Raw genomic sequence first — 144,179 nt, 5'->3', positions numbered from 1 at the left:
CTAGCTCCAGTACTTTTCCCTACCCTGACATGCAGAAAGACAAAACACATTCCAGAGGTTCCAAGCCCTAGGGGGCCCAAGGCCCCTATCCTGTCTTGATTATTCCTGGGAGCCAAGGTTGAAACCAACTCTTCAAGATGCATTTTCATAAACATAGTTTAGTTCCTATCTAAAGGAAGGCTACAGAAGAGGTGGAACCAAAAGGGGGCAATTATTTCATCACTTGTGCTTCTTATTGGGGATTCTTGTAAATTATACTATTTAGCTAAACTTAAAAGATATTCACTCTGTGCAGGGTGGGCATTTTTCCACATCTGTCCCTTAGTGGCCTCCAATAAAGACCAGCCTTTATATTACCTCCAATACTAATATTGCCTTAAAAGTATGTTGTTTTATTTCTAGGTCTTTAAGATATCAAAGCTATTTAATTTATCTTACATTAAATAAGAAAAATATGCCTCTTAGAGGAAGAAAGGAACTAAGCATCTAAGTTACAACCAAATATAATATAACAATATAATACTTAAATAAATAAAAAAAAAGCTCATATTGTCATTAATGGAGCTGTTTTAGCATCAACTGTTTTCAAGAGACACAAACGTGATCCGATTGCTTTCATCACAAATCTTTTCAAACTGGAATAGCGATATGACTGTAATGATGCTGCTACTACAGAAATTATACAAATATAACAATTGACCTATAGTCAAATGTGAAATAATGACCATATCACAGATTACAATATATGAAAATGTGACAGTGTAAGAAATAAAAAAGCATAGTTGAGGTAGGATTTTTTTAATTGGAAGAGTGAGAGGGATTCAAAGGCACTTTCTGCTGAGGTAAGATCTCTGGTATTTGATGCTTTTTTTGGTGCTACAAAAGTAAAATTTGAGTATGAAAGATAGAGCAGTCAGTAAGTTTTGTGTGTTAAGAGTCTCGGATATCAGTAATTTAATTCTCTGTTTACATTATGCTGTGCATACCTCTAAGAGCCCCATAGTAGCTGATAAGTTTAATGTAAGTCTTCAGAGAGACAAACCAAGAAAAGAAATCTAAGTTTATCTAGCCCTGTCTTCTTTACTAGAGCTCTCTGCTCTAATTGGCAATGTTTAAGTTAGGCAATTTTTGAACCTATCTTGGAGTTAACTGATGTTCCTTGTTAAAACAATCTCACCTCATCTGAACAAACAAACAAACAAAAAAAAAATAAAAAACAATCGCTACAGCTAAGCCCTTGCTACATTCTTGCAGCTTCCAGCGTGCAAATGAAAACCTGCATCAGAGAGAAAAGTACTGTTTGTTAAACCAGTCTGAAGCTGGCAAAGATTATACCAGCCTCTATGGCTAATGGTGCATGAAAGTGATTGTTTTGAAAATAACTGCTGGTTTAAAATATTATTGCCTGTCTCCCAGAGGATACCACCCACACAGTGAAGTCAGCAGACAGAGCACAGATAACTCTAAGCTGCTTCAGGAAAAAATCCAGTGCTTAAAGCATAAAATGCCAAGAGGGGTTCGGACAGCTTGAATTAAGCTTTTGGACTTTGTACTGAAACAGCTCAGAGGCAATTGGGCAATTGTGTCTCATTCTGCCACCAGAGCTGGGGAGGCATCTTTGGCAAGCACAAAGAGCTGGGGGCAACAGCAAACAGTCACAGCTGACTTTTCAGTGAGGGTGTCTGAGCTCTAAGAACATCTTTTTTTCTTTTGAACTTTCTGGTATAGGTTCACAGCATTTGGACAAATGGGGAGGCCTCAACCATTAAGTCAAATAACTAATAAAACACACTGTGTGAGGGATTTCAGATTGAATTCTGAGTATTGTAGATGATGTAACCAGATATTAAGAGGGAACAATAAGCTCATGTTTTCTGTCTCAGTCTGCTCTGAATTTTTGACCTCACTGTGATTAACTCTTAAGTGGTGGGAATAATATGTCTGAAGGGAGAAGATTTCGCTTTTCTGAATCCACCTACCCTGCATTTTTTTCCCCTTAATAAGAAACGTGTAAGACATGTAGTGGCATCTTTGATCCAGTAATGGTTAAAAAAGACAGTATGCTTCAGTGACTCAAGCCATTTCTCTTCCTAATTCCTTAAAATTCTTCTGCTCTGTGTTAATATTGACACCATGATCTGACAAAAGAAGACCTTTTCTTTTTAAACATAGGATTCACTGTTGTAGTATTGTATGTCTTAATACATACATACATCCTAATATAAAGCTGTTTGTAAACCAGGCTGGAATGTTACCTTCGGCAGGCCTGTGCATAGCTCCTACGCACAGCAACAGCCTATTTTTGTTTTTAAACTCATTGTACCATTGTTTTTAAAGCTTTGGATTTTGGCTTGAAATCCAGGCCACCCAGAATTTAACAGCAAAACTTTCACAGAGTTCAGTCGGATCTGGATTTCAACCTCAATGCCTAATGTTGCTAATGTGGGATGTGGTAAACTTGATCATCCAGTTTTTTATGGCCACAACAGATGTTCCTTCTTTTAGACCAATGGAAAGCTACTGAACTTCATCCACCCTCCAAAACAAAAATACAAGCATTTGTTTACAGCCTGATTCCAGGAATATGAATTGAATTAGCAGCTGTGAGGTTTGTTCTTGTTTATTTATGAACATATATATGCACAGTTCTTGTTTTTCCAAAGAAATGTTGCCCAGGTTGTAATTCCTTTATATAGTAACAGTATTTTAAACAGTCTAATGCTCCATTATATTTTGTTTAGCACAATCAAAATATAATCATAGTATTTTTTACCTTGTTTTTTAAGAATAGACCAGTATTTTTCCTCTGTCTTAGAAAACAGCATGTTATGGTTATGTTTTTCATTTTGTAGCCTTATAATTATTAGACTGACTATAATACAACATTTTTGTAATCATGACCCGAGGCACAAGCTATAGAAAATTAAGGTACTGAATATAAATGTTTTCTTCCTCTTGAAGATATTCAATGAATTTTCAAATCAGCACAAAAGGTTAAAAGACTGATGCCTTCTCCTAAATTAGAAAAATATGATAGCGTAATAAAGACCTGACATTTTCTAATATAAGGAGCAAGAAAATTATTGCTAATTTCAAAGGAACCATCCCATCTCTGGGGTAAATATCCAGTGGTTCTTCCACACAAACAACACACACTGATGAGGAGACAGAATAGGAACAAGAATAGGAGTGCAAAGGCTCTTTATTAAAGGAATGTAAGCCTCATTAACATGCATCTGTTTCTTATGCAGAAAAGAACTTTACACCTTTTCCTTTGTCTTTCCTGAACTGGTCTGGTTTCAGGAGTCGCAGCACTGTTTTTATTGTGCCAGATTAAAATTTATTGTGGCCTTGCTTAGTCTTCAGTTTATGTGAAGATGCTTCTTTGCTTTGCTCACAACCAAGCCCCCCACTTTGCTTTAATATGTGCTGCAGCTGTGTTTATTTTTAGTTCTGTGGGCTGTCCTTGACAGTGATGCTTACAGCAGCTCTGTCAGGGTAGGATTCATCAGTGGCAGAGTTGGCTGAGCAGCTCATGCTTCCACACACCTAGTTTCACTACAACTTCCTTGTCCTGGCTCTTTGTGGATCTTTGCCTAATTTAACTCACTAAACCAACAGGAAATTACATAACTTTCTGAATAAGCTATTTTTGTGCCATTTTAGTGAATTGCATCAGCTCGGGTAAAGGTCCCACAAATACCAAAGGCAGCCTAGCAAGTGGCACAAATTCTTGGCTGGAGGAGGGAAAATCATGGTGGAACTGTAAACTTTTGGAAACAGAGATCTATTGTGTGTCTTGCAAGACTGTTTCCAGATGAAAAATATAACTTTTTCTCTTCTAAGCAGATTTTTACTGACTGAAACTAGCTAACTGAAGACAACACGGTTGCTGGTCCCACAGAAGAGAAACAGCAGCAGAAACACATCCCTGGAGGTATGGAGGGAAACTCTCCCAGTCTGCAAATACCTCTCAAGGAACCACAGTTGCAGGTTGTACAGAGTGTGCAAATTGTCTGGGATTGTGAAGTGGAATATACCATAATAACATATCCATTATTATGTTAACACTAATTATTATACATATTACCAGTTTTCAAACATGCAAATTTGAACTCTCAAGCTGACATAAACTCTCTAATGCTTAAATTTGTAAAATTATTTGCTATCTTAGCACCACATGCTTCACAAATCCTCACAGCAGACAAAGAGGATTCCAACTATATTCTAAAGGTTGATTTCAAGCAAATGAGACAGTGGTCACATTAGTAATTCAACTCTTATTTTCTGAGATATCTCAGTTGGAAAGGAAAACCACAAGCTGCGAGCAGATAACATAATCCCTAAAAATAATTTAGCTGTTCCCCATGAGTGGTAAATTTTCCTGGAGGAGCCAGTGCTAACTTTGTCCCACTTTCAGATGCTGGCATTCCTGTGCACCCTCTACTCCTTCTTCAGCCCTCCAAACAAGCAGCCAGTTTGTTTAGAGGCAGCTGCCACAGTGCAATTTGCTCCATGGCCAAGCCTTGCCATTCCTGTTAGCTGTGGCTCTGAGACTCAGCATCCTCAGCTGTAATGCCACACTACTCATCAGGTATGTAAAGCTATAGAATGTCCCAAATGAACCTGTGCAGGTTCAATAGGACCCTCTGTTTTTATTGAAGAAATACAAAACTACATAGTGCCTCAAGGAATCAGGTACTTGGGAAGAAAAAATACATGAAGTTTTTTTCCCCCTCCTCACTAAAACTTAAAGTGGGAGCCAGCTTTTTCCATGAGTGCAAAAGTGATTGAGTTTGATGTATGCCTAGAGTGATTGCTCCTAAAGAATGCTGGCCTGGCACTATCCTCTGCATTCTGCCTGCTCCAAAGCGCTTCCAGCCCTAAAAATCCTTTGGCATGCAGACCTGAATTATGTGACCCTTTGCTGAGTATGTGCCCCCTCAGCTGTTGACAAATACTTACTGCATGCATCCACAAGGACAGTTTAACAGGTAGAGTTCAAACTAAGTTCAGCACGTTTTGGGATTGATGGCTTTAGTTCACTTGGAAGAATTTGGGGGCGGAGGGAAAGAACTGACCATAGCCATAATACTTGTCATAGTATGTTGCGAGGGTAAAAATAGCTCATGACAAATGCAAGGCATGGGAGCCTGAGCTCCTCTTGGAGTGACTGAGAGTCTTGTAGGGTTGGGTGTCACTAAGAAAACAACTTCCCCATCTTCAGTGGAGAGGGGAAAACTGCAGTTCAGCACACCAAAACACCTCTCTGGTCGACAGAAAAGTTGTGGAGAAAGAATATTGGATAAACAAATAAGAAGGGAATTTCTGGTAATTACATTAATAAAAGAAAAAAACAACAGAATTTGTAATTTTGTTCCTGCTGGCTTCAATTTTTGTCACGTATGGGTTGGTTCAACAGGCAGGTTCCTTGCTATGTAGCTTGTATCTAAAAACTCCTGATGAGCTGGTTCTCACAGGCCTGGACTGGACAAATCCCAGAGAAATGTAAAGATGAAACCCAAATCCAGTCAGACTAGGGCTCCTGGCTGGAAAAAAAAAATGAAGATGTCAAGGAAGACAGGGTGTTTCCCAGCCTAGAAGAGCCACAGCACGTGTTGCACTTGAATGCAATACCTGGGCGTTGTGATGTATGTAACAAGGCATGTGTTCCATCAGTATGTTGTGCCAAATTACGTTCCTTCACCCAGTGTGCAAGAGGCCAATCCACACTCAGAGTCCAGTATTTGATTTATTTACAGTTTTGTACAGAAAGGGGTGCTGGGTAGAAAATCCACTATCAAGACATTTCACTACTTACACATTTTAGCAAAGGCATGATTGTTCCTTGGCTACAAGCTACATAGTTCTCCTGTTACTTAGTGTTCTATTTTTTATTGGTTAAGCAAGCCCCTCTCTTCTTGCGCTAATTAATCTACATACTCAGTCTTTCCCTTCTTTTGAGTCAGGGGGCCATGAGTTGGTGGTTATGATCTCCCTCGGACAGAATTACCTTTCACCCAGTTGGAGCTGATTTCAGCACAGTTGCTGAATTGTTGGCTTTGCTAGTTTCTTCCTCATCATGGGAGTTCTGCCAAATGTCCTTGTGGCCTGTATATTCTGCATTCTTTTTACCCACTATCAGTGGGACATCCTTCTTCCCAAGCTTTTTTAACACGACTCACTCCTCATCAGGTCTGAGATCACTGAAGCACACCAAGCCCTAAGGTTTAACAAGGCAATTTTTCCAACATATAATTTATCTTTCTAATATTTTATGTTGGTTTTGGCTGGTGTGGAGTTAATGTTCTTCACAATGGCTGGCATGGGACTGTGTTTTGGATTTGTGCTGAACACAGGGTTGATAATGTGGAGATGTTTCTGTTATTGCTGGGCAGGGCTTACACAGAGCCAAGGCCTTTTCTGCTTCTCGTACTGCCAGGCTGGTGGGGGGCTGGGGGAACCTGGGGGGAGACACAGCCAGGACAGGCGACCCCAGCTGACCAAAGGGACATTCCAGACCACGGAACATCACACTCAGTGCATAAGGCTGGGGAAGAAGGAGGAATGGGGGAATGTTTGCAGTGATGGCATTTGTGTTCCCAAATCACCGTGAGGTGTGATGGGGCCCCGCTCTCCTGGGGATGGCTGAACACCCTCCTGCCCACGGGAAGCTGTGAATTCATTCCTTGCTTTGCTTGTGTGAGCGGCCTTTGCCTTCCCTATCGAACTGCCTTTATCTCAACTCATGAATTTCCTACCTTTACCCTTCCGATTCTCTCCGCGATCCCACGGCCGGGGGAGTGAGGGAGCGGCGCCCGGCAGCACAGTCGGTACAGGCTACGGGCGGGCCCGCGAAACTCCGCTGGCTGCCCGGAGGCGCCGCGCCAGGCACGCTGGGGCGGAGAGTTCCGGCTGGGTGCAGCTTGTAAGCCAGGCCGTGTTTGTGAACTACATCTCCCAGCGTGCCTCGCGGCGAAGAGAGGCGATAAAAGGGGGCGGCAGCGCAGGTGTCGCGCCCGAGGGCAGGTGCGGGCGGCAGGCTCGGGTCGGCTGGGGACTGGTGCTCCCGAGGCCTCATGAAGCCGCAGGAGCCGCCGGAGAGCGGTCCCACCACTGCCGCCGCCGCGCTGGAGGCGCTGAAGCAGCGAGCATGCGAGAGCGTGGATCTGAACGCTGCGCGTCTGGGCGCACTGAGCCGCGACATCTGGAGCCGTCCCGAGCTGGCGTACGCGGAGCACCAGGCGCACGACGCCCTGACCCGCTTCTTCTCCTGCGGGGACCTGCCCGGCGCTGCCTGGGCCGTGCAGCCGCGCTATAAGCTGGGCACGGCTTTCCGCGCCGACTGGGGCACAGCGGCCCCGCAGGACCCGCTCCGCCTCGCCTTCCTCTGCGAGTACGACGCGCTGCCCGGGCTCGGGCACGCCTGCGGCCACAACCTCATCGCCGAGGTGGGAGCCGCCGCCGCGGTGGCGCTGAAAGCCGCCCTGGAGAGCCTGAGGGAGCCCGTGGCCGTGCAGGTGGGAGCCCTCCCGGGGGAGCGGTGGTGAGAGCTCCCTGACAGCCCCTGACTCTCTCTGTGCGTTTGTGTTGCAGATCACGGTGCTGGGGACGCCTGCGGAAGAGCAAGGAGGAGGCAAAATAGATCTGATCAAGGCTGGAGCGTTCGATGGCCTGGATGTGGTTTTTATGGCGCACCCCTCGCAAGAAAACGCTGCTTATCTGCCCGACGTGGCCGAGCATGAGTGAGTGAGTGGGTGGGTTCAGGTGGAAAGAGGTGGTTTGTTATTAACTTTGCAGGTGCCCTTCAGACAAAGGTATTTTCACTCAGCTAAGAAGCCAGGTGAGTGTTAGGGAACACCACTCCTAGCCATTCTTCCAAAGTGCTGTGTTCAGCCTAGTGCTCAGATCTCTCCTGACTGATCTGAGATAATCTTCCGTGTATCCCAAAAATCCATTTTTTGTTCTGATGTTTCTAGGCTTTTCTTTTAAACATTCATGTGGTTATGCCATCTGTTGAAGTAGAATTTAAAGATGCAACTGCAGTGTCTCAAGGGTCATAATTCTATGCTTTCCCGGATGCCAGTCATGTGGTACGCATTTTTATCAGTTTGGAAGGTGTTTCAGGTTTGCCTTCCTCCTTTTGAAAATACCTGGCCACCTAAGCCTGACTGAATTTGGATCTGTAGTAACTTCCACACTAAATTTAGTCATGGCCATGTTGCATGTATTAACTCCCATATCAAATTTTTTGTTTTGATCTAAGGTAGTACCTGTCTTTCCTTCATGTTTGCCCCCACTGTAAGGATGGGCAACAGTCCTACCCTCACACAGCTGCCTTTTTTGCCAGCCATATAACTCTTTGAAAATTATCCCTTGTCTTCTTCTGATTAGCCCTGATGTTCAGAGACAGCTCTGGCTCACTTGTGCTTTGAGTCACTTGTCTTAAAATACAACTTGCTGGATGTGCAGCCCCAGAATTGTGCACATTGAATGAGGTGTAATTGCCTTAGATCTTACTCAGCTGATGCAGGGACCAAAGTGTTTCCTTATATTTTTTGAGACAGATGGCATGTTTGGGACTTCCTCTTCAGTCATTTTCAAGCAATCAACACTTAGGCAAATGCTTGGTCTTTAAATACACGATTTTAAAAAAATACTTTGGAGCATCATTATTTTCTTACTCTGCCAGTCTGCAAGGCCATGCTGTTCTTCCTTTGCTGTGAGAAACATCTGTTTCCACAGTGTCCCAGTAGTAGTCTACCAGCAGGTTTTGTTCCTTCATTTTATGTGTTATGTGATTCCTGATCTTAGGGTGTTACCTTGCAGAGACCCCATTAGTAAACTCCCTTCGGTGCAACCGTTTTTACAAGTATTACATTTGACTGTCTCAGACTAAATTCTGAATTATTTAATTATACTAATTTTCCAGTCATTTATGACTTGATGTACTGGGAACTGTTTTCAGATTGGTTGTGCTACTGTCCGTCTCTGATATGTTTGGTTTTACTGACCACTTTGCTTTTACCAGGGCTGTTTTTCCAGTGGACAGTTTGCTTCTGTTACTGTTACAGTTTCATGGTAAAACAGGTGGGGTTAGTCTTCATCATCTGGCCAATTCTCTGCTATATTCCTTCCTTGTGTTTCTAACATGGTTGTTGTAACCTCCTTCAAGACTTAGCCCAATTTGCCTTTGCTTTACCTTAAGACTGTATTTATAATCCTCAAGATGTAGTTTTCAATGATAGTTTTGTCCTTCTGCTCACAATAACCTTTTGACTTTGATACAGTAAGATTTAGAAATCTCTCCAGAGGTCAAGGTCTTCAGTAGGATGGAAGTCCTAGATAGCCTTTAAACCTTTGGATGTGGAGGAGGCATGGAATTGAAGTGCTGAGTGAAACAACTTATTACATCCAAACGCCTGAAATACTGAATTTGTAATGTTTTATGTAATTATGAGGTTTCAAAGGTAGAAAGACAATTTTTCTAATTTTAATTGATCTTTGGTTGTTTGCAGGGAGTTTAAGGACTGGTGATCACTAAGTTGCTAGTATTGCTGTATCTGCAATTCTGAAAGCTGTGTTGTGCCTGAAATAAGATTAACATACTAGGATAACTGGTGAATACATGCCATAGTTTGCTGATCCTTATTCATTTATCTTAAGCAGCCTATTTATTGTTGGTCAAACAGGATCCACATTCTTCTGCTGGTATTCTTAAACCGGCTTAGGGTGTTATTATTCTGCAGAGTCTGTTTTCTGCAGAGTCTGTGTAGCAAAAGAAGTACAAGTAAAGGAATGCTGAAAGAACATTTTTTTAATAAGAAACACATGTTTCTTGTGGAAAAGAATACTGCAGCATGACCTTTTGCTGTACTTTGCCTTCTTTCTATTTTTTTACAACATCCAGGGATCTTTGTGAGTTGCTTTGAGGAGTTACAGTCTAATTCTTGGGACATTAATGGACAAGTTTCTTACATTTCTTAATGATAATAAATTTTAAATAAAACTCATAGTCTAGAGAATGGGTTCTATGATTGTGCTGGAAGATTAGTGGGGATGGGAAAAGGCATGCTTAATTTGGGTTGCAGCAGTAGTAAGAGATGTTTCCTGTTGCCACAGTACACTGCATTGTGTCCCTCTTTACCATCCAGAATTTAAGTGCTGGTGTCAACTTGCAGCTGTGGCATGGTTGTGAGCACAAGGGGTCACTTCAGGATAACTGGTTAAGTTGGCATTTGTGCAAGACAGAGGGACAAGCAAGTTAGGCTGGTCATGGCTGGATAACAGCCAGATTGTGTGTCTTGGGGTTGAAGGAATGCTTGAAGATTGAGTTTTTTTCTGTAAAGGAGTGGGTATGAAGTACAAACAGATTTAGTTTTGTGTATTTTATAAATAGTGATACCTTATATGTAGCTGTCAGTATTTAATATTTTACTCTTTTGTAAAGAGTTCTCATGTAGCCTGAAATGCTAACTTATATTGTAATGCTAATATTAATGGCCCTCAGGTGAAGCAAAGCATGAATTTTTACTGAATATCTTAAGGTGCAATATTTTATGACTTCTGTGAAGTTGGAGGATAGCCTTTACATGTTGCAAGCCTTTCTACCACCTTTTTTGAAGGGTGCAAGGAGAGAACATCCTTGCTGTAGCATAATAACATGTGTTTTACAGTAGGCTGTGTTTTTCCTTACTTGTAAAACTTGACTTTTGTTATTTAGATGTGGGTTGTTGTAGGAAATAAAAGTTATGTGTGATCTTATGTGTATTTGCTGTCTTATGTACTGTACACATTTTATGGATAGACATTAGGACACTCAACTGCCAATTTGAATCAGAGAAAAGGATTTGTTGTCCTATGAGAAGAGTGTTAGTAGCTTTAGGTCTCAGAAGTCAGCATAAAAAAGGCGGTGGAGAAATTTAATTAATATGTGAAACGTATACATTACAGGAAAAAGCTATATAATGGTATGTTACCAGTAACTCCCTTGCCTGACTGGCTCTTGGTATCATTCAGTTTTACTGGTTTTCTAGAAATCTTTCAGTGTTTTTCTGCACTCAAAGACAGTTGAACTGTGCAGAAGTCTAGTGCCAGATAAATTGCTTGGTGTTATGCTGCACAAAATTGAAATAATGTATATCTGTGGGAACAAAAGGAACTTTTTCATTTCAAAGATTATTTTTTTTTTCAGTGAACGAGAAACAAATAAGCAATGCCTTTTATTTCCTAGTGTGACTGTGAAATACTATGGAAAAGCTTCTCATGCTGCTGCTTATCCTTGGGAAGGAGTTAATGCATTAGATGCTGCTGTTCTTGCATACAACAATCTGTCTGTTTTAAGACAGCAAATGAAACCGACCTGGAGAGTTCATGGTGAGATATTCATTAAACCTAATATCCAGCAAGTAAAAGTTTAGGCTGTTGAAGTACTAACATACAATATCACACATTCCAAAGTGTTGCACTAAAGCAGTAAATTAGCATAGTCACTTCAAATATTATGGAGCAGCACCATTTCATTTAAATGGTGTATCTGCAGTCTTGAAAATCATGTCAGTGTCCAGAACTAACTGCTTAAAATAGGCTGAGAGGTTAGATTTGACAGGGGGCTCTGATGCTCAGGTAAAGGCTAGACCAATTTTAAGTCTTGAGTTGTGGTTCAGAAAAAAAGAAAAAAGTGCAAAGTATATTTTGGTACATGGCCTTGAGCTCCTTAATGTATGTGGATTTGCAAAGGTGTAAGATGAAATGCTTCCAAAAAGTGAAGTATTACTTATTGCATCACTTTTTTAGTTGACATTCCATTAATTAGATGGCATTTATTGCAAGGATCTAGTGGTCTGGAATGAAATTTCTTTGGTGAAGTACGAAAAACAATTGATGGCAGAAGATTATATTCCTGGTTAGTAGCCCAGTCAACTAGATGTTCACTGGATTCTAATATTTAATATCTAGTAGGCTTTGGATAAGAAAGGCCATTTTGCAGTAAGATATGTTAACCATTAAGCTTGATTTGTCCTCCTTCAACATTGTACATTTCTAGCTGTAAAGTAAGGTGAGGTGAAGCTGCCCTTCAGCTATAAACCCAGGGTTCCTCATTGCACCCAACACAACTTTTTCCAAGTTGAAATTAAGAAATTTTGCCAATTCTGCAGGATTTTTGAATGTAGAGCTGTTTATTTGGAATACTTGTTACGAGCTAAAAATCCTTCCAGAAGTTCTGAACTGATCATTATGTGTCTTGGCTGCTTGTGCTGTGTATAATACAAGTGTGCATTTCTCTCCAGGATATCTGGTGGAGTCCTAATCCTTTTGACTGTAGATGAAGCTGTTTGCAGTTCTGTTGTGCAGCATGCCCAAATGAATTTCAGACAGCAGGCACAGCCTTCTCTATCCTATTTCTCTGTTGAAAACAAGGCATGTAATTACAAATTTTGATGTCTGCAACCCATATGTTGGAGGTTTAAAGCTGAAGATGCCTAAGTCTTCCATTGAATCTAAGCCTAAACCCCTAAATACTGCTTTCTTTGCAGTTTCTAAGGGCTACATGAGTAATGTTGGCAAAAAATCTGAGTATCTAAACAGTGTTCTAGAGGTAATGCTTCCTGAGTAGCAGCAAAACTGAAATTACTGTTGTACTGTTGTACAACAATATCAGCTACAGTTGATACAACTGCTGGTTGTATTATAACTGTTTTTTCAAAGTGGAAATATTTAAATTACTTCTTGGAAAGGACAAGCAGCCAGGATGAGATTTAGCTTTAGGCATGCTTTCATGACAACATTGTGTAGGAAATCTCATGTTGTAGGCTAGCAGTATAATCAGTGGCTGGATAAAGTGATCCTAAAAATAGTAGTGTTAACCCACTAACAAAAGCTGAAATAATTTCCATGACTCAAAGTCTAGAATTTCTAACCAATGTTTCATGTACTGAAATATTGTTGAATTCATCTGAGATATTTTGATGTTCTCTTTCTTCCCTGCTTATGAACAGAATATATGTTGCCCCTTTGAAACACAGGAATTTAGATAATTTTTTTCCCCCTTGCCAAGAACTTGTATTAGATAGGCTGTAAAAAAAAGTTTCTATCCAGAAGGGCAAATTGGGTGCTACTAATAGTGTGCAGGCATCCTACTTTTAGTTCAGGTCTGCTGTCCAGTCCCTATTGCAGTTATATTGAAATTTAACTGTTGACCTACTCAGACTCTCTCCAGTTCTATTTACAATTGTGCTGGACAAGACAAATGAAAGCTGTTTATTCATGGAGCTACTTGTTCTGAGAAAGCTTCTTATGGTATGGGTATGTGTCATACAAATTTGCATGAATACTTACTGCTTCCTTTCCTGTGATGTCTGTCCCTCTCATCTGAGCTGTTCCTATTGTTATGGACAAATACTGATACTGGATTAATTCAACACTTTGGTTTTTATTTTGACTGTATTTGAGACTGGTGGAGGTGAAGTTTATAATCTCAGTAGGTTTTTCTGCATCAAAAGAAACATTTTGCTGCCTATTTGCAACCCATTAGTGCTGTCTGTTCAGGCCTCAGTGCCACACAACAGTAGCTTCTGCAATATTTCCATTTAAGGTAGAAGTTTCTCAGGTTCTACAGGAAACAAATCTAATTCCACGTACAAGAAATTGAGGGTAGGAGGCCGGGGAAACAGTTGGAAGCAACTATCTGTTAGTGCAATGAAATGTAATGTGGAACTGGGATCTACTATGTGTTCTTGTCAAAATATATAAATATTGTTGTCTTTTATGGTAATGCCTTTGATGCCATAATGGTAAAAGATGCTGTTAATCACACATTTCCTCGAGGGAGCACTTCCAACTCAAACTGCTCTTGTGAATAAAGCTACATCTATTATACATTCCAATATTTCTGAAGAATTAATATGAGCAAGCTAATGAACTTTCTGTGCACTGTAATACATACATTATTCCAGTATTGCTGAGAAATGCAACTTACTTGGTTTTTCTTCAAGCTCACAAAGTAAGTTGGAAACATTCTAATTGAGGAAACATTTAAAAGTTGGAATCCAAGTTAGCCCTCATAGCAGTTTTTTTCTTGTTGGCAGACATACTGCTTTATGACTCCAATGCACTGAATTTTAGGGAATTAATTAGAAATGCTAGTTTGGCTTGACTCTGGGATGTAAAACAGATGTCTAACCAAAGAATGCTGTGAAATTGTGCCAAAAGACATGTTCCATTTAACCTGACATGATGAAGAAGCTTTGACCACATACTGCATTTTTTATGTTGTTTGTATTTCACGCTCAGCTGATGTTTTGTTGTTTTTGTTTATATATTTATAGTTCTTGACCCAGGAATTTCATGACAGGGATGAAGATCAAGCAATTGCATTTAGCACTGACGACATGACTTTTCTCTTTCTGCAGGTGTAATAAAAAATGGTGGTGTGAAACCTAACATCATTCCTTCTTACACTGAACTAGAGTTTTACTTGCGTGCTCCTTCAAGAAAAGAGCTTTCTGTTCTGACAGAGAAAGTTGAGAACTGCTTCAAATCTGCAGCAGTGGCCACAGGATGCAAGGTAAGAATATGTTCATTGTCATGTGTTTCTGTTACAGAGACCAGAACAGGAAATCAAAGTTTACTTTATTTGTCTGCATAGTGTTCAGCCAAAGTAAATATGAATTATTGTTACACTTTTTGCTGTTCTGTTGCTTTGTGTCCTGAAAGAAGGCTTTGGTTTATAAATAGAATGCCGCAGAATCCTAGAAGAATCTGTGTTGTGAGAGACCTCTGGAGGTCATCTGGTCTAATTCTCTGTTCAGAGCAGGATCAGTTAGAGCAGGTTGCTGAGTGCCGTGTGGACTTTTGACTACTTCCAAGGATGAAATTCTGCTGCCCCTCAAGTGTTCTACCCACCTCATGGTGAACAGGGGTTTTGCTAATGTTTTTGCTGCAATGACTTGAGCACAGGACTTGAGCAGGAACAGGTTTTCTGCAGAAATTGCAGTGTTTCCATCTTTGGAGATGCTCAAAAGCTGCCTCAGTATGGTTCTGGGCATCCAGCTCTAGGTGACCCTGATTGAGCAGGGGAGCTGGACAAGATGACCTCCATAGATACTTTCCCACATCAACCCTCTGTGATCTATTGTATCCAATGGGAATTTACTTTGTTGTTTTTTGTTGCATTAGTTTGACATCTGAGAAGTCTGTTTCTGCCTTCTCTCTACCCCTCCCATCTGGTAACTCTAGACAGTAGTAAGATGCCCCACTAATCTTCTCTTCTTTCAGCTTGTTCTTGTACATCATGTTCTCCACCTAATCATCTTGGTGGCCTTCCCCTGGCCTAGCTCCAGTCTTGATTTGGGGAGAAACCAAACACCAGCTGTAGTCTCACAGGGGTTGTCTACATAAGTAATAAAAATACTAAAACACTAGTGGCACCAGACTCAGTTGCATATGAGTGCTACAAGTAACAGGCAGCAATGTGGTATTTTGTGCCACTGATTGTAAAACACTTGGAAGTTGCATGCCTTGTGTCATCTGAGCCAGACAAGTTGTCATACAAAGCTAGTCTTGGTCATGCACTATCTGCTCTTAAATGAGTTCAGTCTTATATGCTGGATGTTCACAATGACCTTGTGATTAATGAGTCTGGGCATGAGTTCTAGGAGGATTTATTTGCTCTGTAATCTCTCTGGGAACTTCAGAATAGGATAATCTGAGGAGTGTGTAGTTTTCAAGGACCTCCTCTTGGCCCTTCAAGAGGATGTGACCTTTTGCTCTTGTTCAATGAGCTGGAACATCCCTCTGTTTCAGTGGCACTTAAAGAATGATAGCTCCTAGACTGCATTTCTGCTTCTCTTACTCTGCATCTGTGAGTGCATCCTGTCTGATCCCATGTACATTCAATTTCTTTAAGTGCCCTGTAATTTCTTCTTGTTTTGCTGTGGGTGATGCTTCTATCCTACAGATAGTGCTACTAGGCTCAGAGACCTGGGAGGCTTGATGGCAAACCTCACCTGTAGAAACAAGCAAAACAGGTATTGGGTCTTCTGTCTGTTTTTTTCCCATATTATTGGTCATTAGGTCCATTGCCCCATTAAACAGCAGGTTCATGTAGCAACTGAGTGATTTTTCAGTTAGCATTCTCATTTATTTTGATTTTAGTAAATGGAAGTGTGTCTCATCTAGCTGGTTCAAGCAATATGATTAACTTTTTTGTTTTGCTAAGATAGATGTTTCTACTTGCTCTGTTAATTACAATCTTATTACTAATTCAGCTGTAAAAAGAATGTATGTGATCATCTAAAATAAGTATGGGGTATGTGAATGTTAGCATGACACTTTTATAGTCTTTTTGAGGCATTAGTTATTGTTTTCCTACTGTATCCCCTTCACTATATCCAGAAAAGTTTCATAAAGTGCACTTTATCCAGAATGAAAGTTAAGATCTTGTTTGAAATTTGACATTGATAGGTTTTTTTCCATTTGTTTTCAAATTTCTTACCCGTATGAAGCCATTTCATGAATGGGGCTTTAGTTATTGGAAGTATTCTAAAAAAGGTAGCATACAGTTTGATAAAAGCCTATATATAGTTTAATAGTACCTGCAGGCAAAATCATTACATGCTGTTACAAGAAATATTTGTTTCCTATTTTTGGAGAAAATTTTGAAATTCTTTCTTCTGGAATTTGGCTTAGTGCAAACTGAACAGAACACAAGCTGTGTTTTGATCAAGAGTGATATTTGGCAGAATGTTGTATTTTTGAAAGAAATTTAGCATTTGCACCTGTTTTGCCTTGGGCTTTTAAAGTCTGGATATGTAGGGGTTTTTTTCGTCTTCAGATTGTTTACAATGAACTGGCTTACACTGGAGAAAAACTTATGAAAATTTGGGGTTTTTGTCTAGGTGGAAATAAAAGGTGGTGAAAATGATTACTACAATGTGCTTCCAAATAAGAGCCTGCAGAAAATTTACAAGGAGAATGGAAAGAAGCTTGGAATAGATTTTATATCAGAAGATGCTATCTTGAATGGTTTGTCAGGTAACTCCAGCTGCATTTTTCATTGTGACTCTTAAGCTTAGGTTGATCAACCCTCAAGTGCATAAAATAACAAAATAGAGCTAAGTTAAACACAGTTTGGTCAGAAGAAAAAGCCAAATTACAAAGCTGAAGCTCTGTAGAAAGCTTCTATCTCTGGCTTATGTTTCTGTATTTGTTGCAGAAACTAAGGTAAGAAAGGAAGTAAACACCTTCTGATAATAGTTCAAAAATATTTCAAGTAATAAACAGTTTGACTGGGTGGAAGGATGGAAAGCTAAGAGCTGTCTTTCTGAGAACTTGAGGATGTATAAATATTGTGTCTCATTCTGTGTCTTTAAAGTACAGAGTCCTGGTTTGCTATAAATGGGGATGAGACTTTGTTTTTAGGAACCTTGTTTAATAATGTTTTCCAGGCTTACATATAAACAAATCTACTAGAATTTAACAATTATTTTAGAGGGAGTTTTTGGAGAGATTTATAAATGGAAGTTTAAGTATCTCACTAACCCTAATTTAATCTTTTCATTAATAGGTAATTACATGTCTCTAATTTTAGTTCATGAGTTCAACACATTGGTTTTCTAAAGGGTGTCTTTAAGCAGGTGTTCACTTTTGGGTCTTGACTAAATCTCAAGCGATTTAACTTTTTTAGTCTCCGAGCTATAACAGAAATGGGAATTCTTGAATGCTTAGGTGGGTTTCCTGTTATCCTTAACACTTTCTTTTTTTCAGAATCTTCCTACAGGATGTCTGTTCAAGTCTCAACTTCTGCTCATACTTTTAGACTTCACTACTGATCTTAACTGTATTTATGAACATTTTTACTCCATTCATGCTAAAGGTTTTTTTCTTAGAAGGAAAATACTGTTTCAGTAAAAAGTTATTTTAGTTAGTTTGATTGTGGTACTTGTATTCTCTATATTAAATGCAGATTATCTTTGGAGTTTGGGAAGACTTAAGTATTTAGGAACAGCTTTCTAAACTTTTTGTGGGTAGGGGAGACATTGTATCTAATAGCATTCTTGGTATCTAATGGTGATGGGTTTTTTTCTGTTTCTTACTTCCAAATTAAACACTGGTTCCTTGTCATGTGTTTAAAAATAAATTATAATTTAAGGCACATTTCTTCTTTCTTCAGTGTAATACAAATAAGATTTACTACTTTGCTTGTTTAGCCAAAGGGGCTGAGGAACCTTAAAATGTTTACTGTAGTGCAACTTTCTGGAGCTCTGCTAGTTGGTTCCTCCAAGCCATTGTAGTAAGGATGATCATGAATATTGGTGATCTTGCTTTTGTTCTGAGGTCTTGAAGTGAACTTTTCACAGATACCCAGCTGCAGTAGGCCTTTCACATATAAGTTATATGATATGCTCAATGTTAACTGTTAACTTGCTTAAACCAAAACTCCCTGTATAGCTGTCCCGTCCTTGAATTGCATGTCAAATATCAAAATATGCTTGAGGAATTGCTTTTTTATCTCACACTGCAGTAGGGTTTACTGAATTTTCTTTCCACAGCTTCTCCTCAGAGTTTTTGCAGTGGGAATTCAGGAGAGATAACAAAGCAGTCTCCAGAGCTATAGGATTGGAACTTTGTATGCTACCCTTTTCTGGGAGGGGGTTGAGTATTTTGTATCATCTTTTTCAAGACCTCTATTTCTGTTTAGTTTTCATGTGGTTTTCAATGTTTTCTTTTAGGATATCAGTTTCTTCTGTTGAAAGGGAAGGAAGATAGCTCAGTTGCTTCTCCATGTCTGTGCAGCAGAACAGTCGTTAAGAGCTGAGCGTACTCGCTGCCACCTCTGCATGGTATTAGTGTCGCTCTGCTCCCAGGTATCGCTCTAGGCAGATAAGCATCACCAAGGCTTCCTTGAGTACCTCAAATCACAGACTCCAGGTGTGCCCCGTGCAGCTCTGCTCGCTGGGCACACAGCCAGGGGGATGTGACATAATGTAAGACTGAGCTAGCTTGGACCAGGTGCCAGGACCTGTTTTCCCTTTTACTGGTCATAGGGTAGCTTTCCTACAGGATACCCATAACGTCCTAAAGCAGATGGCTTAGTTAAACATGTCTTAGTTGAGGCACCCACAACTGCGATAACTTAATCTGGTCAAAATGTAGTATTCATGGGGTTCATTGGCTTCCTGTGCACAAAACTGATAAAATCTTAAGGTCTAGTATATTTGAAAATTTCACTTTTGAAGCTTGGGACTGTTTATGAATGTTTCCTGCAATCTTCTGTTTTCCCCTCTGTTCATGTTTGTGGTAATGTGGACTCCATTAAATATGCAGTGACTTGAAGAGGCTTCAGGGTGCATTTTTGAGAGGCTGGAACTCCAATATTTCTCTGTTGATAATAGCACAGGATTATGTATATTGCATTGATAACTGCAGTTAGTTATGCTTCCAGAAGGAATTCCAATCTGTATGTGACTAGCAAGCATACAATTTCCGATGTTTTTATGGAAACTATTGGAATCCCTGGTGTTCTACACATACCTCTATGTTATTCCCATAAAGGGTGTAACATTTTGTCTGATAGAGGGGAAGATTTAGCTGTCACATTTTTATTAAAAGCTGCCTGCATTTTGCCTCTCCATATTACTAGAAAATACACAATTCAAATCTCTTCTATTCAGTAAAAATCACATGTCAACTGGTAGTACATTGAATATGGATATAAATTTAGGAGGAATAACATGACTGAAAGCTGTGATGCAGTGAAATTCCTAATATTTCATTCTCTAAGTGAGAGCAGGGAAAAGGACAGCACAGTCTTCACAACGGTTTGTGTATTGGGACTTAGTAAAGCAGGTCTAGAACCCTTCTGGTTTGTCTGTCGAGATTGACCAAAGAATCAATCAGTAGTGCAGACTACTGGAAAGTAAAATAACTTATTCCTATGCCAAGAGTTGGATTTTCTTCAAATGCATCCTGAATTTACAGGAAGAGATGTTTTTGAACAAGCTTTGCTGTTTCCATTATCTGTAAGCCGAGTAAATAGTAAACTCTTGTCCTCATAATGTAGGCTCGGTGGACTCTAACTGTAGGCTTCCAAGTAAAATCTGTATTCTTCAAACATTTAATTACTAAATCTTAAGGCATTAGCAATATCTTCTCTTCATAAAGTATCATGATATAGAAGCTACTTGATATGTTAAAATTAAATTTTATACACCATTGCTGAAGAAACAAATTCTTGCATCTCTGGCCCCAAACAAGTTAATTGAGATCTTAGTGGGTCACCCCTGTTTTTCCCTGCTACAAAACAATTCTTCCTCTGGTACCTGGACTTCACAATGACTGGTATGTTGATTTCTCTAGCTTCAAAATGTGATTATAACAAATAATGAATGCATTGCTTGTTTGGGTAAAAAAACCCAACCAAAACCACTTGGGATGTAGTTGTAGACTCTTGGATGATTTACTATGAAGAATCTTCTATTTGGGATTATATCATTCAGTAGATAAGGCTGAGAGATAGGTGCTAGATAACATACTGAAAGTGATAGGCATGAAAGAATCATCATTACAATCTGCAGCATTACTATCAGGTGTTTGTTTACAAAGCCCCTAGCATTTTGTCTGGAGCTTAGTTCTGATTTTATTTCAAGGGTACTTGTACCGTTGAGATTTCCATAACTGAGAACAATCAAAATACATGGGGGGAAAAAACAGTTACCCTCACTCTGTTTTTGTTTAAAGATAAATAGTTGTTGCTTTAGTCCCCTACAGAATGCTGAATATTTGCATATTGGTGAGAAGCTGGAATTGTTTGGCCTAGTTCTAAAGGGCTCTAACAGGGAAATAGATAAAATGCCTGATACTCCCAAGGTTTGCAGCTTTCCTCTTTCTGAATTAACAGCTTAGCATCAGGAGATGCTTGATAAAAATGAGCAGGAAAAGGAGTAGTAAAAGGACATCTTCCTTGCAGTCCAGTAACTGATACTTGATCAGAAGTGCACTGGAGAGCAGCACCTGGAGATGGCTGGTTAGGGAAAGCACCTTGGTGACAGGAGATATTTGTATGGATAATGACTCATTAGAAATGTTTTTATTTTAGTATCTGGGGCAAAGGATACTCCATTTTAGATATGGGCTGGAAAGAATGTCTATCATGCATTTTCTTACAGCATTCAAAACTGCCCAACACTTTTTCATTAAGAAAATCTCTATGCTGCTTCTAGGTTCCACGGACTTTGGAAATGTTACATTTGTGGTCCCTGGGATTCATCCTTATTTTTATATTGGCTCTGATGCATTGAACCATACTGAGCAGTACACAGAAGCTGCAGGTGAGTGGATGTGAAAAGGGTTAGAGGTTTATATTTGGAATCCTTAAGCATTGTATAGTCTGCTTGCTGACTGCTCACTATAGCAAATCTAGAAATTAGAAATATTTCAAATTACACAGAATTGAGGCTCTCCCATGTTTCACTGACACTCAAAACTACTCTGTAGTAAGTGTTTAAAAGTGTAAGTACTAGATCTGGAATTGGCTGCATATGAATACCTTATCTAACAGGATTGGTTTTGTCCAGCATGACATGGTCTGAGCTGAATAAGGACCTTGAAACAATTAATGTTAATAGTAGAGTTTCAGAAAAAGCTGACAAATGTATAATTTCTTGGTTTGTGTTGAGGTTATATGTATATGGGTAGGATAACCACTCCTGATTTGATAATACCATCTAAACAAAAGAAATTAGGAGGATTATCCATAACACCATCTTCAGACAAATTTCTAACATGAGCCATAAGATAAAAGTAATTTTTACTCCTAAAACACAGTACTTAGGAAACAGTGCTAGCTTATAAAACTGCACATTTTCTAATGAACATAATGTGAACACTCACTTTCCTGTTCTCAGTCTTAGTTGTTTATATCAGTAGCAGAAAATTAAGTATTTGCAAAACAAAAAAATGTTTTGAGGCATGGGAAGATAGGTTTACTTCATGCAAGTAGATTTTTAAGAAAATGTTCTTGCAGCTGAAACTTCTGATGTTATTTTATAAAATATCCCTTATGCAGTAAGCAAGTGGCTTAATATTGGTAATACAGCCTGAAATTCCTCTTACTGTTTTTCTGCAGGGTCACAGACTGCTCAGTTCTATGCCTTGCGCACAGCAAAAGCTTTGGCAATGACAGCACTGGATGTCATTTTCAAGCCAGGTCTTTTAGAAGAAGTCAGGGAAGACTTTAGAGAAGTGAAGCTGAAAGAAGAGGAGCAAATAAATCCAGCAGAACCTAAAAAAGAATCTGGTGTTGGTGTAGGAGCATGTGCATCACACTAAACTTGATTAAAACATTCTCAGTAGGATTGACTTAATGGAGATGCTGTATTTAAATCCCAGTAGGGGATGGATAAATACATAGCTGAAGAAATTATGATTTTATTTTATTTTGACTTTAGGAGAAGTAAATAGTATCATTGCTTTCAAAAATGTGAAATTTCATCTAGCTGTAATGTTTGTGTTCACTATGGTGATGATTTTCATACAGAGATCTCAAATATGTTCTCTTTAATTTGCAGTGTTGAATAAATTATAGTGTTTAGATCCCTTGTCAGTAATTTTCTATGTAATGCTGTAGTAATATTCCTTGTAAAGGAAATGTGGCAGTTTTCTGTTCTAAAATAAGCACTTTTCATTCAGTGATCATATACTGAATCCGATCTGTGAAGCTTTTATGAAATTTTTGGTCAGTCACTTTGCTTGGGACAAGGTGGAGACATAAAACATGAGCTGGTTTCACAGGAGGGAAAAGACTGTGTTTGGAAATATACCTGGTTTTGATATTAATAGCTTCTAGCAATGGAAGATGACTGTTTGTATGGGAGTGCAGTCTGTGAAGCTTGATTGTTCTGAAACACATTGATTTTCCTCCTAATAAATTTCAGAAGTGTTGTGGAGAAGTCATGGATCACAAAATCAGAAAGCAGCTAAATATTTGTTTGAATTAATTAACACATTTAAACTACTGCAGGAAAAATTCTGCTCTGAGGCAATACAGGTGTCCACACAAGATGTTGCATTGGCTTAACAGATCTGAAGGAGGTGTATAAATTTAGCTAAACGAGTGGAAATTTTTTTCACAAAGATACAAGTGTAGTGCCATGAAGCAATAAATGGTTGTGTGCAAGGCCCTCTAGTAAGCTCAGAGGGGCTTGCAGTGAGAACTGCTGGTGCATTAACTGGCTTCTTTAACCTGTTTGTTCCTGTGTCCTAAGCAGCAGATCTGTTACCTCTTGCCAGTTGTCCTTGCTGTGTGTTGTGTGGTTAGTCTGTTCAATCTTCGTTATTTTGCTTCCCAGAGGCTTTAATACTGCAGTTTTAATTAGGTAGTGTTCTGTGTGCCCAAACACGTTAGGATGTCTTTTAACCCACTGGTTATAGGATGTCATGAGTACACAGAAAAGAAGTCAGTGGACAGATGGAGTGAGAAAGCAAGTTACTGATTAAGGTTTTCCTAAGCACAGGTATTGCTGTAAGCTTCAGAAAGAAAGGCAGGCAAGCTGTATTCCCCAGGAAGTCAGAATAACTGACTTTCAGAATTTTTCTCTTTTATTAACCAGTCTCTAACTGGTAAACTCTAAAATTCTGTTCAGCATTTATAGTTTGTTGGTTTCTATATTCACTTCTCTGAACTAAAAAACGTGCCTTCATTTTGTTGTAATCATTGCTGGAATTAAAATGGAATTGAGGTACTGGTTAAAGATGAGTTGATATTAATAAAGGAATTTAATTGTGATTGAATTTTCTTGTCCTTTGCTTAATATTGGGATGCTGCATGATTTAGAGTAGTATGTTTGATTATTTCTTTTTCCCCTCTAGTTTATTACAATTATGTAAGATGGAGGGTGTTTTAAGCTTTCCATTTTGGTCTGTGTTTGTGAGGGTTAATGTTTTTCAAATATGGTATTTAATGTTAGTCTTTATAATCTTATGGCTGTTTGAACTGTTAAAACATGCTAGAATTGATAGAATAAGTGGGAATGTGAGCTTGTGAGTAATCAGTGAAGGATCTCTGTTAGGCTAAAAAGCTGCTCTAGCCTCCAGTTTGAACTGGCATTATCACCAACAGTAGGTCAGGTGATCTTGGCTTCATTTGCCAAATCCTTGAATCCTCATTCAGCCTTCTTTCTCAACTCCCCATGTAAGCTAATTCCAGTTTGTCTCAGAATGTTCATTCTTGAGGTCCAGAACTAACATAGTTTATGATTTAACCTTGCAATTTTACTATCACAGTGATACTATATGGGAGAATTTAAATTCCTGTGGGAATAAAACTTTGATTTTCAGTAATTTATGCTCATAAATCACACATATGTGAAAATATCTAATATGCTTTTGAAGTTGCCCTAAGTGCAGTCTTCTCCAAGTGGTTTTTAATTTAAGAATATTGGAATATTTCTCAGGAATAGTATTCTCAGTAATGAATCAAAATGTGTAGGTAATGAACTGTAATGGATGAAATTCTGAACTGCTGATGGCAAATCACAGCTGTGAAAGGATGAGGTGATGATGCCCAGATGTTGTGAAGAACTTAAAGCCTCTGCCAGCCTACCAAACTACTCTATTTCCTTAATTTAGTGTCTGTCTTAGAACCTGAGTAGAAGATACACCTGGTTTAAGGCAAAAAAAAAAATAAAACATTAAATGTGATGGCTTTATTTTTTATGAAAAGATTTGAAGGAAAGAACTTGCAACCTGCTGTGTTCCAGGTGTAGAAGAGCTCAGCAGTCCTTCAAACCATAAACTGGAAGCAGTTTAATGTTCTTGTGAATCTCATTTCTGTAATTGTTTCGCCCCACTGTGAGTGCTCTGTAGCTGCTCCCATTGCAGTCACACAGAGCAGGACTCTATTCTTCTGAGGAAGAGTCACAACACACTAGCTGTTAAAGTCTCTCTAGTATTCATTGAGTGATCTCATAACTTGCTAACAACATTCCTGAAAACAGACTTTTATTTAGAGAAAAATGTTGAGGAATAAATAATTTTGAAATAACAAAGAAAAAGTCAGTCTACATTATTTCATTTTTACCCCTGAGGTTTGCAATTGCCTTGTCTTGCAGATAGCAACCCTCCACAGAGCCTTTGTCCACCAGACTTTCATTGACTGCTGCTGCTACCCACATTTTGTTCTTACTAGGGAGCAAAAGTGCGTCCTGCATAAGTGCTCATACCCAAACTATACTAAGCCAGAGTTGGATAAAATTGCTGCTGCTTTAGATTCCTCTAGGCACTAAGGGAAGCCTAAAGTATCTAACAAACTCACTGAGGATTCTTCTCAATCTACAACTGCATCTAATGTTCTTTTTATAAATAAGGTGAGAAGCCAAATGCTTCAGTCCTAGTGAAGTCCACAGAGTTGAGGATAGTGTAAAAATATAGTGCTATTGTTCATGATAGCTTCGGAGTTTCAAAGAATCACAGAATGGTTTGGGTTGGAAGAGAGCTTGAAAGACCATCTAGTTCTTCATGCATTCTCACTGATCCTAGAATAACTGGATTTCTTTTCCTACTCCAGCCTGGCCTTGAACACTCCCAGGGATGGAGCATCTGCATCTTCTCAGTTATAGACTGAATTTTGCCTCCTTGTTGCTTCACCCTATCAGTAATTATCATCATCCTTAAAGACTACCAAAGGCTTCAGCCTCCAAAGCTAGAACTGAGCTAGATGTGCTCACAGGCAGAGCCTGTGTCTATCCACAATACACACAGACCTGTGTTCTGTACATAGCCTCAGCCCAGCCTGGGCTTCTGGGTTAATCTCAAAGAAATTGCAGATTAACACCCACAGCAAGAAGAACAAGGACTGTAGTCTGAGATGGAAATCCAAGTGTCATCATCATGGTGATCTGGAGTTTGCATGCAGGCTTCTTATCACAGCCCTGCTTGTGAAACTCTGGCACTCTCCAGCCCTACCAGCATAGCCAGGTTTAAGGATGCATTTGGTATTCATCTGGATCAGTTCCTGAGCTCTCCATGGATAAACACATGGAGATCATGCTTTTGAAGGCAGAAAACATGCGATGCTATACAAATGTGAAGTTTTATTGTGATTCTGAGTGTTTCTAGAAATAAACAAAAGCAAAACCTCTCTGATTTGTCGTGGAAGTGGAAAGGAGCAGCATGTTAGTGATTGCATACAAAACCCATATAGTGAAAGGTTAAAAGCCAAAAAAGTGCGTATGTAAATATGTTTAATGAGTATAGTTGCTGATAGCAAACACTGACTGTATATGACATATCCTGTAGTTATAGAATACATGTATATACACATTTATATAAGACTGAAAAGGCACTAGAGTTTCCCAAATAAAACACAAGTAAATTAACAGTGTAAATCCAAACACTGAAGTTGGAGAATTATTTAGGGAGTTGTGCTGGAAAGGAAATTTTGAAAAATCACATGGGAAGTTAGAAACTAGGTTCCCACTGAAAGCCAGGGAATTCAAAAGTCCAGCTCCCATTTGTATCTTCAAAATCTCCTTTAATATACTGATTAGATGCCAAATAATGTATGCAGTATGAGATTAATGAGTCTATAAAGGAATGTACTGTACTGCAGCAAACTACAGAACATTAAGCTTCTTATGGAGCTGAAGAGCTTACTATAAAATCTGGCACTCCTGTTCATGCTATTCTTAAATTGCAGAAATAAGTGGTTCTTGCAATACTGAGAATCTAAATGCATTCCTGTGCAAGTTTGCCCAAGAAATCTTGGAGCTATTTGTGGTGGAAGGTGCCATCAGAATAAGGTAGGGTGGGAAAACCTGGTAGTCGACCTTTTAATGTGCTTTTGCCAGACTAACCTTTCTACTTTCATTTGACTGAAATGTTAACAGGTTAAAAAAAAAAAAGAAAAAAAAAAAAGAAAAAGGCATTTTTTTAATCTCTTGAAAAAGCTTACAGGAGAATAATATGATTTGAAGGGGACTTGATAAAACAAAGGTATGATAGTATACGTGCATGTGGAAAAAAAACCTGCAAATAGAAATAGAAATAAGAAATAAGTAGTAAAACTATCTTACGGGTGGGTGTGTCTCTCAATGATTTTTAGTTTTTGTGATTTTACTGCCTTACCTATGGATTGTAGGCTGTAAGTGTGAGAATTTTTCAGGTCACAATTTTAGCAGTTGTAAGAAATGCTGAGTATGTTTATGCAATATTTATTTACATAGGAAATAAAAACAACAACCAGCAGTGTTCAAACAACTGCAATGACTGTGTCACACACCTGATGGTAGAGTGACAGAACAGGCAGGCCAGGGCAGGTGTCATGTAAGAAGATTCATTCTCCTTGTGGAGTCTTAACTGCTTTGGTCTGTTGCTCAGAGCAGCCCCACCTGTCAAACACAAGAGTATCTGCTGTGCAGGCAGTAATGAATTCTGCAACTGTGTGCAAAAGCATGTGTGTTTAAAGTCCTGTGAATGCAAACCCTCAGGTAGCTTTGTGAACACAGGTGTATATCACGTAGCAGCAGAGCAAGTGAGTGATCACAATTCTGAGACACCTTTGGTGCTGCTGGTGTTGTAAAGGCCCCTGATTCCATTCAACTGATTCTTGTTTTTCTGAACTATTTTATCACTTCTGTTTTACAGATTCTGCCTTTTCCATATGGAGTGTATTCATACTAACTGGCTGCTCTGCAGACACTGTGTTGGAGAGTTGGCACTTAAGTCAGTGCCAGCTGCCCCCAGCTCCAGCTGTGTCCTCTTGCTCTGCCTTGGAAAGTGCTGAGCCTTTTCTGAGGGCATGGTGAGCTACAGGATGCTGGGGCACGGTGCAGCACGAAAGCAGATTCTGTTAGTTGTACCTGCGTCTGCAGTGGAGCTGCTGTCTTATGGTGGAAACTTTTCTTACTTCATTCCAAAGGTTTTGGCATGGTATCTCTTGTAAAGTCCTTACTACTGCTTTGTCAGCTGTTGAGCACCTTTCTGTTATGCTTTTAATACAGATGAACCTGGATTTTCCTGGAAGTGAGTGCAACAGAAACACTGAATCAACAATAGTGCTAGCATTGCAGGCTGCAACAGGTTTTCAGGCTTATACAGGCTGGTAATGCCCAGACTATATCAGAGGAAAGAGGTTTCTCCTGAAGTAATTTGGGTTTTTTTTCATAGACAACAGATTGTCTGCACTGGATGTTTTTGTAGAGAAACGCGTTCCCAGGAAACTCAAGAGCAAAACTACCCAAATGAGTGACCCAAATAAGCAGATCCAAGGAGAGCTCCTGTGTTTCCCAGAGGATTTGGTTACAGGAACTCTGGCTTTCGTTCATTCCTTATTAAACGTACATAGCAACTCGTATTATAAAAATTTGGCCAAGACAGTTTGGAAATATTTCCGTGTTTTAAATACTGTTAAGACAAAGCACAAGTCTGAAAGTATTACTATGTGGACCTGTCAGTGCAGTACTGCTAATGAGTCATGCATTAAGCTGTGAGAGATGTAGCCATCAATAACCTTGCCAAAGTGTTTTCCAGTACGGGTATTTTGTGTTTGTAATTACCATTTCTGACCTCATCCTGCAAACATGCAAGTATTTGCATATTCTTGTATTTATCAGTACTGAATGTGGTCAGTCTGCTGAGCTGAGAGATGTATGCATGCATTCAGTTACTCAGAGAATTAGGATTTCAGGGGCACAGAATGGAGGATGCACCATATATAAGCAACTTGCAATTGTAGTCACTTGTTAAAATAGTTTACAGTGGCCCGTGAGGCACAAGAACGAACATAGCACATCTTTAAATAAGTAAAAAATTTTAGATTGTATATGCTATATTTTGCTGACATGTGAAACTTCCACAATTATTTATGCCACAGATGAGTTGCCTCTAATTAAAAAAAATTAAATCCTGGAAAAAAAATCAATCTTCCTGCCAATTAAAACAATTCTCTCTTTTCTTTCTGTTAGCCTATGAGACTGTACTTTCATTTAATGTCACAATGCTCTGTGACTAGAGAGGTTATGAATCTTTATGAAAAAATGGACCAGTATATCAAATTAAACAGAATGTATGCCCCAGGGAATATTATCCTGGAGTACTTGTCGATGGCATGGGTGTCGATCCGCATGCTGACATATCTCTGGTTTTTCCTCCTGGCCGAGCCCCTCTCCGAGCCCAGTGCCAGCTGCACCATCATCCGGTCCTGTTTGTCCCCGTCCTCGGACATGAAGTGCCCCAGCTCGTTCACGTCCCCGTCGTTGTAGCTGCCGTCCACCATCATGGGCCGGGGCTGAGGTAGGCTGCATGCACAGGCAGGCTGTGGGCACACACAAGGGCAGCAAGGGTTTGAGCTGTGTCCACACAGTCACAGACAGCCCTTTCCTCCTTCCAACCCATAATGGTGTGGAAAGGCATGGGGGATTCAGGCTGCTGGGATGCAAAAGGGAGCACAAAACAGTGGAGCTGGGCAGGAGCTTTTTCCATTTCCACTTCCATGTCTGCAAGGCACAGGTGCAGTCAGGGAGAGAGCAGGGCTGTCTGTGGGAAAGGTCCTTTGGCTCAGGCACAGGTATCAGGGTGTAAACAAAGGTTGGACTTGCACCTTGCAGCTGAGAAAATCAGAGAAAGGCAGAGGGAAACTGCAAAAGGAATGTATGAAACCTTCCCCATTTGGAGAGATCTTAGGCTGAAATTTTAGTTAAAATTTAATGTAACAAGGGTAGAATGGGAAAATTGGGACCACTGTATAAGTTTAGACTGTGCATAGACAGTATCTGTCATGACATCTGAAACCCAAAACACAGAATCTAACTGATTCTATCCACAGGTTTTAATCTACAGTATAAAACAATATTTAAAGGTAAAATCCTAAGACCCATCCCATCTATACAGGCAGTGGAGGGCTATACCTAGAGGGAGTTAGCCTCCGCAGATTCCAAAGAAAGAGGAGCGAGCTTGGGCATGGGCTGTGTGTGGCAAATCTTTATAACCCACAATGCCTCACTGCTGGTGTCTTTTTGCACACACTGAATTTTCTCCCAGGCAGCTGAAAGCAGCACTCTGCATTTTCAAAGCCTTGAACATTTCCAGACTTTTGCCACACCTTTTGCCGGGGGCAAAAAAATGACACTGGAGATAGAAAACCTCACCTTGTCCCGCAGTTTCCTCTCCTTCCGCTCTTGCACCGTTGTCAGGTAATTCACAGCTGCGTATTCCAACACCGAGAGGAAGACAAACACAAAACTGACCCACAGGTAAATGTCCACTGCTTTGATGTAGGAAACACGAGGCATGGAGGCATTCACCCCAGTGATGATCGTGGACATGGTCAGCACAGTAGTTATCCCTGGGAATGCACCAGCAGAAGAGATCATAAGATGCTTTCAAACCAGACCCTTCATCACAAATACAGCAGTTGCTACAACTTCCTGAAATCTGAATTTACCTTTCAATATTTTTTTTTTCACTTTTGGGTATCAAGTTTTACTGCCTGAGGAGGGTCCAGGCAGCCCTGATTTGTAACTGGGATTTTCTTGTCTATTTGGTGAGCATAGCTCTAATTCTGGTCTCAGGTGTTGCTAGTCTGGCTCCTCACCACACCAGCAGCCTCCCACCCTATGGCCAGGCAGTGGCACTTTGACCCAGTGCTGGCTGCACCCCATTCTAGGCTCACTACAGTCCCTGGAGGGGTACAAATACATGGATTTGAACTCAGTGATCCTGAAGGGTTCCCTTCCAACTCAAGATACTCTATGACTCTGTGATTCTGAGTGTCTCAGCTTCTGGTTCAACCCCTCCACAGCACGGACACAAGCAAAGCTGCTGCTTTTACCTGTTTCCCCTGTGTTTTCTGTATGCTGGACTTCTCCTGGGAAGTCTTGCTTCATGAGAAGTCACAGAAGTCCCCAGCTGACTCTCACACCTGGTCTGTGCCTTCACTGGAGCAAAAGCAGGGAATATGGTGCCCCACAAGGTAGTGCTGCCCCACATTACACCCTGGGAGAGCACAATGAGCACATGAGCAAGGGCAGGAGCCCCTTGTCAAGGGCAGTAGCTCAACATTACCCTGGCTCTGAGAGAACCCCTCCATAGCCCTCTCATTTCAGGAGCTAATTATGTCATATTAGTGATTACTTTGGAAGTTGAAATGATGTATATAAACACAAAGGACTGAATTCATGTGAGTATCTAGGTGCTAAAAATACTGCTAAGGCAGTGCCTACATCTTCTGAAAAGCCACGGCCCATACCCTTATGCTTCTTTTAATGATGTCTCGAGACAATGGGTGCTGTTTCTAAATTCAGACATGAAAAGCTGCCTTATTGCCATCTCTATTTTGTCTCTATATTCTCTCCACTAAGGGAATATGATTTTAAGAACAAATAAAATCCTGAGGCATGTTGCCTGGAATAAGAGGAAGGAAGCTTGAGTTCAGAATCTGCAAAAAAAAAACCTAAACAGCACTTTGCTGAGGGCAAAACATCCACTTTAGAAGATTTATGTCCATATCACAGTTCTGCTCCTATGGTGACTCCTGTGACATATGACTTCATCTCTCTGAAAGATGCAGCAAAAGCGGAGTCTGAATGCCTCACACTGCAGTGCAAATTCATTTAACAAGTTAAACTGCACAGCACAGTTCAGCTGTGTTATTTCCACCCTCCCTCCCCTAGCAAAACTCAATAAACTGAAATTTTGTCAGGGCTGCTGATACTGATTTTCACCTTCTTGCTCACTGAAGTCTCCAAAGGACACTGACACCCTGGCTGTACACGTACCCTGTCTCTGTTTAGAGCAGTAAAAGCAGAGTGGGAGGTTTGTTCTCTGACTCATTCTAGGTGCATATTGTGCAGCCAGGGAAAGCAGGTCTCTTGGTACTGCGGGGCATGAGAAGTTTGCATTCTGAGGGGACACATGCATTGTCCCTGGGGCATGTGTGTATGGCACAGCTGATTTCTGTGCCTCAAGGCAACATGGGGGCAGTGCACGGAACCAGGGATTTCACCTTGATGGTCAAGGCTGTGGTTGCAGCCTTTGTCTCTTAGGTCTGCTGACTACAAGATTGACTTTACCTAACGGGACTCTGGCAGGAACTGCTCGTCGGTCAATCCAGAAGGACACCCAGGACAACATGACCATGAGAGTGGCAGGGAAGTAGGTTTGGAGCAGGAAGAAGAAGATGTGTCGGCGTAACGTGAAGTTTATATAGAGGCGATTGTACCACCCTGTGAAACAGAATGAAAAAGAGAAGTTACACCAAAACCAGACTACTTTCAGATAGGGTGATGCTGCATGAGGGGAAAAGTGAGTAACTTTATACACAGTTAATGTCTGCAAATCGCCGCAATTTACAGAAAAAAACTCCTTACTGAACCAATATCAAAGTCAAAGCATCTCTTGGGCTGATACCTTCCAGAAAATATAACCTATGCAAAACTCAGAGAGTTTAATTCAAGTTAAGACTTGGTGTGACCTTGAAGAGGGCTTATCTTTCCAGACTGCATGACCATTAAGATGGAAGTGTGAGGCAGGGACAGCTGACTTGATATAGAAGAGTGGCAGGTCTGATGGGACACAGAGAGAGTTCCCAGTGGACAATCCTCCATGGCCAAGACCAAGAGAGACAGTTTTCACCCCTTCTCCCCCCAGCTCTGGCAGGTGCTCTGTCTGCCCACCTGTGCTGCTGTAAAAGGCAAGCTTTGTGGTGGTGTGAAACTCCTGAATCAGGAACTGGGACAGTGATATCCTCTCATCTGTTTTAAGGGAATCATTCCCATTCTTCCAGTAGAGCATGAGGTCATCTTCAGTGTAGGCATCTAGGAAAGCAGAGCAAACTCAGGATAGTGCACTAAGACAGCTGCTACCACCCCCACAGTCCAGGATGTGCCCACACAGCCCTCCTGGCTCCCTCAGAGCTCCCAGCTGAAAAGCTCAAATTCCCAATGCCACCCACCTAGGTTGTGGGTATGGCTGTGGCAAGGAGTGGACTAGCTCATGGTCACAGCCCTCAGGCCTGATGCCTGGTACATTTTGTTAACCCTCCTGCTTCTCTAATTGTAGTTTCACACACATAATAGGTCTGTCAAGTAACCCACTGCATCAGAACTTGAAAAATTCTTTATTATAAAATTCCTAAAATCAGTAGCATAGAAAAGGAGCCTTAGCAGAAAGAAACCGTTTGGGATGATGAGAGGAATGATTTATCAATGGTCTGAGGAATGCAGGAGGAAAAATTCTAATTTTTCTGCCTGTGATACACACATGAACATTACTTGGTTTTTTAATACATGTAGAAATAACAGTAATGTCAATCCTTTCACATGGGTTTAGTAGCAGTTCTTTCCAGAGAGGGAGAAAAAAAATCACATATTAATGTATTAAAACAGAATTAAGACTGTAATTTCTTATTGCAAAGTTAAGCAGAGGAAAATAACTCAAAAAAGCCAACATTTTCAAACGTTGCTACATGAAATCTGGCCAATTCAAATGTGCATCATACTTGGGAGAAAGGGCGAAAGCTGGGTTTATCTCAAATAGGACTAAGAAGCATAAGAGGAAGGCAATTAATGTCACTACCCTGCTGTGGTTTCTACACCACGGATGAGCAGATGGGAGCGGAGGGTGTAAGGCCATTTATCCATGTGTTTGAGGGCACCTGGGCAAACAGGAGCTCTTGGAGACTGCTGACCTGCAAGCAAGGGCCCTGTGGGTGGAGAGGCAGTGGGGCAGCCTGGCTGGCATTCAGGACCACTGGCAAGGCAGTGCTCACAGCTGGTTTTTAAAAACACTTCTTCCACCACCACCGAATTCTAGTGAAAAAATACGGGGCGGGAGCTTCTCTTAGTGTTGAACTCTGATGACTTTGGTTAGAGCTCCCATGACTGTAGCCACAGTTTAATTATTGGTATAATTAATTATTGGTTTAACACAGTTTGGGAGCTCATGGGGTGTCCTTGGCTCCCCTATCACTCCACATTACTTACAGCTTTCAATCTCCAGGGAACATGTTTGGGTATCCAGGGGAAAGCGACTAAAATCCATGTTGCACATTGCTGTTACTGTAACTCTAGGGAGAAATAAAAATCAGGCATTAAAAACTTGTCTCCTTGTGCAACTGAAAAATAGTAAAGCTGTGAGTTTGGTTTTCTATTAAACAACTACAACTAATACCACTCATTTTATTAAACAACTACAGCCACTATCATTCAAATGAAAATAAATTCCTTCCATTCCACTAAAGCCATTCCACTTTAGTTAAAGCCATTTCTTTATCTCAGAAAACTACTGTTAAAGGTGACTAGAAAGTTAGGCCATTACAAATTGCAACTATATGACAAAAGTATTGGAGAAGAAAATGAGAAAGGGCAAAAAGGACACTTCCCCCCTGACAATGAGCAAACATATCTCTTCAGACATCTGTCCTTTGAACAGATGCTTTGTATGGTAAAATAATTTTCATTTATCAAAGCCATCGTAGGGCCATGAGGGATGCAGGTAATTTCCCTGCACAGAGTGAATTTCCAGCTGCTCAGCGGGAACCCGGTGATCATACATGGAAATCAGCCACCAGAGGGCACAGGGCTGGAGCTGGAATGCAACAGTGACCACTGAAATGCTCTGGCTCATCAATCAAGCTCTCTGGCTTTGCTATAGTCTGATTACCACATTTTTAATAGCATAATTTAGTGCTTGAATCAGAAGAAACCATAAATCTTGACTGGTTTGGACTCTAAAGAAGTAAATGAAAATAAAAGTATAAATCATATCGGGGAAAGAATTAATAAGGTTTAGAAGAGTTGGTAGAGAGACATCTGTCATACAGTGATAAAAACACAATGCAATCCCTTATGTTAGCAGTACTGCTGCACAAGTGGGTTCTTTGAGTGAAAGTCCTTGGTTGAAATGGAAGTTTAGGAGCCAGTGAGGTCTATGGTGGTTTCTAAAATGAGAGAACAATGTCTGGCAAAAAACCCTAAAAAGGCAGACACCAAGGAAAAATAGAATATGCAGGCAAAGGCATTCAGTAAGGCAGAGAGGCAGTAACGACCTGCTTGTTCTTATGGGGAGCCTTTGTCCCTCCCTAGCATCCACAAAGCATTGCAAGCTGCACTCACTGCCGGATAAAATACTGAAACTCTGCCGGTTTGCTATTGAAGACATTCGCCACCACTTTGTGCTGGGCAATTGTTTAAGCACAAGGCTGTGAAGGATCTGAGTAGTTTGGTGTCCTCCTGTTCCCATCTTCTTTAGATAATCATAAATGCTTGCAATGCAGATGGTTGGCAGCTAAATGAGTGTGTAGGCACGCATGATATAGCTGAACAATATGTCATATTCTTGGCCTTTTTTACTGTACTCAGGACCTGACCAAAATTTGTAAAGGCCTAAAGAATACCTGAACCTTGTCTAATCTGATGAGTGAAGAAAAATATTTGATAATGAGAAGGTAGACAATGTTCAGGCTATGTATCCAAATGAACTGTAGGATAAAAATACCAAAGAACAAAAGAATTTTTGTCAAACTGATGCTCCCTAGGGAATCAAGAATTTCTTTGCTTGACTTCTTTTGTAGGATCATAAAACACCTTGGCAGGTTGAGAAGTTACCCCCTCAACTTGTGGCAGGCTCAGCTTCGCCTCTACCAGTACCAACATTCCCTAAAGACCTCCACAGCCTTCACAAGCAGTGGATTCTGCAACTTTCTCACTAGTTAAAGCTATGAGTCTTGCTGATACTGACCTCCTATCAGTCAGGTTTTCCTTCTTTTTGTCCTTCAGAATATATTATCTATCATCTGATGCTTTGTTTATTTATCAGGTATTATTTCACTGCTGTGAAAGCGATGTTGACATTCTTGCATCAGAATATTGTACAGAAATTTTCTTTCTAATGGGTTTTTATGGGTCCTTTGGCAATACTTGCTTTTTTAACTGAATGGAGCTGCAGCCAAGTAAAACAGAAGCACAGATTTTATTTTCTTTTAGAGATTGACAAATTGATTATCTGGGATAGAGTTAATTTTTTTTCACAGTGGCTAATGTGGGAATACATCTTGGATTTGTCCAGAAAACAGTGTTAATAACACAGAGATATTTTCATGAATGCTGAGCAGGGCTTCCAAGGCATCAAGGCCTTTTCTCCTTCTCCAACTCAAAAAGGAGGAGGCTGAGGGCACACAGGGAGTTTGGAGGGGACAGCTGATTCCATCTGACCAAAAGGACATTCCACAGCATATGGCATCATGCTTAGCATATTAAGTGGGGGAAGAAGAAGGAAGGGGTGGAAATTTGGAGTAAAGGCATTCGTGTTCCCAAGTGACTGTTATGTGTGATGGAGCCCTGCTTTTCTGGGGTGCCTGAACACTTGTCTGCCCTTGGGAAGTCGTGAATGAAATTCTTGATTTGCTTTGCCTGTGCATGGGGCTTTTGCTTTATCTAATTCTCTGCCTTTATCTCAACCCATGAAGTTTTTTTTTGTCTTTTACTGTTCCAATTCCCTTCTCCCTCCCACCAGGAGGAAGTGAGCCAGCAGCTACATGGGGCTTAGTTGCCAGCTGGGGTTAAATCATGACACAGATGCTCCTCACTTAGCATCTCCAAGCATGAAAGTGTTACTTACCAGAAATTAAAAAATCCCATTTTAATAACATTCAGACTTATGTCAACTGATGAACTATTTGGAAAATAAGAGAGAAAGCCAAGGCTGGGACCACCCCTCAAGCCAGTGGACAAAGGAATGTCTACCAAAAATGTCTCCTGCAAGGAGCTCCAATGGATTTCACACGAAAAGCGAGCAAAAAGCAGAAAAAGCCAGAACAAGTGTTTGGGTTGCTCTAACCATACGTGGGAGTCACCAGAAGCTATATACCCTTGCTCTGAAGCTTGTCACTTCATGTGCTGAAGGATGTTCCCTCTGATTTTTTGCTTATCATAAAGTGGCACTTGGTAAAATTTATACTTCTCCATCATTGCTTTCAAGAATAGAAACTGCACATTTTTCTAAGCCCAGAGACTTTGCTGTGTAGTGAAGTGGATAACTATAGCTACCCTGGACTTCTCTTTATTGCCAGACACTGCCCTTTTATTTAGAATGTGCCCTGCAGGGATTGCAGCCTGCTGGCCCTCGATGAGCTGCTCCAAGCTGACTGCAGCTTCCCAACAGGAACAGGGGCTAGCCATGCTCACAGCGAAGGGAGAGTGGTGGAACCAACAATGCTGGCACAGAAACTAGCTTTCTGTAACAGGCACTTAAATGTACTCATACAGGCACTCAGATGTCTGTGGATAGCCAGCACATTCATTATTTTTTATGCTTTTTTTTTTGTATGAAGTCATGCAAAAACACAATACAGGAATCAATTAAACCACTTTCTCTTTTCACTAATAGCTTGCATTGACCAAATGCAGTTTTACCTGAGGCTATAAAGTACCTTCCCATCTGGCTGGACCCGCAGCATGACATTGTCTGTGGTGGTGTCGTGGATGAAGGAACGCTTGGAGTGGACAAAGAACATGTCAGGCACCCAGATCTTCTTCACCAGTCTGCCATCAAAGGTCATGCTCTGGTTGTTGGTGCTGGGGAAGGACAACCTCTCGTCTTTCCAGTAGTGCCTCAGATAAAGCGTCATGGTGAAGTCCTGCAGCAAACAGGCTTCTGTCATAACTTACACCTTACCAGCATAATAGCTCCTCTCTGGGACAAAGAATGAACTGTAAAGCACCTCTCCTGAGGGCACATCCACTCCCCCTGGGCTGAAAGGGGCATCACCAGCTACAGCTTGTTTATTCATCAGGTCAGATAGATTTACTGGGTTCAGACATAACTGACTTCTCAAACTTAAACTTAGTACAGAATGAATAACTCTGTCACTGATGTGTCTTCATTTAAAAAGCAAGCAATGATCTTGCTAAGCACCATGGCATTTTTCTACAAAGCTGCATGAGTTAAAAAGTATTGATTCTGAAAATATAAAATCTTCTCCATTATTATTTTGCTAACAGCCAAAACTGACCCTGAATTTTTTTTAACCCAAGGCCATCTAGCAGTTTTCCCACATTGATGAGTGTTGCAACTTGGCATTAGAGGAGGAACAGGGGCAGTATTCAAAAGCCATGGGAACTAATTCAAAATCATAATTTTTGATTTAGAAAAAACCAAAACAGAATAGGTTTATTGTTTGGGTTTTGTTTGGTTTGGGGTTTGTTTTGGGGCTTTTTTTTTTTGTTTTTTTTTTTTTTAACTTCTAAGTCCTCAATGTTAATTCTTCCACTTTGCTTTCAAATCCCAAAGCTTTTTAGGAGCCCTCTGGCCACCTTCACAAGCTTTCTCCTCAGCCAGGACAGGTGAAGGCTCAGGATACCCATGGCTAGCTGTTGAGGTACCAAGAGCAGTGGAGTCAGGGAGTCAGCTGAAGGGGTCCCCAGTTCTGGGGGAAAAGCTCACCCCTGAGGTCAAATGACTGCAGAAATCCCAGCCCACACAAGAGTAGAAATAGCTGCAGTGAGAGGAGCCTGACATGCCACCAGTGTGTCTGCCCACCTCCAGCTGTGTTGCCATACAGCCCTTTCCTAGCTCAGGCATGGGAGGAGGTCCAGTACAGGCTCTTTAACCCTCTGTCTGTTAACTGGGAGCACAGAGAATCTGAGGCTTCCTTCAGACCTTTTTGATAATTTTGTTGAAAAGTCAGAACATTTTGAAAAATATTCTGTAGTGGGGAGTGATGTTTTCTCTTCCAAAGCAAAATCTGAGTTACTTAGAGACTCTGTGGGTCATAGAATGTTTGGATTGATAAAGTGCCCTTAAAGAACATCTTGTTCCACCCACCCAGACATTGGCAGGCTATCTTCCACTAAACCAAGTTTTTCAAAGCCCTCTCCAGCCTGACCTTGAATGGGATGAGGCATCCACAACTTCTCTGGGCAGTTTTTTCCAGTGCCTCACCATGCTCTGAGTAAAGAATTTCTTCCTTACATCAAATCAAAACCTATCCTCTTTCACTTTAAAGCCATTCCCCCTATTCCTTGGGAGCTCTCTGGCCCCTGACTACCTCAGAACTTGTCCAAAGTGATACTATGTCTACAGCATGCAAGTCCCTTAAAACAAACACATTCATTGATCTCAGATCTTTTAAGTGTGTTACCACTATTTAAGAAAATATAGATAGAATATAAATATAGAATATAAATATAAAATAGAAACCCAAATCCCTTGAGACAGTCTTGGTAATGTTTTATCATTTTGTCATAAAGAAAAGAAAATGTCAGATTTCCTCCTGCTTCAAGGGCCATTAAATGGTAGCATGAGGTTAACAGAAGTAATTGTTGGCAGATACAGATCAAACCTGAATCTGCCTTTGGAGGCTGTGGAGTGTTTGTCCTTGGCAGTATTCAAACTCCATGGACACAAACCCAAATAGCCTGCAGAGTTTTGGTCTCCAGAGGTCCTGTCTGTGACTCTTACCATGTCCACCTCAGAAATGCTGTCCAGACTTTCAACTTGGACATCCACCCCAACAGGAATTGCAGGGCCTAGAGAAAAAAAAAATAAAAAAAAAAATGGAGCTGACAAACTTAGTGAAACAAAACAATCCACTGATTTTACCATCTTACAGATAGAAATACATGCTCAGTCTGAAACAGAAACAACAGTAAGCCAATAGAAAGTATAAATTATTGGAATTCACAACAAAAAACTCCTAATAACAAAGTCAGTAATAAGACTGACCCACTAATAACTTTCTTTTTCTATTGTGTCATCCTACATGTGTCCCTTCAAAATTTAAAAGTGAACTGTAATTCAGTAATTCACTAGTGCTGGCATCCAGGACTGGCAAGACAGATCACTGGAAGAGAGACCAGTGGTGGCACAACTAAGGGAATGTAGGAGATTTTCCCTCACTTTTGCTCCCCTTGCAGGCTAATAACATCCATGAGAGCTACTATGTGTATTTGACCTTCACAAGACTCAGTGCTCAGCTGTGGAAAAGAAAGGGTGACAGGAGGGGATAAATTGCAGGACACATACATGTGCCACTGAGCCTGAGGGTCCTGAGGGGAAGGATGTGACCCCATATAATAGGGATTCTGAACTTTTTTCCCTCCTCCAGGCTTTGACTAGTCCCTCAAATACCTCTGGCAATTACAGTCCAGGAGAGCTGTCAAGTAAAATAATGCTCACATTTGTGAACTGCTGTGAAACTGAAATGTTTTTAAATTAATTGAACATGCTGGTATTTGGTATATTGAGCATTTAGCGATAAAATCTTCTTTCATCAGAGTATATAATGGTATCCTGGATTTGAATGACCATCTGTCAGCCAGAAAGGGTAGATAAATTACAACATTCTCTAATCCGATGGGCTAAAACAAAGTGTGTTCTCCTTCATCCATTTCCCTGAAAGCTTTGGCTGCTCTAGCACACAGCCACAAAAATGCGAGCAAGCATTAACACAGACAGTCAAAATATTTTCTTTTGGGTTATAAATGAAGTAAGTGGGGTACATCATTTGATTGTGCACACCTATGTGCTACACTAAGACAAAAACTTAGAATTCCCTCCATCACCCAGGAGTAAACACAAGGTGTATTTGCAGATTTTATCAGAAGAAAGTATCACTGAGCACCAGGAATAATATATTGCCTGTTAATCACATTTCCATGCCTTTGACTAAGCTTTTTGCTCATCCAGAAGGCTATTTCACTGCACCTCTATTCCCCTGAGAGTGCCATGAATTCAGAACTCAGAAGAACAGAAATTAGAGACAGAACAGCCAATCTGCTTCTTCACTGCTGTACATGTTACAGTATAAAGAACTGACAGTGTAAAACAGGAACAGTGACAAATGTGCATGTTTCATACCTCCAAAACCTGGTCTCATGCTGAAGTCATGGTCATCTATTCGCAGCAGCTGCTCTGACTTCGTCAGGGGAGATTTGGTGATGTCAGGGCTTCGTTTTAAGATTGGGCTACCAGGAGGAGAGAAGCACAGCTATGAGCCCTGAGCAGTGCCTGTGAGAAGTACGTGCTTGTTTCACTCTGTTTACTCCTCAGAACATCCACCCCTTAGACCATGAGCCTGTGATTGTGGCAGTGGTTGGCAGCATGTCATTAAAAACTGATTCCTGCACCGATCATCCAGTTTAGGCACCTGTGATAGTTTTAGCACTGAGAAAACATTTGTTGGGTGGCTTTTTGTCCCTGTAAAATTCTCTCTGCATAGAGCAGTTTGGGGGAAGCTATTAAAACGTGTGGGCTGGAGGAATAGTATGTGTGGATAAGTGGAGTGGGGGAGGCATTCCTGACATTGAGTTATGATGGAGTGTGAGGCCAGGAATTAGGGAAACAATATATCAAATAAGCTACTGGCTGTTGCCCAGGAACAAAATGGAGACAGTCTGGGAACCAGGCCAGGAGGCAGGCCATTCCCTAACTTGGGATAAAATTATTAGCTTCTGCCCCAGATTTCCATCAAGGATAAAAAGCAGCATTACAGACCTGGGAGGTCTCTGAGCATTAAAGAGCCTGGGAGGGTAATTCCAGAAGCTGTTGGAGTTGCACTGAATGCTGGACAGAGGAGGCTCTGATGCCCTTCCACATCCAAAATGCAAACTGCTGTTCAGTGCCCCAGTGCTTTGACTGGGATGGTGATAGCAGCAGCTCCTTGGTTGCTCCCTTGTGTAGGGGAAGCCTTTGCTGCCCTCAGAGCCAGCTACATGCTCAAATGAAGGAGTAAAGGTTTTGCAGCTTCTTGATTTTAGAAAAGATGGCACACTCAGACAGGCACTGTGTATATTCATCTGAATATACACAAGACAAGTAAGAAGTTGATTAAAGGAAAACAGGCTGACAAAGAAACTTGATGAGGAAAAAGCTCCTGAGATAAAGTTTTTCAAAAATGAGACTGCTTAGCCATGCTGTACTTCTCAAAGACACGTTGAAAGTTGTACAAGAAGCCAATACAACAATCTCCTAACAGAGGCCAGTGGTGTTTTCAGCAGCTCCTCTCTCAAATCCTTTATCTGGACTACAAAGTATCTTAGAAAGATGCCTAGTCTGAGTTAAATAATTTCTAGAGTTGAGTTGTCTACCTCTGTCAGTGAATTCTAGCCATGAATTATCCTTCTGGCATTTTAAAAGGTGGCTCCTGCTTCTCCTTTAGGTTTAAGTCATCCTCTGAAAGACCTGTGAGTGTACATTAGGGAAGGTTTATGCCTGTGCAAGGCAGAGGAGCAATATTAGCAAACCAGTGGCAAAACAAACATTTGTGAGCAGGTTTGACTCTGCTCAGAAAGGTGCTTTCTCCCGTCCAGCGGCAGTGGGAAGGACAAATGGCATGATAGAGAGCCCATGAAAGGGGCTCAGGTCTGCAGAATGGATTCTTAGAGGGAAGGCACCCACTGGCACGGCACGCCAGCACAAATTGCGCATCAGCAGCCCATGGAGCCTGAGGAGATGTGGCAAATGGCCGCAGCCTCACCCCTCACGCCCATGAGGGTGTCAGGCAGCGGGGCCTCCTCCGGAGCCGGCTGGATCTGCTACTGGCACGGCTAAACCTAAAGACAGCGGGTTTGTGTGAGTGGTGCCCCCTTCCCCTGCCCAGCCCGGGCATGCGGCTGGCAGGCCTGGGCCAGCAGCAGCCCCATGAGGGTTTTGCTTACCTGCCTTGCTTGTGCACCTCGCCGTGGGCCTCCCGCCTCTGCCGCTGCGGCCGGCTGCGGGGAAACAATGGGAAAAGGGAGAGCTGAGACAGGTGGGCACGGGCAGGCGGGAGAGGATGTCAGGAGGGAGGCACCGGATCCCTGCAGCATCGCCTTCTGTCAAGGTGAGAAATGGTGCTTACCTTTTTTGTCACCCCTTCAGCAAAGGCCGGCGTCAGGCTGGGTATGGCGAGGGGGGAATGCTCGGACTCACAGCGGGGAGAGGGCAAGAGGAAGGGAGCCGTGATGCTTGTAGGGTGGGATGGTTGTGTTTTCGATTGTCTGGCAAAGAACCCAGGCAGGCAGCTCAGGTCGCTGCCCAGCTGGCAGCAGCAGGGGCTTTGGGGACCGGAGCTGCCATGGGGCCTCTGGTGGCGGGGACACAGCTGTGACACCTACAGACAGAGTCAGCCAGGTTATATTCACGGGAAAAAAATATTTTCAAATTATTTCAGGGGGAAAAAAAAAAAAGAAAAAACTGTGAAAATTGTTTCTGGCTTTATACCATTTCCCAGCTGGCTGTCAAGAAAGGACTTCTCAGGTCTTCGGCCAATATTTTATTTAATCATTAAAGGCAAGAACATTGCTTTTGGCGATGTAAGTGCTAGCTTGAGCAAAAGTAACATTTTAAATACTGAACATTTCTAAGTCATCTTTAACTAAAAGTAAAAAAATTAGCTTCTCACTGTAATAAATGCTAACTCAAATCAACTCTACGAATGAGGTTTTTTGCCCATTAGCATACATTCCAAGTCCCTGTGTAGAGATTTACAGTGGTAAAATTCCTTTTGCAGTAATGGTTTTCAGCACCTGAGCACCATTGCCCTTTGGTATGTGGTGGAGGGACCCCAGGCCTTTTGGGACAGTTCCATCCTGGACTGGGAACATTCCAGAAGCCAATAGTATCAGAGGGAAATTCATCTTGCTGCTGCCACAGAGAAGCAGACAACCAGGACAGGAATGGGAACATTGGGCTGTAGGGTTGACTCATCCTGGAGTGAAGCACTGGATGAGTAGGACTTTTTTTTTTCCCCCCAGAATCTGTTCTGGGCTTCCCAAAGAAATTCTAGGAATAAATGCACAGGCAGACCAGTGTTTGGGGAAGTCTTTGGGCAATGCAGCACCATTGCCATTATGAGAAGCAGCTTCTGTGGCATTGTTCAGACCTGGGCATCAGGCAGCAAAACACTTGCAAATGCAAAATGCACTTTCTGGAGCTTTCTGTCTTGTTCTATACTCTTGTTGATATGTTCCTCTGCTGCCTGTTTCTCATCTACTGGCTGTCAGGAAGTAATTTCTCGTGTTTTGGGGATAAGCAGATTCTGGCAACAAGCTGACCGATTTACATGACTTTAAAGTGCCCTAGTAAACTCTTGGCAGTTCAGGAATAATGCTGGTATTCGAACAGGGATGAGGCAGGCCATGTTCTTGCCATTCCTAATTTTAATTTCCTTTGTAGGTCTTATCTAATGCTTCACAGTGGCTCTGTCCCTATTCTGGTTTTCAAAGGAGACTTCAAGGCATGGCCATCAAGGATTCATTGCCAAATCACCCCCATCCTCTGCACTCACCAACCCCAGGTACTTCCTTTTATTTCCTCCAGGTGTTTCTTCATTTCCTCTAAAATGAATTTTCTTTCATTGTAGCAAACAAGCACAAAATGTCCCCCATGCTCCATTCTCTGCAGGGTACTTTGTTCATTTGAGCTTCGGTTTGGGTATTTTGCTTTTCTTTGCCCTGTTCCCCTTGTCACAGCTCTGTGGCAGCAAAACATTTTTACTTGTTACCCAGTTACTTCAATTTGAAGCCCCATTTCTTTGTGTTTCTTTCTGTTTTCCACTTTTTTCCTATATGCCAAACTACCACAACTCAAATATATTTTCTGCTCTGGTTCCTGGGGACTCCTCTGCTGGCTCAGTGATCAATGGCAGCTCCATCGTGGCACCCAATTACCCTGTCTGGGCTGGGAATCGATGGAGAGCTGCTGTGGCTTCCGCTGTTTCTGGGCGGCTGCAGTCGACAGCTTCACCCAGGAGATTCAGCCCAGACATTGTGTACAGATTGCTCAGCACAACTGGCTGTGAGTGTCCCTCCTGTCTTCACTGGGGTGCCAGGCTGTCTTTAAAACTCAGCAATCATTCCTGAGGAAAAATATACTGAATAACGAACAACCTTTTTTTTCCCCCCACCATGTCAATATTTATCTCCTAGTAGTTACAATGCCAAAAGGCATTTCATGTCTCATGAAGCTCATAGAGATGCTTTGTGAAAAAGCAACAACTGGAGCAGAGTGGCATTTATTCACAGTGCTCCCTGTGCATTGTTAGAATAGCTCTTGGGTCCCTGATGGCAGCTGGGGTGGTGCAAGCTCTTCAAAGTCACTGTTACTGCCCCAGATCAACCCACTTCTTCAAGGGATTTTGAGATCCCTCTGCCTCAAAGTCTGAGGCTTGCTGGGGCTGGGAGGCAATGATGTGGCTGATGCATAAGATAGCTGGGGAAGAAAATTAGCCAACCCAGATTTTGATCACTACTTCTACAGACACAAGGCAAAAAGCATTTACTCTTGTGGTATTTTAAAGCATGATACTCCCTATTGATCTAATAGTCACTCCAACACAGCAAAAAGGGTAGCAGGGTTAGGGTTAACCGTGTCTGATTTTCAGAAGAAACAGTCCAACCATGACATATGAAGGTCCCACCAGGCATTTCCAAATGCCCAACTTAATAGAACATGTGCCAGAGGAATGTCAGGTCCACACTTAAAATGTGCACCAGAAACCCCACAGTATTCTTCATCTTGGAAACAGGAGCTTTTGAAAGCAACCAAAACAAATGTGTGAGAAGTCATTACCCATGGTAGCATTCTAGTTTGCAATTTCTTCTGTAACATACATTTCCCACCTTTAATCCCACAAATCTTTATAGTAACAATACACCTTTGTCAGTTCCATGTCCATCCTGCCAAGACTTTGTTCCCTGTAGGGACTTGTGCTGCCTCCACTGCCCTCTCCTGCCTTGCCCAGATGTAATTTGATGGGAAGATAAAGCAGGATGCGGCTGCTGGCATTCCCCTGCCCATCATGGCATAAGGTCTGTGCAGCACAGCCTGTGCAGGATGGAAGGCACAGCCCAAACTGTCCACCCCTGCTCACACAGGGGTGGGGGCCCAGAGATGAGTGCCATGGCACAGCTGGCAGGCACAAGGGACTTCCATCACTTTCTGTACTTTCCAGTTAGAAGTCCTGCTGGAAACTGGCTCCACAAGATCCATATCTCCGTCTGCCTTGCATCAGTGGTAAGAAAGTCTGCGGATCGGCCACATTGCAACACAGCATGTGCTGCAGAGCTCATATCTGACAAAATTAAGCAGGAGAGGGCAGTGGAGGCAGCACAAGTCCCTGCAGGAAACAAAGTCTTGGCAGGGTGGGCATGGGATTAGAAGAGGTGTATTGGTACTATAGAGTTCTGTGAGAAGTGTAAAAATCTTATTATATGTCTATTAAATGCCTACATATTTGACTAGACTTTTCTTCTCCCTATTTTATGACTGGGGTTCATACCACATCCTGTTAAAGCCCAAAACCAGACAGGGGAATTCTGGGTAAGGGAATAGAGAAGAATCAAAAAGGAATTGGGAATTGTATGCACAAACATACAGGAGGTTTCTGCAGAGAAAATTTAGGGCAGAGACAAAGGGAGCTGAGATCTACAATAGTGCCTGTGCATTGGGTGAGACTGAGGAGGAAAGAGGCTGGGTAGGCAGAGGTGGGGAGGGAAGGAAAACGTTGAAAGATAGCAGAAGGAGCAGAGAAGAGGGGAGACATCAAATTCAAACAGTGCTTCACAGTGCCTCATCATTTTGTGGAATGACTCCTGGGCAACAGAGAACCTGGACAGTCCTCCATGAGTAGTGGTGTCCCCTCACCACAGAGTGGTGCTGAACAGAGATAACGTCCAGCTCTGGAGACATGTGAGCCTTGCTGGGCTAAAGAACTTCCCAGCCTGTATCCCAAAGGAAGAAAAGAATGTTTAGAGCAGGAGTTCACAGAACATTCCTTCATAACATGCCTTTGACTTGCAAATTAATTGGGAAGGTCTTCTCAGCGAGCAGGAGATGCTGGTGGATAGGTGGTGCAGCAAGTCCAGCTAAAGACTGAGAAATCATCCAGAGCCCAGAGAAGAACTTTGCAGGGCGAGGAAAAGTGAGATAGCTAAATAGGAAAAAAACCCACCCAGCACCTGAGGGAGGAAAGAGCAAACTTGAAATGGGAGGAAGCTGCTCTTTCCTGGTGACATGCACTTCACCAGACATGATCCACTGTATAACGCATTAATTCCTCAGGGATAATGTAGGATAAAAACCCACTAATTTGTACTCAAATTGAGAGACTTGCATAGACAGGAGCTGTAAACAAGACTCTAAGAACTGGGGAAAATTTGTCATGATATGTTTTGTTGTTGTTGTTTTTTGTTTGTTTGTTTTGGTGGGGTTTTTTTGCATTTGTCAAGCCCTTATTTGTTTGTAATTATTTTGGACCATGTGTCCTTATGACCAGTAGGTTTAAAGATTGTGAAGAAAAGTGATACATTGCTATTATAATATATATTTTTAAATAGAAGAAAAGAAAGGGGAAAATAACACTATTTTTTGATGTTTACATCACAAAGTCCAAGAAACAGTGGGATTCAGAGCTCTTCTACCATCTTTTTTTTTATTTCAATGAGAACCCCATTTAACCCATTATTACTTGAATCAGTTCAGTCTCAGGTCAGTCTCAGAATGCAAAATACACAGAGGCAGAAGATATATATACACCCTTTAAAACGTGCACTTCTTTTGCTCTTTGCCTGGACATAAACACTGACAAAAAAAAAAAAAAAGGGAACATGCATATATATATTGATTACTCACAGAAAAGTTGTGCTACCTGAGGTCTTGACACTGTACCTGATACTGCAAAAATGGAAGTGCCCCTGTGTTGCAGGAATTGCATCCAATGCATGGGTGTTTGTTGAGTTTTTTGCCACATATGTTGAAAGGAAGAGCTGGAAGAAGCAGAAGGTCCATCCTGCCAGCTAGGAGGAAGCAGGCACAGTGCAAGGACTCAGTCCAGTTAAAAAGAGAAACAGAGATGAAGGGAAGGGGAGAACTAATGGAGCAATGGAGAACTTGCTGAAAGGTTTCATGTCTGACCCAGTCTCAGAAGAAAAATTGACTTGCAAGCAGACATCAGCACAGTGTATATCAGGGAAAGGCATTTTAAGGAGTATTTAGGTAGCTGGAGGTATTTAAGTCAACAGAGGCTGATGGCACTTCCTCAAGAGCACTGGGAGTACCAGCCACTACAGGCTCTGAGCTGTAAGCCATCACCTCCAAGGACTCCTCAGAGATGCGTGATGCCCCTGGGAGAGCATGAAGGTGAAAACAATAGCTGGGTTTAAGATGGGTACAAAAGAAGGAAGTTGGAGTTTTGAGACTTGAAGATAAATTGTGACAAGCTCAAGTGATCCATTGGTTTGCTCCTCCCCCAGGGAGTAATGAGATTATAAAGATCAGTCAATGTGAATCTTTGCAATAATTGACATCAATCCAGTCTAATGTCCTGTCTGACAGTGTAACTGGCTGCCTTAGTGTAAGCAGGAGGAAAAGTAGATTTGAGTGAGGTTTTTAATATTTCATTACTAAACAAGGGAAGTAGTGTTGAGATGAAACTGTGACTTTGAGCATGGTTGAAGTACCATGGTTAATGTAATGCCATTAATTTGCTGCTGAGAGACACTAAAAATTTTGTAGATTTCATCCTGGAAATAGCTGGTCAATATTTTCAATAACAAGACAGATGACAGAACTATAATACTCAGGTATGAGGGGCATGCTTGAAAGAGAAACAGGCATTTGGGGATCTGGGATCACAATTCAAAGCAGCCACAATGTGTTGGAGAAAAGGTCTGAAGTCAATACGATGAATTGCAATAAAAGGTAATACTAATAACTGCATGGAATATGGAGAAATAATTGTATAGATGATGAATGGGGAATAGCTAGCTGAAAAAAATTAGAATTAGAATAGAACAGAACAGAAAAAGCAGAAATATAACAATTCTGCTGTTGGGGCAACAAAATACTCATATTGGCACAGGACCAGAGGTAGATTTAAAGTAAATGGATTGAACAGTAACAAGTCAACAGGCTTTTACCCAGAAGAAAGCCAAGTAAGAAACTGTTGAATCAATTGTCATTTGTGACACAGGACTGGAAGGCAACAGCTTTACACTTTTTTGGAACTCTAAAAAGCTACCGACCGTTCTACCAGACTAATTAGCTACAAAGATAGGAAAACCCACCAAAAGTAGACCCCAGATAAATATAGTATGCATTGAAGAAGAGCAAGAGTCCGTTTGACTTTTTTTGAAGGATATTATGCCCTTTAGAATTATGGAAGCATTAAGTTTGGAAAAGACCTTTAAAATCATCAAGTCCAACCGTCAGCCTGGGACAACCACCATGTTCACCAATAAACCATGTCCTCAAATACCATATCCACGTGTTTTTTGAACATTTCCAGGGATGGTGACTTCACCACTTACCTGAGAAGCCTGTTTCAATGCTTCACAACCCTTCCCATAATAATATGGGATAAAAAAATATTTTTCCTAATATCTAATCTAAACCTCTCCTGGTGCAACTTGAGGCCATTTCCTCTTGTCCTGTCACTTGTTACATAAGAGAAGAGACTGGTGCCCACCTCACTGCAACCTCCTTTCAGACAGTTGTTGTAAAATAATGGCCTTCTTTAAAAAGTTAGTGACCTTGGAGACAAGAGTGATCAGTGACACGTTGTACTTCAAATTCCAAAAGAGTATTGACACGTTCTTCTCATAAAGAAATCAGTCAGAAAGAAGCTCCCCACATATGAATTGTTACAAAACAAGAAGCAGAGGAATTATGGAGAGTTTTTATCATGAAGAAAGTTTCTCAGTGTAGTCCTATGACACCTGTGATAGGATCCCTGTTGTTCAGTAACTTTATAAATTATTTTGGATAAAAGAGTAATTACTGAAACAGTATTTACTGAGGATATGTGACTGTTCAAGGTAGTCAAAATCAGAGCTACAGGTGGAGAATCTCATGACTTCAGAAAAATTCAGAGCTAGCAAATTCAGAAAAGTGGACATTGATTTCTACTTTGTATTTTCAGTTTTTTCCATTTTGCTTTCAGAAACAATGTCAAAATAGTGTTGGCCTCCAAACCAGCTGTTACTGCTAAGGAAGTGTCATTTTGGTATTTCTTGATAAACATAAGCTTAATAACGCACAGTGCTAAAGAGGACAAACAATGGTTCAGCATTATTGGGAACAGAGCAGCAAACCAGACAAAGGGCATTTCAATGCTGTTAACAACACCAAGGCATGTCCACATCTCACATATCCAACATCCACAGCCAGCAAAAATAGCAGAGTAAGATAAGAGATCTTGGAGGTGGAGAAACCTTCCAGGCAGGCTGAGCAGGGCTCTCAGAGTGGAAAGGAGAAATTGGCCAAGTGATATGGTGCAAGCATATGGATTCAAGGGTAGCTTGGTGCAGGTGGGCAGGAATCTGTCACTCAAGACTTTCCACAATGCATAGCAAGGAGAAGAAATTTGAAAGAAAGTACATAAACATGGCATGTCATCACACTGTGAAATTCACTCTGAAATCCATGAGTGCTTTCACACAAGTGAGTTTGGAAGGTGACTGAGAATTTTTTAGAAGAAAAACCATCACCATTTCAGATGTGAACTCAACCTTGCAATGAGAAAATCACTTTATATGCACACAGGAGGGAAGAAATTATCTTGCAGCATCTTTGATTTTGTTTGGGGTTGTTTTTTGGTTTTTTTGGCTAGGCTGCACACAGCCTGTTATGTCTCCTCATAAAACACACTGCAGTAATGGTGGGCCAGAAGAAAACATGAAGCTGTTGATCCTGAGCAAGTTGCAATGTTGCCTGGAGCTCCTATCACTAGGGGCCAAGTAAAGATGCAGAGTACCTCGGTGTAGAAGGCATGAAAGGAGGCTGGTGATAATGATGAAAGTAGAAAATAGATTTTTCAAAGCATTATCACTTGCTATGAGAAGCAGAGAGGGGACACTTCTACTGGTCTAAGAAAAAGTACCATGCACGATTGAAATTTCTTGAAGGAATGACAGGGTTAGGGAAATGAGAGAAACAACAAAGCAATAATGAAAAATAAGTTAATGTATACCAACATAAAGAAGAGGAGCACTGTTGGAGGGAAGAAAAGGGTTTGAAGTAAGCCACAAAGTAATATGAAATTAAAAGCAACAATATAAATCTTGGCAGATCTGTATGACAAGGGCAAGGGATGTGGCTAGGGACAAAAAAAAATGAGGCAGGTGAAGCAGAGGGCAGAAAAAGGGACAGAAAAAAAAAAAGAGGAACAGCTGATTGAAGAAGAGAACAAACATTGAATGAGGGAAAGAAAAGGAGTGAAGGAAATGAAGATAAAAGGATGAAAAGGAAAGGCAAGTTACTAACTTGCGAGATGGAGAAATACCACTTGCACTGATCTGAAATCCACACTGAGCCTCTTGCTCTCCTGAGACCCAGCACTGCTGGAGCAAATGGTGTCCAAACACAAGTCAAACTGATCCTGGAAAGCAATGTCTTGGGAGCTGTGGGCTCACTTCATCTGGCCTGCCACTGATAAAATGGCAATGCCTTCAACAGGCATTTTACAGTCCTACCATGCACTCCAGAATTCTCATCTAAAGACAGCTTCCATTAGCAAGGTTTGTTTATGCAAATGGGTTACTATTTGGAGATAAGAGTGAAGCAAAATTATTACAACATGGTCAGGGAATGGTAGGGACATGAGTAACATGAAGTAAGTCTCTTAGGTGAGATTAAACAAACATGATCTGTAGATCTTTTACAGTGAAATCTCTTTCCATTGAGAGCTGTTTGTCTGAAAGGTAGTTTTAATGCTGTCCATGGAGATTTTAGTGTTAAAAGAGATTTTTTTCTCCCCCAGAATTTAGCTCTGGCAGAATAACATGGCTCATCTCCAGAACAGTTCTTTTCCTATCACTCATCCTCTCTAGTAGATTCTGCAAGTCTAATTAGCAACATAGGCTTTGGCCCTTTTGTTGGCACAACGATGTTGTGACTTTAGTGAGCCTTTGCATCATTCTAGTGACACCCCCCACCGAAGCCTGGTGACTTTCCAAGAGCCTGAGCAGTTGGGAAAACAGCAGACAGTTCTCTTGCCAGTGCTCCGGAACTCAGCTCCTTCCTGTAGGAGTTTTGGCTCTCTGAATCTAACAGGCATAAAAAGCCTTGCAATCCCTGCAGGTTTTGCACACGGCTGACTGCAAACTGTGAACAAGTCTGCAAGGTGAGAAGGCTTTTATTTTTATATTGCTGCTCTTTGAAGTGAAATTCCTTTGAGTTGATTTGTCCTGGAGATTAGCAAAAATAAGTAGTTGAGTTTTTGACTGGCACAGACATTTTTACAGTGAATTACAGAATATGAAGACTCTGTAGTAAGTCCCATGGAATAAGGCTATCTACTATGCTGCTTTCACTGTGACTGTCTGCATACTTTGACCTAGACTGATTTACCATTTTCTTGTCACTCTATGTCATAAAGCCTCAGCAGCTTTATTTAAGGAATTACTTGGAACCTTTTTCAAAATTTCTGTCATGCAAACCCAGTCCTCATAAGAATGTGGTGCATGCATGAACTTTCATGGGGAAAACCTCGCCTGTCTGCTCACTCTTCTTCACAGCTCTTATGTCTCGTGCTAGAATGGGGTACCTGCAGTGACAAAAAATGTGACAGAGAAGGTACTCCATTCATCATACCTCTAGACTGTAAAGGCTGTGGATGTGAGCTCAGCTGGAACTGGGCAACTGAAAAGACAAGCCCTGGAGCTGAAAACTGAAGATCCAGTGGTGAGTTTTAATTTAAAAGCAGAGTTCAGAGCAAGTTAGTCTCCTTGGAAGAAACTAACACACCATCCAAAGAAACAAGCTAAAAGCCTATATACTCCTCCATCAGCTGCACCATGAGGAGCAAAGCTGGACACGTCTGTCAGGAACAGCAGGATGCTGGCAACCCACCCAATGTGGCAGGTCTTTACAGCAGGTGCCTCTGCCATGTGCCAGCACCAGTGGCTGTGCTGAGCCCTGGCACTAGGGCAAGAGGATGATCTTGTCCTGTAGGGATTCTGGGGGTTAGGGAGGTGATGGGTGCAAATCAAGCCATCCTGAGCATCCCGTGATGGTGTGGAGACAGTCTTTTCCACTTCAAATAGATCTTCCCATCAATCTCCACTGAGGCCTGTGTCTTTCTTCAGAAGGAAAAGTGAAGGGATGGATTTCCATCCTGTTCCTTACCACAAGCTTTTTGGTGCAAGAGATAAGAATGTTCAGAGAGGAGTAAAGAGGTCAATTACTCTAACTTCTCCTGCATAAAGGCTGATCAGAGCTGGTTGTTGAAGGGAGGGGGAAACAGAGTCAAATCCAAAATGTTCAGGAGCAATGTTCTCTGCAAGTTTTTCTGATGTAATGTGGCATCCTCCATTGCTCTGTTTTGAGTCCAGGATCTAACTCTGTGATGGAAAAAGACATGGACTTTGATTGAAGTGCTTTGGAATCATGCCTACTTCAAAACTGTTTTATATAACCAGCATCTTAACATATAAGAGACCACCCCATGAGAGCAAAGAGGATTGACTACCTCTGAGATGAGGTGTTCTGCCATACACAGATGCCTGGTAGTGTTGGGCAGGCATCATCACCCACTGTGAAAGCCTGACTGCAGTCCCAGAAGGTCAGGGGGATTACCTCTGCATACAGCACCTGCAGGAGGGCTGTACAAATACTGCACCTAGTCCTGATGTCAGTCCTGAAAAAGCAGTGAAGAGACAGAGGAAAACAGGCAAATGGCTGGGTCAAAGCTTGGGAAACATCCCACACTGAGAAATGTAAGAAGCTTAATCTCCTGAATGTATGTAAGCAGAGATGAATGGAGCCTTGATCTACCTGCAAATACCTCGATGGAGAGGAGACAAGATAGCATAGAACAGGACCAAATGGACTGAAGCCAGAGTTTAAAAATTCTTGCAATCCCACTCTGAGTTTGTCGTTGAAGATTAGGGGTTTGGCACAGAAGGGTTTGTTGCTTGCGCTTAGAAGGAAATCCTAAGGCTTTATGGTCATCCTATGGATGGCCATAATCATCTTTTTTCACCTTATATGGTGTCTCCCAGGCTGTCCCATCACAGGGCAAAGTGGGCACTGTACTGGGCACCATGCTGCTGGTGGACAACCCTACAGACACAGACCAGCTTTGTTCCTCTCCCAGTCAGCTCTCCTGAACATCATTGTGCCCTAATGAGGAAGAAATAGGCCAGGATGACCTCCTAGGCCAGCATGGGCATGCTGGGAGGGCAGTGGAGCCAATTCTCCAGAGCTACACCACCTCAAGGCTTTCTGACCAGCTTACCCTGGAACAATTACACCTTATATACAAAGCATGGGTGAAGAGGCAACTCCCGAATTTACTGAATAGGTTTTTTTTTTCCATTTTCACACATTTTTAACACTTTTCTGCTTTGATTTGTTATATTGTCACTTCATTACACTGACACTGTTAAGCATTTAATGCAGTATAGACTTTCCTTAAAGATGATAAACGAGAAAACGGCTGCGTGTGCACATTCCTCTCGTCTCACAGGGTGCTTCTCACCCCTTTAATTTGCTACAGCAAACACATCACCTCTGCTGTCACTGTCATGATGCCTCAACAAACAAAAGGGATTTTGTGCCTGTCTTGCACCCATACTGCCTCTGGTAATGCATCCCCTGGGGGATGGTCATGAAGAGGGCACTGCATCCATTTTACCAGTTATACCTCCATGGAGGTGGTGTCACTGCTAAAGCCACTTCCTATGTATAAAATGGCTCATGGATCCCCAAGTACCAACCGGGACCGTGCAGTCCCTCTGTACAGTACCCCTCACCTGCTACAAGATCCTGTAGGAAAATAAAAAGGCACAGCACTTTCCATCCCTTCCAACTTTTAATTGTTTTTTCTGAAGGCTAATAAGAGTGGTTTGAACTCCTCAGGACTGTAATATTCCTGCAGTTCCATCTCTATACACTTTACAGTACTGATGATGATAGAGTCTTTACAGAACAGCACCATAGTAAAGCAGAGACAACCCAGGTTCAGTCTGTCACAAGCAGAAGTACACAGTATTTAAACAAAATTAAATGTGTCAGCTACATTCTTACATTAAAAAAAAAAAGTATTTTTCCTCCAGGTGTAACGTGTTTTGTGCCTGAGCATAAAATTCTTCACACAGAGTTCTAAATATTTGCCAAATAGAATATAAATATTCATAACTCAGTTGTAGCAAAACCCTTCCTCAGCTCAAATCCTCCTAAAATGGCTGTCTACAAGGTAGTGAGAGCAAAATATCACATTTTTTTTGTAAGAGAGAGACAAAGAGTAGACAACATTTTAACTAATTTTAGCATATTAATACAGTGCACTGAATGCTCTCTCTCTTCTGATAACTGACCATTGCCTTGCTGAGAGACTTTATTTTTTCCTTTTAAAAAGTCTATAAAACAAATTACATGAGAACAATAAAAACAAATTGTGAATGTTTCCATCTGAGATCTCAAGTCCATCTAATCTTCAGTGAATGCAATAATTCTCATGGACCTAAATTTCATTTGCAATTTCATGTACATATTCTATCACATTTTAACCACCGTAAAAATAAATAATTCTTTTTTTGTACCCTTTCAAACTTCAGAGATGCTTCAGAAACCTATTTTTTGAAAGAAGCAATGATTTTCACTGTAGAAAATGCATTAAAACTTACTCATTGACAAAAAAAACACCAAAATATTTTTGCTTGAGAGATCACAGTCTGCAAATATAAGCTCAAATTATCTGTTAGTCATTTTATCATCACCCAAAATATTACATTTTTCCAAAGTATAGCTACTTGAATGTAAAAAAATGAGACTCACCTGCCTTTTTTGTATACCTCATGTATTTCTTTGCCTTGTCGGTGGGTTCTGCATTCAGTGGATAAAATCCATCCCCACAGCAGGAGGAAGATGCTAAAACGCATTTTATGGACAGTCAACATGTTACCTGAAGGTCTTGTATCCAGAAATAGTCCATACAAGAAAAAGAAAACCTAAATGTAGATCCTGTTTCTCTTTTTAAGACATTATCGGTCTGATCGTTATTGGAAGGATGTTTACTCATACAAAAAATCATCCTGCAGTATTTAATCTGGACAGTGGGGAAAGCAATTTCCACTAAACCTATAAATCCTTCTACGTCAGATGGCAGGGATTTTCTAGCAGTGTCGAATTCACGTATTCTAAGACAACAATTATTTTTAGTCCAAACAGGCTATTTTATTAATTGGTTTAAATTGAACCCTATTCAGATACCTGTGGCATATACACATACATTTCTGCCTTAAAGTGAAGTAGTGCAGGGAGCTGTCATTGCCAATTCTTTAATCACCAAACTTATCTGTGTAGCAGTAATGTTTGTTACAAGGATTGCAATAAGTGGAAAAGTATTAATAAACATATACCAGTTTCCAGAAAAAAATATTTTTTATTTAGCTCTACAAGCAGCATTTGATCCTGTATATTCTTCAGCATTACTTTAGCATACAGTGGTGCTGTGGCCAGAGTGGTCAGTGCTTTCACAACCTGTGCTCTGCTGAGCACCGTGTCTGGGAAGTATTCAGTGTTCAGAGGAATGGGGGAGGACAAGGACAAGGTTCTGCCCTCTGCTCAGGGATGTTTGGAGACATCCTGCCAAAATCAAGCAGCAAGCAGCCACCAGAGCTGCAGGAGAACTTGGGGGCCTGGTGTGTAAGGTTTCATGTGGCTGCCAAGATCCTTATTTGTGGTAAAGAAAATAAAACAGCGTGGGCAGAAATAGGACTGGTGGAGCCAGCCACACTGGCTGTCAGTTTGGAGCTCACACCCTCCCTGCACAACCCACAGCTCCGTGTTTACCCTCTTTCTCCTCTGTGCCTTTCCCCCAAGGCCTCACAGCTCTGGTTCCTACTTGTGCCTTCTCATGGAGAGCTCTCCTGTGCCCTGCTGACACCACCAGCCTTGTACTGCCCCTTTGCTGACAAGGTTCTTCTTCCTCTGCCTGTTACCCATGGATTTCTATTTCGAAGCAGTTTGTCAGGTCACCCATCTCTTTCTACAAACCCTGGTGGAGCAGATCTCTGGTTACTGTGGCTTTAGTGATACCCGCTCAACTTTGAAAATCACCTGCATTCCATTTACACTGATTCACATATCCTTCTCAAGGACAATAAAAAACACCTTAATAATTGTTATTTTCACCTGTGGGGACATTATATATACTCTTCTCAGTCTCAATAACCTATGTAAATATATTTTGATTTACACGTATTTTAAAAATACTAGTCCCTTATGCACCAGAGGAACAATGGGGATTGACAAGCAATGGATAGCTATGAATTGACTTTGCTGCCCTAAAACAGCTGGAGGTGCCTTGTTACACATGAGAGGAGGGAAACAATTATCTTCTCACTAACAGACAGAATTTGCCAGAGGAATATATCAAGAAGGCCAAAAAATGTGTTAAATTTCCCTTTTATTGGGTTGTTGTTCATAGGAAAGTTCTAATATGAGCAATTAATAGAAAAATCCTGGAACAAATCATCAGACAACTTCTAAATTCCTCAAAGAAAATGTCTAGATGAAGAATAGACATGGGCTCCTGAAGAATAAACATGTGGAAGAAACTTTTCTCCCTCACAGGCCAACAGGCTTCAGAGCTAGGGGAGAAGCAGTAGATTTAGATAAGCTTTCAGCACCATCTCACACAGCACTCGCATAACCAAGACACAGAAGTATTTTCTTGCTGAAATGTCTGTAGGACTGATGCAAAACACTGTAAGCCTTAGCTCAGTTTATCTTGCTGCATCTGGAGACCAGCTATCCATGCCTCCCTCCTAGTCTGCACGGTGTAACCCACCTGGGTGGCACCCAAAGGAAGAGCTGGAAAGGGTAGGAATGGCCGCACTATGTCCCAAGGTATGTAAAGTCACTTCAAACAGAGAAATACTCTGCTCCAAATGGCCATGAGATACAGAACAAAAAGGTAGCTGAGAGGTTAGTAAAGGGAAAATGAAGTACAAATGAGGTTAGATACTAGATTAGATACTAGGAATATTTTCTGACAATAGGGACAGAGAAGCATTACAGCAGATTACATGGAAAAAGTTTGTGATAGCCATCGTTAGAAACAATTAAGACAAGTGCAGCAGATCTTGTCTTAGGACCAAAGGTTAGGCTACATTACTTCCCAAGGTCACATCCAGCACTCTTTCTTTCTGGTTTTCCCAGAGGAAAAATGGTGGAAACTTTCCATATCAGAATTAGAAAAAATGTAAAAATTCAAACATCCAGGAACAAGAAGAGAGATGGCCAGGTGCCTTGTATATGAAAAATAAAACTGAAAAATTGAACAGAACAACTTTTAAAAAGTTTGTCCTCCAGTTTTGCTTCATCTTGATCTTGAGCAGATGGACAATTAATTTTACTTGCTTTCTCCATAAGAATATCTAGAGATTAACTACATAGCACTATTTTCATTCAGAAAGTTAAACCCCCAGATACCAAATATGAAAAGAATTAATAATTTGCAGTGAACAGTATTTTTAACAAGTTCATCTGTTTCTACATTTTGTGGGCTAGCTGTGAGCTGACAGCTGTCTCCTCAAATGACTTTTCTATTTATCTTATCAGCTGTTGGATTGGGTGGGAAGATCCTGGAGATACATGTCAAAATATTTGCATTTTGATTTATTATTTAGTTTTATTTGATTTGGTAATCCCTTGACATTCTTTTTTTCTTGTTGACCCATCAAATGAGTGTTCACAAATATAAAATTTAACATACACTCTGCTTGCCAGATACCCAGCTAGTATAACACAGGTACTAATTTTCCACCCGCATCTGATCTCACCAGATCTCAGAGCAAATTTTAAAATGGAAAAGCTACAATACTGTTGACTTTCCTAACTTCAACACCAGTTCTATGGATAGGAGACAGCCATTCGAATGTGAAATGGTTGCATCAAATCCCTCAAAACCAGACAGCAGCTGATCCAGGAATAGACCAAGAAGTGGGGATGGACTGTAGCCATGAAGTCAACTGAGAAATGTTGAGTTTTACAGTAGGAAAGAGCAGCTATTTCCTTTTTATAGCAGAAGCCTTCTTTCTTGGAATGCTTTTGTCCTTGAAGCCAGACACCAGGCTTATTTGGGTTAGAGCAGGAGCTGAATATAATTGATAATCCTCAAGAAAAATATAAAAGCATCTCAGACAGATGAAACAAATGATCTTGAACAGGAAAGGTAAAAGAAAATAGAGTTCTAGAGTAAATAGCAATGAATAAGGTTTGAAATTGTGTTGAAGGGCAGTCCCCAGCAGCTGCCCTCACTTAGAGCAGCTTGATCTCCCCTCAGGAATGCCATCCCATCTCCTGCTCAATTCAGTGCCCACCTAGCTCCTACCAGCTGGTGATGCTTCCCTGGCTTGAGGATTTTATCACTTTGATCACTGTTTTCCTCGGAGGAGTTCAACAGGGTCTTGGGCTTTTACTTAGTTACTGAGGCATAGAAATGCAGGTTTCCCAGACTGTTCAGGATTTTAAGATTTCCTGGATTTTCATTAACAAAGCATGATAAGAAATGTCACAAAAATAAACTTTTCATTCAATTTGGCTCAACCAAATTATTATGATTTGTTAAATATATGCTTCTTCCATTTGATTCCAGAAGAGTAAAATTTTTATCCAGTTCTATTTATAACCTATCCATCTCCAAAATGAGAACATCATCAGAAGAATAAGTTGAGACATATTTTTTTGCCTTTGAGTCAATAATAGCTGAGATACTGAACTTGTCAGGAGCAGAAATCCAGCCTGGAGAGCAGTCACACAATCCACCAGAGACTACAGGAACCCAGGAGTACTTTAAGTGCCTTCAGGGCAAGGCACGATGCAGTGGAAGTGTCTGACACAACAATAACTTCAGTCAAATCACCACCCAGCCTCTCTTGTTTAACTAACTACCCAAAGCTTGAAAAAGTGCAGCAATACACAGCACACTGTGTAAATACTCTTGTAGCTATAGTAAAGCTATGGCAGACACACATAAAAGAGCATTTAAATGTTCTAACCTCTTCCCAGCAGGTGTCTGTCTTTAAAAGCTATTGATGCAAGCATGGACAATTGTGTCACTGTATCTCTTGTTGTGATTTATGTTTGTGGGAGCTGGAGGAGCATAAGAGTTCCTTTGAAACAGATTGGGTGCTGCTTGACTTCTGGAAAGTTATTTCCTGTCTGCAGCTCTGTTTCTTTCAGAAACGGTACTCTGTGCTCCAGGACACAATGATCAGAGAATAGTTTTTTACTTCTTTAGTGTCTCTGCGTCAGAGACTTTGAAAACCTGGCTTAATATGAAGTTAGTGGGGTTTCTGCATCCATTACTTGTGTCCTTTTTAAGAGGTATACTTCCATTTTTTGGAATATTCACAGGAGATCCATGATCACTCCATGTAAGGTGAAATATGTCAGCTGGACCCCTCATATTTGTTGGATTACATATCCAATGTAATGTTAGTACAGATGAGGAATAGAATTTGATCAACCTAGGGATAAGTGGCATTTCCACTGAGTTTCACTATGGTGGTGTCAGCAGAGCTGGTGACTATTCCTAGCATTGCTAACTCTCATAGCTCTGCTCTTTGTATGACTTGAAATCAAACTCCCCAGGAAGCTGAGAGGATGAGAGAAGTGTGAAGATATATATGTATTCACACTGTAATGGTTAATACTAAAGAAGCCCACACAGAAAGGGAAAGACAGTATTTCCTCTGCAGGCACAAGAGGCAAACACACCCTTTTCCAGGCTGCAGCTAGATGTGCTGTGATTGTGGAGAGCAGAGGTTGGGGGCTACTGGCCAGAGTAGGGCAGAGAAAATATCCAAACAGGAAGATTTTAGTTTTCAGTGTTAAAGATCATTATATGATTTGGCATAAGCGTGCACCAGGCTAGGAATCACGTCACTTTACACTGGCCAAGGTTTTCACCACAAATAGCCTTTGCACTTTGTTATCACATTTGTTTTTATGCACCTTCTCCTCTCTGGTGTCTCTTGCACCCCTTGCTTACAACACCACATCAGAACAGGTTCATATGCTTTTTGTGGCAAACCCTGGAACTTCTCCAAACAGTGATGAGGACTTTGATGGACCTCAAGAAATCATAAACACTAACAAATAATTGGATTTCCATGCAACTTGAATGGCAAGGAGGAGCAAGTGCCCATGAACCCATGACCCCAAGCCTTCTTATCACGGAATAAAAATCAGATAGACAAGGCAGTGTACATGGGCCTCTAAGCTGCTATAAATCCCTAAATGGATTGTGTACTGCATGAAAGAAAAGGGAAATAGGCCAAGCCCGCACAGAGCAGAAACCTGAATGGCTACAGCAAACAATGTGCCTGAGTGAATTGCACTGCCTGGGGACTAATGCGCTGAGCTGCTGTTCCTCACTGCCGAAACGAGTAACAATGCCACGACACCCCAAAGAGGCGCGTCTTCAATACCACTCTCCTTTCATTCGAGCTCTTCCCCCAGGGATGTCTTTCTCCACCAAATGTGTCTCTGCTCACCACATGATGTGTCTCTGTGCCCGTGGAGGCATATTTGAGTTTGCAAGTGCCTCTCTGTGGGCCTGCACTCTGTCTGAGAGATTACGCGCGTTGCGTGCTGAGCTGTGTCCTTTTGTTTCAGCCCCTTCTGCAATTCCCTGGAGCTGCCTTAGCTGGATTAGGCGGCTTTGTGTGTATTTGGCTGTGGGGCACCTGACCTTTTGCGAGGAGGTTCTGCTACTAAAACTGCAGAAAAGATACAAAAAAAGAGTAAAAGATAAATGAGAGCTAAAAGGACGCTTTTAGAAGTATGCTTTGCTGTTAGCAGTTTAACAGGCTTGAATTAAAATATTGAAACTACATACCCGTGCCTAGTGCAGCCTGGTGGAAAGGATTTTTGTCTGCTACTAGCAGATATACTAGGCGAGGCAGACTTGGGATACTACGGATGTCAAGGATTCCACTGATGCTCCCCAGTATGTCCTAATCCCCATAGTACACAGCATTCATTTCCTAGGAGGGACTGCTCCCTTAAAGGAAGTTCTATTGGAAGGTTCAGAATTAAAAGATTTGAAGGCATTCAGACTGGATTGAATTTATACCTTGGACATTGTAGACAAGGACTAATTTCACTCCATTTTACTAGATTCTGGTCCTTAGTCCTTCTGTCTAGCCCATGCCATTCTGCTTTTCTTGCAATAAGTACATATCTTACAATACAACCCTAGCTTATAAAGGGTTTCCCAGTTTCCTCTACTGTTCTCACAGTTCATCTGCAGTACCCCATGGGGAATTTCGTCAGCAGTATGCTAAGGGCCTCTGTCTATTGACCAAGAAATTGTCCAAATGTTCTTCAAAAAAAACCAACAAAATGGAAGAAAAAAGAAAGGTGATGAGTCTGAAATTCTTACACACAAACACTGAGATTCCAGCAGGGCCATCTCAAGGCAAAAGCTGACACGTGTATGAGTAACATCTACAGAACTGTCAATAGCAATTCAGTGAAGGCAGTAGTGCTTAATAAGAGAGTTGCTCTGCCAATATTCAGAGGGGATTAAAGGAACAACTGGACTAATTACAGCCCTCAGCCTGACAAAATATTGGAAAGGCTGATATGGCACTCAATAAATGAAGAGTTAGTGAGTAATTTGATTAATGTCAATTAGCATGGCTTTAAAGAAAAATAGATCTTTCCAAGTTAATCCTTTTTTGATTAATTTAAAATGTGTTTGCCAGAGGAAATGGAGCTATGTAACGTGCTTCTGTAAGGCATTTAATGTTGCACCACATGGCATTTTTATTAAGGAACTGCTACAATATAGTACCAAAATAAAATAAGGAAAATATTAAAATATTTGAAAACTGGATAAACTCCCCCATATTGAATACAACTGAAAATGGCAAATCTTCATCACATAATGCAATTATCTCCCCAAAGATGCTTGTTCTTTATCCTGTGTTGTTCTTGACAAAGAGCAGGAATAAAACACAGACTGCTTCCTGAATAAGCATGCAATGGCATGAAGTAGACCAGAATAACTGAAGGATCACTGACAAGGAGCAAATGGAATATCATAGGGAAAGGCCCAGAAAATACTGGTGTCATTCAACCACAGCTTACTACAAAATTGTCCCCTTTGTAGATAATTAGACTGTATCTATCAGTCAGGAATGTGGCTCATAATTTTAAGGTAAGGAGGAGAAAATCTGGACACCAATGGAGAGTTAAAAAAGAAAAAAAAAAAAACAAACGAGAGGCAAAATTTGCTAGCTTTTGTGCTTAAAAAAGGAATATTGAAAGAGTATGAAGCATGAAGGTTATATTTCGTCTTTATGTGTTGATGCAAACTGGGCAAGTCTTGAAAGTGAGTTCTCCTCTTTCAATCAAGTTAAAGATTTATTAAAATAGCTTTATTAATAGCTTTATTAATTTTGTTGTAAAATCCAGTGCCTAGAAGACCACAAACCACAGATTTGAAATACAAGTTTTTTGGTTTTTTTTACAATAGTAATGAAGTTTGTTTCACTATGCATGTATTTATTGACTGAAGATAGTATGATTTCCTGAAGGATTTGGACTAGTTCTCAGACAGGGATGAATTTGGAGAAGTCTAATACTACAGCCATAACAAAGAGATGATTAGATGATCAAATACTCAGTGGGCCAGGCTGAGAACCATCAACTATTGGCACCAGATAAGTGATAAATCTGAACAGCACTTTCGAAAGTCAAATTTGTTTGGATGCGACAACCTTTGCTGAATTTGGCAATGAATTAACTTCAGAGGGCAGGATGTTAAGTTTTACAAAATGATTTGCCAAAAGGAGTTTCCTGAACAAATAATAGGCTATAGCAGTTTGTATTTTTTAAAATTAAAACAAAAGAAGTCAAACATTCTCTCTTGATAGATGTACTCTGAGGCACATGTTGGCTGTCTTTCAGATCCTTCTTGGAGTCATCCCCTTGCATGGGTGTCCATCTGGTGGACCCACCTGCCAGTCCCAAATGGTGTCTGGCCATTGCACACAGGACTGCAGAGTCAATGACGTGATCAATGTCAGCAGACCTTTCAGTCTTGTTTCGTGCTGGTGGAGCCTTGTATGTAGAATGCCCATGGGCAACCATCCCAATGGCTTCTTACATATTTTCCCTCACTGGAGTCACTGCAACCTTTTAGTTTTGGCACAAAGAAATCCAGTAGCTTTTGTTTGCCTCTGTGAATATGCTGCAGAATCTCCAGCTCTGTTAATCCAGCAATATTTCTGTTTTGCACTAACATTGGATCATGACTGCAGAGTGGGGCAACTCTAACAAGAACATTCCTTAAATTTCTATGTGGAAAAATTATTAGCTGTCATTTGGAAATACCGAAGCTCTGTGAATTATACATGGTCATTTGGAAAATTACTGGGTGGGTCCTTTTCTTCTGCTACTGGTCTTCATCACTGTAACAATGATGCCACAAAGCAGCAGTAAAAACCAAACTGAACAGGTATTATGAGCTCCACTGAAACACACCAGGAAGGGAACAACAAACAGGAGCCACTAATCTGTCACATTAAATTATGGCTTCAGCAGCAACCTCTAAAAGCTAACAGGTGGTTATCGCAAATAAACCTGCCTGACACAGCTTCGCCAGCATGGCTGGTGCTGTTCACTGCCTCTGGATCTCAGACTCCTGAAGTCCTTCCAGGCCTTCAGATCTGTGATGAAACAGAAATGCCTCAGCAGACATTTCTCACAGCATCTCTCTTTAGCCTTTTACCCAGAAACATAATCCCACTCAGCTGGGACAGTTGCTCTGTCCTCCAGATTTACAGAGATGAACTGGAGTTATTTTAGACCATTTTCTCAACCAGTGAATTCCCTATCAAAAATTTTAGCACATGATACTAGTGTACAAATACAGCTACTATTTGCACATGTTTTTAAAATTTTATCATAATTGAAGCAATTGACTTTTTTACTGTCTCCCAGGATCTCAATTTAGCAAAATATTGATTTGCTCAGTTTGTCTTACTGCTGTTGTCAGTGTCTTTCTGGAAGTAGTGGGCTGAATACAGTGAAATGCTTTGTGTTTCTCCACCAGATTAGCTTCTGCCTCTTGTTTGCAGATACCATATGGTGTAATATGGGAAGAGGCAAGACTATAATTAGTAGACCATTAGTCTGATTGCAATATTTAACTGAAATAAAATGCTAATAGAGGGTCTTGTTCTGCAGACATTGACTGCCAGTGTACAGGAATTGGCAGATGATCACATAGCATAGAAATCACTGCCACTGGCAAATGACCAAGCGTAGTATGTAAAGATTCTTAAGTGTCAGAGCATCCTGCTTGTCCCTCTGCAGAATGAGGGAGTTCATGATTTTTAATCCTGTCATTTCTCAGACTGCATGGTCAATAACAAGTTATTTGTCAAATATTAATGGCATAAGAGATTTGTGTTTGGAATGGAGCTTTTATGGTCTTCAGATAATTTGACATCTTTTATTGGCATCATTTTGATGTTCCTTTTGCAGCACAAATTATCATTGATATCTTGAAATGTAATTGAAGGTTTTGATAGGTTCTTTTCACATCAAAGTCATGAAGCAGTTTTGGTTCATTGGATGTGAGACCATCAGCCTTGGTTTCTGGTTTCTTGCTATAGCAAGAAATTGTCTGGGATCTAGACTTATTATTAACACAACCATCTCCATGTCTGGAAATTGTGTATTTGTCCCATGCCATGGGTTTAATTTTTCAAAGATTATTTTAATTTAGTGTTTATTGTTCAGTATGAACTGAGCCTTAAGAGGAAGTCCTGATGTTAGTGTTTATTTTCTGGTGACCATACACTAGTGAACAGACCTATTTTCCTATACCTAATCTATTGAAAAGTTTTCATGTTACTTTCTGGTCTTCAGCTTGAGAGATCCAATTAGACCAGGCTTCTCAGGACCCTGTGCAGTTGAATTTTTCATACCTCCAAGGCTGAAGTTTCCACAGCCTCTTTAAACAGCATTCTGCTTGTATCTTGCTGCAGCTTGTCACTATTGCCACTTGCCTTCTGCCGAGCACCACTGAGAACAGGTCTACACCTCACAGAAAGCAGATCAGCCAGACCAGCCCCCAGCATGTACCTGTGCTCAGGGTCATCCTTCCCTAGGTGCAGGGATGAATTTCAGAAGACCCTTTGATGAATTTCAGAAGGTTCCTCTCTGCTCATCTCTCCCTAAAAACCCAAAGGTCCTCCTGAAGGACTGCATAGCCCTTTGGGGTTTTGGCCACTCCCCTACCTTGTGTCATCAGTGAACTTGCTGAGGAGGCATCTACACCTCCATCCAAATCACTGATGAACAAGCTAACTCAGCAGGATCAGAGATGCCTCGACCTGCTGTGAAGCAGAACTTGCATAGGAAAAACAGAGTGCCAGATATTGAAAATGAAGGTGTGCAGTGTTGGGTTTGTAACATGTTAGGTGAGACGTGTTACAGAAAAAAACAGCCCTTTTATTTTTTAACATTTTCCATGTCATTTCATGGTTTCTTTTTTTCCCCTTCTAAACCAGGTCAATGCCAATTATATGAATCCATGCATGTACCTCTAAAGCCATCATGTGTGGAGACCATTGAAAAGAGTCACTGAAGTATATGAGCAAGCACAAGGCACTTCACTAGGGGGGGCTAAGGCACAAAAGATCTATGAGAAAGGTCTTAGCAGCTTACTGAGGTGGAATAGATAGAAGAGTCTTTACCTTACATAGTTTTATTTCCAGATAAAATAGAGAAACTGGATGTACAGTTTGTTGCAAGCACACTAGCAGATGCCAGACTTTAAAAAGTATTTGATAGACCATAGAAGAGGAAAGCCTTGTAAAAAACCACAAACGTAATTAATATAGTTTTTGCTATAACCATTTTGGTTTGTCACATCTTTGATTTCTGCACATATTTCTTCTTCCACACATTTATCCTCTTTAGCCTCTCACAGCCAGCACATTCCCTTTCTCGTTCGACCTCTTACTCTCATTCCATGGCACATCCAAGCCAGGGTAAGCAGAAATGAACACACTGCAGCAGCAGCAGGACAGCACAGCCCTGAGCAGCTGCCTGTCCCCAGGACTTGTGTCCACATCAGGACTGCCCCACTTCTGCCATCAGTGCCATTTGCTTGTGTCCCACTTGGGGACTGACCCTGGGGATGAGACAGGATGGGGGTGGGCTTTACACCCAGCACTGCTCAGTCAGATCAAGTCCTGTAATGGCAGTCAGGGCAACAGAATCACCTGTAATTTTCCTTTCCATTGGAGTACAGAGACATGGAGGTTAAGGAAAAGAAAGGAGGAAATTTTGCTGTCTGTTTTTTCATGTGCTTTTCTATCTGGAATACCAATGTGGTATTTTTATTTCGCCAGAGTCTCAAACACTGCAATAGGCAGCTGCGTTAGGAAGTAACACCGCCCAAGGCTGGCTCTGCCTCTTGGACCATAACGTGGGCAGTGGGACCGGCAGGGACCTGGGAGGCAGTGGGGACAGGGTGACAGGCAGTGGGGACAGGGTGACAGGCAGGCAGGCGGTGCTTGAGGCTGTGGTGCGGAGTGCTGGAGGCAGCCCCCCAGGCAGGCAGCAGTACAAAAACAGGCAGCAGCATCGGTGCAGGCAGGCTTCCACCTGCTGGCCACAAGCAGTTCCACGGCTACATTTCCGAGCTGCCTGATCCCATCCCAGAATGACCACACTGAAGCCCCAGCATCACGGCCCAGGGGCCGGGGTGGGTCAGCGAGGAGGTCTTTGTCATGCAGTGTATCAGGGGAGTTAGCCCAGCACGAAAAAGACTATAAACGGGTGCGTATTTGTATCTGGAAGGAAATGACATCTTCCTGATAGCCTCTGGAGAAGGCAGAGGATTGGAAAGGATGCTCACTGCCCAGGGTGGAGGAAGTGTGAAAAAAGATCCAAATTGCCATAGTCCACACTCGCTCCAATGTGTGGGCAACTGAAGGCTTCAGGAGAGCCAGCTGAGAGGTTCCCATGGGTGGTAAAACTCACTCAAAGATGCAAAAAACCCCAAAATAAAATACATATATCTACCCCTCCTTCCTCACATCCTCTTCAAAAGGCATCAGTCTCTAGCTATGGAAAACTGCCTAGCTTTAGTAGGTTTGTTTATGGCTTTGGTTTGAATGACAGTTTATCTTTTCTACATTGAACTCTCAGGCACCAGAAAATGGGCTCTGATTTTTCAGGCTAAATCCTTCCCACTCCCTCTCTGGCAACAGTGAATTTGTTGTTAGAGGTTTGATACTAATAGCATTTGAATGGTTTATGTTTAAAGGGAAATAATGTCATTATTTCAGAGAGAAATCCAGAGCTAATAGAAGGGGAGATAGTGGTTTGAGATGCCCTGAGCAAGGACCCAAGAAGCAGACTATTAGCATGTGTAGCTGCAGGTTTATGGTTTTGCAGCACAGCATGCTGATGTCAGCCCAGAAACAGTCCAGGAAAATCAGAAATCTTCTCCAGAAATTCAGTCTGTGGTGTGTAAGAACACAATGGATGAGGTTTGTGCTGAACATATGAAGCATAACAAGCATGGGAACACATCATGCCTTTTCCATGTTTGTCATTAGTGGCAGAGTGTCCTATGCTACCACCCAGAGTTGAGCTCTGGGAATGCTGCTTATCCAACATTAAAAAAAAAAAAAAAAAAAAAAAGAAAGAAAAAAGAAAAGAAAAAAAACCCAACAAAAAAACCCCAAAAAACCAGTCTTCCCTTCTAGTCAAACTNCCCCAAAAAACCAGTCTTCCCTTCTAGTCAAACTTTTTCCTTGAAAGCTTTTCAAACCTTTTCCTTCTGTTGAATTCCTTCATTTCCCAATCTTCTGAGCAAAGGCTGAACAAAGAAACTAAACAAACCCCCAAAAATACAGAGCAGACATCTCTAAAGCAGCATGTTTCAAGACAGAAAATGTTGGTGAACTTTTCTTCTTTTAAAATTGCAAAACTAAAGATTATAGTGAGATTTCTAAAAATGGTTGTCTTGCGTTTTTTTGTCTTTTTCTAGTGCTGAAAGTTGATATTAATCTGTACATGCTTTTTGCACATGGTTTCTGTAGCTCCTTATGAGAGCTTATCTTTCCATTTGACATTAAAGACATTGTCCAGTGTGCTAGAGCCAAAAAAGCCATTAACAATCTTCAGACTGGCATCCCTTTAACAGTAACCTCTTTCATAGCCTAGACAAAGTATTTGAAAACATTCAGCATTTTTGAGAGATGATTAAGATGATCTAATGGGGCTGTTTCCTCTCTGATGTCAATAATTGGATGCTTTCATCTCGTTGCTCACTTTGTATTGTGTCACAAATTTTCTCTTGGCTATGAATGTGGCCTGTAATTTCCATTACAGCACATACAGAGTTGCTCATGAGTAAAAATATAGTTGGATTTTTGCTTTGTGCTGAGAAGCACAGACCTTTGGTTGTTAAGGATTTCTGGATATGTATTCCCTGGTCTGGAGCCCTATGATGTTTCTTTCCACCCCTCACATCTACCACAGTGTATAGTTTAAACTGCAGAGCAGTTTTGGGGTGCTGCTGGCCGGGCTGTTGCATTGGAAGTACAGTCCCTGAGTGGTGGTACCCCTGTCCTCCCATCCTCAGGAGCTGAGGAATTGGCCTCAGGGGTAACATCAGGCTCCCAGACATGAGAGCAGGGCTCTTACAGGTTCCCTTAAAACAAGTGTACATAAATGGCATAAACTCTAAGGAGCCATTTAAATAGAAATCTGCAAAGTTCAGCCTCACTCATGTGTTCCTTGCTCTGGCTGCACTGAACAGCTGCAAATTCAGTCACCTGCTGCGCTTCTTTTGAAGTCTTTGCCTATGACTTGGTATCTCTGCCACCAGCCTTTCTCCTTATTTGAAGTCCTTTGCCTGCACAGAAATTACTTTGTTCTCAAACTTCTTACAGATTTAATCTGCTTTCCGCAGCTTGGCATCACTGCAGAAATGCAAGGTGAAACGGAAAAGAGATGAAAGAAAACCCCAGGATCTGAAAGATCCCATTTTACTTGCTGAGCATCTGTGCTGCTCAGGAGATTCAGGTCTCCTTTGCCTTCTGTGCACATGTCACAAGCTGTGGAGCTTTATGTATGTTTATTTTGTGTAAGTCAGTGCTCTGTAAAAGATAAGATGTTCAAGTAAAATGGAATAATTCTTGCTTTAAGATGTTCTTGTAAAATTCCTCAAATCATCAGTAGGAAGATTCTGATCAGATAATGAATAAAACTAGATGTAGTAAAAAAACCAGAGCTCCCAAGTACAAATTACCTTCCTGCATGTGAAGCAGTTCTATTGTATCCATGTCCTTAAGTCACAGGGTAAACAACAGTGATTTTGTTTTTTAACTGGTAATTATTATTATTATTATTATACCACTATTTATTGGTATTCCAGGGGATTTAGCTTTTCAGTGGGTTTAGCTTTTGGTCCTATGACTTTTGCAAAATATCTCAGACCCTCTGCTGAGGTGGGTGCAATCATCTCTGCAAGTTCCCTCTGCAAGGGCGACTGGCACAGCCTGGAGAGAAGGCAACACAAGGGGAGTACCCCAGGAGCCAGCAGTGAAGGCCTCATCTCGGGAATGTCTTAAGGGAGGGAGAGGAAAATCAGTGAGTCTGTAGAATGCCTTGCTTCCTTGCAAGTGGAAATAAAGGTCCTGGGAGCTTCCTGATGGCTGCAAGGGTGAAAGTCTCTGTGTGTGCATCCACCACAGCATTGGCTTCCTGGATCTGGGTAGCTGCACAGTCCCCTACCCAAACCCCTGCTGCTTAAGCAGCCTTTGACCTCCTGCTTTTCACAGCCCATCTCACAGCCCAGTACAGCTGCACCCCTGCTCCTTGCACCTTCCCAGGAATATTCCTCTGACACCAATTGGAGAGCCCCAAACCCCCGTGGATGAGGTCAGGGAGTCGGCACCATCGCTCCAGCTGTGAGAGCCCTGGTGTGCCCCCACAGGGTCATCTTCTGTATCCCTGGGGCACAGGGTGCACACAGTGCCCTCCTCCTGCCTCACACCACCTCCTCTACCACATCTGCATCACCAGGCCATGGTGTAACATATTGTACTCTTTAGGAAACAAGCTCAGCGCTCCTGGAATTATAATCTGAGTGACGCTGGCTGAATCATAACCTTTAAAAAATAGCAGGGTTTGGGTTTTTTTGTCTATTTTTCCCACAGAGGAACAAAGCCGGATTTAAAGGTCTGCTGTGGGTGGATGATTGCAACCCTTGATCCCCAGCCAGAAGCATTACATTACATAAAGAGTTTTTTTCTTCATTAGGAATTAATCTGTGCTAACCAACTGTCAGCTGCTGGTAACAACCGTTTATTAACATGCTGCCCTGCCCGGACTAGGGGCATTTAACTGACTTATTACATTAGATGTAATATGAAAATGCACTTATCCATATCCCAGGCATTCACGTGGCCCAGCTTTTCTCCCGTCTGCCCCATGTGCGTGCTGGTGCAGGGCAGGGCCTCAGCCATCCTCCTGCCTCCCGCTGCCTGGCTGCAGGGTGTAACCTCAGTTCACCAGCAGTCCAGCTGGTAAAAGAGACCTGCCTGTAGAAAGTCCTGCTTTGGATTATACTGGGGGGCATTATTTGCCTCCATGGCAGGAACCAAAGTTCGCAGCAGTGCTGAAGGCATGGAAAAGCCCTTCTATGCATTCATGGAATGCACTGATGATTAAGTCATTGGTTTATTCTGCATGGTGGGAGTTTTTTAGATGTGCAAAATGAGTCATTTCTGGGCTAAACTTAACAGGTGCTATGGAAATACCTGTGCTGTTCATGTAAGAGTTACTACCTCTCTGTAGTATAAAGGAACATATAATGAAATAGATGAAAAACGTATACACAAAACCCCTAACCAACTAAAGAAAAAAAACCGAACAAAAAACCACAAAAACAACAAAAAGAAGAAAAAACAATCAAATTCCAATCTCAAATCATGCCACTTCTTCTGCAGAAGGAAACAGTGGATGCAAGCTGGGCTAGTATAGCTTGACAGCAATAGGACAAGGGGAAACTGTTTTAAATGGAGAGATGGTAGCTTTAGAGTAGACATTAGGAAGAAATTCTTTACTATGAGGGTGGTGAGGTACTGGAACAGGTTGTCCAGAGAAATTGTGGATGCCCCATCCCTGTAGATGTTCAAGGCCAGGTTGGATGGGGCTTTGAGCGAGCTGGTCTAGTGGAAGCTGTCCCTGCCCATGGCAGGGGAGTTGGAACTAGATGATCTTTAAGGTCCCTTCCAACCCAAACCATTCTGTGACTGAAGTAAGGCTGTTGTGAGATTTTTCTGTAAAAAAACTGGGGAACTCTGAGGAGGATCTCAGACAAAGTGGAGGTCACTTAGTCCAGGAAAGCGAAGAGCAGAGGAAACATGAGATATATCTGCACAAATTTAGGTATGTAAACTGTACATAAGCTTTACGTCATAACCATAGAGCTTAACAGACCCAGCAAGGGAGATTCAGCTGGGCTACTGGTGAACACTTCCTAATTTTGAGGCTGGTTAATCACTGGTAGAAGCTTCCTGGGGAGACTGTGGCATTGCAGGTGTTTAAGGGCAGTCTGCACAAACATCTGCCAGAAATGGTTTAAATGTGGCCAATGGTGCCTTGAGGCACAGGAGCCTTTGCTGCCTGGTCTGCCCCCAGCCCTGTTTGGCCTGACTGTTGTGGCAGTGCATGGCATGGCAGCCTTGTCCTGGTGGTGAGGACATGCCCCAAGACTATAATTCCTTGGCCAAAAAAGTGTCAGTGGTGGAGCTGTGTTGAGCCTTGCTGTGCTCAGACCTGGCACACCCTGAGCCCTAATGCCAAGTGTGTGTGTTCCACCCAAGCTCTCAGGGAACCCAGCTCAGCAGCTTCACCCTCCTTATTCTTCCTGATCATTGACAAACATTTTTCAGCCTCTTTCTCTCTTCAGCTTATTTCTGGGTGAATCCTGATCTCCCAGCCTGTCATAGCCTTATGGGGAGCAGGAACAAGGATCAGAGTAGGCACCAGGAGACAGCTGGAGGGGTGTCTGTTTGGCAGCAAGTGCATGTGAAGACTTCGACTCCATGAGCTGCTCTTCTGACAACAGAAGGTGGGGAGGCTGGGATGGGAGATGGGTGAGGTGCTTGAGGTGCTGAGGGACCTCCAGGTTCAGGGAGGCAGCTGGGAAGTGACACCAGGAGGAGTTTAACACCACAGTGCTGAGCCTGGACAGGCAGGTGAGCCTGGAGGCTCACGAGATGTTAACATCGAGCTCCATCTGCTCCTACAGGGCCCAGATATATGACTTGGAGTGGCCATGAAGCTTTGGGGCAGCCTCCGTACTGGAAATGGATGTGCCTGGAAGCAACTGTGAGCATTTCATAGTTTAGGTGGCAGCTTAGCAGCATGGGATACAGTGATTGAGGAATGAAACTCTGGGTCTAAGGTTCATCCTGGGTGGCTTCTTCAGTCCTGGGTGCACTGTGGTCCTCCTGTGGGCTGCCTCCTGGACCTGCACCCACCATCCTGCCAGGTCATGACTCCTCTCACCATTGTCTGCTGTGCATCCACACAGCCTTGACTGAGACCTGAAGTGAGGGTAAATGTAGGACTTCTTTCTGAGGCTGCTTCTTCCTCTGTGAAATCAAAAATTCTAATTTTTTATTATTTTCACAAGGCTGTTTTACCTCTTCCCGATTAAATCGCTTCAACTAATTGGATTCACACAGTAAGGAAACCTTACAGAGTTTGTGTTTGTGAAGCATCCTCAATGGTCCCTTCCCTTGGCAGAGCACCAGCACAAAGGTTTTGCATTGGAGCTGTTAGTCACTTATTTTCATGGCTTTTGTCACCAGCTGAGACGTGGGAAGAATACTGACACTCTGTAATATTTACGTCAACTGCCAGAGAACTGAGGAAGAGAAAGCACAAACATTGCAGGTGTGATTAAAGAAAAGCTGGAGAACCGAGGAGCAGATAATGGCTTGCCAAAATACTGCCTTTAGCACAGCCACAAAAATACTCACTTTCATTTTGGGGGGGAGGGCTTTTTTCCTCTTCTTGCCTCTTTCCTTACTTTTTCCTCTTTTTAAAGGAAGCCATGTTCTGCTAAGCACTGCACAGCTGCATCTGCAGGAGGGTGGGTAAGAGATGGGGAGAACGCTTCCATGGGAGGCTGAGCAAGGGGAAGGGGAAACTAGTGGGCAGCATTGTTCCTGGGCAGCATCACTGCTGGGTACCATCACCACCAGACAGCTCCAGGCATTCCAGTACAGGTTAATGAGGTACAGAATCGCACACACAGAGCTCCTGCCGCAGCCTTGCTCTGTGTGAGTGGCGGTGAAGGTTTACAGCAGCTCAACAAGTGCCATTTCAATTTAGCAGCTCAGTTCAAAATTGAATTGCATCTCCTCTGTCATTTAGGGCATCGAGTGCCCAAGAGCCTGGGACAGATCATTTGACTCCAAGAATCAACAGGGACTCCCATTTAAATCCTTTCATTTGCTTTCTGTGTCATACACCTGCTCTTCTCCAAACAAAGGAGTCCTTCAAAGCAAGAGCTCCTCCTCCTCTCCTAGGTCACCACTGGGATGAAAGGAAGGTCTGATGCAGCAGGAGTCTGACAGGAAGATCCTGCAAACAGACACCACCTTTTCAGACTGAGCACCAACCTCCCTCATGGATGGAACACACAGGGAGAGCCCCCACCTCAGCCTCAGAGTAAGAGAAACACTTCTTTCAGTGTGCCACCCTGGGAGTACCTCAGAGGCCTTTGGGACAAGGGGACACTGACCCCATAAAGAAAGTATCTCACAGAGGCATGGGACATGTACCTAGCCTGAGGAAATCTTTGTCACCTTCCCCAGAGTGGCAGTTTGCATCTGTGGTGCCATCACTGATGGGGGCTGTGGTTAGGGGGATCACCACCTCTGTGGTTAGTGTCTCCTGGTCTGGCCAAGCAGGAGTTTCCTTTCCTCTTAAGAGAGCCTTACTATGTACCCCCCACAGCACCACACCTGAGCACCCAGCAATATGTGTCAGATGTCAAGGCCTCTATCTGGTGCAAATGGTAGGAACTTTCTCCTGTGCAGCTCCTTGGAGAGCAACTTGTGTCCCTACCCAACAGGTGAATAACTCTGCTTTCCCTTTTTCATGGAAAGGCAGCTCTCCTGAAACTCTAGATGCAAAATGAGCAGTATTTTTACTTGGAGGCTGCTGCAATTACAATCTGCAGGGCACTGAAGGTCTCCTCCCATCTGTACCAATAAAAATGTGGTCATTATGCACCTTAATAAGAAAGGTTTAAAATTTAATGGTTGGAATGAATTTGGACCCTAATAAAAATCCAGATAAAATGGAAAGAGACAGGAGGCTAGATAGTTTTACAGCTCCAATGTTCTGTCCCGTTTCCCAAAATATGTTTGTTCAAGTAATTCTAACTGTCGTTGCAATTAACATGTCCTTTCATTTCCCGCTCTGAATTCCCTCTAAGCTAAACACACAATTTTCTTCTATAAATCTGCATGACAAGAAGAGCAGCAAAATCTTTCCTTCTTTTTTTCCACATCATTTATATGCATTTTGCACGGGTTCAGTTGCCAGGCATTTCTCCTAAGCTAATTTCTATGGTTGCAAGTGCACGTATATACACTTGGAGACTTGAATGACTTGTGGAAGAAGCCCAATTTGGACAACTGGCCAAAAGGAGTCTTTAGCATTTTCTTAAAGTGAGGAAATATTACAAATCAGATGTCAAATTATCTGCTAAGGGTTTTGCTGCTTGCTCTGGGAAGTGGGCAATGCAGGACTGTCCTCATTCCTGGGTGCCTTGCAAGGGGAGGGCTGAGGCACACATTCCATGCCATGCCCATGACACAGTTCCCATCTCTTCAGTGCTGCAGGATGAGCTGAGAGTGGGGGTACACCTGGGAGTTGGGCATGATTCTCTGTGTTGGTATGGAGGGGACTCTGCCCATGGCTGCCACGGGCACGTGGCTCCTGTGTGAAACCCTGACCAAGGACCAGCTAATGACACATGGCCAGAAATGAACCCAAACCCAAACCCAAAATGGCCACACCACCTCTTATGCCTACCCTATGGCTGGTGGGGATCCCACCCCTCCTGGCAAAGGAGAACCTTTCTGTGCCCAAATCAAGGAGTGCCCCATGATGATGTGTGATTCCCAGGCACTGAGTACCTTGGGAAAGATGGTTCTCCTCATCCTTGCCTCCACAGCAGGCCCTGCTCAGCCTGGCAGTAGCTCTTGTCTTTCCACAGGAGCTGAATGCCAGGGCAGCACCTTTTCCATGCTTGTGCGCAATTTGCCTTCTCTCTTCATCTGAAATGATAGCTCCTCTGACCAGGAAAGTAATGACCCTGATACATTATTTCAAATGTCATTTGTGCAAAGTAATTAATCAGCTTAATGTGAGACTGGATTACGTTTTAATTTTAATAGTGCTACATTCTTGCTGTTTTTTAAATAAATTTTCCTGGTCTTTAGATTTCAGCAGGGCATCAACTCAGTTAGTTAGGCTGTACCTTGCTGTAATCTCTCCACTGTGGAAATCTGACAGACAATAACCATTATTCAGTGGTTCAGGCATCAGCCTGCATCTACCATGCACATTTATTTGAGTTCCATAAGCCTGCATTAGGGATAATAGCTGAGATCTAGCAGCTGGGACCCTCGGAGCAGTTTTATCTTCCACTGGGAAGTGTGGAGACAATGTTTTCAAAGGCATAAAGCAGGAATTAAATGACAAGTTCTCATTTGTAGTCAGATGGAGATTGAGATACGTACCTGCCACTTGATCTTTTGAAAATGTGCCATTAACTGTAAAGCAATTACTAAACTTTCTTCAGTAGTGGGTTGCAGTTTTCACAAAAGGTCTCCATAGCTTATAACTGTAATTAACAGCTCCCTTTTCCTAAAGAGCTTTGCATACTTCAAAGTGCTTCCATGCTTCCACTACATTTCTTCCACCTTTTGAAATGTTTTTTGTTTTGTTTTGTTTTTTTTTTTACTTGAAATCAATTACAAATGAGGTGTTTATTCAAATCCTTTGCCCCTGGGTATCAGCTTATAGGTAACAGATTTCCAAACAGAATTAAAATCACATTTTAAAGTTCACACCATGAAATTGACTCTTTTCCACCCTTTCCATCTGCTATTTTATTACCAGGTTTGATTACAGCAATCAGCACAGTGGATTGTACCCACTGCACAAACCTTTTTCAGAAAAAAAAAACTGTAAGAGAACCTCTATTTTTGCCAATGCCTCATTTCTTGGTCCTTGACTGACAATAAGAGCCTTTTTTTCCCGTCCAACATAGTAAGTTTTCAGGGCATAATAAATGGTCATTTATATACAATATATTAAAATTTCACATATGGACACTATTTAACATAGGTACACATCCCAGTGTCTTCCTTTGTTATACATTATGCTTGCATACATGTTATACATATGTGCACATATATATATATATAGTTACTTTTTCTCAAAGACATGATTTGGTTAGAAGTAAAATTACAATAAGCCAGAACTTGAATGAGCAAAGCTGACATTTTTCCTCTTTGCAGTTGGACCAGGTTGTCCAGAGAAGGCATTTTCATCAGCGACCTGAATTTTCCCAAATCTCCTGTGCACTTCTGAAAATCCTCTCCTTTGGTAGGTTCATTATCCATCTGCTCAGTGCTTCACAGAATTGGGTTGTATCCATCAAACACCATTCAGAGCCCAGCTTCAGGCACTCTCTCTCAAAACATTGGTTTTGGGATCTGGCAACTGGAAGTTAGACAGTGTTCATGGAGTCTTTTGTAATCCAGGGGAAATCAAAGGTGAAATACATTGTCAATACCACACTTCAAATATTTGTTCTAACTTCATGCCTAGCCACTCTCCTCCGAATAAACAGAAAAATATTATTTATAATGCTGACTGAGGGAGAAGGCTTTATTTTTATCTATACTTTTAATATACCATTTCAATTAATAATGAGCTCAAGTAATGCTTAAGATAGGGGAGGGATATTTTTTTTCTTTTGCAGAAAGATACCCTCTTGATGGTTTTATAAGCTGAAGAAAGCAGAAATCAATTTCTATCAGTTATGTACACATGCAAATAAAATAATGGTAAGGTATACTCTCCAAAAGATGCCTATTAGACATAAAAATTACCTGGAATGCTAGTACAAAAATGATAGGACCTAAAGAACATCTTTTCTATTACATAACTTCTAAAGGAACAGGAGGTGTAATAAAAAGAAATGGCAAAGTAAAGCACAAGGACTTCCTGGGTTTTGTATGCCAGGAGGTATTATTCCTCGACAGCACTCACTTTTTGGCTGTTTGTCTACATTTATCCCTGGTTTAATATCATTGTAATGCTGAGGAGTTGTAATAGCATGATAAGGCAGGAGAGATACCTGCTTTCTTCCAACTGGACTGGTTCAGAGGATGCATTTGAAGAACTCAGTGCTAACTAATACAAAATTGAATTCCCACTGGGTGACCTGCTCAGAAATCATAGGCTTGCCCCACACATGTGCTATCTAAGCCTGTTGAGCCCCTCAGGCACCTAATGAGGTAGGCAAATCCTAGTGCTCCTCACTTTCTTGATGGAGGAGCTGAGGCACTGCGAGGTTAAATGGCATGTGCCGTGGGTAATGCCGAAAGACTGGCAAAACAGGGGGGCACAGGAACTGAGTTTCTCACTCCCTGAACTCTCTGGTGGCTTCATGGTGTAGTTCTGCTGCCTTTCCCCAGCAAAGGTCCCTTTGCTGCAACTGTCCTGCTGCCAGCTGGGACACTGGCTCCTTTTTTACACTCAAAACTGCTAATGCTGACAAATGCACTGTTATGCCCAGGCTTTAACCTCTCAAAAGATGAGTGGTCTATTTCTTCAATATTTTTTGTGTCTTTCTTGTAGTGATCTCCACATGTCAATGTGAGAAGTATCCAGGTTTCAGGTCCATGAGCAATGAGTGGTAAATGCACTGACCTGGTGGCTCAGGAGATAAGTGGCAGGATGGGAAATTGTGCCCCTCACTGTCCTTCCCCTTCTTGTCAGTAATGTCAGAGCTGTGGTTTCCTACTTCTACGACCAGACAGAGCTCCATTCATGTCAGTAATTAACATGGCTGATTAAAGGGGAACATAGTTGTTAATTTTAGCTTCTCCCATCAATTTTGTTTCCACTAAATCGGTGCCATCATCATCTTGACCTAGGCAGTAATATTTGAGGCACAAGGGAAAACCTGGGTATTGTTGACAGCCAAGAGTTGCCATTTTTCTGCTCCTTTCTGCATCCTCTGAGATTTAGGATGTAAGAATTCCTGCTATGGTAAGCAGAAAATTTCATGTTCTGACAAATAATTACAGTTACATCAGTATTTTTGTTTGCTTTTTCTTTATTCTAACCTCAGTCCTGGCTGTTTATACTTCAAGCTCTGCCCCCACTGCTCAGTTTCCGCTTGGTAAACAAGTGTTTTGATGTTGATAATCTCCACGACAGCCAAAAAGTCATGGTGTTTTCTTAAAATAAGGAGCACACAAACCTGAGCATCGCTGCCTTGTTGCTATCATGTTTCTACATTTGGGTTTTTCTGTCAGGGGTGTTATCAAAGGAAAAGGAAATATCATGGGATAGGAAAAACTGCCAAGCACATAAGCTTGTTACAATGCTGTGCAGCAGCTTCAAAGGACTTACATTGACCTTGGACCCACAGTATTATTCTTGGCCATTTAATCTCTGACATGCCTCTGCTTCTGCAGAGAGGTGCTGGCAGACATGTATCCCTTTTGATCCCAAATGCCTGAACAGAAGGGCATTGTGTTGATTGGGAGAGGCACATTGGGATACACAGTTTGTCTGTGGGCTGCACTTTGTAATCTAGAAAAAGACCCCGCTAACTCAAACGTACCACCTGTGCTCTGTAACCAGCCCAGCTGATCCTGGCCAGCCAGCTGTCCTAATGGAACTGATGAAGGTCCTATCCAGACAGAAAGCAGAATCTGTACCCTTAAAGGAGGTGTTCGTCACAAAACAATGGAAAAAAAGTTGTTTATATGCTGAAGAAAACACAAAATAATTTTCTCAAAAGTAAAGGAAAGTGCTCATTCAGTTTCCTTACAAGAAAAGCACTGTCCAGACCTCCCCAAACAAGCTGCATTGATTTAATTCCTTACAGCTCACATGAGCACTGCCTTTGGTTGTCCACTGCACAGCAGGCACCACCAGCGTGGCCAGCCCCAAATGAGCATCCAGCACCTTTTGGGTGTATGGTGGACACGTATTTTCAAGTATGAGAAATGGCATGTGTCATAAAGCAAGTGGGAGCAAGAGGTTGGGCTGGAAACCAACCAGTACAGCAAGTTCCTCCACGAGGCCTGCACATGGAATTGCCTCCTGGAGGATGTGTCCTCCCATTTATCCTTCAAAGAAGCAATAAAATAATCAGGTTTCTAGCTTTGTGTTCAGATTAAGACAAAAAAGTACCAACAAAAGAGTGTTTTGTAGACATCTGATTCAGTCACTGCTGTGCCAGCATGCTTAGCTAAAGACAGACCAATATATCAAGTTAAAAAATATATAAGTGCCTGGGAATATTAATCTTGAATATTTATCAATTGCATGAGTGTTCTGGATGATGCGCAAGCCCACGTGGCCCTTCAGGCCTCTCTTCCTCGATGAATTAGATTCATTGCTCATAGCTAAATGTACAACCATCTTTTCTGGTTTTTCTTCTTCTGGTACCATCTGGTTTCTTGTATATCCTGCCAGGCTGTTGGCATCAGATTCACTGTAGTTTCCATCCAGCATCATAGTTTTTGAGTGAGGTATTCCACATGAACATGAAAACTGGAGACATAAACAAGAAATAAGCTGAATATTGGAAAAACATGTAAGCAATGGAAATTATGCCTTTCTATTATCGACAGCTTGTAAACAGTTGAGTTCAAAATTTTGATTGATTTTGAGATATTTAAGTTTCTCTTTGAACAAAAGTCACATTTTTTGGGCTTGTTTTCAAAAATAAGAAACAGGGTTTATCTCCACTGCTCAGACAAGCAGCTTCAAAAAAGATTAGAAAAATGCTTTAGCAGACATATAGTCTAAACAAAAGGTTTTCTTAGCTAGCTGTTGCTCAGCCTCACTGTCTTGAGATTCCTTATTATTCATTCTTTGTGATTATAAATATTCATGGACAAGATGCAGTTTAATCTGTGGAAATGGCTTATGCAGTACATGTTACAGGAAGAAAAGGGCCAAGTTCTTGTTTTACAGATACATGTTTTCTTCATAAATCTGATTTTAAACCAAGCAGAGGACCAGCTAAAAGCATAATGTAAAATTCCAGCTTTGTTGGAGCTAATAGCAAAACTTGTACTGACTTCAGCAGCACCAGCATGCATCCCACAAGTCTAAAAATCCAATGCATACAGATAGAATTTTGAATAGGAAATGCAGTCTTTGACCATTCAAAACCTTCAGTCTTCCTGTCCCAGCAATATGGATTATGTATTAGAATGCAGTGAAAATGGACTCCAAAACTTCCTTTCTGCTAGAAGCTCCTGTCTCTGATTTCCCACAGACCAATTTCCTTACCCAATAATATTCCACCAGCTTTGATGTGTGGGTTTTCCAATAACTTGTTTTCAAGGATATGTTCAGCTAAAACAAATGCATATATCTGAATGCATATCTATGTAAAAATGTGTATAACATCAATATGTAATATTCAGGATGCCATTGGAAAACCCTGCAGTCAAGGTTTTTCCTTCAAATTATTTAAATGACAGATCACATTGCTGATCGCATTATTGAAAACCTTGAAATCAATTTAAGGATTGTTTCTGTGTTCTTGGCATAACCAAAAGATTTGGTATTGGCAAGTTATGTGCAGAAAAGCATGAGAAGTTAGTAGCCCGCTTACTTTACTTTTTTTTGAGCACTCCATGACTACAACTGAATCAATTGGGTTTTAAGAGATATTTTATTCTAAGCAGGCACACTTTGAAAAACCCACAGCCCAAAACTAACAAAACCAAACCAAACCAAACCAAACCAAACCAAACCAAAACCAGAGTGCAGCTCCCCAAAAAGGACTGCTGTGATTTAACCCCAGCTGATAAATAAGCATTATGCAGTCACTCTATCCACCTTCCCCACTGAACTCCGGAGGGTAGTGGAGGAGAATCAAATGTAAAACTTGTAGATGGAGATAACAGAAGTTTAATAACTGAAATGTGTTCTGTGGTGTGGAATATCCATTTGGCTCATTTGGCTCACTTGTCCACAGGTAAATGTCACCAAAATCAACTGTTTTTTTGTTTACCTCCTCACTGATAGAGCATGAGACACGAAAACAAACTTGACTCAGGATAAACACAATTTAGCAAAAACATCAGTGTGTTACAATATTACTCTCCCGCTGAATTCAAAACACAGCACTGTACCAGCTACTGAAAAGAAACTAGCTCTGTGCCAGCCAAAACCAGAATAATAGCAAACAACAAAGAAAACACAGGGAAGAATTACTCATGAGGCTCTTTATCATGAACCGATAGGTCCAGGAGATGGTGGCTGGGTGTGAGGGACAGCAGCTGCAACAATAAGCTAATTGCTGCAGGACTCAGCAGAGGAAGCAATTCTTCAGATTTACTGTCAGCCCCAGGTCAAATTACAGTTCCCATGGCTTCATGCACGTATGATGACAGCCACCTCAATGGACAAGAGAGCCTGACGTGCTAGGAACCCACCTCCGCAGAACCTAAAATTACACTCATCCTCACAAAGGCATGAACACGTAGAGGTGCACTACATAATTTCACCCTGCAGGACTTTTAGCCTATGTCTACAATAATAATTCAAAGACTGCCAAAAAGCCTCTTTGGACATGGGAATGCAGCTGACAATACCATTAAAGTGTCAGAAAGATCTCTGGCCTCTCTCAGCCCATGAAGCACTGAAAAGTTCCCAGGAATGGGCTGGGAATAAGCATGGGGCCACAGATCTTTTGCCACAGGCATTTCACAGCAGCTCCTGGAATCTTGAGGGTGAGAAGGTTTTGTTTTAGATACTGCCTGTCTTTGTCCCTGGCATATTCAATTCCATAATATGGACATAACATAGAGCTCTTTTCTGGGCAGCCTTATATGTTCATACTAGAACTTTTGGGGTCCTTCATAGGGGAGCAGCACCGGCTGACAAGATCTACATTTACTGTGAGAAATGTCTCTTATGCTGCTTCAAGAGCTTCTTTCTCAAATAATGCCATTTATTACCTCTGTTCCCATTTCCCCTACTGAAAAATAGTATTGTCATTTATTAAAGACTGGGTACAATATTTTCCCTGGTGTAGTAAAAATGCATTTGTTGAATATAGAATTCAATGTACAGGACTCAATAAAGTGCAGATTTATGATATAAATAACAAGCTACACCATAACTGGATGTGGCAAAACATTCCAGAACTCTTAGCAGAAAATTAACAGACCCTCTTAAGTTCATTTCATCAGTTAAAATAAAGGAGAAGAATTTTCTGGCTAAAATGCCACAGACCACTGCTCACATGCAGCAAGTCAGACACACTGGAGTCACTGTGCTTGAACAGAGCATCTCTACCCTGTGTTGCAGAAAACTGCTGGGCTCCATGTGGGGACTAGGAGGGGCAAAGATAAATTAAGATATTCAGGACTTGTTTCAGACAGCTTTCCAGAATCATAATGTTGTTGAGAAGGCCTTGAAGAGAGGTAAAATTTCATCACAGAAGTCTGGTAAATTTATCCTATTTTTTAAAAAAATATATCTAATTACATTTTTTTATGGTATGCCAACTGAGAAAGGTGCTGGGTTGTAATGGGTTGGGTGCTGCTCTTCAAGAAAGTCATAGGGAGAAAAGGAAGAGAAAGAGAAGGACATACAAAACCAATAGAGTAGTTCATAGAGGGAAATAGCATGCTTAAATTGCATGAAAGATGATGTCTGCATTGGCATTTCCAACAAGCTTATACAAATTTCTCCAGGAGTCAAAAACAGTAGGTTACCAGTATCACCAGTAGACTAATGTGGTGAGTCCTACTGGGAAGAAAGAAACTGTAAAACATGGTGATGTCCTGGGTGTATGGGGACTGAAAAATATTTGGTCCCAAGACTTAGTGTTCAAAAGGCAATGGTACTTTGTTTAATCACAAAGGGCCTAGAGGTCTGTAAGATACCTCAGGCTGGAAAGGACTTCAAGGCATCTCTAGTCCTATGTCCTGCTCACGGCAAGATGCTCAGAATGTATCTGGTCTTGAAACACTCCAGGGATTACTGGATAAGAACTTTCATAGCAGATTAAGAAGTACAAGCATAAACTTGACTGACTGACTGTGCTTGGTGATGGGGAACACCTCCCCTGTTACATCCATTAAATCCAGTTTCCAGAGTAAAGTTGCCTATAGAGGAAGGAAACTGACTTGCACCAAATAACTCCTTTAGCTTACTAAACAAGAATTGTGGCAGCTGCAGCAAAGTATCAGATTTTATACTTTCCCCTCTTGCTATTCCCTCACATTTCCAGGTTGCACTCTTTCCCAGTTCAGATCACGCTCTCTTCTCTGATGTTTCTATGAAGATCCATAAGATCAAATCCTGTTTTTCTGTGTTAGCAATTCAGCCTGAGGTGGAGCGGTCTAAACAGACCCAATTACACACATGGTTGTCAACGTTTTCCCATTAACAGACAGTCAATATAAAGACCAGATCAGCTGTAAGGGGTGGAAAAAAGGAATAAGTGGATGACAAAAGTGTTTCTCACCCTCTCCCGCAGTTTCCTCTCCTTCCGCTCTTGCACCGTTGTCAGGTAATTCACAGCCGCGTATTCCAACACCGAGAGGAAGACAAATACAAAACTGACCCACAGGTAAATGTCCACTGCTTTGATGTAGGACACACGAGGCATGGAGGCATTTACCCCAGTGATGATCGTGGACATGGTCAGCACAGTGGTAATCCCTGGAAAGAACCAAGAGACAGAGCTGTTATTGATGGATACAGTCCATAAGGTCTTTTGTCTCTAGAAAAACAGAAATTATGTTCTGCATGATGCTCTAAAAGATGTTCAGTATGAAATAAGTGTGTGTAAAGTATCTCTTCTGCTAATGTAGAATTGTTCCCTTGCCTATATTTTTGTGCTCATGATGGGTTGAGTTTTGAGGAGCAATGGAGCAATCAACATTTTGCATTTAACAAATGGCATTTAACTCCCTCCTTTAACTCCAGGGTTTAAACACAATGCTGTTAAAACATCTTTTTACACATCTAATCCTAAGACCAGGCTTACTAAGACCAGTGGTGACAAGGAGTCCTGCTTCCTAGCTGTACCATTCTGTGTTACAGCTTCATTTTGTCACAGCACTTCCTGTCCTGAGCTACATATAAGTAAGGAAGGCTGCTAAATGATGAAGGACTTAAGACAGTGCAAGTTATACATTATATTAATCGTCAGATAAAACCACCATTTGCTTGCAAAATATCTTTAACCATCAAAATGAACAGTTCCCTCTCCTGCCAAAACCTTCACATTCAAAGCTTTTCACACAGCCATGGCTTGTTGCAGTTGTTCTCACCCAAAGAGACTCTGGCAGGAACTGCTCGTCGGTCAATCCAGAAGGACACCCAGGACAACATGACCATGAGAGTGGCAGGGAAGTAGGTTTGGAGCAAGAAGAAAAAGATGTGTCGGCGTAAAGTGAAATTTATATAGAGTCGATTGTACCAACCTTTGAGAGAGGAGGAAAGCCAGAATCAGTGAGAACAGCCTGGACAGCAGGTACAGAAAGACAAGACCTTTCTTTGGTTCTTTTATTTCTAAGACTAGTAAAACAAGAAACTGAGCTTTTAAACAGACTGTGGAAACTACACTTCGGTGGCATAATACTACGAGCCCCCTCAAAAGCAGTTAATACAGTATTAGGTTTAGCATTGTGACATCAGAAAAAGCAATACCTGTGCTACTGTAGAAAGCCAGTCTTGATGTGGTGTGGAATTTTTGTATCAAAAACTGAGACAAAGAAATTTTTTCATCAGTTTTAAGAGATTCATTCCCATTTTTCCAATACAGCATCAGATCTTCATCAGTGTAAGCATCTAAGGGAAAGAAGAAATACAATGTGATGTGACTTTAGCTTAGAGGTTCAACAAGAGTTAATACATCCAATCTTTGGCATGAACTAATGCCACAAGTAAGTTTGCCAACAGCAAGGTAGTTCAAAAGATCTTATCATATAATATACTGTGATAACAACAAAAATCCAGATTCAAGATAACAAATCCTCATTTTACTTCACATTGTAACAACAGAATGGCACTCTTCTGAACATCACAGACAAAAATAGGTAATAGCTCAGGAAATAATCATGGCTAAAATACCTTAATTTAGAGGAAGGAGTAAGAAGGAGTAAGCATGGACACTTCAAACTATCTTAGAATGATTAAAGCAAAAGAGACAGGTGAGAAAGAAAAGCACAGAAATATGTTAAAAGTGTAAGAGAAAAATGGCAGAACTTGTGCACTAAGTAACAGGAATGGGGAAGAGAAGAGGGTTATCAAGATCATCAGTGACAGGAGCACATGCCTTAGGGAGAAGAGGCTGGGGGAACAGGGCTTGTTCAGCTGGGAGAAAAGCAGTCTGTGGGGTGGGGTCCAGCTGCTGCCCTGGTCATGGGGAAGGTGGCAGCAGCCTTTTCCCAGATGCTTTGACAAAATGGAGAATGAAAGGAGAAGAGGCAAGGGATGTAAGCCAGCAAAGGATTGTTCCCAAGCAGGCAAAAGGAAACATTTTCAGGATCAGGGCTGTCAAATATTTGAGCGTGTTGCAGAGAAAAGTTGTGGTACCTGAATTACCTTGCTCAAAAGCCCCAAGCAACCCATCATGAACTCCCTGCTCTTAGCAGGCTATTGGAGAAGCTGACCTCAGGGTCAGTGAAAAGTATCATCTGATTCTGATTCTGTTTTTTGCAGGGGAACATTCAGTTAAATAGCTGAGAGGACCTCAAAAAAACCAGATGTTACTCTTGCCATACACTGGAGAAAGTCTACAAAAAAAATCCTACTGCTCACATGACTTTCTCCACCAAAGAAGCTGAGCCCAGATCACAGTGTTTGCAGGATCAGGATTGTGTAATAGGATGTTTTCCTTGCAGATTCTGGTCTTGCAGCACAAGGACTAGATGCACAATACTGCTGAGTCAATAGGACTCCTGGTAACTCTGATGAACTATTTTTTCAGGCTCTAACAAAGACAGTATTCTGAGACCTGTCCAGTGAAATGTTTGCGCAGCCAGCCATGGAGCACATCTAGCTAGAAACACGGATACAACGTACAGCTTTCCAGTTCCAGAGAACACGTCTGAGAGTCCAGGGGGAAGTGACTGAAGTCCATGTTGCACATTGCTGTCACTGTGACCCTAGAAATCGAAAATCAGAAAAGCTGGTTTCTATGAGAAGCCATCAAGAGAGAATGTTATCACAGATAATTATTCTGCAGCTTTTAAGCCAGAAATATTGCATGATGTTAGCAAAAAATCCACAGGAAAATACTTACCATTTCTCCACATTCAAGCTAGATGGATTTTACACAGAAACTCCAAAGAAAAATGTAATTTTAATATCTATCAAGGAACTGAAGCACTATCTGGGACGTTACTGTTACATTAATGTCAGTATAGATATTTCCACCGTGTTTTATATCCAACTATTCACCTACAAGACTATGATGTAAAGTAACTTCACCATTTACATTTGTATATTCCCTTATGTGCAGTTTAATTACGATTTACACATTTTCCCCATTACTCAGTTCTCTCCACAGTCACCCCCAGTATGACCCAAGCCTGAGGAATAAGCCATTCTTATTGCAAGCCACAAAATTCCTTCAGTACATATATTATTAAGGCAAAAGCAGTTTCTTACATCTCTCAATAAACCCTTTTAATCTGAGGGGTGTATTTCTTGGGCAGGGGCTGTAAAATGGGTGCAGCCGGTTTTCAGCAAGTGAGATTTGCTTCTGTTAGGTTTTTGTCTAAGCTAAAAAGCTGCAGCAAACAGAGCTCCAGTTTTTAAACTAGTCCAGTTGTGCACAATGTTACATAAGAAATTTTCCAGTGGGTCAGTGAGCTTTCTCTTGCAGACGGATTTGCAGTGGAGCTCCCGATTTAGGAGGGGAAAATGAGCTGTGACTCATCGTTTCAGAGGCCAACTTACGTTGGCTGTGACCATTTTCTAGATTCATTGCAGATGTCTATAAAGAACATTTCCTCTGTTCCAGAGATTGCAATCCAAATCCTACCCTGACCTACGCACTCATCACCCCTGAAAGGCACATGTTGTTCATTTTGACTATAAACTAGAGCAAAGTTTTGCTATTTGAGTGAAATTTAAAGAATGTTTTTGGGGACATGCTCCAGAAGGTATCCTGAAACAATGACCTCCCCTAACTATGTGTAGCATTTCAGCATTGTATAACTTGGTGTCATTTAAGTTTCCTTGGCGTCACCTGAGCTGTAGCACAACCTGTGGAGTTAGTCAGAGGCAGAACAGAACAGAAACTCGGCTCATCAATATGATATTCCTCAGTTAGAGTGCAGTGTCCAGGTGGCTTTGAAGGCCCAAGGCCCAAAACAAGAATAAAATATTCCCCAGTCCAGTGTCAATCCCATGCAAACATCTCAAGATATCTGAGGGCATACCCAGAACCACTGGACACCCATGCTTTTTCAGCTGGATATTATTCTGAGAGTTCTAATCACCATGAGGCCAAACTGCCATGGAGATTTTCTTTCTCCTTTGATTTTACATATGAAATTATCAATTTAACTCTTGTGAAATCAGCTGTGGTTAACTCATAGACTTCTCTCTTGTGGGTAACATCACCTCCTCAACAGATCACAGAAGTAAACTTAATAGAAAACCTTCCCAAGTTTTTGAAAATCATTTTACCATAGCTGAAGTGAATAAGTTCCAGAAAGACCCTAGAACAGAAATCCTTGGCTACAAAATATTCAAAGGTCACTGAGACCATGTTTTCTGTCCTGGGGAAATGCCCATTTTTGGGGGGCACTTTTCTCCTCTGGCAGTGTATTTTTCTCCAGTTATCTTTTTTAATTCCTCTGAACAAAATTAAATCTGCTGGGATGCTGATGTGAACAGTCATAAAGGTGGCCTGGTTAGGGGAAACTACTGAGCAAAAAAACCTGTCTGATGAAAAATATGGACAGAGAAAGGCTTGCCAGCCTGAGAACAAGACAAATCCTTGAGAAGCATAGCTGGCCTCTGACATGCAGATAAGGCACCTAGAAACTGGAGACATCCTGAAATAAAATCAATAACTGCCAAAAAATAGTGATTTAACAGGCATTTTATTGTCACTAAAGGTAGGAAATGATCTTGAAAATAAAAAAAAAAAAAGTCTGAGAGAACAGAAAACATCATTATCTATTGTCTGGCACAGGTGAAAAATAAAAATTACCAGCATCTATTGCCTGTTTGAAGTGGTGGCATCCTACACCCTCTTATCTCTCTGGATATAAGGAGGCCATAAATTTTTATCCAAAATGAAGCCTTCCTCTGAGACCTTTCCATGCTGCACATACTTTTCTGTTCCTTAGAAGGTGGAATTCAGTGCATGAACTTTCTACCAGCTCTTGGATACCCACCAAGGACACCTAGCTGACTCCACACCCTATGACTCAGAGCATCTCTGAAATGAGATTCTGCTGTCTCACTGGTCCCCTCTGAGCCCACTTTGGAGGCTGTTTCCATCTGCCCTTCCCTCTGTTGGATGATTTGGATCGCTTGATAGTGGTATCACCTGATACCAGTACTGTGTACCCATGCAAGCAATCTCTCCTAAGTGTACCTGAGGGTATATTGTGGATGAGTTGCTCCACCAATGTAAAGTGACCTGTAACAATAAATACCCTGGTTAGCTATTGGCTGTTGCCACATGATTGATTGATGGATGTTAAATTAGTGATTGCTGACTGTAATTTGCAACAGCATGATACATAGTCATAGTATATGTACTTTATTATTCACGGGTACAGTTACCAGTGGTGATTTTGTGGCAGTTTACTTGCTAGTGGTGATTTTTGTGGTATTTTTGATAATCTGTAATAAGGTAGAGAAGTTTAGAGGATTAAGCCTCCATGTCCTTGTGTATTACAGAATCCTGCAAACCCACAGTCATGATCCGTGTACACCCACAGGATGGATAACCCTCCAGGTCGTGACAGGTACCCCTCAGGATTCTTCCAGCCAACAAATCTACTAGAAAACCAGGATGTCTTTAATACTGCCATTGCAGCTTCAGTAAACTTAAGCATTTACATCAACAGGAAAGCACCGCAACTTAAAAAAAATATTCTAGACAAACAAGAAGGAAAATAGGATAATTATAGAGGTCACCATCTGGTATATCAGCAGCTTCCAGTTTAATCACACACTGACCCTGGGATGAACAGTCCTGCTTGACTAAGCTCTCCACTGACTGCAAAGAGTTGGGGGCATGCTTCCCCCAGGATGAAATTATCCTGTTACTGCCCACAGCATAGTTTCTCAGAGTTTCCTGCAAAGTACGTTGTACTGGACATTCTGGAAACAGGGTTCTGCATCAGCAGCGGGAGTAGCAGGATTGGCAGTAGCAATCCTGGTGATCACCAAAGTCAAGCCTGGATCGAAACTGGCAGCAAAACGCCATGGGATGCTCAGGGGAAGCAGGGCTGCTCCGTTACCTCATGCTATAGAGGACGTGCCCATCGGGGAACACTCGCAGCATGATGTTGTCCGTGGTGGTATCATGAATGAAGGACCTCTTGGAATGCACAAAGAAGACATCAGGGACCCAGATCTTCTTCACCAGCCTGCCATCAAAGGTCATGCTCTTGTTGTTGGTGCTGGGAAATGAGAGACGCTCATCCTTCCAGTAGTGCCTTAAGTACAAGGTCATAGTGAAATCCTGCAAAAAAGGAAAGAGAGTCGAAAATGGAAGAGAGGTCTGTCAGTGCTGCACTCTACAGCTAGGACACAACAGAAAGAAAACTCACTCCCACCAGATAGATGAGATCTCTCCACTCTCAACTCCTTCTTATTTCTTAGATCAATGCTCTCTGTCAGTAGATTTTCCTGACAAAATAATTTCAGCCAAAACAAAGCATAGCCAACTAATGAATTTATTGCAGTACCCAGTAATGTTCAGTCCCAAAGGGAATATAAATTTGCCCCAAGAGAAGCAATGCCCTGCAGAAGTGATTCTTCAGTTCTGGGAAAGTTTCCTTACAGGACTATGGTAGCAATAGGATGATCAAGAGGAAAAACTGAAAGTTAGAATAATGGTCAGGCTATACGCTAATCAATTTATACCCAAAAGGACTAAATTGTTGCAAACAGCAACCAAGCGAGGGAACTGTGTCAGGTGAGGGGGAGACTTATACTACCATGTAAGTGTGTAAATAAAGTTCCCTTTTAGGCTTATTGATGGGATAGGAGCTTCAATACATAAAGGAAAACATCTGTTTGTTGATCCCAACTTGGCAGCTGCTGCTTTTAGAGCTGAATCCACTCTCATGCTGAGAGATCAATCAAATACACTTATTTTCTTTATATTCCCAATTAAGCAAGTGATTATGGGAGCTGCAGCTGCCAAGCCTGTGCAGGCAGCAACAAAGGCCCAGGTCTCTCCCTAGCCATGTGGGAGCCATTTTCTCAAACCACAACTAGTCAGTTTGGTGACAGTGACAATCAGTTGCCCTGACTCTCTGCTTCTAAAGGCTGTCTCGGAACAGCCTCACATTGCCAGTAGGTTTTGCATTAATTTGTCAAAGAAAGCTCTAGTGCCAGTCCTCACCTTGCTGCCTGGCACAGTACAGAGCTGGCAAGACAGCTGTCTCTCTGACCATGGCAGAGACTGGCCAGGGGGACACTTCTCTTCACCCACCTGCAGGTCCCCACATTATCAGACTGGTCCCAGCCTCCCTCACTGCTCATCCCAGGAATGCTGCCAGCTCCTGCTCCCTACTGGCCACTGGCCACCTTCTCCTTACACCTGTAGTCCCAAAGAAACACTTCCAGCAACTACTGCTGCTGGCAGAGCTTAGATTACAACCTAGTAGAAGAGTCAGCCTCAGGGGCCAGACATCAAGCTCATCAGTTTGATTAGAGCTGGGAAAAAGGAAACTAAGAAAGAGGCACAATTGCTGCTTTCTTAGGAGTCAGTGCATGTTATGGTAGAAGTCAGAAACAGGAGTAAAGAAGAGCCTGGCTGTTCAGGGTTACCAGTTGCCTAGCCATGACATGAGATAGAGGGACATAGGGCTCCAGGAGAGGAGAACCATTCTCATGGTTTAACTCCAGCCAGCAGCTCAGTACAACATGGACACTTGCTCACTCTTCTCTCCCGCCACCTCCAGCCAATGGGATAGGGAGTAGACTCAGAAGAAGTTGGGTTGAGATAAAAACAGTTTAATAATTGAAATAAATAGTAATAAGAAGAGTAATGGAAAGGAAGATGAAAAGTGAGAGGGAGTAAAACGCCAGAAAAACAAGTGATGTGCAATACAGCTGCTGACAGATGGCCAGCCTGTCCCCCAGCAGTGATCAGCCCTTCCCAGCCTACTCCCCCCAGTTCATACACTGGACATGATGTTCTGTAGTGTGGAATATCCCTTTGGCCAGTTCAGGTCAGCTGTCCTGGCCATGCTCCCTCCTGGCTTCTTGTGTCCCTCCTCACTGGCAGAGCACAAGAACTGAAAGTCCTTGATCAGGGTAAGCACTGCTGAGCCACAAACAAAACACTGTGTTATCAGTATCATTCTCATACTAAATCCAAAAGCAGCACTGTACCAGCTACTAAGAAGAAAATTAGCTCTATCCCAGACAAAACCAGGACAGCCAGGCAGCCTGATGCTGTGGCTGCAAATTGCCTCTGGGCACAGGGAAACAGGGGACCATCAGCCATTGCTTACAGCCACCATTGAGGAGGGGGAAAAGACTGTCTGAAGGCACAGCACAGGAAGGATCTCACTGCTTTCCAGGCCACCCCTGTCCCTGTCCTAACAGACAGGAGCTTCTCATCTTTCACCTTCAGCCCCTTTCTCTCTTCAAACAGCCAACACGGTGAACCAAATGCTGCAAACACAAAGTAGCAGCTGACAACAGCTTCTAAGTATAAAATCCAACCTAAGGAGGCTTTTTCATGGCATGATTCAAAAGAGGCAGTATGCTGACTGCTTGTTCCTTTCTGACCACCACACACTTTCTTCACAAGCAAGAAAAGGGGTTTATTTCAGCACTCACAAATAGGAAAGTCCCTTGGAAAACAATGTTTTCAAATAAGAAAATTGGGAAAATGATGGTACCTGCCAGAGGCACAGCCAATGAGTCTACACAAGTACCTCAGTTTTGGCAGCATATTTTGTGTTTGTTCCATGCTCCAGACAGCCTCAAGACAGTGTCCTGCCACTGCACACAGCAGCAGCCCTTCCATGTCAACCAGACAGGCATCAGTTTTAAACCTCCATGCTTTAAACAGCCCCTGGCTGCTCTCACTGTCATGCACAGTCTTGCAGACACAGTGGGTTGTGGCTGGTGATGCTTCAGTCCGGTCCTTATTTGGGGCACCAGGTGCCTGCTCAAGCAGTGATAGGTAAGGACTGCCCTTACCTAGTGATTTTCAGGGCCACTTCAGAGCAGTTTGAAACAAGTCCTGCCTGCAATGGGGAGACAAGGAGGGAACCCTGCTGCAGACACAGCCAGCCCTGGTCCCCTGGCCATGCAGAGAGCTTACTGCCCACTCCCTCCCCTGCAAACCCATACTGGGACAGTCTATTGGAAAAACACACCAGCCTAACTCAGACTGACCTGGAGAGAATGTTCTTCCACCCCAAATATATTCCAGCAACTGCTGTAGAAGGTACTTGTCATGAGCTGGGAAAATAGGAACTATCAACAACCAAGGGAGAGAACTGACCTCAAAGGCTTTTGACAGGCAAGATTTTTGTTGAATCCTGACAGAAAGCACTGTGAGTTATTTACTTGCACTAATTAGGGCTCTTTGCTGCTCTGGCATTATCTTGATATATTAGAGCCTCAGTTTTCCCCCTGGCTGACAGCTCCCTCCCACACACCTCACTGCATGCATACCCCTAACCCTCTCTTTCAATATCCAGGCAGGAAAGCCACCTGGTTTTAATCACAGAACATACAATAGTTTGGCTTGGAAAGGACCTTTAAAGGTCATCTAAACCGACCCCTCCAAAATGGGATGAAGATATAATTGCACCATATTAAAAACCACTCAACCTAAAGCTCTTCCTTTGTATTTATGTTTTGTCTAGACCACAAAAGGTGAACAAGAATAGGGAGGAAAAGGCAGAAAGAGGAAGGAGCCCAGAAGCTTCCTCTTTTCCTCTGTGTTCCCCTTTCCACTTCTCTTTCAAGTGTTTTTATTCCATTTCTTACAATTAAAAAAAAAATCATCATGAAACAGCCCAAAACAAAACAGTGAAGTGTGTGTGAGCACTCATGTGAATTGAATGGTTCCCTAAGGAGGAAAACTCCTGCAGCAAGCACAGCTTATGTGAATTTTATCATATAGCTTCAAACCTTCCTATGCAGCTGCTTATATTTTCAGTTTTGATAGATCTTTCACGGTACTGATTATTCTCCCATTCAAGGTTCCTTTTCTCTTCAGGCTTTTAATCTTTATCTGGAGGTAGAGAGGTAAGGCTTTGATCACCTGGTTTTATCAAGTCTTTGGTTCTGATTATCAGCCTCTTTGAATTTCAGAGGTGCTGCTATTACTTTCATCTGACCAATAATTACAAGCCCACAGGTTTCAAGTCAGAAGGTCTTTTTATGATCAGAAGTAACTGAGGCTTAGAAGAGGATTACATACCATGTCAACCTCAGAAATACTGTCCAAGCTTTCAACTTGCACATCCACTCCAACAGGAATCGCAGGGCCTGGAAGAGAATGAGTTTTAGATATGTAAATAAATGTTCTTTCATATCATCTGCATTTAATTTGCACTTCTAAGGTGACATGCAAACATTTCTGAACTTATGTTGTACATTTTAGTCAATGGTTCTTCAGGAGGGGGCTGAGGAAAGAGTTAGTGAATAACCATGTAAGGGCCATTTTGAAACACTGAATTATCTTCTCCTTGGCATACATATCCTGCAATGTTGAGCCCTTGCCAGTTAATCCAGAGTTTGGATGAAACATTTGCCTATGTTTTTAAAAACTGAACCATCCCATCTTAAATTTTAGGCCTTTATGAACAAATTTAGCTCCAAGGACTTGGGACCAAGATGAAGACATGGCAAGAAATGATCTTTTCTTTGGATGTTTCTCATTTTTTACCAACAAGACAAGCCACATTAATCTCTCAAGAGCCCATCATCATTTTGACTCATGTCACTCACTGATGATATTGCTAGTTTTCCACAGTAGTTTTAAAATTAGCAACCAGAGAGTTCACAAAGAGTAAATAAGCAGAGAACATCCCATAATGAATGCACACTCCTCTATTACTAGAAACCCAGCACCAAAACGTCACTTTACATTATTTACAAAAATTCACATTAATGACCAGCACCTGCTCAGATGACTTAAGATCCCCACTGTCACTAAAGGATACAAAATGATTCACACTAGCACATCTCAGTGGTATGACAGGACAAAGAAGTAACTTTATTCTCTGACTCCAGTATTTATAGATTTTTGACAATTACCAGGGACTGAACAATCAAGTTACCACTTTCCCAATCACACTGGTCATGTGGAACATCCATCAAAAGATGTTTCTTAGAAGGAATGTGTAAATACCTTATGCTATAGTCACTTTCCTGGGAAAGTAACTAAAACTATGAATACAAGATCAGATGGTTTAGTTTTCAGGGCGACGCCCCGCAGTGTGCCCTCACGCAGCTTTTCCCAAATTCTGGTGCTAAGTGCCTACTGAGACAAGCGCACCAAGCTGCCAGCAGGGTAGCTCAGCAGGAGCTGCTGAGGAGCAGTCCAGGTGGATCCAGTGCTGCCTGGTGCTCTCAGTGCGTCTGGCAGTGGGACTCAAGAGTTCATGCTGACAACCCCAGCCAGGGGTGCCTCCAGCCCAAGCACTGAGACAAACCATGCCAAGGGAAGCAGAAGCTCTGCAGACATGTCTGAGACTTCTCCAGCAGAAATTAATTTTCCAAAGACCATAGTTGCCTCCATGAAGATTTGTAAAGACTTTTAGTACCTAGATTTTGAGCTTGGTTTAGCAGTCAGACAACACATAAGATGCACCTCTGTTGTTAGAGGACATGAAGTATAGAGTGAAGGTTCTGAGAAATTGCAACAGCCAGAGAGGTTTTTTCATGAGGCAGATAAGCTTTTATTTTGGGGTTTTACAACCTTAATATAAGGTGTTCCAATCCAGGGTACCCTGTGGTACAAGGAATACTGTGAATATAGTCAGGTTACCCTGATAGCTAGAAGGAACAACACTTCTTTCATCCCACTGATGGGACAAGAGAGAAAACACTCTCAGAACATCTGTGTCTTGTTTTGGGAAGGTAAAACCTGATTTACACAAACAATCCTTGAGAGCAAACAGTTCCCAAAAGACTTTCTCCTGGGAACAATCAGCTCGTGAGAGCTTGAAATTCTCTCAGGTTCAGAAATCATGTCCACACACCTCAGTTCCTTTGTGGACTCAGACGCATATCTGCAGCACCACAAACAGCAGAGCCTGCTGCATGCATACATTTAGCTAGAGTAGAATCTTCCTCGAGACCACACTGAAGTTTGGAATACACTACAAGTCTAACCAGAGAGCAGAAATGTTGCTGAGAGAGTAGCACACTTTTGCAAGTTGCTCTCCATCCCACTCCTGTACCTGCAGCAGCATGTACAGGCTCCCACACATGCTCAGGGCTTTTGAACACAGCCTTCTGTTTGCCTCTGCTGGAGGAGAAAGGAGCACCAACTCAGCCTCAGTAGGGAAAGGCTGATCCTCATGCCCACAAGACAAGCTTTGAGCAGCCCCAGTTCAGGTTTGTCAGGGCTTTGATAAACCAGCCTCACCTGATTACAGCAGAGCACACTGATGGTGACACTATCCCCTTCCCACATGCACAGCTCCAGCCTGTTATGCCCACGGTGTCTGTCAGCAGCTGTGCTGGGAACAGACCCCTTGAACAAGCCCTGCAGAGCGGGACCAGACTCCTCAGAACCACCAATTCCAGTTTAAGTGACTGCTGCCCCCAGCAATGAAGCTCAAACTTGGCTAACCCAGCACTTTGAGATGACTCCCAGATACTTAGAAATTCCTACATGTCACATTCAGATACACAGCTCTGCACTGCATACTTTAAAAAAATTGCCAGCAATCATTTGCAGCCAAGAGAAAGAATTTTTCTATGACATTTCTCTTGCTCAGTAAAACATTTTTTTGTTTGTTTTTGTTTTTTTTTTAAACAAGGTAGCAAAAAACACTGCATCTGTGGTGACAAGAGACATTTTGATGTGCAGTACAATCAACAGAGAAACAGCACAAGCCAAGGGCTGTGTGCCCAACACATGCTGGGCAGCCCCCCACAACTGCAAGAGAGACTCTCTGTGTACTAATCCTTAATTTAGCTTTGGTTCAGGAAATCAACACCTGCTCAAAGTCTATTTACTGCTGCAATTTCTATGCTTCTCTGAACACTAATCACAGATTCAAGAAAAACCAAAAAATAACAACAAACAACTAAAAAACAAACCCATAAACATAAGAACACTGCCAAGTGGTATCTGTCCTGCTCTACTATTCCTTCCCTATCTGCTCTTGAAGATAAAACACTATGTCCATGTTCTTTACTTTGTTCATGTTCCTGCATCCAGTGCTCAATAACCAGCAGCTATCTCATTGCAAGAACAAAGTCTAACGTTCACTCTGGAGCTAACATGAAGCTTTATTAAACCCAAAATAAAGGGTGTTGCATGTTAACCTGGATGGTCTGGAAAGCCCTTGAGAGAAGAGGTCCAAGGCTGGATTAGGTGTCTTTTCTGCAGTTAATCACAAATCTGGGAGATGATCACAAAAAAGTGATTGTAATAGAGAGAGGGAGAAATTACTTGAACACTGGACTCAAATGTTTAGTGCTTAATACAGAAATGTAAAAATGAGTCTGTAAAGCAAATTTATTGGCAGAAATATTTACTCTGCCTTTTTTGAGCAAACTCCTACTACAGTCAGCAGGATTAATCACTGCTTTTTCCCTCTCCCTGCTCCTCATTCAGCACCTGGGGCTGAGGCAATGGGAGAGCACACAAATGGGAATGAGGATACATTGAGACACCAAGAACCTTTGGAGGTTTACACAAGAAGCTGGACTGAGCAGGGAAAGGTGAGTGAAGGGCCAGTGAGGGCATTGCAAATGTTGCTGCCTGTGAGGTAGTGACAGAAATCAAAAGGTCACCAAGTCCTGATCTCAGCAATAAGCATAAGTGAGAGTTGCATATTCACTCAGCCCATCACTCTGCAAAACTTCCAGTAAGATGCAGTTTTGCAGAGGTACTTGATGCAGGCAACACTGAAAGTGCATGCAGCTTCTGAAGCAAAGCAGAAGCCCTGTCTAGAGACGACTTCTTTAAACCACAGAAACAAACCCTGGGTTTCCTTGAAGGTCATGTTGGCTACAGCACATACCATTGAATTAAATGGCTGTTGGTCACTCAGAGAGAAATGTCAGGAGATCTTTGATCTCAAAAACCCATGGAGTCAATTAGGAACTGCTAGCCTTTTAATCCTGTCCCTCTGGCAACTGAACAGTTGAACCACAGAGGCTCAGGGTGTTTTGCCAAATTCCTCATCAAATGCCACTAGGGATGAGCAAGAAGAAAAAAACCCTCTGTATTGAGAGGGAGCAGAGTATGATGAGAGTGTGAATGTAAAGGAACAAGGACAGCTCAGACAGTATATGACAAACTGAACTGGTAGACAGAATAATTAACTTTGATTACAGCATTAGATGCAAAAAAGCCCTCATCAACCAGTTTTTCTTTGTCATAAACAGTATTTTATCAATATTCACCTTTTTCTCAGAAAGAGGAAATATAGAAGGATTGTCCTAGAAAATTATAAGCAATGAAAGACTTGACCACTTTAACACTGGAGAGATCTCAAAGCTCGGGCTCCTCTCTAGGATGTTCACTGCTGGAGAAGAGGCTAAATGGATCCATGTGAAAGCTGGGGATATAGCTGATAAAAGGAAGCAGTGCTGCTTTTCTCAGAGCCTGCAGTCCAGCAGAGTTTTTCAGATCACACTTCAGAGTCTCTGAAAAGTATCAGCCAAATTAATGGAATTTTGGGTTGGTTCTGATGCAAAGAAGACTTTGTGGCTTGTTTCATATTGCAAAAACTCCAGTTTGAGTATCAAACTTCCCCAGATTGAATGGGATGTCTGGCCTCGGGCTAACCACTGCAGGGAACCCAGGAGGTTTCCACAAGTCCCATGCAGGAATGACTTCAGAAGGAGCCCAACATTAAAGCTGGTTACATCCCAGTGTGTCTCCACACCTAAAAACACTAACTAATGAGCAGCATGAAAGCTTCAAAATGTGAGTCAGTTCCCAGTCAGAACTGGGCACAAACATGGCTTTTATTTCTGAACACTGCATCAGGCTTTAGAAGATAGGGAACAGTGTGCTACCATGAAGATGCCTGGAGTCAATTTTCCACTCCAGCTTGGAGCATAGAACTTTGTGATGTCTCCTTAATTTTTCTCTTTGGCAGTGCTTTCAAAGGCTTGTTGTTTCTCTCTGAGACAGTGTCCACTCATACATCTTTGAAGGAGGGAGGCAGATGAAGGCCCTGAGATAAAAATATTGACATGGGAAACGAGTAGGTTTGAGATTTCTTTACTGACAGGTATCTTGTACACACCCAGAGAGACTGCAAACGTCTGTAAGAGATCCCATGTCTGCAAGATGCAAAACAGCTTATTTGTGTGTGTGTGTTTATTTACTTTGTAATGAATGTATTTAAAAATTACTGGGACCTCTTAGGTATGGACAGCTCCCAGGCAGCCAGCATCAGGACATGCTCATCACCTGCCCCATGACTGCAGGGCTTCATCCCTCTGCATCTCACAGACGGTTGCTCACCAGCAGAGATGCAAGTTCTGTTCCAGCCCTTGTCACTGACACTCAGTGAACTACTCGTGCTTTATTCATCCCACTCTTCATCCATCCTGGCAAAAGCACTGCCCAGAAAGGGCAGCAAGGACCAGCTGATGTTAGGCTACTCGGCTATGAGCAAATATAATAAAAATAAAGCATTAGGCTGGTCCTCAATAAAGAAGATACAGCTATTTTAAGTATCAACTAAAGCTGCTTATTCACAGGCTCCCTGTAAAATATGAGATGTCATAAATGAAATGCTTAAAATGGGTGTTTAAGGAAGGCAGCAAAACAAACATTTACATAATCTTTAAATATTAATAATAGTAAATAATACCTGAACATCTGCTAGCTAGAACAAGGTCACTGACATGGAGATAACTCCCTAAGGGTCAAAAACCCCGCAGTCTCTTTTAGCTTATGGAGGCTCTTTGACCATCAGCAGAGCAAAAAAAAATTGTCATTGCCTCTGTACCAAATTGCCTGTCTCTAATGGGCTGAGGACAGGCAAGACAGCCATGCTTACTGGGCTGTTAATAACAGAACTTATACAACATTTGTTTGCTCACTTGCTCTTTACAAAGATACTTTTTCTTGCAAAACCCTTCACCTTTCTCTAATATTGCTGGTTTTTTTTTTCATTTCACCTTGCATAACCCCAGCCTGCTCTGCCCTTTGGTCACAGCTGTGTTGGGCTGGCAGCTTGCTGACTGTCCTCTGCAGACCAGCAAGAGTCACCGTGGCCACCATAAAACAGCTCATACCCTGTCCCCTTTTCAGCTTAAGGTGGAGTTGCAGGCTGGCCCACCAAACTTGGGAACCATCAACAGTACTGAGTTTCTTTAAGTCTTAATGCCACCCACAACTTACTTGTGGTATTATTTTAATTTTGCAGAAGTGAGGTGCCTTTCCCACCCGCAAGGTAACATCACAGGCCTGATGCAATGCCATAGAGCTGGAATCTCAGTTAGAGCAGAGGGGGTCGTAGGGCAGCAACCAGTTAGAGTCACGTGAATCACACAGGCTCCTCTTCTCCATTTCTGCAGTACAAAAGCCTTTTTATCCTCCACAGGTCAGACCACATCAGTTTGACTGACACTGCCACAGCAGAAGCTGGAAGGACTCATGGTGCATAGCAAATCACTGTGACTGCCTGACGGATAACATTACAGACAAAACTATGAGGATCACATCTTACCAGACTTTTGTTCCCTTTCCTTTATGTTTTTTTCCATTAGGCTTATCATCTGTCACTGAAAACACACCGTGCAATTCTGCAGCTGAGCAAGAACCTGTAGCACCCGCTATCTCCGTGCCTCTGAGTCAGGCTTCCCAAGGCTGGAGCCTCAGCAAAGCTGTTTCCATGCTTTGCTCCTCATCACATGCAATTTCAGCACCACTTTGGTAGTTCCACACCTTTGTCCCAAGAATCTCTGCAAGTTAAGGAGGTTTTAAGCAAGAATTTAAAAAAAAAAAATCATGTTTTTCCTTTATAAAAAAATGAACCTTCTCAGCAAAGGCTCTTAGGGTATTTCTTGGTTTTATAAACATTATTCCAAATTTTGGCTCTAGAAGAATCTTGATGCTGTAATGGGAGGCAGCATGGGAAAAACAAGGCAAAAGAGAGATTAAAATGCAGTTCCATTAACACTAGAAGAGTGACTGTATAATTATGTGTGTCTGTTCAGTGGGACCTGTGCTCAAATGTGTTCTTCAAGGACCCTGATGGGGATAGATAAATTCAGATCTGTTACCAGAAATACAGTGTATTTTTCCACTAGGCACCAAACCTCATAACAGAACAAAACCCCTTCCCCAAGAATAGGCATGATGCCCTGAAATACATCCAGTTAGGGGGAAAAAAGTTAAAAAATCACCATGGCTCCCCATCTGTCTCCAGCTGGGGCAAGGTAGGGAGTGCAAATATCCTCCCACAGAAGCCCTATCATCCCACCCATCAGACCAGTGGGTCTTTTATCCAGAGGACAGATCAGCTGCAGAGATCAGCACCTCTAGTTTGTCTATATCAGGCACTCAGAAGTCAACAGCCAAGCTCCAGAAATTGAGGTTGGCTAAAAGAAGAAAAAAAAAAAGAAAAAAAATCAGAAAGCCTAAGACAGCATCCTCTGACATTATGGTAGGGGAGGGCATACCTGGGATTCAGGGAAGCATGTGAATTTTGTTGAATTCACACTTTTACAGATGATTTATAAAGAAGCCCAGTGCCCCCAGAGCCAGCTCCCAGACCTCATCCCTGAGCCTCAGCTGCACCCAGGGCTCAGTGTGTTCCCACACAGCCCCAGGGAGATCTGCCTATGCTCCACCCAGAGGGCAGTTTAAGGCAAACTCTTCAACCCTAGGAGTAGCATATCAAGTTTATCACTGATTAGCAAAAAAGTTACCTCGAGTGTTTAGACTGGACTGCAAGTTGCTGGTAAATAACATTGTGGAGGCAGGAAGCACTGGTGATGACAGGTTTTGAACTCTGGAGTTTGAAAATATGTATATAAATTGTGAGCAGGGGTCAGCACTGTGCTCTCAGATCGGCATATCTGCACTGAGGGGCAAGAAACATCTTTTCAGCCACACCAGGAACAGGCAGGTCTGAGAAGCTCTGTTCTTAGGACCAGGTGCAAAGGGCACAACACTTGTGTGTCCCACTGGGCAGGGAGAGGTAACACTTCAACCCAGATGGCCAGCTGACAAAGGGTGCAGCATTAGTCATTCAGTGGAAACTACAGAAAACTCTGTCCTTAGCTCTGGAAGGATTTGGTTATTGATGTAATCAGAAGAGGGATCGCCATACTGCTATTTCAGCAGTTTTTGTTCAGGTATCCTCTTATCTCTGTAGTAGTGAGTCTAGAAAGGTCAGGAAAGCATCTGGGTGTGACTGAAGGCACAAGTGAAGTTGGAAGAGGTCTCCCCTCCCACTCTTTTATTTGCTTATGAGTTTGAGACAAGGTTTTTTTCTAGACAAAAGTATTCCATTTTCTCCTAGTAATGACAGGCTATTATCCACCCAATGAGTTCTTTACTTTGCAATTTAATCATGTCAGCTGAAAAGCTCATTGCAACTTCACAACCACAAGTGAATATTAAAACCTGCAGCTTGTTCCTCTTCTCAAGAGAGTGAAATACTTACTGGGAGGGCCCATCCTGAGCCCTGGGGAATGCCAGCCAAAACCAGAGCAAACTGCAGCAACAGGAAGGAATGTAAGAAATGCACAGAGGGCAATGAGGATGACCATGAGGCCTCTCTGAACCCACACCGAGTCTTTTTCCTTCACACTGATGCATCTGGACAGAGGTTTGTTTGCTTGGTTTTTAATTAGATTGTTAATTGGATAATTAGAATATTCTTAATTAGATTAGCACAAAGTCAGGGGAATCATTTTATTCTCACCTCCAAAGGCTGGCCGCATGGTGAAGTCATGTTCATCGACTCTGAGAAGCTGGTCTGTCTTTCCTTTCCAGGCTTTGGTCAAGTCACGATTTTTCTTAAAGATGTGACTGCAAAAGACAGCAATAGCATTGTTCCGATGTCTCTGTGCCCAAGTGCCACAACTGCCAGCCTGATTTCGGAGCCTCAGGAGCAGCAGCTTTGCAGGCACAATCCCAGGGACTGTGGGGAGACTGCCAGCACCAAAACATAGACCCAGTGCTGCCTTTCCACAGCATTAACCCAGACCTTTGTGCCCCACAGGCAGCCCTGCTTCCTCTGCCCCCCTCCAAGGACACAGTGCTCCCTGTGCCCCAGACACCCCGGCTCCCAGGGTGGGGTGCACAGCATCTCCCAGCGGAGCTGGATGCAGCAGTGCCGCAGCTGAAAGCAGAAGAAGCAGCTGGCTGCCCCACGTTACCTGGCCAGGATTTGGCCAGGTACCAAGGAAACACTGTCATGAAAAAGCTCTTTTCAATGCTGGTCACGCAATGTCATACACTACTTGGAAACTGCCCCATGAACTTCACTGATTCAGTGCCAGCAGTTTGTGTGGACAGAGGGTCTTCTGGCTTTCAGCAGCAACAAAACCACCCATTCCTCCCCACAACAGCAGGAAGAGAGGAGTTTTGTCTAAAGAAGCCTTCAGTCCCTCACTTTTCTGAACATCAAGGTAGGAAAAATTCTAACATTTTGTTTGAGATATTATATGATTACAGTGGAACAAGGATGACAACAACCCTCTGAGAAAAGTGCAGGATAACTAACCAGCAGACAAACAAACTGCATGCACTTCTGGAAGAAAATCCAGATCAGCATCCCTGACTCTTCTCCAGTGGTGCAAACGGAAAACTTGGACCATTAAGGTTCTTCAATCCCTTTGCTCTGGACGTAAGAGCTGACAACGTTGTAAGTACTGCTGCAATTAGCCTGTTTCCAGTAACTTACTAAAAATAATTATGATAAATAGAAAGAATTTTATACAAAAGGTGCAGGTTCCTTTTCCTGTATGGAAGAAATATTACTGAAAATAAAGAACAGAAAATCTTGGAGGAAAAATAATGAGACTTAGGCTTAAAGTCTTGGTAAAGAATTCAGAACCTACAAAACAATCACCCCACTTGTAAGTTGGGGTTTGGAAAGGGATGTTCTTAGCTCCCTTCAAATATAAAGCATGATAAGTATGAGCCAAAGGGAGCATAAAGCACAAATCAGAAGGAAAGTTTCCCATCGGAGCTCTCATTTCAAGAAAGAAATGATGAAGCCTAAATGGTGTTGATAGCTGCTGCTAACATAAATAACTCATTTCTTTACAATAACGAGGTAAAAAGGAAGCAAAGAAATTAAAAACAACTGTATCAAATAGATGTTTTGAAGGAATATAACCCCTTGTACTCCAGGGCACATACTACATAGGAAAAGTTGGATCTCCCTCAGATTATTTTGGGCTCCTGTTTCACTTGGGATGTCAGAGCTTCTTTCCCTGCCGGCTGTGAGAAAGAGCCAGCCAGAGCAAGTGCCCTCCCTACGAGGCTGCTTTAATGGTTACCTAAAAGCAGGGGTGTAAAACCGAGCACAACCACTAATGGGAATGATTGGAGGCAAAAGTTTAGCTTTTAACTGCTTGCTGCAGGGGGGAAGCTTTGTTGTGCTGCAAAGTCAGGGCTGCTGCCGAAGTGCTCCACCTCACCGTCCGCTGCACAGCCTCTGTGCCTGAAAAGCTGGAAGCCCAGAAAAAGGATCTTCCTGTGTCTGCTTAACTTTAATTATCATGGGAAAGCCAAAGTACCAGTGAATGTTCAATCAAGTGTCTCTCCTCAAAGAAGGTGGTAAAATGTCTAATTAAAAATCCAATAAAACATTGGATTGCACATTGTACAAGGAATTAGTATGGAAAACCCTGGCAGTATTATCTTGTAAATCAATGGCTCAGCCTCGCTGAAATGCTACATTTTGATCAATTCCTTAAAAATCATCAAACAGCAAACAGCACACAGGAGAGCTGCTGAAAACAGTCTGTGGCTGCAGAGGCTTCAGAGGGCTGGCTGGAGACACGGACACTGTCTTAGAAAGAAAAGAGGTTTTCAGGCACATCCTGAGCCAGGGGTTGCATTTAATAACCATCGTTTAATCATCAGCTCATGCCCAATCCTTCAGGTATTATGATGGCCAATTCAGATTTTACAGAAAGAGCTCTGACAGTCCCTTTTTAATCAATTTAAATCCTTTTACAAAGTTTATTGTATTGACATTTTTGATGACAGGAAGTCTACACAGCTTTTAAAATTTATTGCTACTTTTGTCTATTTAATCCAATTCAAGACCAAGTTTGTTTGAAAAAAAAAATAAACCTTTATAACAGTGTTTGACATCAGCTGTGCTGTATCTTTTGCCCCACTCTGGCAGGTACCCCATGGCAGCCCCACTGCTGTTTGGCATAGGGAGCATCTCATTCCCTGCAGCAAAGGTGACACCAGCTGCCAGAGCTCTGGCAGAGCTGAGGGGTGCTCTGAACACTGCTGCCCGCAGGGTGCCTTTACCGACAATCTGATCACCAGTATCTCATAAATCCTCCCTGATGTACTTATGATCTTTAGCATTTCTGATCATAGATTTGTCAGGGTTTCTTTCAGCTTTATGCACTCTCTGCAATTCACCACTATTCATTTAAATCCACCCATCTCCCTTTGTCTTTTTTTGCCACATTTTTCATATAGAATTTTATTACTATTTAGTTTTCATTCAAAGGGCATGAATTTGATAAATCTGACTTCTGTGAAGAATTGTTTCTCTTTAAAGAGGAGAGAAGGCAACAGCTCACTGAGCTTCTGTAAAATCTTCTCTATTATTGCACTATTTTTTTTTAATATATTTTCTTTTCAGTCACTTTTACTCAGAATTGTCTCAATTGCACAAAATGGTTGCTTTTTCTATTGCCAAATATATCAAAGAAAATTAATTCTTGATGGCATGAGGAATTACAGATAACAGCTCAGCAGGACTCAAAAAAGAGCAGATGTCTATGCATACATTCAGACCTTTCCAGAGCAAGATAAAGAATTTTCTAATTGGGAACAGTCCTTGTGCTGTTGGATACAGGGCAGTGGCTAAGCGGTCAGCCTGAAACAAAACATGGTCTCCATCCTGATCATGGTGCAGCTGTTGGCAGCCAGAGTCTGGCAGCTTTCTGCACCTTTCCCCAGAGAACACAGGTTGCATTTTGGTCACAAGATGGTACCTCATGGTCATGGGGCCATGGTTCCAATTACATACTGGGATGTAGAGAAGCATTTCTACAGTAAAAATCAGTAAAAATCTTACCACTCTTCATTATATTCCCTGAGGGGGAAAAAAAAAGAATCCAAAAAATGCATTAGGTGAAGAGATCATTTCATTTGTGTAGCAGCCACAGCAAGCTGGAGAAGACACACACTGTGTAAACCCAGCACCAAGGAAGGTACAAGACCTGTTTTTCTAGCCACCAAAGCATGTGACTGCTGCAACACACAGCTGTAGAAGCTAAATTAAAAAGAGAAAGTACAAGAACAGTTTATGACTGTCATAACAATTAGCTAGCTCCTAGATAAGAATTCAAAATTTGTTATGTTATGAGTGTATGTTTAAATTTAATATGCATGGATCATGTGGGCTCAGATATGGTTCAGAAATTTCTGACAATCTGGGAACATCAAGATCCTTGATTTTGGTGGTTTCTTTCCAACACCTGTCACAGCCTCCATTTCAAGTGCTTTAGGAGCCTCAGTTTTCCAGGAGGGCCTGGCATCTTCACAAGATAGGTCTGTCTCGGGTTGGGTGGCCACACCAGTCTCTGCTGCTTCCAGAACCTCAGGGAAGAGGTAGTCTGTTGCCCTACCTCTGGATGTAACATGTTTCACACTTACTCATCTGTGGGTTTATGCTAGGAGCAGGAAGGAAAGGAAAGTGACTTTCCCTGCCAGATTTCTAGAAAAACTAAATCTGACTCTGGAAAAGGATGGACACAAACTCAAAGGGCGTGTACAATCACTGCTGTCATTCACGTTCTCTCCCCGCTTTTGTTTCACATAGCTCTTTCACCCCGGCTGATGCTGCAGTGTTGGGAAAAAAGCCTCAGGAGACATCAAACCCTGCACCAGAGCATCAGCAGTGCCCTGAACTTGAGCTCCAGCCCAGCCTTACACCTGTAAAAATGGCTATCACATTTCAATCACTGAAGCAGTAACAAACTCCAAATTTTTTGAGCAAACACCATAGGGCAAAGGGGGTCTGTGAGGGCTGGGAGGTACCACGGGCTAGAGGATGTGTCTGCAGCATCCAGCTGAAAAACGGGAAAAAAATGCAGCTCCACAAGGCAACAGAGTTGCTGCCAGCAGCAGCAGTTTCAGCAGGGATCACCAGACTACTTGCTCTGGTAGAATGCTGCTTGGAAAAACAGCTTGTGCTGAGCCTTGTGCTGATGTGTCCTGGTGGTTGCCTTCTGCTTCTGGGTCCCAACCTAAGGCTGGCATGTAGCATGCCCTGAAAATGGAATCTCTGACAAGATTCTCCAAAGGACAGATCACTTCCCAAAACCTTGGCAGGAACAAGCTTTAGTTAAGGACAGCCCAACACCACTTCTATATCAAAGGCAGTTTTTCTGTTTTTGAAGCACGAGGCTTGACATGGCTGGTATGAGAGAGGAACAGGCAGACTCAGAGTCGGGTGGGCACAGGCCACTGGAAACATGGCATTCACAGGCACAACAGAGATGGTAAATGTCTCCTGAGTTCTCAATTATGCAGAGCAATAAACATTACCAGAAGCATAATCAGCAATTTTTATAGAGCAGTAAATATTAACAAAACCACTGATTTTCAGAGTTTCTTTTTGTCTTTTGGAAATTCTGTCCAACTGGATAATCTAGCTGGGTTGCCAGCATTTGTTTACCATTTCTGAGAGGCAGCCACTGCTGAGCTACTGAAGAGTACCCAAAACTATTTCAAAAACTCAGTGCTAGACATGCCAGCAGCACGTGCCTGGCACTTGGGATAAGGCTGATACTCTGAGAAAGGTCCAAGCACAGCTACACACATTGTACAGCCAGTACTACCCACAGCAAGTCTGACCTGCCCTGGCAGCACAAGCCCAAACTGTGTGCACAGCTCTCTGCAAAATCCCAGCAATCAACATAGCAGCACAGACCATCTGACATATACCCAGACACACCTGCACCCTTCCACATTTACACTGTTTCCTTCGGCACCAGGCTCCTCTTCCTCTGTGTAAATTTATTCTCTGGTGTGCAGGTAAGGCTGGGGCAAACAAGCCCTGCCCAGCAGTTACCCAGGCTACTCCAACAAAAGGTTTTACTTCGTGATTAAGTAATCACTTGAATTCTCCAAACAAAATGAAATGCAAAGTTTTTTAACCAACAATGTTGTTACAGTTCTAGAGCCCTTGGTTTCATTCACCGTTTGTACATCTTGCACATCAGCAAGAACACCCTCAACTTCATACAAACAAGTATCACTGATATCCTTTAAACAGTTTCTTAATGTAAGTGGCCAGGACTGTACACCATGGAAAATGTGAAAAACTACTGTCAAAGTATAAAGGCAGGAGCTGCTACTCGATGAGCACACACACCAATTTCCTACGCAGAGCCTGAGCTCTCCAGAGCATAACATGAAGCAGACTCAGACAACAGCCAGGGCAGTGATGCACACGGGCAGTTGTTTTTTTATGTTATACCTCAATCTGTAGGAGGAGAGATGTGTTATCAGTGAGGGGGGGATGCCAGAGTAAGAGAAAATTAAATGCAAGGCAGTTTCTAATCAAGCAAGGATTATCCATTCAGCATGCTGAGCGAGGCATCGGTCATCGAAAAAATAACACGTTACAATGTATTAAACACAAACAACTGGGAGTAATTAAAGATGCACAGGCATCCCTTAACCTGGCAATTCTTAATTTGGCTTCCTCATCTGACTTTCCCCATGTTCCATTCCCACTTAGGCACAGGCTCAACAACTTCTCCACAGAATGGTGGCAGAGAGCTGTCCCAGAACCCGCAGGACCAGCCCAAGCAGCCAGAGCTCCGTGGGGAAGGACCTCTGCACCACGGGAACCTCTGTGCAATGCCCAAGTAAGAAACTGCAGCACTGAAGGTGTTCTGAACCTGCACAACCCAAGATATATTCTTGCAAGTCAATATAAAGATCTTTAGATCAGGCTGATTTATCACCTAAGTAGACACAAAATATCAAACTTACCAACTGTAGATTCCCAAATATAGGGAAAAAATTTCTTGAATAAGCAGAGTTTACTGAAACATTTACTCTGTTTCTTATGGTAAGTCAGCAAGAGATACACTAAGCAGAAAATGTGATGAAATTATTTAAAAGATCATTTTTTAAATTTCTCTTACATGATTAGTAAACCCGATTAGGAATTAGTTTTAGTTTCCTTTCACTAGAATAGTCCACTATTCATTCTTGTTTTAGAGACAACTAAATTTTGTATATGTAATTGATAATGAATACAAAATTTAAAATAAATATAACCGAATACTGAAATATAAAAATTGAAATATAATTGAGTATGAAAATAAAAATATTAACAACACTGCTCCATACACTTATTTTTGTTGCAACATTGCGGAATTCTCTGCATTTAAAATGTCATTCTCATTTGGCAATCCCTGAAACCTGATTTTATAAAATTTTAAATAACTACATTTCATAGGTATTATATGTGTGTGTATATATACACACACACATATATACATACATATACATATATAGGGCATATAGTTCCTCAGATCCTACCTAGATGGAAAATTGTTCATTTAAATTACTACACTACAGAATATGATATAATATTGTTATTCTTTATAGTGTATTTATAAAAATAATTTTAGCATAAAAATATCAGCACTGTAGAAATTTTAATTTCTTTTCTCCAAGTTCAAATAAAGTACAAAACTTTTAAAGCAGGAATAGCTCTACTTCAGGGCAAATTGATATTTAAAGCGGGATTTACACTATTTTATTACTTCAAAGCACACCATCTTTACTACACAGAAACGTTTGCAAGGAAATGCTACTGTTCAATTCCCCACTACTCCTCCTTGGAATATAGACTTGGAGTTCAGTGAAAGATCTCATTCAATAATTGAGATTCTGTGAACAGCAGTGGTAAAACTTCAGTTGACTTTAGGATTTCAGGATCAGGCCCTGGCTGCTTCAGCTTTTTAACATTTACGTCACCAAAAGCATATGCCACTGTATTTTTTCAATAAGTAGTGTAAAGCTGGTAACATATTTTGTTTCCTTTGCTTCCAATTACATCACATTTCTTTTCAAAACATTCAAGTAACAACACTCCCTATAAAAGTACTCAGTGATAAACCAAGAAGTCCACAAAAATAAATGAAAATTTGAGGGTTTACAGCCATAGTGAAACCATTTAATAAGATGGATTAACCCAATTTTATTTTTGAGCCCTTCAAACAATGAATAGTCTTGTAAGATATAATTGCCACTGGATGACATAACCACAAAAAAGGATAACATACTTTGGACTGTCTGGCAGGTTTGGAAGATTATCTTTTCTAATGTAAACCTCTAGACAAATCTCAGCAGCAGTAAATCTAATAAACTTTACTAAGACCTTTAACTCATTCTTGTGCTTTCACTTAACTTTAAAATACATTTTTTAAAGCTTCCATGTATTTCTTAAAAAAAAAATAAATTTTACAATCCCTGGCTAACTCCAGGGTTTGTTATCTATTACCACAATGTGTGCTAACCAACATCCCCATCACACATTGTCAGAGCATAATGGGAAATTCCAAGTGAACATAAGAAACATATGACATTCCAGCAAACAGGTGAATAACCTGCCCCAAAGCAGTGCTGAAACATAAAGCAGTACGCACATTTGAACATCTCTGTTAACTGAAACTCCTCTGAATACCCTCAGAAATTTGCATGTATGGCTAAGAGTAATTTTACCATAATCCATACCGAAGTAGTCAACTTCTCTGCAAAACCTGCCTCAGTCACAGTTAGTCAAGGTTAGCAACAGAAGTGTCCACTTACACGTAAAACTGATTATACTACCAGAGGCTGTTGTAAAAACATTATCTGTAAAGCTGTTTGCACACACAATACACACAAAGACATTGACGGAGTGGGTTTTTATATCCCTGCAGTAATGTATTTGTAACACTGCAGGAAAAGATACATACATGGTTTAGTAACCCTTACCTTGCCCTCTGCACATCCAGATGGCTCGTCCACCTCCTCCTCCTGTGCTTTCTGCTTTCCACAAGAAGAACTAAGCAGAAGATTAATAAAAGGAGTTTTGCAAAGTAAGGCATCTTGCTGGAACTGGGAGCCGGGCACTCTGCACTCCAGTGACCTCGTGCAGTACAAGTCCCCCCGGGCTTAAACATTGAATCAACTCTACTGGTGTGTGGCGTTGGTCAGCGATCAGCGGCAGAAATGCTGCGTTCCCGGCGTGATGCATTCGACAAGCTCTCAGGGGCTTCACGTTCAGAGCTTTTCCCTCATCACCACTTAATGATTGGCCATTACTCACCAAGTTTGCCTCACTGAACATTTCCACTGGGTCCTAAAGGATACTTACTAAAGCCATTATATAAAATCCCGCAATTCTGCACGCCGGCTTTTTGCTCAATCCCCTAATCTCAGTGCTATCCTCCTGCCAGACTGTAAAACCAGGCTGTCCCTTTTCATTAGGCTTTCTACATTTTTTGATCCTCTGTACGGCATCTTTTTCAACTGGTAACTGCCTGTGCCGCGTTTCAGACATGTATCTCATTGTAAAATGTATGTATTTTAACGGATTTAGGGCAGCTGAGGTTTTATTTTCTGTCTGGCTCTTCATGTTGTTGAAGACAGAATATGAGCTACTTCCTCTTAAAAAGCTGATTTTATTTACTGCTAACTTAAAAGGAAAATTAAAACAGTAGCTCCCAATCTATACATGCAATTGCCTTTACATAAACCAAGTCACCAATATTTTTTTTTTCCAAAAGGAATTTGCATAATCAGGCATTTTAACTTTTTATCAAAGATCAAAACTAAAAATAAAAGCAGCTATTTCTTCAATCACAACAAAGAGGCTGTCTCCAAAACCCATTCAAGGCGCATTTCCTCAGAGCCCAGTCACAGGGCAATGCTGATTTGGCCTCTCCGTGCAACACTGGGCTGCGCTAACAACAGCCGGTGTGTGCTACTCGTACGGGGGCAGAAGTCTGCTTGGCACAGCAGGGATTCTGCAGGACAAGAAAAGCACATTCAGAGCAAAGGCTCCAGAGGAGCAAGTGACTCAAAACCCAGCAGAACAGTCTTGTGGGTCAGACCTCTTCCAGAACTCTCCTCTGTGAGCCCACGTTTGCAGGACTTGAATGTACATGGATTCAAGCACCAAACCAACGAGGAAACAGTGCTTCTATTTTAGAGGCTACAAGATCTGAACAGGCTTTTTAGGGTTTTGGTGTGGGTTTTTTGTGTATTGCCTTTTGCTTGTTTTTATTTAATTTCTAATGAAATAGACAAATTAGGTAAAAAGATGTTAATACATTGACATCAAATTGGTCTGCAGCAGAAAATCTAACTGCTGAACAAATACCTACTACTTTTTTCTGAATTTCTTACAAAAGTTATTTTTTTCACCTTTTTTCCCTTATATCTGCAAACAAGAATATATCTGCAACAATACAGAGAAATGCTAGAAGACTCAGATTTTGGTTTTCTTCTAAATTTACACATCTCCCTTATACACAAAATAGGTTTTCCTTATTTTATAAGTTGTGATAGCTACTTTAATGTTGCAAAACAGTAACGTTTACTATAGTTGACAAAATTTAGGAAAGCTCTAGGCAGCTTCATAAATACTTGCTGAAAAACAGGATGAGAATCTCACTTAAGTCAGTGCTATTATGTTTGATAGCAACAAAATGAAAGCTAGCTAAAATTCCTTGTCTTTGAAATAAACATGCTGAACAATAATTTGAACAACAATACAAGGGGAATATTATCCCACTTTCTTCTACTTCAGGATTTAAACAAAGAGGAAACTTCTCAAAACCCTGCCAATTGTAGGTCTACTGCTTGTATATGCCTTTTCATAGTATTAATAAATATTACCAGGGACTTATATTAAGTAGATCACTGGGTCCAAAATATTGATTTTAGGTTAAAAATAGAAAACAACAAAAAAGAACACATTGAACCCCCCCCCCCAAAAAAAAAATAAAAAAAGAAGAAAATCAACCAACCAAAAGAAACTCCATAACAAAAACACTATCAACCAGAAAAATGCTCAGACAAACAAGAAACAAACTGCCATCTGATACTTGAAACATATCCAAAGACTGGCTTGAAACTTTATTACTAGCAGGACTGTAATAAATACTTCTCTTAAGCTTGTTCATATATATGAGAATTTATGTATAATAAGGTTTAAATTTTCTTTAGTAAATAAAACCACATATGAAACATTCAGTTCAACACATTATGTATATTTCTGGTATAATTAAAAGACAACAGCTCTGGGTAAATAATTATATTACATATTTATAACTATTGCAAGAATAGACATGTTTTGCATAATCTTCAAATTTTAAAAACAAGATATACAATTGAAAGTACTAGAAGAGGACATTCATATCTTTCAAAAGATTATTCAATCTTTCTTCCAAAAAATAAAAATCAAAATAATGCAAATAGTTTTCTGGCACCTACTTTCCTCACACAATCCTTTCCCCCTTCCACACACACAAAGCAGCATCACAACCAGTTTGTGTGTGTTTCACCTCTGGAAATGTGTCATAGCAAATAAAAGTGGTTACAAAATTGTACTCCTTCTAAATTAAAGAGTTCACCAGACACAAACATATAGTAGTGTTTCATTTTCCAATGTCAAATCTTATACTAACTTAGATGGGGTACTTATATGGGCATTTATGCCCCATAAAAATTTAATCAACCATTTTTTAAAAATCACCTTTTTCTAGTTTATAAATTACTCAAATTTAGTCCCATCCCAAGTGCCTTAATTCCTAATATTCCACTGCACTGTTTCTCCAAGTATCTAGTGGGCACTCAATTAAAACTCACACCTTACATGTCCAGCTTCAGTTTTCTTACAAGCAATGTATCCGTAGGTAAATTAACATTCATAAGGATTTAAGCGTAAATACAAAAAGTAATCTTTGTAAACAGTTCTCATGTCATAGCCAATACAGAATGTTCAGTGAAGCAGTCAAGTCACTGCTGTTAGGACAAACAACCTTATAATTCAAACACATACTCGTTAGCCAAACATATTCTACGAAATATGAGAGCTGCCAGGGCAAAGGTCAGCAGGACAATGAGCACAGTCGACCCCGTGTGGTTGGTGTTGACTCTCGGCTGCTGTGCCCGGTTGAAGTCGGTTGAAGTTGGGGCCCGTCTCTGGCTCTGCTGCTGCGCACGGCGCTGCCGAGGACTCATCGAGGTGGTGGTGCTGGACACGGCTGGAGCACGCTCCTGGCCAGCTGCAGCACCGCTATTCTGAGTTTCAGACTAAAAAAGAAAGGTTGAGAGCCGTCAGACAATACAGTATGTAAGATTAGCAAGAGATAAAATCGTAAGGACTAAAATGTGCCATTCAGATAACTGTTCATAGATGTCACTAATAGTTACAAGACTGTTACAGCTGGTTGTTTCTATCCATACACTATCCTGAGTAGAAGTATATTTCAAGCTGAAGATCAGCAGTTCTATAGACAAGAGAAGGCTGAAGGAAGTCTGTCAAACCATATCTGTGTTAGAGATTGCAAGTATCTTTGTCTAGGATTTGTTTTAACTCCTTACTGTTCAAGAAATCTTTAAAAATCCTCTGGATAGTTAAATCTCTGAGGATTTGCAATGTCACCTATACTGAAGGGGAAACAAGATGGGGAAGCCAAAAGAAGGATGGAGAGAAGTCCAAGAACTGCAATTAAGCAATGCTGCAGTGTTTCCTGTGGACAGCTGGGTCCAGAAGTCTGTTCTGATCATCACCACTGAAAACACAAAACAAAAATCCTAACCACAAACCAGCGACCTACCGGTCCCAGTGTGTTCCCTAGCACAGTGCGTGTGCAGGCACTTACCTATTGCCCTCTACTGGTCAAACTCGGTCTGACATTAAAAGTACTCAAAAATAAGCTTGGGCAAATGATGTTCTGCTCATAAGAATTTTATGCTGAAGAAAACAAGTCTCAATCTCATGAACTAGAAAATATGACATCGGATCTTCCACCAGACTAATCCTGCCTGCAATACTAAAAAGTTCAAACTTCCAACATTTAATATTAAGAACAGTGATACAGCAGAGTCATTAGAAATAAGCATTTTGACAAGGTTCAATAAAGCTCTGAAAAAAACCTGCAGGTTTTTAAATTTTTAAGTCTTATTTTCAGCCCTTAGAAAATAATGTTGTTTTTTTTTTTAAGAAAATTGCTTTACTTAAAGCAATTTGAAGCCATTTTCCAGAGTTAGCTTTCTCCCACTTTCCTTCTAAAAGATTATTATTACAGCAGGTAAAACTAGAATTCTGGACATTTTAGATTTGTTTCCAAAGCCTTTTAATGGACACAATATCCATAACCTTAAGCATCGCTTCAGCCATCTACTACATCCATTAAAGATTACCTTTCCACATGACCAAATAGGGAATGCCCTCAACTGCTTATCAGGTTTGACAATCCACAAGACAGTCAATAATGCTTGGTCTTGTGACTTTGTGTGTGGACAAATAATTCAAAATTTTCACCTAGTCGATGATTTGTTTTGCCCAGGGAAGAGGCCTTCCATTCCTACCTCCTCATCAGTAGTATTTCCCACTGTTTATCACTGGCAAGGAAGTACTGATGCAATTACTTGCCACATTTGACAGCTAGCCTGTTTACACAGGCGTCTTGCCTAAATAAGCGAAGCAGCTTGGGTAGCTTCAAAGAAAAATGTTTTTAAAATATACATTTTATCAGCAGAGACAGCCAAGAATACCACAAGCAGCCTGTCATGATTTCCAGTACACTGCAGAAGTAATTCTGCTTCTCACTTGAAAGCTCCTTATGCCAAGGAAAATAAAGTCTTGGGGAAGCCAAGTATTTGAAGAATGAAGTTCCTAGATTTGTCTACACTGCCATCATCCAGAAGGTGAGAGGGAGAGAAGTGAATTCAGGACACAAGAACTACCCAATCAATAAGCAGTGTTTCTCTTCTTCAGTTTTTAAAGATACAAAGAAGTCTAGCAATATTCCTAATCCTTCATCCTACTAACAAAATTAACTAGCACTGACTGTCACATGCATCTCAATACTGCAAAACTTAAATTTAAAAATAAAACAGAAAGGCCCTGTTCTGAACAGAACAAGGTGTCATACACTGACATGAACAGATCTGTGATTCAAGAGAAATCTCACTTAGAATTTCAAGGCTTTTAAGGTATTTTTCTGAGGAAATTACAGATGGATTGGGACAGCAGCAGACCAACGCTTCACCCAAAGCTCAGCTAATGCACCACCTTGGGATTCCCAACATTATCAATGGCCAACTATTACCAGACATGCAGAAGAAAGCAGTGATCATGACCCAGTATAAATTTGGGTCCAGGTGCTACAGTATCTTAAATAATAGATATAGATAAGACATAGGTAAGATAGACTATTTTGTTTGTTTGAAGACTTAATCATTAAGAATCCCAAAAGTGGCAGATGGCTGCACTATAAAAAAAATTAAAAAATCACAATCATCTACTCTTCAACTTAATGGCAAGCCTTTGAACTCTTCATAAGAACATATTATAAGATTTTTAGACTAACACAACACCTCACGTGACACAATTTCCATTGCTTCTGCCAAACCATACTGGAAATGTGGATGAGACTAAAAATGGAAATATTCAATAATAATTATATTTTAGGCATATTTAGCATCTGATCTTTACAGACATGTAATACATGTCACATTATTACATACTATTTATATTACAATGTGTCATATTATTTCCGAAGCTTCTGAAGCTGTTAGGACTGATAGAAAGCTTTGCTCCAAGGACATCTGAACAATTATTTGATGAATAAGCTATTTCAGTAAAATGTATTTATATCAGAACTAACAAAAACTTATATCATCTAACAAAATGCAAGTAAGGAAATCTATATCATGTTCAGTCTACTGAAGAATGGTAGAATTCATTGCATCCATTATATCTCCAGGCCATTATTTTAAAAATTTTTATCAGAATACTAGATGAATTAAATCATCATCTTAGAAATTATGTTTAAAAAATACAGCAAACTCAGAAACTTAGAATCATATAAATCCTCTGGGTTACTGAAACCTCTTTCACTTATACTAACAGTCTGTGGAGAGATGCAGAAATCAGGATAGGTGAAATACTTGTCTGTACAACTTTCAACTGAAGAAATGCTGCAGTTTGACACAGCATGGCTTAATGGCTAATGAAAAATGTCTATTTCTAATGAATCAAAGTTGGGCCAAGAACTCTCAGCTGTCAAGACATTTAAAATGGTTGCTGTAGTATTACGAAACTCAGGCATCACTTAACAGAAATAAAGGGAAACACTTTTTACCAATATATCATTCAGAATTTATGATTAAAGGTAAGGGCTTTTATATATCTTACACATTAGAAGACAGCCTCATTTTCTGACAGAAGCCTCCATCAGCTTAAGAGTAGCTGGATTCAGTTACCCTGTTTATTCTATCACCTCTCAATGTTTCATCCAGCCACTATTATCAGTGCAGATCACTACTATAGGATATTGTTTAGTAACAGGTGTTAATAACTGAGGCTTAATGTATTCCCAAGTTATCAGAAAACAGCCTAGCTACAGTTTTATCTTGTTACTTAATAAAGCTCATCAAGCATCAACTTTATTCATTAGCTATAAACCCCAAGGTGGGACATCATTCCTTATCAATACACCAGATGTACTGCTACAGGTTTGTTGGGAGTTCAGACACCCATAATCCACACAGATTTAGCCAGTGCAGTCAGGGGAAGATGGAGAAATGCAGCTTACCAGCCTCTGCTGCTGAGTAAATTGCAGCACTCTCCAGCCTCTAGCAACAAGTCCTACAGATCAGTTTTGGTAGGCAACCACTGGACCCCCGTCCAACCTGAGCATCTATAATATATTCCTTCAAAAACATTGTTCTGCTCAGATGTGGAAGGATTTCACCTTAATACTATGGGCAATTACTTTTATCAAACTTCTAGCAGCAGTACCTTGCTTGCACTTTGAATACTCAAACAAGAATAATGTACCATTACTTTGCCTTGAATAGACATCAACAACTACTACAAATAATAATATTTTTTAAAAATAGTATTGTCAGAAGTAGTCTAGTCAGAGGTATTCTCTGCACGGGGTTCAGACCCCTCAGAAGTACTATGCTGCATAATGCCTTGTTTTATTAATGCTAAAGACTGCTCTCTGTAGCTCTGTATCCTTTTATAAAAGTTGATGTGGCAGCATTTTCCAGAGCAGCATTGCTTGTTTCCTTGTTCTTATGCTGTTGTTCTCTTTGCCTTGCACCTGGCAAACCTTGATAACGTTGAGACAAGTTCTCTTGGGAAACAGCTCTCACTGGCATGAGAACCAATCTCCTCCCCTCCTTCAAAGATCAGTCGTTTAAAGGCTGGATAAATATTCTCTAATAATACAGGCACATAAAACTTAACAGCCAATGTGCAACATCTGCATCAGTGTTGCACACTCCAGTCAGTACTAACAGGACAGTGAATGGAAACTACTACTGCTGGTCTAGCAAAAAGACAACAGAAGGTGGGGAGGAAGGGAAGTGACCTGGAAGATGTGGTCATGCAGGGAAAGCCTGGAAGTCAAGAGCTCTGAGTGCACCTCTCCCACAGCACAAACACATCCAGGCAGCAATTATACAGTAAGTATTTTCAAAGGGCAACAATCTGTAAGACTGAAGTACTGAGTAACACAATGACAGCCAAAACATAAACAACAGTTTCAAACTGGGTTTTGAAATCTGAAAAACATATGCTTAATGGAAATACTGTGAGACTCGGTCCTTCTTTAGTCAGTGAGGCTATAACCCTCTCCCTAGGTAAAAGCTGACAGAAGGGAGAGCTAACAGAACTTAATAAAGCAGAATTAGGTCTTTACACAACAAGAACTCAATAAACTGATTTTACACACACAAGAAACCCAGCTGAGTAGAAAAGATCTGAGGTTTACATGGGTACTCTTTCACACCTCTAAGCAGATCAAGGCCTAGATTGCCCTACTTTGAAAATACTTCTATTACCTTTCACATGAATAAGAACACAAAAATAGCAAGCTCAAATTCCTTAAAATAGTCTTTCCTGTTACACATTTCTTTCTTCCACAGTGTGGCTATTTTCCACTACTGAATGGCTCCAGATAATTCCTAAGACTCAAAATGTGACAGTTCAGAAACACAGGTGTTGGCTCAAACTAAAACTAACAACCCTGAATATTAGTTCAATTCCTTAAAACATGAACTCACTTATCATTTACAGTTAATCACATATATGAGTATTTTTATATTTTAAATTTACATACATTTATATGCTTATATGTTTAAAGGTCTCATTTCCCATGGGAATTTTCTGAAAATTAAATTAATCATTAATTATTAAATCAGTATAACTGATAAAAAACAATTTTCTTAAAAATATGATTAATTTTAAAGTGCCTCTCCTCAAGAAAATGCCAGCAATGCCTTGGTGTATCAGCTCTTTCTACTATATTAGCCAGGATTAGTAGTAAGAAGAATATAATAAAATGGTTTATTAAATCCTGAACAATCTAGAAAAACGCTTATTGTGGGGGAAAAATTATGCTATTAGCATGTTTGTATTTCTACATAGCTTGAAAATATATTACAAACACACAACAGATGTTATTGGGCATGTTGTAGGTTTTTTAACCAGTCTGCAGCCCCATCCTCTCTAAAAAAGGCAGCTTAGCTGGGATTTGCCTGCAATTTATCAGTGAATTTAGATTGCATTTGCAACAGTCATAACAGCAGCTGCCTTGGCCCATCACCAGACCTCAGCCATTTCTGAAACCTTTATGTAAGCCCTACACCTAGCAGTATTAAAACGTGTCATATTTCAAATGGTAAGAATATTTTAGACTTACTTAAGAGGTTGTAAAACCCAAGAACATAGTACTGATTAATATTTAAAAGTTACAGGTTATCATTGAAACATTTTTTGCCTCTGGCTAAGAATTCTGTAGAAAAAACCTTGTGCTACATTATGCAGATAACAACTTTTCAGATACCATAAAGTTTTAATGAACACTTAATGTAATTAAAGGAAACACTGGGAAGAACTGCTAAAGGAACAATATTTATTGTTTTAAGAGAAGGCAGTGGTTGCTATTTCTAAAAATGATTCAGCATACTATTTGCTAATAGATTTTATAAAAAAGTATGCAGGAATTTCAGAATAAATATGTGAACTACATACTTTATTCAGGACTCCAATCAGCTTAAGAGGACCAATTTCATGTTCAGACTATGCCCAATAAAGCTCAAAGGTGGACCATACCATTGCAGTTGGTGGATCTGGGAACGCTCTAGCTGCGCTATCCTGCTGGGGCTCGCGTGAGGCAGCAGAGTGGTTCAGTCCTGATGTGTTTGAGGGTCCAGCATCAGACCTCCTGGATGAATTGACCTCTGCCTATAAGAAGCACATATATACACTTCACATACAAGATCAAAATTGCTCCAAAACAATTTGGCTTATTTTGAAATGTGTATTTTATTGTAGAGAATGAGGCTTACCAAAATGTAATAATCAGGTGTGCCAGTTGCATTTCAATCACACAGTAACAAGTTTAAGAAATTTTCATTCTTTAAAAATAAGGCTGCAAATGTGCAAACAAAGGTTTAAAAAACTATTTTGTGTGCACATAACAGATACAATGTTCAAAAAAAGCACAGATGTAGAGAGCAAAAAATAAAATCCTTTAGAAATCCAGGACATTATGCCAGAATAACACAATTTTTTTTGCATGTCTTTAAGACAATTCTTACCTCCTGTTGATAAAAGTGAAGTAGCATAGCCTGCTCCCCCACAGGACTAAGGAGCTTCTCATGAGTGCCAATGTAATGTGGTTCCAGTACCAAAGTTGCCTCATAGACAGAGTGGGCATATATGCATGACACAACACTGGGCTGCATATCCATACCAGTGTCCAGTATTTAAATTTCAGCACAGAGTAACAGAAAAAATACAAGTATTGTAATACTGCTTTCATATACATTTACATAATGTCTACTATGCATTATTTCCCAGAATTTAGGTTTCATGCTTAGGAAATCTGAGACAAGAGATCAGTAGGGACACACAGAGGAACACAAACTCCAGTATATACCAGCAATAATCTCTTGGGAATGGAAAAGGATATACCATCATAGTGCTGAACTGAAATACTTTTAAAATTTACACATGTCAAAAAAAATATGTAATGACCAGATCAGTTTTTATCAGTAAGCAAGTCACCTCCTAAATCATGTGTTTAGATCCCAATTTATTACAAAGACGACAGTTTCAAGTCTAGTGACTGTCTTCAAATGCAGACTTAAGTAGTGGTGGTAGTAGTAGCAAGAAATACAAACGGTGTATTAGAAAACAACCTGTTACGGTGATAACAAACTGGTAAGATCACAGTATAGTAGTCTTTCATGATACTATTTAGTGTGAGGAAATTAAGTTCACTGTCTCTTTATGTGTATCACCTCAAGAGAACCCAAAAAATACGGCACCAAAACAATCTGGAGATGGATTTAACACTTGAAAACTTAGAATCTGGCAACACTGCTTTCCCTTTGCACTTGACTATTATGAACTATAATATTAGACAGGAAAAGTTACTATTCAAATATGGATCAACACAGAATTATGAAACATTTAAACTGGAATGGACCTCTAGATGTCCCTGGTCCAACTCTCTCCAGAGTCATGTCCAGACTAATTCTGAGCATCTCCAAAGCTGGGGGTTCCAGAGTCTCTCTGGGTAGTCTGCTCCAGCAATTGACAACACTTGGGGTGAATCTTTGTTTCCTATATCCAATTGTAAGATCCCCAGAACCTGTGAGTACTGATTTTCATACTCCTGCTTCCTCCAAGATGAGCTCATTTCATCTTTAATCTCTATAAAGCAGAAATAAACGTGCATTTGATTTACTTTGGTTTATGAAAATACTGTCTGTTATCTAGACTGAAGTCAGACTAACATTCAAAAAATGCCAACATATTTGAACATAATGAGGATGAGCAGAGAATTAATTTTACTGAAAAATATGCCTTGTGATGGCAAGATGAAGGTAAACCATGCTGTTTTACAGTGATACATATGCTATTAGTAATTTATTTTTCTTTTCTCTTTTCCCTTTTCTAAGCAAAATGGAATTTCTGTTATAACATCTTAAATGCAGAAAAGTATTTGTAAACCAATATAAAACTGCTACAAAATATAATTTACTATTAAAACAGACAGGAACAAATGTGGATGCTCACAGAAGCAGGAAAATCGTAATGAGGTGTGTTGGGGTTCCCGCCCCGAATTTCATATTCCTATCTCAATACCCCACAGAGTTTTTTAAAAAGTTACCATCTTGTTTAAAGCTGATAAGAAACACAGTAACCATGGGATCATCTACACATAGTTAGGAGAACTCTTATTTAAGGATGACGCTAATGCAGAGATTGCTAGTATGTTTCCTAGTAGAGAGACTCTCAAAATACACATTCAATCAGCAATCTGATGTTAAATCTTACCCCATAAATTGACATGAAATGTATCCAAATGATTAAAAACGTCTTTATTTTCTGCTAGTAATTCATACTATTAGTTTATTACAAACACATCAATTGAACACCTCATCTTAACACCAAACAGGTAAGAAAGTCAAGCAAAGCAGAGAAGCAGGAAGCTTAAACTCCAACCCCTAAAATGTGATTTGAGAAGGGTAGAAAAATGCAACCAGAGGACAGAACTGATTTACCTTATTAAAAAAAAACCCCAAAACAACAAAAACCCACAATGGATGGTAAAAGGCTGTAGAAACCTAAGACTTTTGTACATTTTTTCCCCTGACAAGTGCTTGCTCTTAGGGGGTGGTGTCAAGTATATAGATACATAGAAAGCATCAATATTCTTTAAAGACTGATGTCTTTAACTCTTTAATTTTAAAACTGAAAAAGGTATGAAATGTAAGTTATGAGTTCTTTCTCTCTAAAGAAACTCAAAACCAAACTCTGGTATTTCTAGAATTTCTTTGATCAAGATTAGCAGTTATTACATAAAAATCAATCCTACAATTTTAAACTCTCATATATTGTAAAAAAGCAAGGAAAAGGCAATCTGTTGTTTCTTCAAGTAGCTCATATTTCAAACTCTGTCCCTGTTTTTCTCATCTTTGTAAGATACTTGGAAATGTTTTTATCATGTTATGGCACAGGAATATGGATGTCCTGCAAAACTGGCAGGAATTCTCAAAGAAGACAATCTTTACCTTCATGCTGCACACAAAGAAAGAGTAGCCTTTAGGACACTACTAGAAGAACATGGGTGACAAAAGGGGACATAATGGCAGCCCTGACCTTAGTGAGGATGCGTTCTGCACTAATGCCACACTGTCGTAATGTAATCGTAGCTCCCTGCCCTCATGCACAGTAGTCTTCCTTAGTGGCTGATTTAAGAGTTTAGTGGAAAACCCAGTGAAAAACAACACTGTGCATGCAAGACATGCAATTCTCTAAGGAATGTATTTGTCTAAACAAACCTTGCTTTCACTGAAACACAAGCTAGAGAACACATTTTTCCGTCACAGCAACTTCCACACCAGAGTTCAACTTTCAGTATCTTCAGATAGTAGCAGAGTAGTTCAAAAGAATTTGCAACCATTTTTCAGTAGTAATATGTTTTATTCCTTCCATAAACCAAAAGGAAAAAAAAAAATCACAAAGGTAAAAAATTTAGGTTAGCTTTGCCCAAACTTTCCTCACACTCTTATGGTAAGACTAATTCTGGAAAATTTAATCAAGTTATTAGTGTCTGAAAATGTGGAAGTAAAAGTAACATAGGCAGTTTTTACCACAGTGGTCACCACTACAATTAAAACTAATCAATCAATGCTTGAAATACACAACAAATTTCAAGACATCCATTCTTATTTTTCTCTTTCAGACTGTACTGAGAAAACAGGCTTCCACGTAGCAATTTATGATGGTTTTCGGACATGATGAATGTTTCTGTGATTTACAAATTTTTCCTCAGTATTTTTTTTTCTAATTCTATACAAGAGAGATAAAAGCTTAAACAGTGACTTTACCTTGAAGCTAATTTGTCTGGCAAGCTCTTTAGCCTCCTTGTCCGCCTGGCTTGACACACTTCCAGATGTCAGTGGTAAGAGGGCTGTCTTCATAGATGTGCCACACATTTCACAACAGAAGTCTTGTGACCTGCCCACAAATTACATAGCTCAGAATAGCATGTTCTCAGTGTTCCTGTGTGCTTGTTTAAATAAACTATTTGCAGAACAATCCACAGAAAGACAAGTGGGGGCAAGGCCAGTAGCTTAGAAACACTTCCCTCTGCCTCAAATCACACTATCTTGAAAAAGTATGTTGAGAATTACCTCTATTACTAACACAAATTCTCTCATGTAATTTAGGAAAGTATTTACAACTGACCAAAATATCACTATTATTTATACTTTATTATTAATTTCTTACAATTAGAATACTTATATCAGCAGCAAATAAAAATTATAAATGATAAAGATTTAACTATCATTACAAATGTTATACTGGACCCAGGAGCTTGCACCTCCAATCCAGGAATTTCAGCTTCTTCAGAACATTACCTTCCCACATCATCTCTCTATGGGGCACACTGCAGGCGGTTCTCCAGGCCAGTGAGGAACCACAGAGACTTGACAGCACAGTATCAAGATCAACCCATCCCACAGACCCACTCCTGTTACTGAATGCCACTGAAAAGAGCCTGGCTCTGCCTTTTTTACAACTTCCTTTCATATAATCATATACATGGATATGATCCCCTGAACCTTTTCTTCTCCAGGCGGAACACTCCCAGCTCTTTTACTATTTCCATGTACAAAACATGTTCCAGCCCCTCAATCACCTTTGTGGCACTGCACTGAATTTGTTCCAGGATGTCCTTATCTTTCTTGTATTCTAATCTGATCACAGCCCCACCTGAACCCAGCATTTCTGATGTCTCACCAGTGCTGAGTACTGAAGAAGGATCACTTCCCTTGACCTGCTGGCAATGCTCCTACTCATGCTACCCAGCACACCATCAGCCTTCTTTGCTGCAAGGGCACACTGCTGCCTCGTGATCAGCTTAGTGACCACCAGAATCTTCCCTTCCCTTCCAAGCTCCCTTCTAGTCAGCTGGTGTTATTCATCTCCAGGGGCAGGACTTTTCTCTGACGTTCCTCCAGCCCACTGAGGCTCCTCTGGATGGCAGCACAGCTTTCTGGTGTATCAGGCACTGCTCCCAGTTTTGTATTACCAGCAAACTTGCTGAGAGTGCATCCTGTCCCAGTATCCAGGTCATTAATGACACTGACTGAATATCACTGGCACCAGGAATACACCAACAGTGACCAGGCCTGCAACTGGATTTAGCAGAACAGGCAGCTTAGCCAGTTCTTAATCCACCTTACTGTACCCACCTACCTAGACTGTACTTCATGACTGAGGATAAGGGAAAGGATACCAAAAGCCTTGCTGAAGTCCCTATAAACAACAACCACTGTCTTCCCTTTGTCCACTAAAGCTAATAATTTCATCACAGACACAAACCTAATCTTAAGTTAATTTCCTAAAGATCATTTAGAAGAAGTTGCTTCAGAATTTTGAAATAATTTCATTATTACTATTTCCTTAAAGACAATTATGCATTATTATTTTGGTTCTTTTCTCCCCCACTTAGTATCAAACTCCATCATACCCACTTCCTCTCCATGCTGCAATTAGTACTCTATCACAATGTTACTTGAATTTCAGACAAACCTCTAATATGACCACACAATGCTGGAAGGAATGGAGTGCTCTCAATATATTTTGACTGCAAGTTCCAAGTTTGCACAATATTCAGAGAAAAAAGTGACTACATACACAAGATATCAAACTTGTTTTATTTGGAATAAATGCAAGAGAACAGACTGAAGTAGCTTATTTTCTACTCAATGCATTATCCTAGAAGTGAGCGAATGTAAATGTACCTACAATAGCAAACTTAGCACTTACTTCTTTGCAAGAGCTCTTCTTTCTTCTGGTGTGTAATCTAGAGATCCAATTGCTCCTTCACCTTTGGTTGGCATGAATCCAATGATGGCTAGTAAAGCTGTTCTTACTAAAATGGGAAAACAGAGATATAAACAAAGTGGCAGAAATAACAGTTACATAATCTCATTCCACAATCAAGAAAGTTGCATTTCTGACTGCAAAACTTCTTTCTGCCAAGTCTGAATTTCCTACAAACAGCACTGGTTTGGAGTTGGGTTTTTTTTGGTACACTGCAAGGCTTTCTGAATTTTAACATCACACTGTAAACAAAGAAAAGGCCAGCAGCCGACAGAGAAGAAAAAATCAAGTGTCACAAAAATGTTGCATTAAGGTGAGCGTTCCACACTCTAAAAACAATTTAAAAAGGTAAAGCAGAACTAACATATAAAAAGGCAGGGGTGGGGGGGAAGGGGAGAAGGGGAGCAGGACAAGAGGAAGAAGATAAGGTTCACAGGGAATTCTTCTTTTTGCATCTGTTTTATATTAGACATTAATTTTGCAATTTATTGTACACATGCTCAGAGCTTTTCTTTTTTGCAAAGTATTGCAGAATTTGTTCCTTTTATGTCATCATAATAGGGGAAGGAGCTCACTTAAAATATTAATAACTGCTTTTAACAAAATTGTCATCTGAAGCATCTCTTTTGACAACATCTGTACTTGGAATTTGTTTTACAGAAGTAATTAAATTCAAGAATTCAGGACACTTTGCTAACAGATTTGGTAAATATATACCACATCAAAATAAGTACCACAGGAAAGAGACAGGATATTTGCAACTACTTAGAAACATAGTATTTTCTACTTCTTAAAAAAACATAAGAGATTTAAAAAAAGTTGAAGAGAGGCCCGCTAAAAAACTCCTAATATCTTACCAATAGATTTTAAAAGTGAAACTGATATAGAAATAATTGATGTACTGTACTCAGTAAAACTAAAATTACTTGAACATAAGCATATTGCCTTGGATGAACTGTGCCAGCTCTCAATTTCTGTGATAACAGTATTTTTAAAAATAAAGATAGAGAAGACTCATTTATTCTGAACTCAGACCACATTATCTTTCCTCTCAGCTCAGAACCACAGCATTAGAACTGAAAACTCCCCTCTATTAACATTCAAGCTGGCTTAGTGATCATGCAAAAACAGGGTAAAGTAACAGGCTTTATTTTGATAAGAACAATTTTAAACAAAACACACAAAGAACATTCTAAGAAGTCTGAAAATTCTTAATGCTCATGTATCCAAGTAAAGAAGAGCTTACCATCACCCCTCAGTTTCTAAGCCCTGGCATTTACTTAGTATAATTTCCAAATCATTCAATTTCACTCTTTTTATGACCTTACATTCGACAGATTGTCCTACAATTCTACACCCTCAAAATCTATCTCCTTTTCCACTATAAACATTCTTCATGAGTTGTTTTTTTTTAGTTTAAAGAACAAGTTGTTTGACAGGGGTAACGTTTTTCAAGGAATTGTTACTTACTACTCCACGAAGGCTGCCATGTTTCAGGATGATGCCCTGAGATGCTTAAACAAATTTTCTTTCCCACTTCAAACCTGCCATTTGCCTTGAAAGGAAAAGGGAGGATACAATAAAACATACTAGAAGTTAACTCTTGAGCTTTGGTAAAAGTTGCAAAAATCATGATCAAAAGAATTCCATATGCAAACAATATGTGACATTTATAAAGTTATACTGCCAACCTCACAAAATTGGCATTCAGCTTGCTGAACACAGAACACTGTCATCTTACTCTATTAATGCATAAAGAAAATCTTCTACAAAACTATGCACAAAGGAAGGCCTTTGCCCCAAACTACAGGTCTGCTTTCTTATATCTGAGCAATGTTTTCAACAGAAAGAGGACCCATGGAAGGGAACAGAAGGTTAGACAATCACATCAGCAACGTGATTTCTCCCAGAGGAAAGAACTTCCATTTATTAGGCATAAAGCTTCATACAATTAGAGATTACCAAAATCATCTTACAAAACTTTGAATCTTCAATTATACTATACTGTGCCACTGTTCTTACAAAGTAACAATATGTTAAATGCCAAGAATCTCTGTCTCTCTACCTGTGATAAAATTGATAACATAAAAAGGAACAACTAGTAAGCATGCCTACTTACCGTCAGCAAAATAATGCTGGGTGGTTTCATGGGGTATTCAGGTGGTAGCACAATTCGCCCATGATAAATCCCTCCATCAAAATCTGAATCTGGAGGACCTCTAACAGTGAAGTGCCATTCAAAAAGATTATCCTAAAATGGTCCCATCAATGGAAGAAGGGGGGGGGGGAAGAAAAGAAAGAAAAGAACAAAGAAAAAAAGAGTGGTCATCACAGAAATGGACGACTCAATGCCATTTTCTTGAATAAGAGCAGGCTGAAGAAACAGTACACAGGCAGAAGTTTTAAGAAGCCAAAATGAAATTGAGAGTTAAGAAAACACAGCACTAAGGATAAAGCGCTGTAGGTTTCTGGTAATTTACTTATGCAATAATTTGCCAAAACCCTCAAATTCATTATCCAAATTCCTTATACTAGCTGTATAAACTATGACCAGGGTTTTATTACCCAACAGATAGAAAACTGAGTCAATTAAGAGAAAACTGGATCTTTGCCTCAGTGAGCAATAATTTCTGGAGAACCAAGGGGAGACCTACACCAAGAAAGAACAGCCTCCCCAAAGCTCCTTCTGTGCCCAGTTCAACACAGGGATTTGACTCAAACCCTAGAGAATTCCTATTCTCCCTCCACCACCACCAACTTTGAAAGCGCTCCTGTGCCTTATTGCCCAACTTCGAAAGGTACAATTTGAAATCTAAAGTTTTATCGCCATTGGACATATAAATAACTTCTCTTGAAACATTTTCTCTTTGGGGCTTTGAGCTGCAATTTGTGTATCAGAACTTGTGCTGCCAACAACTTCCAAAATATTTACAAGCAGAACAACTACTGTTAGGACAGGAGCCCAAATGAGGCTTGCTGTCAGTGAATGAGATCCCTCAGCTAATGCTAAACACTGGTATTACAGCGTTGGGATGGCCCACCTAGCTACAGTTTTTCAAGTATAGGAGATAACTGTCAAGACTTCCAGCATTTCATCTGCCAGTGTTCTCTTCCCAGTGAGACATTGTTCTAATCCAGATATAAGATCTTCATGTAGGTTACAAATAATAACAAGAATTAAATCTCGTATTTCACCATAGGAAGGAGAAACAAGCTACAAATAAAAACTAGTAGACAATAAGGAATATTTTATAGCACCTAGGAACATGCATTATTATGTGAGCATGTTAAGCATGTTACACATTTCTGCAAACAGCTAAAAATCAAACCTCCCAACTGAATACCACAGAACACTGCCTTTTTTAACTAATCCAGTGAAATCAGAAGGGATTTCTGTTTAATATTCTAACCACCTCAGCCCAAAAACTTAACCAGGTGTTTAGACAATAAGCTACTCCTTAAGTAAAATCCCTCTTTCTTACAATGCATCCAGAATTGCACACATTTATGTTTTTCACATGTTTTCTTAAATGCAAAACATCAATCCTCAGGTATCACCTTAGGTTAAGTATTTCAATGAGCAACTCAGCAACTGAGCCAGATGTCAGGTTTGGTTACAAAAAGCTTGACTTAAATATTATTTCCATAGTCTTGGGAAAGAGATGGGGGAATAAACACACCCATGTTACAAAACTACTCAAGTGCAATATAAAACTGTTATTAAGTACTTTCACCAATAACTTGGAACTACAAGACCACTGAAGTTAAATTCTGCTGCTGATTTTCATCATAGGAAAAAAGAATGGTTCGCTATCATTTCAATACACACATTTTAAATATATATGCATTTTAGAGAAGTATATATTAATTAAGAGTATATGTGAATAAAACTGCATAATTACAAGCTCTTGCAAACATATAGAGAAACAAACCTCCAAAGGCTGTGCATGATAATGATCTGTAGGATCCTTCAGTTCTGCAGCCTCTTTCATCAAACGTTTGACAGCTGAAAAAGAAAGCATAAGACATGAAAATGAAGAAAATAACTTAATATGCATTGCACAGAAAAATACATAAAACATTTCTTGAAGAACTCTTTTCAGCCAACTAATCTTCTCCAGCATATTCCTGCTTCTTCACTGGAACTCATAATTCAAGACACTATATAATTACTTACAATGAATAAACCTTAAATGTGTTATACAAGCATAAAGTTATGAAAAATAAGTGCATGGTCACAAAGTTTCTCAACACTGAACACCCAGACTAAAGTAGTTTTATGTTAATAATTTGCACCTGACAGGAGGAAAAACATACCTATGATTAACAGTTTCAGACTACAAGATTTACAAGGCTAACAACATTGATATTTTATGATACAGGATGTGTGCATCTTTAACTGCTGAAAAGCTTTATCCTGACACCTCCCATGACAATTACATCACTACTCCCTTAGTTGATCAATGGGAGCTCAGAGTAACACCTGAGAGAAATCAACACACCACCAGTAAGAGGAGATGAAGTTTACATTTAGAGTTATTAGATTATATTAGATTTGAAAAGACATATCCCCAGCCAGAAAAATTTACCCAGGGCCTCTGCAGTTATAACCTGCCACTGAGTGTGAACATCCAGGTATTTTTCTATCATAAATTCAGGATAGTCATTAGTAACCTTCTCCAACCTTCCACTTCAGAAATACCAGCATCATCTGTATTTTCTGCATCTCCTTCCTGTGGCCACTTTTACAAGCTCTGTTACATCTCTTATACTTCAGGGGCCCTCAACTGCACTATACATTCACGTCTAATAGAAAACTCTAACCTCCCTGCAGAGTAATTTTCCTTCCAATCTACTGTGAAAAGTTATTTTCCTCCTTCACACTTTTGGACAGCTACAAACAATGGCTCAAAATCTGAGAATTTCACTTCTTACAATCCAAACAGAAAACCAATTATGTGGAAATTTGCTGCTGCCATAGGGAGGTGTCAATTAAACACCCTACAGATTCCACCAGATCACGTCACAGCTAGCAGCATTCAGACTCTGCTGAATAACAGGTTTTCTCTTTCATCTTCATTAAAGTTTACCAGTTCATTAGAGGGGAATAATAAGAAAAGCAGTCTGGACCCGAAAAGGCTTTGGAGCCAGCATTGCTTCACAGCCAACAAGGCTGGACACTTGCCTTTAGAAAGAGAGTGGCATGCACCAGGATGAGCTAGTTCAGGAGTGAGCACCCCATGAAGCAAAATGGTGACCATGAGAAAACAGATAATGTATGTAACAAAAACTATTAAATAAAGCCAGAGCAGTCATGGACAAGGCAGACAACTGTTACTGAGATTTCCCAGCTGAGAGACCAAGAAAGAAAAGAAATACATTCACCTATAACAGGATAATGTGCAGTCACCCATGTTCACCAAGGGAAAGCTATTAGAGCATAATACTATTCCACTCCTGAGGCACGAAACATAGCAAAAATTAATTTAGCACTTGTGTATCACAGAGATAATTTCCTTATAAGAAGTTTTCTGTATTAAGTAACCCAGGACATTTAAAAAATCTATCAGATTTTATCAGACCTAACTTCAGCCTTCCTTGAAGAGTTCAGAATATCTAAAGAGAGCCTACAAGCAAGATGGGAAAGGGACTTTTATAAGAGCATGTGGCAACAAGACAGGAGGAATGGCTTCAAACTGAAAGAGAGTAGACTCAGATTAGATATTAGGAAGAATTTCTTTCCTGTGAGGATGGTGAGGCGCTGGAAAAGTTATCCAGTGAAGTTGTGGATGCCCCATCCCTGGAAGCACTGAAGGTCAAGTTGGACAGACCTTTGAGCTGTGATCCAGCAGGAGGTGTCCCTGCCTGAGGCAGGGAGGCTGAACTACATGACCTTTAAAGATCCCTGCTAACCCAAACCATTTTGTCTTTCTCTTCCCACGTTGCTGAAAAATACCAACTGAGAGGCTTCAAAGAAAAGCCTGGAGCAGTAAAGGTTCATTCTGAGAATGTGTGATCCAGTGAAGAAAGCACAAAATTTGTTTCTTCTTTAAGCACTGCTGCAGTATTCATGAAACAGTTCCTCGTTTGGCTGCCAAAAACTGCAGTGAAAGAAACAAGTATAATTCACAAAGTGAATTATGCCTGCAACAAGTTATGGTATTTCAACCCACTTAAGTCACACTGAGTCACTGAGTAAACATTTGGCAATGGCAGTTCTGAAAAATCAGAACTGTTTGGGCCCATTTGAAATAAAGAATCACAGACTGTCAATAACGTCAAAGAGTATCGCTATTTCAGCCAAAACCAGAAAAGTCAAGATGCTGAATTTGCCTAAGACAGGTTTTAGAGACAAAATCAAGTTGTTTTTTAATATGACATAACCATCAGCCTGAAAAATAACCACACTTTCATAGATACACTCAGCAACACTTCATCAATATTCATGAAAATTAAATCCTGAGGAAATCAAGTTTCTGGACTAGATTACTGCAGTTTCCACCAAGCAGGAGATGTGGGAGCTCTCTACTGCTCTGTGGAGGAAAGACAGAATACTACAAGTCAGAGGCTCTGCCTGACAATCTGCCTCTTGTGTTACACTGAGCTTATCAAAATTTTCTGAAAAACAAAATACTGATATTAAAAATCTAAGAATAAAATTTAAAACCACCAGCTTGCTTTAGGATTGAGTGGTGGTGAAATAACAATTAATGATCAAAACTTGTACAACATATGCATATGTGATTTGTAGATTTATTTCTGCCCAAAACCAAGTCCAGTCAAATTCTACTTTGATCATCATTTACTTCAAGCTGCCCTGAAACTTGAGTTCACACAACTGCTTCTTTTGAATATATCTGCGGACCACATTCAACTACTCCTGCTATGTGCCCAGCCAGACAACTCTATACCTAGTGGCTGGGGAAACTTTCTGGACACAGAAAATGCAAGTGGTCACTCTTTGTAAACGTCACTGTAACTGCTTAAAGGGATGACAGGATTTGAACATTAGTGGTGTTTTCTTAGTAAATCATAATGCTTTTTCTTAAAAAAAAAAAAAAGTGTTTCTGTATGACAGTGTCTTCCTCAAGTGTGCAGCAACCTTTTCATTTTAAAATGAATTCTCAAACTTCAGCTTGAAATTTCAGTTCTACTGTTTGAAAAAGAAAGTACATAATGAACAGATAAATAATGGAATCCAGAAAAACTGGCATAAACTAGAGATCTCTCAATCTTTCAAGCTGATTTATCTAAGCTGGGAAAAGAAGAATAAAACAATCTGACAGCTTTTACTGCCTTGGCAAATGTTTCCTACCTTTTTATTTATGGCTGCTATTATTATTTTTTTCACTTTAAGCAAGATTTAGAGGCCTCCTCAGGAGAAATACAGAAGAAGTAGTAACTTTTTCCCTATGGCTCTGCTGACCAAAACAGCACAAGCAAGGATAAAATTTATTTACTGAATATAGGTTTTCCAATGAAAGTAAAACTCTCATAAAACCATTCATCTCACAGAAAAGTTTTATAACTACTCAGTCCACTTAAGCAATTAGTAAAACACAAGTCATCTTTGTTATACATTTTCTATTAATGAGGCTACTATCTACAATTAGGAAAAATATTAGACAGTAATGAGAGAAAAAAAATTTAAAATGAAATCACATAAACTATTTGAGACAAGCATCAAGTCCCTTCAATTACATGCATGTGTCATGGTTGACATTTTGGGAGGGTCTTCTCAAATCCAGCTGGTTTTGTTTTCTTTCTCCCTCCGCTTTATACCTGACCACTGAGCCAAGACAGCTTCACCCATGGCTGGTGTAACCATCGAGTGACTTCAGAGGTCACAGTGCAGTCACTCTGCATCACCAGTCTCCACAGCAGCCCAAAGTACCTGAGAGCCCAAACTGCATTGGCATTTAAAAGAAATTCTCATTTACTAAAGGGAATGTTTAAATTTCCTGTAAGGGAAAAATAACGGTGAATCACACTGTCAGTAGTTCCACTGCATAAAGAATGGATCACATCATTAAAAAAACCCATCAGGATTAGGTTTATGTGTAAAGTACCTAGAATTTCTTGTAAAATGACAACACTTGATGAGCTTTGACATTTTAAATAAAAAAAAAAGAGCAAACACTTTAAGTGGTATTGGTCATTGATGCATGTAAGAAAACATATTTAAAGCAAAGAGTTACAGTAGCTCTTTGATATGGAAAATAGTATTTTTTCAACGGTATTTTTTTTTCTGTACTATTTAGAGAATGGTTTATTAAATCTAAACATACAGCAGCTCTAATATGTTCACAGCAATCTGCATAGTGTCACTAGGACCTGTGTGTCACCTTGTGGATGTGATTCTCCTGGACAGCTTAGAACCTGTGAATGATGTGTGATCATTTGTGAACTAAAAATAATAGAAATAAATCCAAAACACAGCACTGAACTACCAACTAGGAAGAAAATTAACTCCATCCCAGACAAGACAAAGACATTCCCTTCCTTTGAGTTCTGCTACAAAATAAATGGAATCATTTGCCAAGAAACAGGCCAGCTGTTTTCCATCCTTAGGGTCTCAGATACATCCTTCCTTAAGACCCATAAGCCTCCTGAATATCTGCTTCACATCTTCACAGCCTCATGTACATTCTTTCACATGACCAACAAGCCTCCTGTACTCATATAAAGTACTAAAAACTACTAAAAAACAAAAAAAAACCTTTTAATTAGTCTTGTCTTGCTTTCCTCTCACCCTCAGAAACAGCCAGCCTTTAGTCCTCATTTCCCTCAGGGCAGCAGGAAGTACAGTACTCGTCTTGTAGTTGCAATTGAAAACAACTGTTCAGTCAACACAAAGGGAGGTAAAACTTAAAAAATGCAAGGTGCTTGTAGAACACAGCTAAGATCAAACAATGTCTTCAGCTTTAATAAATTTTTAACATCTGTTCAACTTTTTACTTTTAAACAATCCAGACTTACTTCATACACAGAAGGTACTAAGCAGCACAACAGCTACTGGCTATTTCCTATTAGTTCTGTTTTGTTAACAAAGAACTGAGGCATGCTTGTTGGCATGGAACACTTGTACGAAATATGCAGTGGAGAAAGAAGTACAGTTTGTAGGAGAAGCAGCAATCATATTGAAGATGACAGCTAAGAGGATTACAATCTCAGCATTGTTATGTTCCCTATGCCTCCAGGATCCCAAAGCAGTGCCCCGGGCAACAAATGCAGGACAGCACTGCCATGCTTCCCTCCAGGTGGTCTCCCTAGGCCTCCAGAGCCCTCACTAATCAAATTCTCGATGAGGTGATGGTCTGCTGAAAGCAAAACAAACTCTGACCCCCCAAAAATTAAAAAGCACAGTTGTTTGTGGGCTCTGTGTGAGGCACTCTAAGTAGTTGTTCATAATTCTTCAAGTGTCTGTGCTAATACCCAGTCAGACGCCTGGTCACAGCCTAAGAAAAAGCGAGACATTGTCACTACAAGAGCAGTGACTACAAGATTTAGTGTCTGATTTTACAGTAGGCTAAGGGTCACAGCTCTTGGGGGAAAAAAAAAAAGTAGAGAGATTATTCCAAGTATTATTCCAAGTCTTATAAATTTTAGAAAATAGGGATATTCCTGAGGCATGAAGAGGATGAAGTCTGTTCTTTAGTCAGCTGAGCTTTAATATTGATGGGAGAGGTTTATCAGCCATGTGGTAGCAGGCTGATATACATTGACTAATCCATTTTGAAATCCTAAGACAGAAAATAGCTTGCCCTTTTACAACTGCCAAAAATACACACAAAAATATGAAGCAACAGCTTACAAGGCTTTGCCTTATTGAAGCAATACAAAGAAGCCTAAAGTATGGAGTGTGACATTTCATCCCTTCCAAAATTAAATGTCTTTTTGGGAAGAAATAAAAAAGAAACTCAAGTTCATAGGTGGTGTGAGAAGACAGCATCAGGTGAATGCCCTAATGAGTCCTTGCTCTTACAGAGGGTAAGCAACAGGAGCTGCTTGGCCATCCCAGACTTCACTGGCCATGGCCTGTACCTATGGCAAACCAACATGGGCCAGAGTTGTGCTGCCTCTCACCAACAGACATGTGGTGTGCAGGGGAACAACTTGCTTCGTGTTGTGGAGAGTTACCATCTCTCAGATATGCTGGGATGAGCTAATTAGCTGTATGAACAGGGACAAGGAAGAAGATGAACACGTTACCTAGGAGCAATCAGCAGTAGGACAAAGATGTGTAGCAATATTGCTCTTTTCTGGTCTGCTTGAGAGCACTCAGAAAGTACAGCAATGGAGAGAACAACTGATCCACACTCATCAGTCTGGTCTAGCACATTCATGGAAGAGGGATCCAGGTATTAGCCACAGAGGCTCCTTCACAACTCTACAGAAGAATTTGGCTTAAAATAAAGATCAATAACGGCACATGTTTCTTTTAACAATATTTCCTATGTAAAATGTGTTTTCATCTACAACATTACATTAAAACAACTTATACTAAAACGGTTAGTAGGATTTGACCTTTTAAAAACTACTGACCAGACGAGGTCACCATTTGCAGTTTGCTCAAGTCCAAAAGCAGATTTCAACAGTAGAAGCCTCTTCTACAGGTACAAAATGATTACTTTTTCCGCTCTGTCTCAAGATAGCATGCTCCAAATCCCTAAAGCTGACCTAAAGGTTAGCAGCTTGGTTCTTCCTCTATTAAAGATAAAGCAACAACAAGGACAGCTACTCATTCAAAAGCCCTAGAGGGACTCAGCTCAGTTACTAAAGTAATCCCTTCAGTCCACAGATGACAGAACCCCTTGACATAGAAACTGTGGTAGACTTCTTTTTATGTATTTTGTATTTTAGTGCATTTACATAAATTAAAACCACCTTAATATTAGAATATTCTACAGTTCCATCGTAAGCCTGCAGTTGAATGGCAAGAGTAAGATACCACCGTTAAACTGCACATGTAACTGGAACAAGATAGGAATTTGTCAAACATACACAGAAACATGAAGTAATTGCATATGCTTATCTACCTGGTTAGCAAGTAAAGTGCCAGACTAAAAGCAGTGGCTATACATATCTACTGTCAACTCATTTTAATGGACAGCTGTTAAAGAAACAATATTTATTTAAAGCATTTGTTTATATTTATTCAACACCTTTTTGCCTGTCTGTTCACTGAATGATTTCAACATATCTTGACTATTGAAATCAAAGTTTTAAATCATTATAGAAATTTTTAAAAGTTATTTGTATAATTTACAAACTTTCACTATCTATATGGAAAGAAATAGTTTAATATATTAATATGTAACCAAAGATATTTAATTTGGAGAAATAATATTAAGCCATTGTATGAATTATTTATCTTTGCCACATAAAGTTCATTTTGCTATGGAGCAGCTGGTTCCAGCTGGTTTTCAGCACCAACAGGTGCTGAAAATCAATTCCAGTAAAGGTAATTTTCTCTTTAATATAGAGGGACAAGTAACAACAAAGAACACTTCTAAATTAAGCCACAAATATTTGTCCACTCCACCCAGATCCCAGGTGCTTGTCATACAGCACACCATCACTGTTTCCCATGACGTGGCAAACCACAAACAGTGGGCATGTTTGTGTGGCCTTATAAATTCACATATGCCACACATCCTGCATATCTCCCTAAAAAAAGTAATCCTTCCCGATATTTTAAATGACAACAAGTTCATAATTCGCTTAATGATCCTGCTTATCTTTCAGTTATGCAACTACACAACTTGGGTGTGACACTAAAGGACATAATTTTGCAGCAGACACATCATCCGCATGAGATATGTTTGTAAACAAGAGCGTCACTGACATTTTAAGGTACAGGTCATCATAACATTCAATTTCTCCCCACTTTTCATGCTGGTAACAGGACGGTATGATTAAAAAAATAAAGCCCCTATTCATCACAATAACATGAAGCTGATAATGCCTACTTCTCAACACTCGTTTAGGGGAAAGCAGGGGCAGGACAGCAACCCACACACAAACCCTACCAGCCCTTACAAGCTGCGAAAGAGGTTTTGCTTTGGCAGTGTCAGGCCTTCGGCTGTGCAAGCAGCTCCCGGGAGGTGAAGCCCTGGCACAGCCGGTCAGAGGCCGCTTCTCCAACACAGCCATACCGGGGGGACATGACTGTTTGCTTCCTAGGAATCAAAACCTTCCCTTCCAGCTCTGTTTCTCCACATCTCTTGAGGCGTCTCCCTCACTTCAAGGATGCAAAAGAAAACCCAGGAGTTATACGCATGAATTTTAACATGCAAACATGTGCAAACCAAACATGTGAACACAGACACGCAAGTAAATAGAGCCTGTACAGCAACACTTCTGCAAAACAAACTGACGCCACACAGGCCAAGTTACCCTTGGCAAGCCGTCCCCTCACACGCACCTATTCAGAGAGAAGGCGATGCCCGGGGCAACAGGGCACGGCCACCTGACTAAACATCCAAAGGTACGCTTCCACGAACCACCAACAATGCGTGGGCACACAGACACAGACCTGGCGGACAGGGTGTTGTGAACCGAAATGCAGCTCGGATGAAGGTTTCAACGCCATTGCACTGCGAAAGCGAACCGAACGCGGCCGGCCTCCGCCTGAACGCCGCCACCACCCCGGCGCAGGGATCCCACGGCCTCGGGCCCCGGCCCCTGGCCCTGCTTCCCGCCCCGGCCCCGGCCCCGGCCCCGGCCCCGGCCCCGAGCCCTCCGCGACCAGCGGCAGCCCCGAGGCGGGCACCCGTAAAGGCGCGACCACCGCCCGCGCCCGGCCCCACCGCCTACCCGGGCTCTTGAGGTTGTACCGGGCCTCCATGGCAGCGGGCACCGCTCGCTCCCTCCGCGGCGGCTCCGGCGGCGGGGGCAGGGGGCGGAGGAGGAAGGCCGGCCCCGGCCCAGCCCGCCTCGCCTCGGGACACTCCCCTGACGTGGCAGCGGCGGTGACAGCCCCGCCGGGGCCGCGGGGGGAGGCACCTGCCGCGGCGGCACCGCCCCGGGCCCGGCCCCGGAACCGCAGCCGGGAGGGGACGTGGTGCTGCGGCGTCCGGGCCGCGCTGGCTGCGTCGGTGGAAATGCCCCTTCTGTGTCCCGGCTCGGCTCCGCGCCGACCGCGGAGGTGATGGGGCGAGGTGCCTCCGGGTCTCGGTGGGTTTGAAAGCTGGGGGCTTGGAAAAGGGGCTTCCAGGACCCTACACACCCAACGCACTCCCCGCCCAACAGACTTCACTCTAAGACTTAGTAGCATCTTGTTGGTTTTCAGGATCATGAAATACTGAAATGGTGTCATATGTCAATTATTATTATTTTTGGCAAGAGTTACCAGAAAGAGCTCGACTTGATTGCCACCTTTTCCATACCACAGTGACAGACAGGTATTTACATCTACAACTGTTTCTCTTCCACCTTGTTATAGGTGTAATACACTTGTGATAGAACTTTTAAGAACATATAGCTCAGAGAATATATAAATTAAAGTGGTCAGAATCTCAGCAGTCTCCATTTTGTTTCAGTACAAGCTGTAAATAAGAAACAACCTCTTACGTACTTCAGCATAAGTTTGAAGTTTGTATCTGGCTCATATTGTCCCTAATTTCATCTGTGAAATGAATTGTTCTTAACTTCATGTTACTTTTATATTCTTCATAATCATCTTTTAAAAAATATTTTTTGTTTTGATGTGTCAGTTCCCTTTTCCCCACTTTTATTGAACAGCAATGGCAACAGTTATAAATAAAAACATTTGAGTAGGTACTTATTTTTCACCTCATCAAGTTCTCACTGTTACAAAATAATGTGTTAAGTCTTTCCTTTTACTGTTGCATGGTGATGTAGTAACAGCAATAAGAAAGCAACTTTACTTCTCCTGAGCAACTAGCAGATTTCCAAAGGGGCAAAGTAATTGTCCTTTTAACAGGACAAAGCACTATGGATAATATAAAGGGTCATTAATGTATAGAGATGGGAAAAGATGGCATCAGACCCTGTGGTTCCCTCTTACAATGAAAGCACCCTAAGGTACATTAAATGGCCAACAACTCTTGATGGCATTTCAGCATTTCTAGCTAAGAATGATCTGACCATTTGAAATGGTGAGTTGCAGGCACTGGCTGTTGTGTTCACAAACTATTTTGGTCATAAGTATGCCCCATCTTTCCTCGTCTTCTGGAGCCACCTTGCTGTGCAGATGGAGAAGGGCATTGGGACAATTTGTCACTAAATTGCGCCCTTCCCCAAAGTAGGAGAAAGGTATTTTCCATTCAGAAATCTGGATTTCAATGTAAAAAGAATCAATTTTAGTTGAAGATGGTTTTCTAAGTTGTATTATAACATGAATAGTATAAAATGGTAGTTCTTATGAGCTACTTAAGCATAATGCAGAGTTCAGCTTTGCTTCCTGGGCTCTGGCCTTTGACCCTTGGATGCACTTACAGTGACATTTTATATAGTTCGAGGAGGAAGCACCTGCAGTTAATGTGAAACTTGGGCTTTCAGCTAAAAAAAGATGACAGCTAAGCACTATTGAAAATGAGCTGAATAGACTTAAAGCAAGAGAAATACCCTGAAAGGAGGTTCACATTTTCCCCATTTAAGTAAGCTACAGAGCGACCTGGCTGGGAGCTGGGGGAATTGCCATGAGGCATTGTGCAGAAACAGCAGTACAAGAATGCTTTAGTTTTCAGATGTACTATTAGTTAAAAGTCAGAGCTGCAGAATGGGAATGCTGCCAGATGAAACTGCTGATTCCTGCAAGGTAGTCAGCATACAGTTAGAGATGTGGGGATTAATTCCCAACCCCACATGTCAGCAGCTGCTTGGGGCACATGAGGAGCTGGCACTGCAGAGCTCTTGCACAGTCAGTGTTGCCAGTCCAGAAGCAGCAGCCTCCTTCCTCTTCCTGCCTCTGGTTAAAAATACCCTTTGGATTTTTCATCTGCCTTTTGTTTAGACTTTTGCAGGAAGAAGCCATTTTGTACTAGAACTTGTGGGGTTTTAAAACCAGTCACCAAATATAGTAGCAAAATTGCAGTCAAATCCTACATGCTGGCAGCACTTCATGTAGCTTGTGTATCCTGTCATATGATCTAACTTGGTGAAAAAATAAACATGCTCAGCTGAAGCACTTAGAAACTGAAAGTTTGCCTGAACACTTTTCCAACAAAGATTTTGTTATTTAATGCTACACTGAATCTGTGCTGAAAGTTTTTACTCAAGTTATTTGTACTTTTTTCTCTAGTTATTTTTGCATGAAAACCCTGATAGATCCACCTAGCTTCAGAGCAAAGTATCATTTAGGCCCTTTTGGTGCAAAAAAAATATTACAAATTTAATGACAGTCAAAAGGTTTGATAAAAGGAATAATTTTTCAATTGAAGGTGTTTTTACTGTGAAAGAAAGGCCAAGTCAGAGTAAACATGCGAGCAGAAATCTGCTGAACACTAGCAGAGTATGGATACAGATTTCTGAGCTGATTCCTGAGGCTCACTTTATAGCTGATGGAGAGAACTGGGAGTTCCTTTTGCCTGGAATGGATGTTAGCTGTTCACCAAACAAACCATGCTTTAAAAGTTCCTGAATTTTTCAGTTATCTTCAAAGGGAGATTAAGCTAAGTCCTCTGTGTTCTAGACCACCCTAGTTAGGTATTTTTCTATGTATGTATGTATGTACAGCTGCATCTGATACACATAGCTCTCTATACCTGAGAGAAATGGATCCTGCATTTCCCCTCAGTTTAGAAGAATTACAAGAATTGCAGTCAATATAGCCTCTTATTGTTAACAGTAAGATCCTTGAAGAACTGATTTTAAAGGTTCAAGAAGGGAGCTCAGCCATTAGGAATGGGAATCAGAAAGGTCAACATGCAGAGTTGGGGAATGCACACTAAGAAGTATCCAGCAGGAGCCCACAAAGAGGGAGTTACTCCCAAAACCTCACATTTCTCTGGGAGGCAGAGTACCTGACTGACACAGGGGTTCAATTTTTGCACAAAGGTCTGATGCATCAGTGTTCGTTCTTACAAATCTCAGGGAATTATGCTAGGTAATGTGACACTGAACTACTATTTATTTCTCTGTGCAGGTCATGTAATTGTATGAGATGAGTGTGTAAATAGTTAGGTGATTACCTAAAGTCAGTTTAGAGTGGGGATTGTATGCTTTGTAGGCTGTCTTGTAAATTCAGCTACAAATTATTTATTCTAGAGAAGGTTTGAAATCACAGAAGCTTACGATAATACAGTAGTTCTTTGTACAGAACAATCACACCCTGCTTTTAGAAATTCACAAAATGTAGAAGGGTTTGCCTCATTTATTATGCTAGGCTTTCAATACAGACAGTTGGCTGCAGAATTAAACTCTTAATGGAATTAAGAAATCTAATATTCATATGTCTATATTGTCAATGGGAACAGATATGACTTACTTGCAAGAGAAATCATCATGGTACTCATGACTAATAGAGTCTCAGCTTTTAAAATCTTCTGTGTGAATTCAGACATCGGAAATCTGGATTCAACAAGTGCACCTCTTCCTCATCGATAAAAACAAGCAAGGCATTATGCACCTATGCCCTGTAGCAGTTGCACAGATGGATGGTCCCTCTCAGGAAAGCAATTACTGTCTGTTCTTCAAGCTTAGTTCTAAGGCAACCATCTCACAAAATAGGGGGCTTTGGCAGCTGACTTTTAATTAGCATTATTTCAGAAATGAAGAAAGGTAGTGGGGAAAGAAGTTACCATATTGCTTTAATTGTCTAAGCAAGCAAGTGCCTCATCTAGACCATTGATGCAGAGTTAGTGTGGACTAACAAGATGTTTCACAATGTGAAGTCAAAATAAAGGTACATATTTTTCACCTTTTCTTTGCTCCCTGAAGAATGAGGAGAGTCATGCCAGTTAGTTGACTCAGTCTTCTGGCATCATTGCTGTAATAGTTCAGATGGTTTCCTGGTTCAGAAGACATGTGCAAAGAACCAAGTCAAAGCTGAAGCTGTGTCCAAGTGACAGCTGTTCATGACTCTGAACCTCCCTGATTTAGTTACTCTATCTTTAGCAGCTACAGATAATGGCAGAAATTTTCTCTGGTGCATATTCTTCACCATGC

The 144,179-nt window shown here is 41.1% G+C and overlaps 4 protein-coding genes and 1 long non-coding RNA gene across 10 annotated transcripts; 1 reads left to right on the top strand and 4 right to left on the bottom strand.

The window, feature by feature from the left end:
* Nucleotides 1–5,299: 5,299 nt before the first annotated feature.
* LOC117244065 lies at nt 5,300–6,909 on the bottom strand. Its single transcript, XR_004496470.1, has 2 exons — nt 6,762–6,909; nt 5,300–5,549 (listed from the first exon to the last, which is right to left on the bottom strand). It is a non-coding gene; the product is annotated as an uncharacterized LOC117244065 (long non-coding RNA).
* Nucleotides 6,910–6,993: 84 nt separating this feature from the next.
* On the top strand, nt 6,994–23,790 carry PM20D2 (peptidase M20 domain containing 2). Of its 3 annotated transcripts, XR_001520568.1 has the most exons (8): nt 6,994–7,520; nt 7,597–7,745; nt 11,234–11,376; nt 14,412–14,566; nt 16,899–17,034; nt 18,732–18,866; nt 21,222–21,329; nt 22,127–23,790. XR_001520568.1 is itself a non-coding variant. In XM_015622415.3 (7 exons), exons 1-7 carry the CDS (start codon nt 7,080–7,082, stop codon nt 22,327–22,329), a joined length of 1,335 nt encoding a protein of 444 aa, XP_015477901.1. In that variant the 5' UTR covers nt 7,008–7,079; the 3' UTR covers nt 22,330–23,790. The 3 variants fall into 3 exon arrangements, 2 of the variants coding, with proteins under 2 accessions (XP_015477902.1, XP_015477901.1); XM_015622415.3 differs by lacking the exon at nt 18,732–18,866 and having other exon boundaries at nt 7,008–7,520; XM_015622416.2 differs by lacking the exon at nt 22,127–23,790 and having other exon boundaries at nt 18,732–21,324.
* A 5,147-nt stretch (nt 23,791–28,937) lies between these two features.
* LOC107202107 (gamma-aminobutyric acid receptor subunit rho-1) lies at nt 28,938–56,163 on the bottom strand. 2 transcript variants are annotated; one of them, XM_015622413.3, is made up of 10 exons: nt 55,750–56,163; nt 42,651–42,704; nt 40,852–40,958; nt 39,454–39,521; nt 37,407–37,630; nt 33,978–34,060; nt 32,670–32,810; nt 32,067–32,219; nt 30,144–30,340; nt 28,938–29,311 (listed from the first exon to the last, which is right to left on the bottom strand). In XM_015622413.3, exons 1-10 carry the CDS (start codon nt 55,869–55,871, stop codon nt 29,024–29,026), a joined length of 1,437 nt encoding a protein of 478 aa, XP_015477899.1. In that variant the 5' UTR covers nt 55,872–56,163; the 3' UTR covers nt 28,938–29,023. The 2 variants fall into 2 exon arrangements, with proteins under 2 accessions (XP_015477899.1, XP_033368772.1); XM_033512881.1 differs by lacking the exon at nt 55,750–56,163 and having other exon boundaries at nt 42,651–42,742.
* Nucleotides 56,164–77,070: 20,907 nt separating this feature from the next.
* Nucleotides 77,071–113,882, bottom strand: LOC107202064 (gamma-aminobutyric acid receptor subunit rho-2). 2 transcript variants are annotated; one of them, XM_015622310.3, is made up of 9 exons: nt 111,881–113,882; nt 103,596–103,702; nt 94,937–95,004; nt 90,777–91,000; nt 87,370–87,452; nt 85,993–86,133; nt 85,614–85,766; nt 84,803–84,999; nt 77,071–80,859 (listed from the first exon to the last, which is right to left on the bottom strand). In XM_015622310.3, the coding sequence occupies exons 1-9, from the start codon at nt 112,066–112,068 to the stop codon at nt 80,551–80,553; spliced, it is 1,470 nt and encodes a 489-aa protein (XP_015477796.1). In that variant the 5' UTR covers nt 112,069–113,882; the 3' UTR covers nt 77,071–80,550. The 2 variants fall into 2 exon arrangements, with proteins under 2 accessions (XP_015477796.1, XP_033368770.1); XM_033512879.1 differs by lacking the exon at nt 111,881–113,882 and having other exon boundaries at nt 103,596–103,718.
* Nucleotides 113,883–114,007: 125 nt separating this feature from the next.
* UBE2J1 (ubiquitin conjugating enzyme E2 J1) lies at nt 114,008–140,000 on the bottom strand. 2 transcript variants are annotated; one of them, XM_015622312.3, is made up of 8 exons: nt 139,866–140,000; nt 130,979–131,052; nt 129,166–129,297; nt 128,517–128,601; nt 126,990–127,095; nt 125,042–125,171; nt 121,251–121,382; nt 114,008–115,207 (listed from the first exon to the last, which is right to left on the bottom strand). In XM_015622312.3, the coding sequence occupies exons 1-8, from the start codon at nt 139,894–139,896 to the stop codon at nt 114,935–114,937; spliced, it is 963 nt and encodes a 320-aa protein (XP_015477798.1). In that variant the 5' UTR covers nt 139,897–140,000; the 3' UTR covers nt 114,008–114,934. The 2 variants fall into 2 exon arrangements, with proteins under 2 accessions (XP_015477798.1, XP_015477799.1); XM_015622313.3 differs by lacking the exon at nt 139,866–140,000 and adding an exon at nt 139,585–139,609.
* Between the last annotated feature and the right edge of the window lie 4,179 nt (nt 140,001–144,179).

Source organism: Parus major, chromosome 3 (assembly GCF_001522545.3).
Source record: "Parus major isolate Abel chromosome 3, Parus_major1.1, whole genome shotgun sequence".
Lineage (NCBI taxonomy): Eukaryota > Metazoa > Chordata > Aves > Passeriformes > Paridae > Parus > Parus major.
Note: the sequence above shows the minus strand (reverse complement) of the source record. Positions and strands in the feature narration are given on the sequence as shown.

Bases quoted from the DNA above. Each gene is read 5' to 3' on its own strand.
- PM20D2 (XM_015622415.3), top strand. From the start codon at position 7,080: ATGAAGCCGCAGGAGCCGCCGGAGAGCGGTCCCACCACTGCCGCCGCC. The intron at 7,746-11,233 runs GTGAGTGAGTGG...TTTATTTCCTAG, and splicing joins CCCGACGTGGCCGAGCATGA to TGTGACTGTGAAATACTATG. The intron at 14,567-16,898 runs GTAAGAATATGT...GTTTTTGTCTAG, and splicing joins CAGTGGCCACAGGATGCAAG to GTGGAAATAAAAGGTGGTGA.
- LOC107202107 (XM_015622413.3), bottom strand. From the start codon at position 55,871: ATGTTGACTGTCCATAAAATGCGTTTTAGCATCTTCCTCCTGCTGTGG. The intron at 34,061-37,406 runs GTAAAACTGCAT...ATTTCTCCCTAG, and splicing joins AAGGTACTTTATAGCCTCAG to AGTTACAGTAACAGCAATGT. The intron at 30,341-32,066 runs GTAAAGTCAATC...GTGCATTCCCAG, and splicing joins TCCTGCCAGAGTCCCGTTAG to GGATAACTACTGTGCTGACC.
- LOC107202064 (XM_015622310.3), bottom strand. From the start codon at position 112,068: ATGTTTAAGCCCGGGGGGACTTGTACTGCACGAGGTCACTGGAGTGCA. The intron at 86,134-87,369 runs GTACGTTGTATC...TCTTTCCCTTAG, and splicing joins TTCTCTGGAACTGGAAAGCT to ATGCTTACACTGATGAAGAT. The intron at 80,860-84,802 runs GTGAGAAACACT...TTATGTCTCCAG, and splicing joins AGAGGAAACTGCGGGAGAGG to TTTTCATGTTCATGTGGAAT.
- UBE2J1 (XM_015622312.3), bottom strand. From the start codon at position 139,896: ATGGAGGCCCGGTACAACCTCAAGAGCCCGG. The intron at 129,298-130,978 runs GTTTGTTTCTCT...GGACCATTTTAG, and splicing joins ATCATGCACAGCCTTTGGAG to GATAATCTTTTTGAATGGCA. The intron at 125,172-126,989 runs GTAAGTGCTAAG...ATTTGTGGGCAG, and splicing joins AGAAGAGCTCTTGCAAAGAA to GTCACAAGACTTCTGTTGTG.